The sequence below is a fragment of the Pygocentrus nattereri genome, chromosome 6 (genome assembly GCF_015220715.1).
Source record: "Pygocentrus nattereri isolate fPygNat1 chromosome 6, fPygNat1.pri, whole genome shotgun sequence".
Classification (NCBI taxonomy): Eukaryota; Metazoa; Chordata; class Actinopteri; order Characiformes; family Serrasalmidae; genus Pygocentrus; species Pygocentrus nattereri.
In genome coordinates, this window is record NC_051216.1 from 12243116 (window position 1) to 12373200 (window position 130085).

Genomic DNA, 130085 nt, shown 5'->3' on the forward strand with positions numbered 1-130085 from the left:
GCTCTTAGGAAGCGTTGCTCTCATGGTAGGAGAGACATTTATTGTACATACATGTATTGTGCATAAGTTGTTTTTGGTCAGGTAAACATGCACTGTGTGAGGTGCTGGTGCAGTGTTAGCACCTACCATCAGGAGAAAATGTTTGGCTAGAAGTGACCTGCCTGAAATCTTGGCCATTTCAGCAGTGCTGGGCAGTGGTTCTTCTGTTGTTGCCTGTTCAGTAAAAGAGCATTCACCTTTAAAGAGCAATGTTTCACATCTTCATTACTGCAATTCACTTTTTTTCCACAAAACTCTGCTGCATGACTACTCACTCAGGAAATCAGACAGTCTGCCAGTACCTCTCCTGTGCTCTATAAATTTCATTTGCTTTCCAAATCAAAATACTTACCAACTTCATGGACTTAAAAACCTTGTATCTCCATTTTTGTTGTTCTTCAGTTTTTGACCTACTTGGAAAATGCCTGTTGTCCTTTACATTATGGGTGGAGTTCATGATGAATGAACCAAAAGAAATGGCCCAGAATTACTCAGAAAAAATATGTATGAAAATTCATTAGTATAAGTATAATTTAAATTTTAAATTTAAATTAGTATAATTTATTAGTATAAATTAATAAATCAACATATGACCTGGGCATGACTGACTTATGTTATGAGCACCAAAAACATACATGCCTGTATGCATTGACCATGCACTACACAGTTCAATGACTTGCACGGCTGAAAACTCTTAGAAAATACAGAGTAAACTTGCACACAATGGAAGAGGTGAGCCAGTACCAGTATTTCAGCACACTGGCATTATTGTAGTCTAGTATTGCTAATTGGAGCTGCCTGCTTCCTCTGAGCACAGCTGTATGCCGGTGCCAGTCACTACTTCAAGGCTGGCCAACTGCGAACGATTTAATGAAGCTTCATGCTAATGGAGTCATTAGGAAACCTTGTTCAGACCGGCTAGTGTTACATAACTCGCTCCAGCAGCACAATGGCAGCACAGCCTGGCTGATTATATGAAGGCTACGTGTGGTCTGCAGGTTGACAAATGCTTGCCGTCATTGACCACTAACTGCCAAACGCTGGGATGTTGGTTAAAGCAGGCTTCTCATAAGTGCTGCTTTTCTTTTTAACAGTCTTACACAACACAGGCAACCTTTATTTCGCAAAGCACACTAGTGTTTCAGAGAAGTGGCATCTTTCAGTGGCTGGTGTGACGGTTCTATTGTTGCGGTTTCACTTACTGACCACTTCAGCATCAGGTTACGTTCCTGTGGAATAAACTTTCAACAGGTTTGTGTCTCTTTATCAGGTGAACTCCAAATAGCTCTGAAGTCTGCAATGCCTCTCCTTGGTGACGTGGGTAAGTCAGGCAGACTTTTGAGTTGAGCAAATACAGTGAGAGAGAGAGAGAGAGAGAGAGAGATGGAGAGAGAGGGAGAGAGAGGCCAAATCAGCGCACAGCTGCTGAGTGAACTCAGCGTGAAGGGCTTGTAATGGAATGCTCAGTCAGACGCCAGCGCCTCCTGTACAATATTAACTGGGGCTCAATGTGCGTCATCCAGTAAACAGCTGACCCTGGGAGGGTTGGGGGGAGAGAGAAAGAGCACGTCCCTCTCTCTCTCTCTCTCTCTCTCTGAACCTAAACTAGTCTGCATGCATTCTGTGCAATAAAAGTTTACTCTTATGCTTCTTTATCATCCCCAGCCATTTCAAAAACAACTTTTAAAGGGCCCAATGCATGCACAAAAAAAGACAGTTGATGTATATGTAAACACTACCAAAGACTTTTATATTAAGCTTATGATTCACTCTGTACAGTCTTTATACGGAAATTAAGCTACAAAAACATTCAATTTTGGCCAAAATATTTTGTGATGTCAGAACAATTAACACATTTACATTCGTCTATTCTGCATATTGCAGTTTAGCTCCATTTTTCATTAGGAAGTTAAAAGGAGTGTTTTATCCACAGTTCTTTAATTCAAAAGGGTAAAAAGATGTTGGGAAATGGTCATGAAAAAATAAATTATGGTTAGTACTTGAGCACAATTTGTTTAATGGCAAAAATAAATTTTATATATATATCAGGATACTCACAGCACACACTAGAAAAAATAATGATTTGTTAAGGGTCTCATATGCATATTGCAGCATCCTGCAACACCAGTATTGCAAAGGCTGATACTGCAACAGTTCACAAGTGTGTATGTGTGTGTGTGTGTGTGTGTGTGTGTGTGTGTGTGTGTAAGTCAGTGGAACCAGATTTAATTTTGGGTCGTTTCTTTTGGTCCATTGTTCATGAAATTTGCACACAGTGTAAAGGGAAATGGGCATTTTCAAATTATGTCAAAAACTGAGAAACAACAAAATGAAGATACAAAGTTTTCTTCTGAAATTATAACAACTTGATTTTACCTCTGCTTTATCTGTGGTAGTGCAATTATAAATTACTAGTGAATTCACACATCAATAGATTACATGGCACAGCAAAATAAAGCCTACAGTAAAATGTTATGAATATACTTGTGCGAGACAAGCATAAATGCACTGTTAAGCTTAGAGCACTCCCCTCTCCTTTTCACTGGGGCTGATTGGGTTTCCTGTCACGTTTTACAGCTGCTCTGACAGCGTCACACATGTATGGTGGGCCTGTGAGTTCAGAGGGCAGGCGTTTCCATCCTTGCTCACATCTTCAGCTCCTTTTGTTCTTTGGTCTGTGGCATAGCAAGACAATGCCCTTAGCACACGTACAGTACGACACTACTCAAACTCGCCAGGTGAAACTTATATCACTTCCCCTTTAAGCTGCAGTACGCTTGTCCACTTTTTCCCATACGTAACGCACAGAGAATCACAGGAAATGCTAAAAAGGGCCATTGAGTGATTTTCAATATGAAAATGTTTACAATGAACAGAACACTACAAATACTGGTGGACTCGATGTGAGCTGTGAAGCTGTGTAGACTGGCCTGCATTATTTGACAACAATAATTTACAGATGTAGAACCATTTGAATGCATTGATTCATTTAATTCAGCAAAACACCCGCAGAACATTTCAGTTTAGTCAGGATACTCACAGCACACACTAGAAAAAAATGGTGATTTGTTAGGGGGCTCATATGCGTATTGCAGCGTCCTGCAACACCAGTATTGCAAAGGCTGATACTGCAACAGTTCACAAATAAAAGATTGTGCAGCCCTAAATGGGAATTCCCCTGATTTGTCGAAGTTTATGTGTGATTCAATAGTTACTATATAAACAAAGTCATTGAGAGCGGACTGAGGTTCTAGAGAAACTCCCTGACTCAGAATTGTTTACAGTGGAAGTCATAGGAACAAGATGTCTGAAACATTTAATGCCTCTAAAAGCTCCCTTCTAGAAAAGTATTAGATGAAACATTGGTTTGCGATAGTTTTGTTAAATGTTTTTGGCTGAAAATATATTTCTCAAATACATGGAGGGTGGAGAGATGCTTGCAGGATGTTATAAGGCAAAATAGTCCTTGAATCAGCCTTGATCAGCAGGATCACATGTGCTAGATGAGGGTTGGAACTGAGCTCTACTGGAAGATAAATTTCCATTTAAAGGTTGGTGAGCAGTCCTCTAGGGCAAGAGCATTATCACATGATATCAAATGATATCAAATGATAGTGCTTAAAAGTAATCTGCTTTTTACATTGTTACATTAAAAAAATACATTATTTTTTTCTTCTTTTACTTTATTTTAGACCCTGAATTCCAAAAAGAGAGCAACACGGCCTAACAAACTTTAGTTCCTGTGCTGATAGATTCTTGGTACACTAAGAAGTTTCCCTGCAGTTCTACTGAGAACTAAGTTCTCTGGGGATTTTTTGGAGCTGATACTCATGAATTCTACTCAAGTTAGGCTGTATGACAACGTGTGTTTTGGAACCATCAGTGGTTCCAAGGAGTTTAAGAGGTTAAGTAAACATGAGCTTAAATACAGACATATATTCTTTTATTTCACAGAATTCATTAGGCTGAGGGTTCCCCACTGGACTTAGTAGGCTAATAGTTCTGAATGAATGATGAGTTGGGTAGAGTAACCTGTGTTTTGCACACAGAGAAATTAGACCTCCACGTTTAACCCATCCATGCAGTGAAACACCCACATGCACACTAGTGAACAGATACACACTAGGGGCAGTGAGCACACTTGCCCGGAGTGGTGGGCAGCCCTATCCACAGCGCCCGAGGAGCAATTGGGGGTTAGGTGCCTTGCTCAAGGGCATTTCAATCAGGCACTGTCGGTTGAGGGGATAGAACCAGTGACTTTCCAGTCACAAGGCTGGTTCCCTAACCTCCTTGACTCATCAGCTAATAATCAAACCCTTCCTGAGTTGTATGAAGTGTTATTTGGGCACAGAATGCTCTGAAACTCCAGAACGCTGTGGGTCTCCAGGACAGGATTTGCGAATCTTTGCTGCAGGATGTAGCAGAATGTTGACTGAGAAAGCAAAACCACTCTGGCTTGGAGGACATTAGCTCAGTGCACAGTGGAGAGGAGAGAATGGAGAATAGTACTGCGTCACATAGGCCTCTGCCAGATTCATGCCTGTCTGAGAAAGCTGGCACTTGTCCAAATAGCTTGGCCTGGTGTAATGTTGCACAAAGAGCAGTGCAGAGTTCTTCCACTTTTGAGAGGAATATGGTGCTAACAGGGTGATGATTATTACCTCTGTTTACGCCGCCTCAGACATTGGACAGGGGCAGATATTGGAACGGGATCAGCTCACCCACAGAGGTTATTGCACATCATTATCACTAATGCCACTTCACTTTGCACTTTAAGGGGGCTGTGACATCACAGATGTCCGTATGCATTGAAGGCTAGTGCAAGCAACACAATGCCAATGCAAAATCACCCAAATAGACGACACAGTGCAATGTGTTTGTGCTGGGCCGAGGTCACAATTACAGTGATCTAAATTGTATGTCTCTCTCTCTCTCTCTCTCTCTCTCTCTCCGTATAGCTTTCTCTAACTTTCAATCTCTTTTCCTCTTTTGCTAATGCCCGTGCTAATAAACAGCACAGTGACGCACTGAACGTCTCATGATGATGCAGGAACAATTGTGCTTAGCTGAACCCTAAATGTAAATACATGCTCATAAACGCAAATGTATGCAAGACAACAAGTGTCAGTGTCTTTGCAAGAGAATATTTGTGAATGCATAGAAATAATTCACAAAATCATGCTTTGGCATAAGAAAGTGTGAGTGTATCATATACTAACATACACTGTTCAGTGATGAGTCATTCAATGTTTATTCACTGCATAGGAATCAGTAGAAAATTAGCAGAAGTCAGAGCCCACTTTTCATCTATGTAAAATCCAGTCAAAACAGACAGTAAGTACAAGCACATCTTTCTGTATTAGGAAAAAAAACAGAAAACATATATTTAACAGAACATTAGATTACAAGCATCAATAACTAAATATAATATGCCTTTTTTCAGTATCTACCCTTTGTCTTCATTACAGCTTCCATCATACGTTTTCATGTGACTTGCTTTCAGTTTCTCAAAGAAATCTGCACATGCATTTTTCCACACCTCCAAAGTTCTGTCTTAGAAGTTGGTTGCGTTTTCTGCTCAGTGACGCCTACAGAAAATTTTCTCATGGGTGGCAAAATTTCACAGGGTGACAATTGTGCAATCCCCTGTGAGGGGGCAGTTGTTGACACTGTGTGAGCAGGAGGGGATGTTGAGCGGTTAAGAAAGTGTTGCACGTGGTGGAGAGGGTGCGTGGGGTTTGTAGGGGATGGTGAAGTGTCAGAGAGGTTGGCTAGTTGTTCTGCCATCCATTGATAGCGAAGTTGCTCTCCATTTAAAGGCAAATGTGAAAGTCAAAGTGCGATGGGGTGAGGGGGTGGGGTGTTTACCGTGCTGGCTAGGGGCCTTGATGGCACCATTATTTCTGCTTCTCATAATCCAAGTAATCCCAAACACATTCAGTGTTGTTGAGGTCTGGACTCTGGAGTGGTCACTCCATTGTTTAGCTTCTCTGTTTGATGTGTCCATCTCCTTTTCTCAGTGAGGTTCTTCTTGACAGCTACACATCCTTTCAGACCCACAGCACTGAGTCGTCTTCTCACAGTGGAAAGATGGACAGAAACACCTGTGGATGTTTTCAGATCTGAAGCAGCTTGATTTTCTCCTCTCTCTGAGATTAAAGCTTTAAGTGTTTTTTATCTGACGTGGACAGTTTGGGCTACCAAGTTTTGCAGAGCTGTTAGAAGTCCCATTTTCTCTGTACGTTTTAATCATTTTTATCCTTCTCTTTGGGAAGTTCTACTCATTTGCCTTTGACTTTCCTCTTACTTATGCAAGTAGATTTTCATTGTCTAATGTCCACAGAAGAATTTCCTGGAAATGAAGCTCCACTGTCCATTTTGACTGGAAATTAAATAAATGCTGGATGTCACGTAACTTCCTCCTATTAAACAGTAACAAAACAGAGGTTCTCCTTCTGGGTCCAAAATTAGCAAGAAGTAAATTACCAGATTTAATCTTAAATCTCGCCGACTTTCCAGCCACACCTGGCTCAGCAGCAAAAAATCTTGGCATTATAATAGATTCAGATTTATCATTTGATCAACACATAGGCAGCATCACTAGGACAGCTTTTCTGCATCTTCGCAACATTGCCAAGATAAGAAATGCCCTGTCCCTATAGCCCTTTTATTATTTCTAGGCTAGACTACTGTAACGCGTACATGTTTACACTCCTGTTAAAACTTTGTCTTTTCTGAAATTCTCTAAAGCTGCTTTGTGACAACATCCATTGTATAAAGCGCTATACAAATAAATTTGATTGATCTCAGAGTTTTGCCTTTATGTAGGCTGCATACTGCTGTAACCCAAAGGCACAGGTCACACTTGTATACCCTCTTGGGGGATTTCCCCAACGTTTTGGCTGCTGCTGCTGCAGGATTACTCTGAAGGATTTCTATAAACTGTTTTTACCCTCACATCCGCATCCTCATGAGAGCCAGAACGTACAGACACATGACTGGGGCCAGAAACACAGACTGTTTCACATTCTGGCCCTTGTGTGAGGGACTTTGGAAACATCAAGTCTCCAAGACAGCAGAGAGCAAGCAAACAGAGTCTATTTCACCCTGAATAATGCCAGTGTAACACATTTATCCTGCTCCCGCACTCAAGGCGAAACTCCTGATAATCCTTTTGCGTCAGCAAACTTTGGAGGCTTGTTTTCGAGATGATTCACAGGCATTGCATGATGCTCAAGGAGCAGACTGCCCCCTGCAGTCTGGAATGAACATGACACATTGCTGTTGCATTCTGCTTAGGCTCCTATTCTTCTTATACTCTCTTGACTAATGTCATTATAATGTCATAACTATGGTATGGTTTTGCTGTTGTATAGTAGAACATACACCATGTAAATAGAACAGTGGCACTTAAACAGACTTAACTGTGTGTGGGAAGTCTTGCTATCAGCACATAACTTGCTCTAATCATCAGTTGTGAAGAGTTATTTGTTTTCCATTTGCTGTCATCTAGCCAGCTAGATAGCTAATTAGGAAAAAATAACAGTGACTTTGGCTCCTCCTCACTGGAGAAAATGGGCAAGCAAGGCATACTAGCCTTCTTCTAAACCACAGCCATATCCTGCAAAGTTTTCTTTGTTGGAAGTTTTTCATTTTGATGACTATGGGCTGCTCCATCACAGGCAGGTTATCTTTTGCTTGGATGTTTGTTTTTCCAAATAATAATTTTGTTAAACATTACATGATAATAGATTTAGCTACCTGCGAACTAAATAAGCGGTATATGTTCATACTAGGTATCATGCTACTACTGCATAGTCATTGTTTATGCAGTAAATACATTTTTAGTGAGCTGTTCACTTCATAATAACTTCTGTGCAATACTATTTCACTGTATTGTGACCACATCAAGGAGTTTTTTATGGACTTTTACTAGAATACATGTATTATATTAATAAACAGACAGGGAATCAGGGCTACCCGAGTTTACCTACTAAGCTAAGCTCTTTGGCTTCTAAGATAATGTCACTCTCCAGGTAAAACATCCCCAAATAAACAATGAAAACAGTAAAAATGCCCAAGACTACTTTTCACTGACTATTCAAAACTTACCATGAATTTGTAATATTTATTGACTGAATATTTTATTATGACTGAAGCAGGAAAATGTTCAAAGAATTACCATAATGCTACGGCATTTAACATTTCCCAATTTATTGAGGGTGGTCTTCTTTTTATAATTGCAATTTTATTTTCAGTGCTACCAATAATTTCGATCCAAAATTCATGACGTATTCAGTTCAGTGGGTGGCCCCTCTTTCCATCCAGTGTTCTCTCCTGATTATATGACTGCATGTCGACAGCCTGTGGAGAATGTTACGCTACTATAAGCCTAAATTAGATGCTCTCCAGGGATAATGTCATGTTATAGTCATTTTGTAAATATTAAACAGTAATAATGGTTCATGAGTCATTTTCTTGCAAGTAAATCAGGAAGAGGGTTTATTAATGGACTCTCTCTGATGGTTTCCACCTTAAGAGTGGGATGTGACTCATCAATGAACTAAAACTCATTAAAGCACTTTTCTGCTTGCAGCTAAATTCTGCACTTTCTTGCTTCCACACTCTTTGTGTCTCTGAAGAACCCAGGGTCATTAGCTTGTAATAGCTGCTAGCGGTTAGAGGTGAAAACAAGTTTTAGTCAGTTACAGAATCCGCCAGAATAATGTTTTCCTGAGAGGGCAGAGGTCAATTGCTTTGCGTCTTCAGGGCTCAGCAGTGATGTTCTCTCACAAGTGTTTCAGAGTATCATTGTCATCTGGACAAAACTGTGCACAGAATAAGAGGAAGACACTTGTGTTTGATTAATAACCAAGCCTGAATCTATAGAATGACAATTATGTCTAAGTATTGATATGCAGTAATAATATATCGCTGCTGTCAGAAGAAAACCTTGCATTTACATTTATGTTGTTTTCCTGTTTTTGACATAGTTTGAAAATACATGTTGTCCTTTACATTCATGATGAGTGGACCAAAAGAAATGGCCCAAAATGACTTGGAAAAAACATCTGGTTCCATTGATTTACATTAAAAGTAAAGTATGTTTTTTTCCTTCTCCTGTATTATTGCCGCTTATATATACACACACATAGGCTCAAAAGAGGTTATTATGCAATTACATATTCTCGCCTACTGCACTCATTCTGTGGCAAAATGCATTCGACCAATAAATAATACATTTTCAATTTCATGGTCTTCCAAACCAAACTGTGAGCAGTTAGATCATATTGGTTTGAAGTAAGTGTGTCCCAAAGTCTGAAAATCAGTGTCCAAAATTAAGAATGGTCATTATCTGTTTTCTGCAGTTTAGTAAACTTGATCATTTTGGTAGAGACAAAATGTTCAGTCTTTTATATAAAAATAAATCTAAACCCTTAAATGGCCAAAGTTTTATTACTTCCATAACCCAAGAATAACTTAACCATTTTGCACTGACGTCCCTGTAGTTACTTAATATTATAAACCGGACAGTTCCAGTGCTAAAATCTGATTGGCTGAGCCATGTAAAATCCACCACATACGCACACCTATGACCACCTCACATCAAGCGAATTGTATATTACTGCGCCACAACACAAAAAAAACCTTGTGCTCTCATGCTGCTCACAAGGAGCACTGAGTATTGATGAAGAACCCGTTTTTTATCAATATTTTGCACTGTTGGGCTGCACAATCCAGTATTTAAATTCCTATGTAGGGAACAGAGAGCTGTTTGAGATTCAGCCCTGGTGTGAAAAGAGGGCGCCGCTAGATTGGGGCTAAATAAGACTTGTGGTGGTAATTTGGCGACCAAAAAGTACTTCTAAATTGAAAGGTTTCGCAGTAAACAGTGATGTGTTATCATATTTTCATTGTTATGTGATAAAGTATTTACAAATTCCTGAAATGACCACAATATGCAGAGATGACCAAACATTCTCCTCATTCAGCAGGCCATGGTTGCTTGGCAACTATACCAAACTCTAAAGGAATTACATTTCTTGGCAGAAAATTTGTTTATGTCAAGTATTATTAATAATACTTTTTATCACAGGAAAGAGAGTAAGAACAACCTTCCAGTGATAAAATCACAGTAACACACACAGGCTCTCTGGCTTATTGCTTCAATAAGCTCTAGTAGGTAATCAGCCTGAGATTTTAAGGGGTTAAATTAAGGCATACATTAAAAAAAAGGTTGCATAAAAGTTTAATTGACTTTAAATTGGTTTGATTCTAATGTTTACACTGACTCCACATGAATGAAAAAATACATTGACATAATTACTATGTGTAAGTACTTAATGTAATGCAATTAACCTCATTTGTGGGGAACTGATGTGCACATTGAAATCAGGCAAATTCAACCATTCTTATCAGGGTCACTCAAAGCAAAGGGATATTAGTCTAATGTCCAAGTCAGTAAAACGTCTGAAATGTGATTTAAACTCTGACGTTGAACCAGTTCAGTAGAACGATCTAGATGTGTAAGTGTTTATATCTAGTTTGAGAATGTAAGTGTTAGTTGGTTAATGCATGCTCAGCCCTTCATGCCTCAAGACTCATACACACACACACACACACACACACACACACATACAAGCAAAATGACACACACACATACACACGCTTCGTTCCCGCTGTGCGGAGTGCTGGCAATGACGTTAGTGAAAGGGGGGATATTTACCGCAGTCATTTCTTTCTCGCCCCTCCTCTCCTATTTTCCCTTCATTCTGCCATGCCCTGCAGCTTCCTGCATATTTAGGCCTCCCATGCCATGCAAAATTCTTTTATATTTATTATTCTACCCAATATTTGATTTTTATTATGGCACTGGTGACGAATATGTAAAATAAGAGTTTCATTACACAGTGCAGCTTGCTTATCTGTGTATGTGACAATAAAGATCTGAGTGTGAATGTTTTCAGCCTCTGTATCCACCTCACTCTGCTAACCCAGCCTCCAGCAGTGAGACATTACCTTACTTAATGCATTCATTATACCTCTGTGTATCGCATCTTCTGCTTTCTTTGCTTTTCAGACTCATAAACCATACAAACGTTGTAAGCAGAATTCAGGGGAAAAATAAAAAAAAACAATCTCTCTCTCTCTCTCTCTCTCTCTCTCTCTCTCTCTCTCTCTCCCCCTCTCTCTCAAACCTTGTACAAACCTTTCATTTGTTCATCCCTTGGTTTCTTCTGTCTCTCTTTCTACCTTTCATTGTCTCACTCTTCTCATTCTCTTTTTCTCTACTCTCTTTTCTCTCTTAATTTCTCTCTCTTACTCTATCACTCTCTTTCTCTCTGTTTATCTCTTTTCTTTCTGTCTAGCACTGTTTCCCTCTCACAATGTCTCTCTCCCTCTCCTTCACCCCCCCCCTCCTTTTCTCTGCCTGAGATGCTTTCTTCTCTCTGGCTCTCTGAGTCTCTCCCACTCTCCTTGCTGCTGCTGCTCAGTGTGATAACTCATACATCGTCATCTGGAGCTCCAGCTGAATCTGGGGGAGGAGAAAGGAGGGAACAATTCAATGGAATGACTTTTCCGTGATTTATGGCTTTTGTAGCAGTGACGTAAAACAGTCAACTTAAAACTGAAACCTTTTTTACCCTTACGTCACCATCACTTCCCCTCAAACAGGTGTCCCAGATGTCCCATTGTTCCATCAATGTAACGGTTGCAAACCTTTGCTCTGGAAAAAAACACTAACAATAGATCAAATCCATATAAAAATAATATAATAAGTATATGTCAATGCTCCGTATGTCAGATCTCTCTAATTGTATTTCTAGCTGTTTTTACATTACATTACATTACATTTAGCAGACGCTTTTATCCAAAGCGACTTACAAATAATGAGGTACATAGAACAAACATAGTCAGGCCTTAAAGGAGGCCAAAGGGTAATAGTGGGGTAGAGAAGGGAAGGAGGGCAAGAAGGAGATGAGATTGGTAGTGGTTAGATTGCAAGAGGCGATTAGAGTAAGTGCTCCCTGAAGAGCTCCGTCTTCAGGAGTTTCTTAAACATAGCGAGGGACGCCCCTGCTCTGACAGTGGAAGGTAGCTTGTTCCACCATTGGGGAATCAAGTATGAGAACAGTCTCGATTGCTTTGTGTGAATGTTTGGCAAAGCTAAGCGACGTTCATTGGAGGATCGCAGCGGCCGGGCGGTGCTGTAAGCCTTTAGGAGCGAGTGCAGGTAGGAAGGAGCCTGCTCTGTTAACACCTTGTAGGCAATCGTAAGAGTTTTAAATTTGATACGAGCAGCAACCGGTAACCAGTGGAGCTCAATGAGCAGTGGGGTGACATGCGTCCGTTTTGGTTGGTTAAAGACCAGACGCGCTGCAGCGTTCTGAACCATCTTCAGTGGTTTTACAACACGGGCCAGGAGGCCCGTTAGTATGGCATTGCAGTAGTCGAGGCGTGAGATGACCACTGCTTGTACCAAGAGTTGGGTGGCTTGTTGTGTTAGAAACAGTCGTATCTGTCTGATGTTGTACAGCGCAAAGCACTGTACAAATCAGTTCTTCATTGTTTTAAATTAAAAGTGTGTGTGTATATGTGTGTATATATATACATATATATATATATATATATATATATATATATATACACATACATACATACATACATACACACACACACACACACACACACTTTTTTATTTAACACAATTTTAGACTAAAGAATGCCACTTGTTCTATGTTGAAAAGTGCACTATTTGTTGAGAATGGATGTGGCTGAACCAAAAATGACTATTTCTTAGCTAAATTTTACACTGTTGAGGAATCTCAATTCCTAAGTAGTGCGCTCTGTATGAAGCAGTGCACTGGATTGGCACTATTTAAGGCTTGTGGTAATTTGATGACCAAAAAGTACTTGTAAATGAAGGTTTTTGCATTGAACGGTACTGTGTTATATGTTTGTTATTATACACCAATATGTAAAAAGCTCATGAGATGAAGTCAATACACAGTGACGGGTGAAGGAACATTCGCCTCCTCATTCAGCAGTCCATGGTTGCTTGGCCATGATTCCATACTGTAACTCATATTCTACATTTCATACACGCAGAACACTGGTTTTTATATCAGTTATTATCAATAATAAATAATGTTTACTGAAAAAATTTACACATGCATATGTGCAAGTATGTAGAGCAGCTGTTCATAAAGTGCATGTTGCAATGAACAGATGTAAACAGTAGTGTTCTGTACAGTAACAGATGTAAACAGTAGAGTTCTGTGCAGTAACAGACGTAAACAGTAGTGTTCTGTGCAGTTACAGATGTAAACAATAGAGTTCTGTGCAGTTACAGATGTAAACAGTAGCGTTCTGTGCAGTAATAGATGTAAACAGTAGCGTTCTGTGCAGTAACAGATGTAAACAGTAGAGTTCTGTGCAGTAACAGATGTAAACAGTAGAGTTCTGTGCAGTAACAGATGTAAACAGTAGCGTTCTGTGCAGTAATAGATGTAAACAGTAGTGTTCTGTGCAGTAACAGATGTAAACAGTAGTGGTCTGACAGCAGCAGTACAGTGTATGTAAGGTGCAGTTATTGAGTGCAAGGTTGGCCAAAGTTAAACCTGTTCTGAATGGGAGGGGAGAAGATGTAGTGAGTGAGGTGTTCACCAGCCTGATGACCTATGAATAGAAACATTTCAGCAGTCTTTTAGTCCTGGACTTCACACTCCTGTAGCCTGAAGGTAGGAGGGTGAGAGTCTGTGCTGCGGGTGTGTACTGACATCTAAATAATCTATTCTTTACTTTTTATGTTAGTTTTACACATGAGAGTTCCTGCTATTGAGAACTGTCTCTTTCATGCAGGTGCATTAAGTACATTTGTCAGCTGTCAGCTTTTGTCTGTGTGGTGTGTTTGAGAGTATATATTCACAGGAGACGAGAGCTGAATGCATCCTAATTCCATCGCACTCTCACTCCTGCTTCTCCAATTTTCTTATCTGCTTAAAGGAAACACTGTGTTTTGTTCCCCCTCATGAGGACACGCAGAGGACGTGTGTATTCCTGTTCGAGTAAACGTGGGTGGATTTCAGGGCTGCACAGGGACATGACCTTTACATGTGTGTGTGTGTGTGTGTACGTGTGTGTGTGTGCGTGTGTGAGTTTCTTGCGAAAATGAGAATTGCAAAGGGAGCTGACCTTTGTGACCTTTAGTGTGTCAGTGGTTGAAAGGAAGAGCTTGTGGGTGTACGTCAGTGTGTGTGTGTGGAGTGGTTAAAGTATCGGCTGTGTTATAATAATCAGTCTCTTGTAACTCATATTTTACGGTTACAGGGATTAGAATCACAATCGTGACTCACACACCTATGGTAACCTCAATTCCAAGAAAGTTGTGACAGTATATAAAATACAACTAAAAGAAACAGAAAGGATTCATTTGTAAATCCATTTGATTTGAACAAAAATAGTACAAAGACCAGTAACACTTTCTATGAACGTCACATTTGTAAGCATCTATAAACACATTTATAACATGTTATAATGTGTTCATAAGGCATTATAAACATGGTTATAAATCTTTCTAAAAATTAATTACACTGCATTACACTTTATAGCCATGTTTATTATACATTAGGAAGCGTTAATATAATGCATTATAAGTAGTGTTAATAAGATGTTACACTGTCAGTGTCAAACAGGTCAGTCTCAGCTTGGAGAGTGTAAAGTAAAGACAAATACAAAGTTTAACTACATCCTGAGATTTCAGTGCTGGCGCTGTTAGAGCTGCATCTTCAGGGCTTCAGTCCTGAATATTCAGATGCTCCAAACAGGCTGTCCAGTCTAGAATTACTGCTACACTGTGCTTTTCTTATCCAGCATCTCACTTTAAATGTTACATCACAGCAAACCAAGCACAAAACACTACTGATGGCAGCATTAGATTAAAATCTGACATCTAAAGCCTGTAATGAGCTTTACTGTGTATATTTTAGTGTTTCAGTAAATTCTTCAGTAAATACTTCAAGTCAAAGCCTCACTCTTAACACTGGAGGAGGCTTTAGTACAGTACGCTTCAATTTAATTAGAGCGGACAAACTTATGCGCTCTTATAATGTGTTCTGAACACTACTTATAATGCATTATGTCAACAATTCATAATGCATAATAAGCCTGGCTATAATGTGCAATGCATTTTAATAAATGTTTATAGCCATGTTTACAATGTCTTATGAATGCATTATAACATGTTATGGATGTGTTTATAGATGCTTCCAAATGTGACATTCATAGAAAGTGTTACTCAAAGACTTTTTAAACTTCATTGTTGTTTGTAAACATATGCTTATTCTTAATATGATGCTATTTAGATTACTTTGTAAAGATTTCAAAAATTCAAAAAAATTCAAAAAAAAATTTCAAAAAAGATTTCTAAAGTAGCATTATATTTTCAGTAAACTAACACTATTACTTGTTTTTGACTGTACAGTGGAAAAACACCCTGTATGTTAACCCTCCCAGGTCCCCCAGGACATGTATAGAATGATACTGGCACTGGAAGACTCTGGAGGTGTGGCTAGGTAGATGGCCACACACAAAGGCTTATGGTAGCACATGGAAAAGGGACTTGTGTTGTTTAATGATGATATCTATTAGATATAGTTAGGTGTTCGATGTATTATGTTTTAGAGAACGAGCTAATGTGTGGGGGAGCGGTGGATGACTGGCAGGGTGAAGCTGGTGGCCAGAGGAGACCTCTCCCTCGAGTTCAATGTTCTGTATGTACCTCTTTCTGCCAGTTTTTCAATAAAGATGCAGCACAGTCATGGCTTCCCTGTGTCTTACTCTCTGCCGATGCTATAATAACCAATTAAATTAATATAATGATATATTGAATCTAATGTTAAACAGTAAAAGTGAATTAGACATTGCTTGATGTGGCAATTATAACCAAGAGGCTACTAGGCTTATACAGTCATTTTTAGAGGCAGATTTTAATTTCAAATAATTACTGAAGGATTTACTGTAAACTATCGAAAGTTTTTTTTAAGTTACATGTTTTGAATATCCATCTTTGTGTCAAAACATTGGTGTTCACAAAACATTACAAATCCAGTTAGTAATTATACTATGGCACATAATGGCACATTATACTAGTGGCACATAATGACATGCATGATTGGCTAAATCAATTAAATGACTATAATATCCTTCATCTGCTGTCCCTTTCCTCATATAATTGTGGTATGTTCATAGGACAGTGCTACAGAGGACCCACTTTTCTTGGCTGTGGCCTGACTTTTCAATGCACTTTCTGTGCATTTGTGCCTTTAGCTCTCGGTCTGTGATTAGGGAGCATGGAGGTTTTTTCATTTTAAATATAAGGCCTGAACTCAGTCACAGAGTAATGGTGTATCACTTCAGTACTTTGAGAAGTGCTTGGCTGAATGCCACCTCAGCTTGTAGTTCTGCAGCCATGATGTGTAGGCATTAAATATAGTCCAGATGGATAGAAAAAGCAGCAGTCACTGGAGGGCAGTTGTGAAGTTCTCAGATTCCTAAGAAAGGAAGAAACTGTTCCTGAAGGGTTTTTTTCTGGTAATCAAGAGTATGTGTCCTTTGGCACGAAGAAGAGGTTTCACATATGGGGTGTGCTGGGTGGGAGGGGACAGAGGTGGTTCTTGAGGCCCAGTTTCTTGATGTACAGCTACCCTGTTGACGAGAGATTGAATTTGATTACTTTGGAAGCTGCCCATGTACCCTTGAAGGAAGCTGTGGACACTAATCATGTCTTGGCTGGTCAACTACATCTGTCTTTTTTGAGGATAAATAGTTTCACAAAATTTTCCTTTGAAGGAAAATCAAAAAGGATAAAATAACTCATGCATGCACACAAAGAACCTTGTGGCAGATGTAGAGCATCTCTTCAAAGAGGGGCTCCACATTGACGTAAAAGGGTTGGAAACATAACAAAACTTCACAAAGCACACACTAAGCAGCTCTGTATGACATAATGAAGAGCTTCAGTGGCAGCAGTCTGTTGCATAAAGGCCACCACATGTTCTCAGCAATTCCTCTCCAGTTATGTGAGAACACAGTTACTCCGTCTATATACGCCGTGTTGACAGGCAAAGCCGCAATAAGTGTTTCAAATTAGCAACTCCCTGTTGGCCTCTGAGGGCTGCACTGTGTCAGACCATGAGACCATCTCATAAGAGAGCAAAGATGCTAAACTGACTTTGCACTAGAACAGAAAGCCTCAAGGTCATGTTAAAAACAGATACAATGTTGAGATGGCAATGATGTAAAACTATCATAACATTATACGAGTCTGAGCACATCCGAAAGCAAGAATCTAGAGTAAGACAGGCAGGGTACAGCATGTCACTGTTTTCTATTAGATATATGATATCTAATACTATATACTTTCATAGCATGATTCTATTTTGATGCTACTACTGTACAACATTATAGGCTCAGGAGGCTGAGACGAGCTGGACTCGGGAGGGCAGTCCTCACCTCCTTCTACAGGTGTGTGGTGGAGAGCGTCGTGTGCTCCAGCATCAACGTGTGGCATGGAAGCTGCTCTGCTGCAGATAGGAAAGCACTGCAGAGGGTGGTGAAGGCTGCACAGAGGATTGTTGGAGTCAGCCTCCCCAGCACCAGAGACATTTACACCTCCAGCTGCAGGAAAAGGGCTACCTGCATCAGGAAGGATCCCACCCACCCAGCACACGCACTTTTTGTCCCGCTCCCCTCAGGCAGGAGGCTGCGGAGCATCAAGTGCAAAACAACCAGACTCAGAAACAGCTTCATACCAGAAGCTGTAAGGCTCTTAAATTCCAACTGAACACATTGCACTGACACTTACAAGAACAAGTACTGTTACAAACACTGTCACTTTAAACCGCACTGAGACACTTTATCTAGACACTTTATCCACTGCTCTAATTCAATATCATGCTGCTATAGCAAACTTGCACTCTGGACTTCATATTGCTGCTAACTGCCTACTCTCCTACTCTCCCTCTCTTGTGTACTTTTCTATTTTGTGTTTTTTTGTATCTATTTGCTTATATTTATCTATTTTAATAACAGCTCTTGGGTGTAAACTGGACCATGAGATCTTAATTTCGTTCCACCTCATGTACCATGTGATGCGAATGACAATAAAATCTCCTTGAATCCTTCATCTAATTTGTATGAAGCTGTAAATAGTGAAGATGTTTTAGACGTGTCCAAGATGATGAACAGAGCTGTAGAAGATTCCCCACTAAGCAAGAAAGCTGTATGACACTGATAATGAAATCAGAAAAAAATATTAAAACACACACCCCTTCCCAAAAAAGTTGGGACGATGTGCTCAACAGCTACTCAACAGTCTCCTTTGTTGCATTTTTCATTTAGATACATTAGATACATTTACATAATACACCAAACGTTTTCAGTGGTGACAGGTCTGGACTGCAGGCAGGCCAGTTTAGCACCCAGACTCTAATATGGAGTAATGCTGCTGTAATACATGCAGAATGCAGTTTGGCATTGACTTGCTGAAATAATCAAGGCCTTCCCTGAAAAAGACACTGTCGGGATATTAGCATTTGTTGCTAAACATGCATCATTCAGCATTGATGGTGCCTTCACAGATGTGCATGTCACCCATGCCATATGCACTAAGGCACCCCTTTACCATCATGAATACTGGCTTTAGAACTGTTCACCTGAGGCTGAACAGGCCTTTAGCCTGGAGGACACAGTGTCCATGATTTCCAAACAGAATTTCATATGCTGATTCATTGGACTACAGGACACTTTTCCACTTTACCTCAATCTGTTTTAAATGAGCTCAGACCCAGAGAAGGTGGCAGCATTTCTAGATCCTGTTATATATACATGATATATACATTTTTACATGACCATCCTTTAGACATTTTTCCCTGTTCATAAACAAACATACATTTGCATTTCTGCTTAAATCTAAATGTAATGTTACAGATGTATTTGTATTCGTGTTCAGTACACATTGTACACATTGCATTCATTATTGTTCATTTGCCAGTTTTGCAGTACATTCTTCAGTTCAAAGCCAAGCACTGAATGTTAATGGAGGAACAGTTCAACCTGTTTATCCTGCTATTTTAGCTTGTTTAGCCTGTTGTCTTTTAGCCTTTTAGGCGTACTAACTTTGCCTTTATGGTCTGCTGTCTTTTAGCTTTTTAGGGTACTGTTATTGTTTAGCCTGTTGTCTTTTACCCTTTGAAATTGAAAGATACAACTTTCCCAATACTAACTGGAGGCAATGTAGATGATAAGATGGTAAATCTTTTATAAAAACAGTTTTCAGTTGACTCTTTATTTAGCTAGCATGAGAATGTAGCAAAATGTGCAGGCTAATTTTAGCTAATTTTGTTTTCTATTTTAGCTTGCTAACCTTAGCTAACATTAACTAATGTTAACATTAACTGAGACCCCTTACAGCCTTTCTCTCATTGTCTGGAAGACAACATGCCAGTGTAATGTTCATCCAGCTCATATTCAGGTCATTTTGGAGTTACAAATTTACAGTTAACAATATGAGGCTAAAGCGCTTCCTATTAGCTTTTTGTTATTATAAAGCCTACTGTACCATTTAAGGTGGAGTGAGAAAATTCAAATGAGAAGTTTGTGAATTAGGTGGCACGGTGGGTAGCGCTGTCGCCTCACAGCAAGACCTGGGTTCCATTTCCCGGCCGGGCGACCAGGGTTCTTTCTGTGTGGAGTCTGCATGTTCTCCCCGTGTCTGTGTGGGTTTTCTCCGGATTCTCCGGTTTCCTCCCACAGTCCAAAGACATGCAGTTAGGCCAAGTGGACATGCTGCATTGCCCCTAGGTGTGAGTGTGATTGTGTATGTCTGTCTGTCTGCCCTGCAGGACTGGCGACCTGTCCAGGGTGTTTCCTGCCTTCCCCTCAATGACTGCTGCGTTAGCCTCCAGCATAACCTCCACACACACAACCCTGAGGGAGAAGCGGCTTATAAAATGTGTATATATATGTCAGTTTGCGAGTTAGAAGCCAACTTCAGCTTCTTGTTAACAATATAGTTAAAATGCAAATCTGTGATTAGCTGGCTAATAAACAGAAATCTAAGGTATGCCATCTCAGGCCAGAAATCAGATTACATCAATGCGACCTTACTGGTATGGACCCAAAGAGGGAGATTCTAAACAAGGACCTGAAAATTGTAGCCTTGCAGCGTTACCGTTTACGGTCAGATTTCTGTCCAGCTAATCAAAGGATTTGCATTGCACATAACAAAAAGCGGAAGTCAGCTTCTAACCTGCCAGCTTCTCATTCAGCTTAAATGGTGCAGCAGTTACATTCTGCTTGTGCCCACCCATGCAGGCAGTTACGTTTGATGCTCAAGCTGTCGATCAACCTGTTGGGGTCCACACTCACACAGTAAAAGGTGACAGAGAAAACACAAAACACTTCTTTTAATGCCCTATTGGGTGGATTTTTAAGGTAATTTAAATACATAGAGTTGCTGAAATATATATATTTTTTACAGATTCTAAAAAGCAAATGTGTAAGGTCTTACGTACAAAATCGGGTTCTTACTTCATCTTTCAGTAAGTGAACTAAGTGAACTAGAGCATTTACACAGAATTCAACTGTTGCGAGGTGGCCATATCTAGTCATTTACAGAGGCTTTGAACATGTAACAGCCAAACAAATTTTAGGGCCAGAACTATACATCTAAAATAAGCATTCAATAAATCAAAATATCAATATTTATGTACTGAATAAAACACTGAGCAATACCTTGAGCTGTCTAGTTTCAACTATTTACCCTGTATAGTAATTACTATAATAAAATGGCAACAATTACGAATATGACTTAATAATTCCATTACAGCACAGGCAAACCACTGACGTTGCCATTGTTGTGTTAATGTTAGTACGTGAAATACGACAGGGTGAGGTTATTACAGCGGAGGGTGGTGATTTGCGTAAAGAAGATAACAGCAGATTTTTTCACCCTCTTTGTTAGATAATGATCTTTAATATGAATTCTCATTTAATGAACTTCTACTCATCACCTAATGAATTTCTGCTCAAATGGCACCACATTGGCAGGTAATGACGCACTAAATGGGACACACACACATAGGCTGGCCTTTTACTAAGCCTGCGTGTATGTGCAATGAGGCTGAAAGCAGTGAGAGAGAGGTGAGATAACCATGACGACTGTGAAAGAGCTCAGCTTCATGTGACTCTTCATCAACCTTTCTGGCCTATTAGTGTTCTGGCTGCACAGCACTGACCTGGCTAATGATACACTCCTCGCTGTTGACACGGGCTCGCAGCTAATGGAGTCACTGTAAACCTCTAATAGAACCCAGCTTCAAGGGACGTACTGTGATGTCAAACATACTATCATAACCATATCATCATCATTATTATACACGATGCAGGTTACTGACATGTCAGCCGCTGTTATAAAAATATAAATGATCAAGTCTTATAATGTTAATAAATAATTAACCTTATGATATAAATTACAATATTTAAGTAAATATTGGCAGGGTTTGGTCTTTGTTTACATACTACAAATACATACACTGAGCTTAAAGAGATGTTTTATTTTCATTTTGCAGAAATGTAGTGCTTACAGCTGAATTAAATAAAAGGAAGTATATTGCAGTCAACGCCAGAGGGATGCCAAACAACAATGTAATGATAAGTGATGGTGACTGTGTGGGTCCATACAAACTACCATTACATTCACAGATGTTTTTCTTAGCTACCGTGTTTGTTTTTTTTCAACATCTAATTGTAATTGATAGTTTTATTAGATTTATTAGATTAAATATATATGAATAGAGTACAAAATGATCTTCAGCTAGATGCACCCATATGAAACTGTTGTCTTTCAGCCAGTTTGGCCTGCTGTCTTTCAGCCTGTTTAGCCCGCAGTCTTTCAGCCGGTCTTCGACCGGCTGGCATTGTTTTGGCATTGTTTAGAAAATAAATTGTGAGCTCCTCCATTGAAACAAAACTGGTTCTTCATTTTTCAGTACACTCAGGAGTCCATGTGATTGGAGATTTTTAGCAAACTTTTATTGAACTAGTGCATTAATGCAGGCCCAGATGAAAGTTCCGTTAACATCTTAATTTTGCTCTGATGTTTGATCTGGTATCTTAGTGGATTCAAATGCTTGTCAGCTCTGTAAGTGTATTTAATATCTAATATTAATATTTAATTCAATTCCAGTTGTATCAAGTCAGCCAAAATCAAGGGAAGCAAGTAGGAAAGAAAGATTAATTTAGCTATAAAGTACCAGTCTGGACTGACTAACTGCCACAATAAATATCACCTATAGGACAACATATCATGACATCACATTCCCAAGCTCACCTGTCCATTCAGTCACCATCTCAGGAATACAGATGAACTATAAATCTGAAACTGAAAGCTACAATTACCATTTCACTGGTAGAATCTGACAAACTTGCATAAATATTTGAAGCATTTGGCTCAAATGCTTCCTCTCAGATGTGTGGAGTCAGCCAACACATCTGTTGTAAACACAGAATTGTTGGATAGCTCAACATGCTTAAAGGAGATTACAAACTGTCAATTCTATTACATCAGCGATGAGTGATGGGGAGAAATGCTCTCTTGGGCTTCTTGCCATGGACAGAAAAATAAATGTAAAAAATAAATGGCTAAATCAAATAAAGTTACATAGTAAACAGGTTTACTTCCAGTAGATATAACACACATTTAGGACCTTTCTCTTTTGTACATAAACACACTGTTTAAAAGTGCATTTAAAATACTGATACATCCAGCACTGTTTATTCACAATGTATTGCTGTACTGATGATTTCAACACCGCTGTACAGCCAAGAGGTAGCAGATGAACTTAATAAAATAAAAAAAAATAAAATAAAAACTTGCAAATAAATAAATAAAGGTTTATTCGTAAACCATAATTCAACCAATACCTTCAGGAAATACTATGTTTTCAGATTTCACCACTCCAAAGCTTCACAAGCTGCATCAAAAACAGCACAAGCCAGCTGCACCATAATTCAACCCTAACATGGCCATTGTACTCATAAGAAGGAAATTCATCATTCCTGAATTTCAAAAGGGAGAATTGGAAACGCATAATTTAATGACCCAACAGCCCAGTATACAAGTATTGTAAACATCATTGCTCAAAACTAGTCTGGACTGAAAGAATGAAATCAGAACAATTCCCATAAACCTTTTCTGTACGTCATTGTACTCAGACTTTGCTCAAATTCACTGAGTCAAAATGTTTTATGCACTTGAAAACATACAAAATATCCAAGTCATTCAGGTCAGTGAATTCAGTTCATTTAAAGTGCATCCACTGATGAAAGAATGAATAAATTACACACATACTGATGGTATAATCATAGAAAAGCATTGGCAGTAGAGCAGCTGCATCATTCTCAAGCCCAAGTATGGGTTAGAGGGTATAAAGCTCCCACTCCCCAGCACTGGGCTGTGGAGCAGTGGAGCTGTGTTCTCTAGAATTTGGTGGAGCCCCATCAAGTACCTATGAACTAATCGTCCAGCATCAGTACCGGACCTCACTAATGCTCTTGTGGCTGCAATCAAATCCTCACAGCAATGTTTCAACATCTAGTGCAAAGCCTTTCCAAAGGAGAAGGATTCCTTAATACCCTTGATTTCAGTGTATATGAATAGAAATGTGCTGTAATAGATAATCATCTATTCTTCATAGCATTGTGTGAATGCGCTTTCTGCTAAAGAGGCCTTGTTGACCTGCTGATAAACTGTTCCTGGATGGGAACAAAGCAGGGATTTCCCATAACACCCAGGGGCCCTGAGCCAGGAAGCTGAAAAGAGGAAGAACGGATGACATCCCTAATGGCCAGGGAGGTTGCTATCCAGAATGAAGTTTCCAAAACAACATGTGTGCATTCATGCTGAAGAACATGTTTATATGCACACACACACACACACACACACACACACACAGCCCACACTGTGTGACGGGTGTGCTGGGTTTCCTCTACTTCTCTGCTGCAGTCCCGTTACATCATCTCATTCCTTCCTCCTGACCTGCTTACGGTCATTCCAACCATCTGTCTGCCATGGACATGGCTTTACTGCTCCCGGCCATTGTTTGTGCGTGTGTGCAGTCATCATATAAAATCAAATGTGTGTGTGTGTGTGTGTGTGTGTGTGTGTGTGTGTGTGTGTGTGTGTGTGGCATTCCAGGTCAGCTTGAAATGAGGCTGAAGAGGAGACAGGTCAATAGCAGCTAAAAATTACTCTAACACAGAGTAAGAGGGCCTCTACTGGCCCTATTACTCTGTGTTAGCCAGGTTTCTGCTTCGTTTAAATGTCAAAAGTCAGTCCTGTAATCAGCCAAGACATGTTTAGTGCTTCTTTAGTTATGCACTGGAGTTATCAGGCTAATATTGCTCAGCAATAAAAGCTCATAACTGCACTGTTAGCATTGCGACAGCTGCATTCCAAAAATCATCACACATACCAAAGTTGTTTCTTTTTCAGGAGATGTTTCTGAGGTAATTAGATATAAAATAATAATAAAAACAAGGGTTTGCAAAACTGGAGTTTAAAAAAAGATTAAAATAAACAGAGAAAATGGGACTCCTAACAACCGTGCAAGAGCGGGTAGGCCACCAACACTGTCCCCATAGATAAACAGCACTTAAAGCTTTCATCTCTGAGAGAGAGGAGAAAATCAAGCTGCTTCAGATCTGAAAACATCCACAGGTGTTTCTGTCCACTGTTAGAAGACAACTCAGCACTATGGGTCTGAAAGGAAGTTTAACTGTCAAGAGGCCTCACTGAGAAAAGGAGTCATCAATTAAAGAAGCTGAGCAATGAACTGACCACTGAACAACACTGAATGGGGTTGATTGCTTGGATTGTGAGAAGCAGAAAATACAACCAATGTCTGAGACTGAACTTTGGAGGAAAAATATCCCTGCAGCTTTCTTTGAAAAACTCTCCTAAAAGAATGAAAGCTGCAATAAAGGCAAAATATGGACACACTAAATACTGAAACAGGTGATTTAATATTTAGTTGTTGAGTCGTTTGTGTACTTTGATGTTAAATCTGTGTTTTCTGCTTTTTTCTGTTGCAGAAATAATTAGTCATTAATGGCCTGTTTGACTGGAAAGTTCTGCACAGTACTGTGCCTCATAGCTACAAGTGTTAGTGCTAGCAACATCAAAGCCTGAATTTTTTCTGTGCTTTTGTCCATTTGTATTTTCCATACTAAGAAATTAACATACATGGTCTCAGCTCAGCCACTGTTACTATCGCTGACCTACATCAGCCAGTGTTTTTAGGTCGGTGTCAGTAAATACAGCCAAAGGCAGAAGGGAACATTATCACTCTTCAGTATGTCAATGAAATTTCATATCTGGTGGCCTCTCCAGACTCTGTGCTTGAGAGTGCTCTGGTCATGCTTAGATTTATAGTGAAATAAGCTTAGTTGATTCCCAAAGCCCTCTTTTACAAGATAACCAGGTAAATAATGACGTCCATTCATGTTTGGTGAAGCTAATGCTAGTGGAGGTTGCCCTTTGATTCTTATCTGTAATGTACAGTAAACATGCTGCTCAACAAAAGTTTGGACTGAAGGAATAAAACTGTCACAAGAGCAATTTCCATAAACCTCTTCTGTACGTCATTGTAGTCGGACCACATACGCTCTAATTCACTAGTCTAAAATGTTGCGTGTGTATGGAAATGTTTACAATTATTCAGACACGCCTTATAATTAGTGAACTCAACTACTTTAAGGTGCGCTCATTCCTGACACAGGTGTTCCATTGTACACATACAGCTTTTATAATCTCCTTAGAAAAGCTTAGGCCAGTACAATAGAACACTCTGGAACAGCCGCACATGAGCCTAAGGTCACAATGTCCAATGCCAAGCTAGAGGGGTATAAAGCACTGGGCTGTGGAGCAGTGGAACTGTGTTCTCTGGAGTGATGGAGCTCCATCCAATCCCTTTGGGGCATGTTTTTTTTCCCACTTGTAATAGGTGCAGTTGGCAAGGTGTAACTGATCTTAGTGAAAAAGTCAAGCAGCTGCTCACTCTAAAATGGGATTCGACACTTTAATTTTAAGAGAGCTCATATATGATTTCTTCTAAAGGTGCACCTGATCACAGCACTTCTTACCAATGCAATATAAATACATGTATTAATTACAATAATTTCTTATGTTGAAAAAGGTAGTTGATATCTTGCGAACTAGTTTGAGGAACAAAGTTTGGTTTAAAATTTCTCCTGGACACTCCCAGCCACCAAAAGGATTTGCTTAATTCCACCTCCAGCAGACCTGATTTAAGCACTAATTAGTCAATCATTGTATAATAAATAATAATGAGCTCCTGTAGACAGAGGGTTGGAAAGAGGTAAATGAACACATTAACATATGTTAATACTTGTATTAATATGATTTACATTTATTGTGTTTTTCTGAGCAAATAAAAGCTCAGGTGCCTAAAACCTTTGCCCTGTACTGTATACAGCAGTGCAATAAATGTACAGTGAATAATTGTATGTATGTATTAGATGACAGCAATGTCTGCCTTGTTGTGCAATTATTGGCCTGTGGTCACTTTATTGTTAATCTTTCCCATTTTCTGGCCTCCTGTTTACACCTGCAATGAATACGAATAGCGCTAATCTTGTTGTGGGTATACTGTATGGTGGATATGAGCTGAAAAAGTGCTCGTTTACTGACCTCTTGTGGCAAAATCACATTTATCTGCAAGGAAAAAGATTTGAATGAAAACTAGAGCACATTCATTAAGCATTCAACATATCAAAAACAGAAAATACATAATTTAATAGAGTAAACAAGACTATTCTGCATTCTGCACCTTAACCATTTCCAATCTTACATTCAGATTCAATAAAAAAAGCAAAAAAACAAATAAGAACAGAATAAACATCACAATCAAGGTCGCTGTAGACAGGACTGAGGTGCACAAGCAAGAACTTTATCAATTATTTACACCAACAGCTTTCACTGCCAGAAAATAGTTAATACTATTAGTCTGTCTGACTGAGAGCTGTTTACTTTAGTAAACACACCTGTGCTTCACCTTGACTCTTTCTGACCTTCAGTCTTATTTGTAACAACCGGCCAAGATCAGCAGAGTTGAATCTAAGCATGACTGTAAAAAAGCAGACTATTCTGCAATGACCTTGGTCAAGAGGTGGCAGCATAACACCTAAAATTAGTGCTACTAGAGCACTACAAGCATTAATACATGAAAAAATACACATTGGTGCTTGAAAGTTCCTAAAGTCTTTAGAATGGTCTACATTTGTGGGTTAAATTTACCTAAAACTTCCTCAGAAGACCTAAAAGTAGATAAAGAGAACCAAATTTAACAACTAAGACAAAAGTATTAGACTTGGTCTTTTATTTATTGAGGAAAATGATCCAATATTACATATCTGTGAGTGGCAAAGGTATGCAAGCCTTTGCTTTCCATATCTGGTGTGACCTCCTTGTGCAGCAATATCTGCAACTAAACATTTCCCGTAACCATTGATCGGTCCTGCACATTGGCTTGGGAGCCCATTCCTCCATACAAAACAGCTTTAACTCTGTTATGTTGGTGGGTTTCCCCCCATGAACTGCTGCTTCAGGTCCTTCCACAACATTTTTATAGGAGTAAGGTCAGGACTTTGACTTGGCCATTCCAAAACATTAACTTTATTCTTCTTTAACTATTCTGTAGTAGAATGACTTCTGGGCTTAGGGTCACTGTTCTGCTGCATGACCCCATGTTACAGCTCACAGACAGATGTTCTGACATTTTCCTTTAGAATTGCTGGTATAATTCAGAGTCCATTGTTCCATCAATGATGGCAAGCTGTCCTGGCACAGATGCAGCAAAACAGGCCCAAACCATGATACTACCACCACCATGTTTCACAGATAGGGTAAGATATTTATGCTGGAATGCAGTGTTTTTCTTTCTCTAAACATAATGCTGCTCGTTTAAACCAAATAAATGTATTTTGGTCTCATTCATCCACAAAACATTGTTCCAGTAGCCCTCTGGCTCTTCCATGAGATCTTTCACAAACTCCAAATGGGCAATGTTTTTTTTTTTTTGGAGAGTAGCATCTTTCTCTGGTAGCTCTGTCATGCACACCATTGTTGTTCAGTGCTCTCCTGATGGTGGACTAACATTAGCCACTATGAGACAGGCCTTTAGTTGCTTAGAAGTTACCCTGGGTTCCTTTGTAAGCTTGCAGACTATCATCATCACCACTTTTATTTATATAGCATCTTTCCCATGCTCAAGGACACTTTACAATCAATACATAATCAAGAATACATAGCACAGATCAGACATACTCCACAGTTCCCACAGCTAGCAAAAGAAATTTCAGTGACCACAGCACAGAGTCACTCAGCTAGCTAGCCCAGAAAGAATCTTTAGTGGCGAGGGAAAGTCTCATGCTGCAACTACGGTGCATCACACAGGAGGCCAGCCCGGGAAGCCTCGAAGGCTGAAGATGATGCATTTTCCTGCAGCCGAACACTACTGGTCCAGGCAGCCTCACAGCTGTAGTGCAGGGTCAACCAAGCAATCTCACGTTATTTAGGTCCCCAGTCCAGAGAGCCCCGCAGCCGTGCCGCAGTGTCACCCAAGTGACCAGTCCAGGCGGCATAATAGTCGCGATGCAGCGTCACACAAACAGCCAGTCCAATAAGCCACAGTTTGAAAACTGCTCTCAGACAGTATCACAGTGGATATAATGGCAAACCTCTCAGGCAAACGTCAAAACAAATACACAAACAATACAAAAGTGATGTAAAGCAACAGCCATTTTGCACCAGCGTATTTACAGTGGAACACATGCACACACTTGATCCAATTACATGACTATTACATGCCTTGCTCTTGGTGTGATCTTTGTTGGTTGACCACTCCTGGGGAGCATAACAATGGTCTTGAATCTCCTCCATTTGTATACAGTCTGTCTGACTGTGGATTGGTGGAGTTCAAACTCTTTAGAGATGGTTTTGTAACCTTTTCCAGCCTGATGAGCATCAACAACTTCTTCTGAAGTCCTCAGAAATTTCCTTTGTTCATGCCATGATACACTTCCACATATGTCCTGTGAAGATCAGCCTATGACAGATCCCTGTTCTTTTAATAAAACTGGGTGGTCACTCACACCTGATCACCATTCCATTGATTGAAAATACCCAACTCTAATTTCACCTTCAAGTTATCTGCTAATCCTAAAGGTTCACATACTTTTGCTGCTCAGACATATGTAGAGTTGGAGCATTTTCCTCAATAAGTAAATGACCAGATTTTTATGTCTAATATCTTTGTCTCATTTGCTCAATTTTATTACCTTTTTCTGCTATTAGGACTTGCATGCAAATCTTTGAAAATGAAAATTTTAAAGGGTTCACCAATGTTCAAGCACCACTGTAAACTATAATAGACCCAGGACAAAGCATGCTTTGCATCATTTTAAATATTTATTAATATTAATGACAATGATTAGTATTAATGATTAATTAATGACAAACCTGCACAGCTTTACTTCACTGCAAACAAGACCACCTGAAAATGTAACAACTGAGTGAGTAAATGTAAATAATAGTAATACTGTAGAACACTGATTTGATTTGCATTAACAGTATAATCTTTCAGTTTTGAAATGTAAAAAGATAGAAATAAACAGTTCATGTAACTAAAAATAGCCTTTTATAATCTCTTTGATATGTATCATCTCCTTAGATGTGGTTGTGTTTTGTAAATGTTGGTCACCAAGCAGTTACAGCTCGTCTGGGAGTGAGCATTCAGACAGCGTTCGCTCCCTCCTCTCACGACTGGGCACGTAGTTCAGCAGGTCGATGGCTGTGATGGTGCCAAACACCACGTGCTTCAAAGTGGATGACCCATCGGTCATGTCTACAGAGGAAGAGAGAAATGGTAAATGGTAAATTCAATCCAACCCCTCCCCTTCCAAAGTCAATTTTTGTACCTAAAACAGTGATATTTTTATATGACCATTATCATTTATAAATGAAGAAGCTGTTACATGTTACTGAAACATGGAAATGATCTTGGTTCTAACTGCTCATGTACTGTGTCTCATTTAACAAGTAGTCTGGGCTTCAAACTGAAATCAATAAACTCTTTATTCAGATGTATGGAAGCTTAGGGAGGCTTCCTGTTTTGACCTGTTTGCTTCCTGAAAACCAGGGACAGCATTTAATCATTTTCCCCACATCTTCCTCTCCAGTGACTCAGCTACAGACTGTCCGCAGTAATGAAACTCCACATCACTAACATGAATGGGCGAGACTAAACTCCTGTAAGATGAATCTGCGATCATATGTAAATTTCTCCATGGCTGCAACATCACAACAATCATGAATTCAAACAGGCTAAAGTTTCCTTCTTTTAACAATGTTTACATACATCTGTTATTTAAAAAAAAGCAATGTTATCATGATGATGATGTGGCCCTTCTTTATTCTCGATCATGTTGCGTAGGAGTCTAGCCTACAAAAAGACTTCAAAGTGTCTCCCTCAACAACCTTAAGCAAACTAAAGCGCTTGTCCTACAAAACTTTGTTTTAGAAATGCCACACGGTGCAGGGGCTGGCAGTGATTCAACACAAACACCAGGGAAAGATTTGTGGGCCTGAATATGATGTAACTTGTGTTATAGGTGGAGTAGGTGATTTTGTAGAAACCACAAAGTGTAAGCTACTTTTTGTCAAAAGATCCAACTGAAAAAATCCCACCGCCTACTTCGGAGCCCTCCTTCCAAAGCCCAGAACACATGAACACAGATGGATGAACACATAGTGGTGCACAAATACATAATGTAGCTACACAAGCAGCTAGCAATGTTGGTTACATGATTCAAGAAAACAAACCAGATTAACTACCTGTCCAACAGAAAAACAGCAACCTTGAGATTGCTTTCCAGGCCTTTTAACTCTCTCTGGTTTCGTAACCGTTGCAAAGCCATACCAATGGGCACTCTGTTTTGACCTCTTGCTTTTTCCAACTTTTTTTGTTCAAAGCCTTTTTTTAATTTTGTCTCTTTTCTTTCGTTCTTTCTTTATCAGTGCAAGCTGTTGTAGGCGCCAGTGTGACGTATACTGCCACTCTTGTAAACTTTGGTAGGTAGATGGATGAGTATGCCATCTAATCATTTCATTCGGTCACGGGAGCCTTTAAAGGGCTCATATCATGGAAAACTGAAATTTCTTCTTTTTCTTAATTGCTGTTTCACCATCTAAGCAAAAACTATTCACTACATCAGCAAAGCATGAGAACACTACACTGTAATTAATTAATTGAAATAACATGAGGTTTCATTCAGCACTACTGTTGACATCGTCCTGCTCAGTTTCGGACTCAAAGCTCAATGATGCGCTTTAGGATGGGAAGTTCTCTGGTTATTTACAAGTTTGGACCAAAATTTCAGGCCAGATTAAAGCTCTAAAGTGGGTAAGATTTAATTTTTTGTCATAAAATGTCTTTATTTGGCTAAACCAGTAAACTATATACAAAAGGATACAGTGAGTAGAGGTGTAAGAAATAATAGCCTTGGAGAGCAAATACAATACAGCAAACAAGGAAATCAGAGCAATGAAGCTAAAGGCTCACACACAGTGAACGAGATTACTTACACTGGATTTGATCGTGCACCACCAGGGCAAAATGATCTGTCTCCAGGATCCGAGAGAGTTTGTCCTGTTTATATGTGAGATGAACCTAAATGTGTGGAGAAATGTCCTCTTTTCAGTTGACTGAACAGACATCCCACAGACTTTCACCAAACTGTTCTATGAGAATTTACGAAATTTATATTTACAATTGACATCTAGACTCCCAGTGAAGAAGAAACATTACAAAATTAAAAAAATGAAACAAGTAACAGTATCTGCGGAGTATGAAATTTTATTTGTTAAGATTGTTTGAAATTTGCCTCAGTAAAACAGATGTGCAGGAAAAGCCAAATGACACTGAAATACAATGAAATATTTATTTTTCTGGAAAACCATTTGCACTTCAAACACACCACAGCAGCCAAATCCAATCTGAGTACCTTTGCCTTATGGCTCAGCTCCCTCTTCACCACTAACATCCGGTACAGTGACCGCATTATTGCTGCTGCCTGTCCAAGCCTGCATCCGATCTCACGCTCCCTCTTCCCAGCACCCATGGAACAATACCTTGAAGACACTTGGAGCAGGTCCTTTCCCCTAACCTGGAGTGGGCATGCCGTCCTTTTCTGGCTAGGACCATAGACTCAGTTTTTGAGGTACTGATCTGCATACCAATTGCTTCACACCCAGCTGCAAATCGCTCCAGTGAGCACTGAAGGCATGCAATAATCCGCAAACAGCAGAGATGGCACCTTCTGGCTCCCACACATAATACCCTCCTGAACTCGGCTACGCTTTGACACCCTGTCTATGAATGTCACGAACAGGAGTGGAGACAAGCTACATCCTTGGCAAAGGCCAACATTCACACTAAATAAGCTTGACTTAATGTTGAGTATACAGGCACAACTCTCACTCTGAGTTCAGAGACCAAATATCCCATAGTGGCCTGGGGCACCCCATGCTCCCAGAAGACCTCTCACAGGATGTCTCAGGGAACATGGTCATAAGCCTTCTCCAAACACATCTATGCTGGGTTGGTAAACTCCCATGACTGCTCAACAGTCTGTGTGAGGTTGGAAAGCTGGTCCATTTTTCCATGGCTCAAACAGAATCTGAGTTGTTCCTCCTCAATCTGAGGGTCGACTATCAGTCAGAGTCTCCTTTCCAGCACCTTGGCATAAGCTTTCCCAGGGAGGCTTAGCAGTGTGATGCCCTGATAGTTGGCACACACCCTCCGGTCCCCTTTCTTAAAAATAGGGACCACCACCCTGGTCTGCCAGACCAAGGGTACTTGTAAGTAGGTATCAAACTTATCAATGGAAGAATCAATCTCCAAAACAGACAGAAGGCATCTTATGGCTGTGAAAATGGGTAAAGTACTTTAATTAAAAATAGCTAATTTTAACTCTTTACTTATTCAAATTAAATTATCTGTGGTGTCAGTAATTGTAGATACTTAGGGTTTTAATATTGATATTGGGCAAGAGAAAGTAATATTGCGCCATCTCATCTGTAAAGTTTAGTTGAATGTAAGTTAAAGACACATGACACGTGAACGCATATACACACATATACACATTGCTGCAAACAGTAGAATTGTGTGTGGTGGGTGGGTGTATATGTATAGAGGCATATGTATAGATATGTAAACATGTGTATGTATGTAGCAGCAAATAGTAGAATTATGTCTGGGTGTATATATGTATATGTGAATATGTATATATATATATATCTGTATAATTGTTTTTTTTACCCTCCCTTTTTTTTTTTTTTAATTTATTTACTTACTTATTTATCTATTTATTTTTATTTAGTTGTCTGTTTATTTACTTATTTTATTTGTTTTTTCTCTTTTATTTATTTATTTATTTATTTATTATTTTTTTCTGTTTATTTATTTACTTACTTAATTATCATTATTATGATTTTTTTTTTTTTTTCTCTCTCCTCCCTTCTTCTCTTTCTTTCCTGTCCTCTTTTTTATTGCCTGTCAGGCCTGGCCAAACAAATAAAATAAAATTTTAACAAGAATAGGCTTTAGTAACCTATAGAGCTTTTTCTTGTGAAAACAAATATGTTTGGTACATCAGTACATTCGGATTACCATTCCGATTGCAAAAATGGCCAGACATGACAGGTTAAAAAAAAAAAAAAGAATGTAAGTTAAAGACAAAATGACTTTCTAGAATGAAATGTTTCCCAAACAGTGATCTAGTTCACCAGAATATATTCCTGCTGTTGTGAGGTCATGAACGGCACACGTGGTGTAAATGAGCATGAGCATGTGTGCATAAGCGCGTCTTCACCTGTTTGAACTGCTTGTAGAGCACTTTAATGATGGGATCTTCAGGACTGACCTTACTGGTGAGTTCAGATGAGAGCATGTTGCCCAGTGTGACCATGCCCAGAATCAGCTTGGAGACAAAAGAGAGAACTTGATGTGACTCATAGTTTATGTTGTTTGATTTGATCCACAAATTTATAACACAGTAAATGGATTCCGGTGTTAACAAATGGCAAAAAAAAAAAAAAAAAGTGACAATTTATTTGCCAAAGTTGTGTTCAACTCTTCATGCCTCAGATGTCTTTTTTAAACATGGTGCTGCTCGTCATCAAAAGCTGCAGTTTTAGAGGATGTAAATGTTTTTTAAATCATCAGGCTCCAGGCTCAGGGAGCTCTGCGACAGACCCCATCTGTGCTGCACTTTGAGTAGTGGCTTAAAAAAAACTGTCAAACCACATCCACTACAGAGTCTGGTGAGCAGCTCCTCGGTGGGTCACCGCAGCTGCTGGGGAAGACTGACAGCGCTGTTTGGACACGTTCCTCACCCACTACTCCACATGTTTACTGCAGTGTCAACTGAGGCTTTTGACGCAGAGGGTTAGCGGTAATTTACAGTAGGGTACAGTTCATTTTGGTCACATCAGTTGTGTTCTGTCTTAAAGTGACAGAAGCCCCCCCCCCAATTTCTATGTTAATTTTCCATTTTCTCAGCTCCACTTACTATATGTGTAAGTGGTCAGAACCCCACTGGACCCTTCCAGAGTCTGTACTATTTGGGCTACTACTTGCTGGCAACTAATTTGGTCATTGATTTTAGTCCACTACATTGTTCTCAAGTCTCACACTGAGCGTGTGACACACGCACCTCAGTGAGTTCACATGCTCACATGCCACACATGCTATTTCTCACTCTTGATTTTTTTTTTCTAAAAAAAAAAAAAAATCCAATCAAAAATTAATTCGCCCGGTCTACAAACGAGTCACAGCCACTGGTCACAGCGCTTCTGTGCTCAGAGAAGTTACCCAATTACCACACCCTATTCAGCCAATCCATCGGTTGCATATTATAAAGTACTCTCGTTGAGCCAATCAGAATATAGATCGCTCTGTCGTTTGGCAGATCTAGTCAAAGAGGGTGGAGTTTCAGGCACGAAGAATTTATTCCGATTCGATTCTGAATAAAACACATCGGTGAACAACTGAAGGAGAAATTTGATCAAATCAAACTTGTTCTCTTTTAAGTTGAACACACTTGGAGGGTCAATGGGCCGTTGGCTCGATGGGTGACCCATCCCCCCCAAAAAAAATCTCACTCCCACCAAACTTAAACTTGAGAGCCCTGGTCCACTACATTGATTATTCTTTGCGCCCCTAGATGGTCATAAGCTTCTACCACTTTTTTAGCTAAATGTGCTTCTAGTGTATTAGCCTCACAGCTCCAGCTCAAGACCAAAGGAGCAAACTTCAGACACCAAGCATGTCTTGACTGATGGACTACATTTGGGGTGTAAAACTGTACTTGTGTATTTGATTGTTCACAAAACTAAACCTGTATCCACTACTACTCAAACTACAAAGCAGATAGGACCTATCTAGTAAAGTATTACAGTATACTAGGGATGATTAAGCTACCAAGCCTCATCAACTACTGGGGTGTTTTTTTTATGTTGACCAAGGACAGAACGGTCAGAGGAGCAGACAGACTCAACTCCTGAACAGTCAGATTCCACCACCTAGAGAGACATGAGAGAGTGAGAGAGAGAGTGAGAGAGTGAGAGTGAGAGAGAGAGGGAGAGACAGAGACCGAGACAGATGGTTAGATGGCATGTCCCACACGTTATGGTTGATGCACTGTACGTAGCATTCCTTTTAATCCCAGGCTTACGACCATGTGCTATATCATTGCACCTATGTTTAGCGCACCTAACCAGTACTGATCAGGGCACTGTTTGTGCTAGAAGTCAGTCATCAATCCTGGTCTCGGACAACACATGCACTAATCATATTCAGTAAATCATCTATCAGAGAAGTAACTGGAGTGCATATTGAACAAGCTTCTCAGAGTAACTCATTTCAGTTTCCCTAACTAAGTGATTGGCTGATGATGGCACTAACACCTTCAATCTAAAACTTGGACTACTTAATATAAGATCATTAAACTCTAAATCAGTCGTCGTAAATGAAATTATAAGCGATCATAAATTTGACTTTTTTTGTCTTACTGAAACGTGGGTTAGACCAGATGAATATTTAGCTTTAAATGAAGCCACGCCTGCAGGCTATAATTATGCACATAGGCCAAGACTAACAGGCAAGGGAGGTGGAGTCTGTGTAATATACCAAAATACTCTCGATATTAGTCAGAAACAATGCGACACTTTTACTTCCTTTGAGGTCCTCTCTATTCACGTCACAAATCCGGTCACAAAAAAGAAGGCGTTCTCATTATTTAACATTTACAGACCACCAGGGTCATACTCTGAATTTATAAAAGAATTTAGTGACTTCGCTGCAAACCTGGCTGTGTGTAATGATAAAGTAATAATTGTAGGAGATTTTAATATTTTCTTTGAGAAGGTAGACGACCCATTAAAAAGGGCATTTACCTCAATCCTAGACTCTGTTGGTTTCACCCAAAATGTAACAGGGCCGACACACTACTGTATTCATACGTTAGATTTAGTTTTGACACTAGGTCTTAAAATAGACAAGCTTAATATCTTACCGCAAACCACAGCGATTTCCGACCATTACTTAATTTCATATGAGCTACGATTTAGCCATAACATATATACGTCCCCTCGTTATTCAACAAAGCGCACAATAAAACCATCTACCACCCTACAATTTATAGAAAATCTCCCAGAGTTATCAACCCCAGTCTCCACTCCATCAGATCCAATTGAACTAGATTTACTAACCGATTATTTAGAAAATACCTTACGATCCACCTTAGAAAATGTGGCCCCACTTAAAATAAAAAGAATAAGGCAGAAAAAGTTCGCCCCGTGGTACAACGATAAAACCCGGACCTTAAAACAAACAGCTCGGAAATTAGAGCGGAAATGGCGTCATACCAAACTAGAAGTGTTCCACACTGCCTGGAAGGACAGCCTTATAGAGTATAGAAATGCTCTCACTGAAGCTCGCTCAGCATATCTGGCCTCGCTGATCGAGAATAATAAGTATAATCCTAGAGTTCTGTTTAATGTGATTTCCCAAATCACAAAAAATCAGGCAGGTAATGAACCAGAAATCCCAGCAACTCTCACCAGTGAAGTTTTTATGGACTTCTTTAATAATAAAATTGATAATATTAGACAACAAATTCAACCCACAGTATCAAATTCAAATCCAGCTTTGCTGCCATCTGACATGATATAGAACAAAACACAGCTGTAGAAAAGAGTCTGGAAACCTTTCACCCCCTCCCACAGCTGGAGCTAGAGAAGATTATCTCCTCTGCAAATTGCACAACCTGCACACTCGATGCAATTCCATCAAAACTACTCAAAGAAGTACTGCCAATTATTATAAACCCTATCTCAACTATTGTAAACTCATCCCTTAGTCTGGGCCATGTACCCATAGCTTTTAAACTTGCTGTTATCAAACCTCTGATCAAGAAACCAAATCTTGATGTCACCGTTTTGTCCAATTACAGGCCTGTTTCTAACTTACCGTTTATATCTAAGATCTTAGAAAAGGCTGTGGCCCAACAACTTAGTTCATATCTACACAAGAACCATATATATGAAAAATTTCAGTCTGGATTCAGGCCACACCATAGCACTGAGACGGCTCTAGTTAAGATAACTAATGATCTTCTTCTTGCCTCTGATCAAGGTTACATATCTCTCTTAGTGCTACTTGACCTTAGCGCGGCTTTTGATACAATAGACCACAATATTCTCCTAGAAAGGTTAGAAAACATGGTTGGAGTCACAGGGACGGCCCTATCATGGTTCAGATCTTACCTATCAGAACGTTATCAGTTCGTTAGGGTAAACAATTTATCTTCCACTTATTCAAAAGTGAGATTTGGAATTCCGCAGGGGTCTATATTAGGACCATTAATATTTACACTATACATGTTACTGTTAGGCACAGTTATAAGTAATCATGGCGTAAACTTTCATTGTTATGCAGACGATACTCAACTGTACATATCAGCCAAGCCTGATGACCAACACAGGTTAAAGAAAATGGAGGACTGTGTGAAAGGCTGGATGTCACGCAACTTCCTCCTATTAAACAGTAACAAAACAGAGGTTCTCCTTCTGGGTCCAAAATTAGCAAGAAGTAAATCACCAGATTTAATCTTAAATCTCGCCGACTTTCAAGCCGCACCTGGACTAGCAGCAAAAAATCTCGGCGTTATAATAGATTCAGATTTATCATTCGATCAACACATAGGCAGCATCACTAGGACAGCTTTTCTACATCTTCGCAACATTGCCAAGATCAGAAATGCCCTGTCCCTGCGTGATGCAGAAACACTAGTACATGCCTTTATTACTTCTAGGCTAGACTACTGTAATGCGCTACTGTCAGGATGTACAAGCAGGAATTTAAACAAACTCCAACTAGTCCAAAACGCCGCAGCTAGGGTCCTCACTAAAACTAGAAAATTTGAGCATATTAGTCCAGTGCTATCATCACTTCATTGGCTACCTATTAAATTCCGTATTGATTATAAAATCCTTTTACTGACTTATAAAGCCCTACATGGTCATGCCCCTGAATACCTGCAAGACCTTATTTCTCATTATGAGCCATCACGACCACTCAGATCCCAGAGCGCTGGCTTATTAATAGTTCCTAGAATTCAGAAGGTTTCATCTGGGTGAAGAGCTTTTTCTTATAAAGCCCCCAAACTCTGGAATGATCTTCCAGAAACTGTTCGGGACTCAGACACAGTCTCAATCTTTAAGACTAGGCTGAAAACTCACTTGTTCAGTTTAGCTTTTGGTAGGTAATGTTCCCCCCTAGATAAAGGCAGCAGATCCAGGGGTCCATGGACACAGGGAATTATAGTAAACTGTCACTCAGGTTTGTGGACGGTGGAGTGGAGGGATGCCGAACTGTTTCAGAGTGCTGCCGTGTCTGTGTGTCCTTCTGGTTCCCTCCTTTTAGTTAAGCTGTCATAGTCAGATCTGCCGGGGTCATTAGCCACACTCTGTAAATGTTTACATTCCCTGTTTATGTACAAACGGATAGAACAAAACTAATCCCATTTACCTGCTTTTTTCGGAGTATACAACCGCCCACATGTCCGGCTGGACACTGAAGGACGACTGACTGCCGAGCCCCCCTGCTACCCACTTCAGACCAGCTGCCCACGCCCCAGCTACCATCAACCACCTTGGATGAGCTGGCCACCCTACCCTGATGTTCTCATAGACTCCTAGATATTCCTAATATCAATATTACTGCTGATAATATTAGTAGTATAATCACTTGTAGGTAGTTTGACCAGAGGAGGATGGGTCCCCCCTGGTGAGCCTGGTTCCTCCCAAGGTTTCTTCCTCAGTTCTGAGGGAGTTTTTCCTTGCCACTGTTGCCCCTGGCTTGCCCACTGGGGGGTTTCTGTACACATTCTTTCAGTCCTGTGGAAACTTTGTCTTTTCTGAAATCCTGTAAAGCTGCTTTGTGACAACATCCGTTGTAAAAAGCGCTATACAAATAAATTTGATTTGATTTGATTCATTTAATCTTTATTATATGAAACATTTTCAGTATTATATTAAACAGATCCTAGACTGACAATGTTTTTCTGGTAATTACGATAAATAGTCCTGTGAAAACAAGCTGTCTACTACATACATGTATTTGGTGTGTTTGTATGCGTGTCTCACCATGGTTTATTCACCATCAGGTCCTCCTCTTTGAAAAAGCCTCTCTCACACATTCACTTGTCGCTAAGAAATTTTGACTTGTGGAAGGATTTACACTCTCAGTCAGTGATCATGACTTTCCTTTTAAGCAATGGTTCAATGAAAAATCTAACTTGTACATTTTTTCCACATAAGGCAGATGTAGTTGATCTGCCAAGCCTAATGTTGACAACCCTAGAAGTCAATAGTTACCTAAATCTTTTCACCCCCCAAAATTCTTAACCTGCTCAAACCACATCCAGGTCATCATCATGTTTCAGGACAAAGCATGAGGTATTGTGAGCTATAAAAATGTATCAGGTAGTCATTTGGGGTACAGGCACTGCACCAAATTCCTCTTGGCATGCATGCACGTCACGCAGGCATATGGATGTCACAGATCATGTTTGTGACTTGTGTTAACAATTTTTAATTTTTAAACTGAGGATATGTTTTTAAACATTAAAGACAATATAAATTGTGAACAGTTTCTAGCATTCATATGTCTGAATGATATACATTGGATTCTGTCGGGTAGTCAGAATTCAGTAAAACACCTGTCTAAAATGTCTAACCACTGCATTCAACTATAATTTTTATAGTTAATATTAAGGTATACTGTGTCCTAAATCATCGAGTCTGTGCAACCTTAATAAAAGCCGGATGCGGTTTGAGAGTTCTGGGGGATGTAATTACAGAAATGATTTGGGTGACTATTGATTTCTACATGATCTGCTACATAAGAATCGTAGCTACAGTTCTAAACTATATAAGCAAAATCTGGATGCCAAACATGTCTTGACTGATCAGCTACATCTGGGGACAGTGGACAACAGTATTATTAGCTTTTCCCCTAACTGCTCCTTTCATGCACTAACCAATTCAAAACCATTCTACTAATCATCACATCATTAAAAGAATTTTTTACAGAAATGGGCTGCTATATTGTAAACTTTACTACTGCAAAAGGCCTGTGTATTTATAATTAGCTTTCAATGTCAGTGCTGAGTGTCAGTTTCTCTGAAAGCTGACACCGTCTGTAAATGGCTGTGCGGTCCCCTGAGGACAGGCACTGTATCATATTACACAGCTGAAGCATGAGAAGTCAGCAGCTGCTTACCTGTAGTTGTGGACAGAGTCTGGCAGAATGACCACGCAGCGCTGGCCCTCTTTCAGCTCCTTAGCCACCTTCACTACTGCTGCCATGGCTGAGCCCGAACTACCACCTTCACACACACCAGCCATAGGGACCATAAGTTTACATGAACAAATGCAAATCACACATACATTAATAACTCAATAGTAAGGCTAAAGTTTAAAGGGTTAATACTCATAAAAACTAAAACACAATGACTCTGAGGGTGCTGTCTGTGATAGATCATTTCCAAACATACATAGTTAATACGTATAGCAAAGCAAGGTCTGAGTACATACCACACAGTAAGCCTTCATCACGGATCAGCATACGCGCCATGGCAAAGGACTCGTCATCGTTGGTCTTGTACCAGCTGTCCACAACCTGACAGTTAGCAAGCATCGCAGCTTATGTTGGGGTTAATAGTGGAGCTGCAACAATTAGTTGATAATAATATCTTCCCTCAGAGTAGCTGGTGAGCACACATGTCCGTGTTGCTGATAGTAAAGTGGATCATCATGTGGAATTAGAGCTTTTTATGTGCTTCTGTGTTTCCTATCACTTGATAAAAAAGCTCTATGCTGCCTTTATTCTTGGATGGTCCATCAAAGGGCTCCTTCACATTTCTGACAGATTTCATCTAGTGCTTAATTTTTCTCCTTACTTGACTGCAGTCTTAAATTGTTTTTTAATGTGATGTGATGGGGTCATCCGTTTAGCACTGAGGTCCAGAAGGCCCACACTCATGAGCAAGTGGGACATAAACATTGAATCAATTCAGGAAAGTACAGTTTACTGCAGCCAAAGGAATGTTTCATTTGTTTGGTCAAAATATTTGTATGCTTTGTGTGCAGTATGGGGTGGCACGTTGGTGTAGTGGATAGCGCTGTCGCCTACAGCAAAAAGGGCCTGGGTTTAGTTCCCCGCCCAACCCCCGTGCAACCAGGAACCTTTCTGTGTGGAGTTTGCATGTTCTTCCCGTCTTTAGGTGGGCTTCTTCCAGGTACTCCAGTTTCCTCCCATAGTCCAAATGGCCAACTGGAGATGATAAACTACCCCTAGGTGTGACTGTATGTGTCTGTGTGTCTGCCCTGCAATGGACTGGCTACCTGTCCAGGGTGTTTCCTGCCTGCTGCTCACGGACCACTAGGATAGAAAAACAGCTCTCTGCCCAGACAGACATTGACATGAGAATTTGTTCTGTTGTAACCATGTCTAGCATTTTGTATGTCCAGAAAAAAGTACCAGTATTTAAAATATTTCATATTTATCATTGCATCGTCCAGTATCTTTGAGTCCCTTTCACCCCTCATCACTCACTAGCAGCTCAACACAATCACTATTCTCAAACAGAGCCAACATGTCCTAGTTAATATTTTATATGATCTCATTAGTTCAAAAGTCTATTCAGAACATTCATTTCCATCCCACAGGCAAGCCACTAGGAGGCCTTCAGAAAAAGGTTATTTGATGTAAATAAGTCACATGATTTTGCAGTTGTTTGCATTGTACAACGATGACTGGGCTATAAATACCTGTGGGTGTGCTTTGGGATTTCATGGACAGAGAAAAGGTTGTACAGTGCAGTGAATGTCTTGTTTGATGTGTGGAAATTGGGTCACAAAGTGGATGTTACTGATTAGCCAAGAGGAGGGATTACATTTGGGGTGTGTCAAAGGCCATAGTGTGAAGGACGTAGCTGCAGCAAAGTTTGAATGAGAAGCTAAATTCAGCTTTGTGGAAAATGTAGGGCTAGATGTTCAAGTCAGTAAAAGAATTTGAAACTGAATGAGAATGATGCTTCTTAGACTACAAGCAACTTTTTTTTTGGGTAAAATACAGAGCAAAGGACTACCTTTACATGGATGACCTCCCTTTAATAATGTGCATTTAATGTGAAAAACATAAGCAACAAACATGTTTCTAAAATTTAGAAACGTATTTAAAAACATTAAACTATTAATTTAACCATGTGAGCCAATGTTAGAGATGCCTCACTGTACCATTCTCCAAATAAACTGGGTTAGCTTATCTTCAAGAGCAGGAAAAGCAGATACTAGGCCCTGCATATGATCCCTTCTTCATTGCTTCCTTTTCCATTATAGTGGATTGAAACGTTCATGGATAAGCTAAGATGGTGTCCTTTAAATCACCCCGTGGAAAATGGGCGACACAAACCCACTGATGCTGTAATAAAACTTTAGATTCATCTCCAAAAGAAGACAGTATATGATCCTGTACTTACATAATAGACATTAAATATTGGGAAATTTGAGTACCAGATTGTTTCCTAAACTGGAATAAACATGGTTTAAAATTCAAATAGCAAATCTAATACAAATATTTCATAAACCAGTGCCACCTTCCAGAGATGTGACTGGTAAAAGGCAGTTTTTTGGCTGTGGTTTTTCCCTCCTAACCTGAAAGTTTTTTTTTTTTTGTTTGTTGAGATGTTTATTTCAATAGCATAAACTCCAAACAAACAAGAATTCTCTCTGATACAAAAAAACAAAAAATAAATATATACAAAGCAATTAATAAGTAACTCTGAACAAATCTGCTCAGTGTAACGTGGAGCAAGGAGGCGGACGCACGTGCTGAGATAAGCGAGATTTATTAAGGGCAAATCCAAAATCAGGATCATGATGATCCAAAGTCTGACCTACACGGACAGATCGGGGGGCAGACATGACAAACCAGAACAAGCAGAACAAAACAAACAGAACATCGAACACAGCAGATAACAGTTCAGACAAACAAAGACCAGCACTAGACTAATGAAAACACAGGGTTTAAATACAAGAGGGCTAACAAGGGTTCACAAGACACAGGTGGAAACACAGGTGAGAATAATCAGGGGAGGAGTAACCAAAACAAGGGGCCGGACTAGGAAACCAAAAACAAATGCACATCGAAGATCAAAACACAACACGAACACATGGACAAGACTGGAAGGGGCCAATCGTGACAGTCAGCATACCATGTGTACTCAAGAACAGGCAAGAACAGAATCACACTGTGATGCTCAACGGCTTTGAAGACATGCTTTACTTTATTTACTTGAATAAACCTGAATAAACATAAATGTCTTCAATTCGAATAAACAGCAGTTTCACTCACCTGAATAAAAGTGTCTGGAGAAATGAAGTGAGGTCCAGCTTTGGCAACGATCATACTTCATGCTCATCATGAACATAAGACCGCTTTGCCAGCTGCTCACATGTGTTAAAGAGCCAAACGGGCAGCCAACCAGAAGCAGACAGACATCGATTCATACAGTATTCCAAGAACATTTCTCTGATTATGGTTGTACCAGAGCATTCATGTCCTGAAACAGTGTGCAGTTCTAGGTTCCACAGAAGCCTGTAGAAAGTAATTCAAATTCAGTGCTTCTCACTTTTCAGGTGCTCTTATCTTGTTTCAAATCTTTATTTTTTCATGGAAGCAAAACCCCTCCAAAGAGCTAGTGGACAGATTTAATTCTGGTCTTAACCATTCATGGAACACACATTTTAAAAATGACAATTCACGTTTGACAATATTTCGCCTAATTTGAATAAGGAAAAATGAATAAAATGAATCGATCAGATGGAAACCAATCATCAGTTTGACACAAATGTATGCAGTTCAAGTCATTTTATATACACTTGTGCCAAAAGTAGCCTCAAAGATCCAGCACTGATAGGCAGCATGCTCACTAGCCTGTAGCTTGCCACTCCAGCCATAGAGGCTAATATGCGAGTCGTTTCCATTGGCAACAAGCTCTTTAGCTCTGAAAGGCAGCATCTCCATCAGCAGCTCTGATGTGTTTGAGTGTAAACTCTCTTCTGCTGGGGTATCTAGCCACAATCAAGCCAATGCCAACTTTGAGGGTTTATCTACCAAGTTCTGTGCATGGCTGTGGCAGGAGGCTTGCCCTCTTATTCTCCTCCAAGAAGAGGGAGCAATAGGTATAGTGAAATTTGAGCTTGAAAAAAGGTTCAAGCCTTAATTTGTTGGGGTCAAGAACTGACAAGGGCAGAAAATCTGTGTCTGGCACAGTCATGTTAAAGATATCAAAATCCAACTTGGCACCACAGTGAAGTTGCCCCTTGTGACCCTGCCGAGGAGGTTTCAACTCTTTTTCCTCTTTGGCTGCTCATTGCTAAAACTAACCTCTTTAGCTGGTCAAGTTCCAAAACAGCTGATTCCACAGGTTTGGAAAAAAGCTCCATAGGCTAGATTTGCTCCGTTTCCCAAATTCATGGACATGCATTGCCAAGGCAAATGACACTGGGCTGGCACCTTTTTTAGATTTTCATGGTCATAAAACTCTAGTTTGGATAAATACCACAGTACAATGTCAAAGAGAACAATGACACAGCAAATAATAACTGACGTTAGCTTTTTTAGTTGGGTTGTGGGTTAGCAAAACAGTCACTACGATTCCTGCAAAGCTAACCAGCTGGGATTAGTCATCACAAACATTTACAAACAGGACAAAACAATACCGGTCTACTGGTTCTATGAAACAGCAAAACTCAGTTTACCCACCTGTCTTTCTCTTTTTGAAGCTGAAGTCAGTTTCTTTTTCACCTGGGACACCAGAATGTAAGTGCTGCACCAATTAAGGTGGAACAAAAAAAAAAAAATCTAAAGCTGCTGGTTGACTAGGAAGCCAACATCTGCCTCAACCACTCTAAATCTTTGTTCTTCAGATCTTCTCCTCCTTGGCCGTTTCTGGTACAGAACCTTTACATTATTTGGAGGTTCTTAAACTTCCTAGTTTTTACCTTCACACTTGGATCTTTTAATGTATCAAGAGTCTTGTGCATGAGTACTTGGTGCTCACTGTAAATCACTGAAGGCTAATCTGGCATGTACACTGGGGCAGGGAGAGGCAAAAAGAGCATATTAATTTTGACCTCAAAAATCACGATAGAGATTAATATGGATGTCTGTTTAGCTACCCTGAAGACATACCCCTGAATTTGTGGGCATAATTGAAGACAGCAATTTATCCAACATTACATCAATATATAGCAGAGTCAATATACACAACACAAACCACATGCAAACCTCCAGACAGAAACAAGGAGTTTCAAAGCAAATAGATGAGAATAATATACAAACTGTAAATGCAAAACCCTTCTGTAGAAGCTAAACTCTAGGAATGCAGACCCATGAAAGATCAGAGATGACCTGTATTCTCCATGTGGTCTGAGGCAGGGTTGGTATGTGATGGAATAAAAGAGTTGAGAATACACATAAATTTAGTACCCGATTCAGTCCACGTTACATTTTGTAAAGGCAGTTTTCAGAATAGTTACTTTTGATATATTAGAAGAAAAGCTTTAGAATACTTACCCACTAAAAACACAGCAATCAAAAGAAACACCATCAGTGCTTTTTTATTAACCGTTTTAAAACAGCGCATATGTAGCAAACATGCTTATTAGATGAACTCTAAAAAGCCCTCTTTACAAACACTAAAAGTTCTTGCTAAAGCCTGAGGAGACTAATAAATCAACATGATCAGTTTTTAATCTACATGTTACTGAGCTCAGCTAAAGCCTGAGTGGACTGAGAAAACAAATGTGATCAACCACTTATCTCAGCATTACGGAGCTCTTTTCAATGACGATCAAAGTTTGCCTTATTAAAAGATGTATCCTAAATGTATTCTGAACACATTACTTTGTGTTGTAATGGAATACATTACTGAATACATTTAGGACAGCGTATTCAGTCATCACTACTTTTTCAAAGTATTTTGCCCAACACTTGTCTGAAGTCACCCTGTTTCATATGGCCTGCAGCAAGGCTCCCTGAAGGCTGTGACAGGGGAACAGGCTGCCTGTTAAACCAGCGGTTATTCAGGTTCAACAAAAAGTACTTAAAAACTTAGACTTAAAAACACTGCTATAAAAAAGACATTTACAAACTGTTTTGGGGCATTTCACCCCAATTAAATTTGTTCTACTCCTTCAACACCATAAGACTAAATATAAACATTAGACTAAACATTGACTCGGCCATGAAATGAATAAGTGGAATTTAGGCTTTTGAATAAGTTTTCCCTCGTTCCTTTATGTATGCAGATTCAAGATGTGGAACTCTAATCGAGGTTTTACTCAATTTACATACACACACACACACACACACACACACACACACACACACACACACACTTCCTGTAAACCACAATACAAGTTCATCAGTTACAGTATTTTTTCACTCTTATTTTTAGCTTCATTTTTAGTCGTTGTGAGGGCTTCTCATTTTCACTGATGAATACAGCAGATGCCATTTTAATGCACAGACACAACCAGTTCAATCCATGTTTGTTATGAAACAAACACTCTGCTCAAGTGACCACTGGATCCACTGTGTAGTAATGATGACAAAATTATAGTTTCAGTTAATGTGATTCCGAAGACACAGATGCTGGGTATTAGTCCATCCTGGTAAACACGTTTAACATCAATTCTCACAGGAGCTCTACAGAGCTGATGGAGTCTCTACAGCAGAGCTGTGTGCATGTATTGAAGCATGAGGCCGATTCAGCTTGGAGCTCTGAGCACAAACTATAAAGCCATCAAGATTCAGACTGTTAAGATGCCTTGTGGGTTGGTATCCCTCTGATTTACTGAATGTGACTGTAAAACACCTGTGGTAGATTATAAAAGGTTGATTGTTGATTTTTGAGCAGTACTTGTGATATTAATAAATTTATAAGAAAAGACACAAAAAACACATAGCCCCCCCACCATATGCTATAAATTGCCAATTAAAGTAATCTGACAGTCACCAGAGTACATTTTGTCCATTTTAACAACTAACAATATTTTATATTTAATGAAACAGGGGTACACTTCGCATCTTTCCACCTTCTTGGTACGGCTATAGTATGACAGGATGTAATAAACAATGGTAGAGGCAGTATGTTCTGTACAGTTGAAAGAAAGCAACTCCCAGCTGGATTCAAACATGCGACCGTGGCCTTGCAAGTACAGCACCCAGTCACTACACCACTGGAGGGCACAGAATTACACCTCTCTGAATGGTGGGAGAAAAAAAGGTGAGAAAAAAAACCCCCACCAAAATAGCATCTCACACTGAAAAAATATATTCAAGACACCGACTGAATGGCTAAACCAAAACACCTCTCATAAGAGAGAAAGGAAGAAGACTACATTTCAGCCTTCCCTTTTAATGTTTCTTTCTCCTTTTGTTTCCCCCTTTTTCTCTCTTTCTCTCTGTCAGAGCTGTGCTGTTTTCTTTCTTTTTCCATTCCCTGCCTCACTTTTTTTGGTAGATACAAACCACTGAGTACCATACTGGTCACCCCTCTACAAAGATGTGACAAGGGCCTGCTGTTTGCCACAGTCTTAAATGCTGGTACCAACAGCTGTGCCTGATTGGTACTGATTACCCCTTGGTACGCTGGTATTGTGAGTCTCCAGGAGTAACAGCAACTTGCTTCTGTCGCCCTCTGCTGGCAGCCAGCAGCACAGGCTGACTCAAACTAGGAATCAACAAATTAACTGAAATAACTGTTAGATTTACTTCTCTGAGTCCTTGTTTCCTTTTTTGCTCCACTTACCTTCACATACTTTTCCCACCAAATAATCTTCCAGATTAGCACACACATTCATCTCCTCCACGTCTCCATACTTCTCCATCTCTGTGAAGACCTCCTAACAGAGAGCGAAAGCAAAGAAAGCACTGCAATCATCAACAACTGTCTTTCAGTGCAATATTTATTCTGGTGTATGTAATAACTCTGAAAGGATAAGTATTGACACCTGTACAGACAACAGTGAACATGTTACAGTTTAATAGGTCTTAAAGCAACAGCTTTTCTGTAGCTCAACTTCTTTTTACTGATTTTGAGAATGTGCTGCACACAGTTCACACTTTGAGAGTCAGGAAAATAAAAGAAAACAATGTTAGACGTTAACCTTTTGCAGTGACTGCAGCTACAAGGACAAACATTTTAACACCAAAACATCCAGAAAACAGAAAGATGCTCTGATCTGACATACGACATCAGCTGCATGAATTGTGCATGAACTTCACAAATTAACCCAACAAATGAAAGCATTTGATATAGAGGATTTACAAAGATACATGTTTTTACAAGTCCATCCATCCATCCATCCATCCATCCATCCATCCATCATCTTCCGCTTCTCTGGGGTTCGGGTCGCGGGGGCAGTATCCTAAGCAATGAAGCCCAGACCTCCCTTTCCCCAGCCACTTCCACTAGCTCCTCGGGGGGGATTCCGAGGCGCTCCCAGGCCAGCTGGGCGATATAGTCACGCCAGCGTGTCCTGGGTCTCCTCCCAGGTGGACTTGCCTGTGACACCTCCCGAGGGAGGCGTCCAGGAGGCATCCTAACCAGATGCCCGAACCACCTCAGCTGGCTCCTCTCGACGTGGAGAAGCAGCGGCTCTACTCCCTCCCGGATGACTGAACTTCTCACCCTATCTCTAAGGGAGAGTCCAGCCACCCTGAGGAGGAAACTCATTTCGACCACTTGTATTCGTGATCTTATTCTTTCGGTCATTACCCAAAGCTCATGACCATAGGTGAGGGTGGGAACATAGATCGACCAGTAAATAGAGAGCCTTGCCTTATGGCTCAGCTCTGTCTTTACCACAACAGATCGGTAAAGAGCCCGCATCACTGCTGACCCAGCACCAATCCGCCTGTCAATCTCCCGCCAAAAATGGAGATACAAGGTTTTGTTCTGACAGCAACGATATGTCACCTCTTTTATCAGTAAAAAAACACCTGTGACCATCATGTGAGCAGCGTGAGTTATTTTCTTAAAGAAACAGCCTTAAAATGCATGGGTCATTTCTTCAAATGTTTTGCACCTGTTCATCCAGCATTTCTTCTCTGATTACAGGCATTAGGGAGTTTACCCCTCTTTGCTCCAGTAAAAGCCCTGATGCTTAGCCTATATAATGTTTTGTGTTAGCTAGCTTGTTTGAATTATGGACTTGCGATTGATTTTTCCCTTGAATGACCAGCTTTCTGTTCCACCCATGTCATCAGCCTACATATACAATTATATGCAAAAGTTTGACCACCTCAGTCAATTTTTTTCAATATGTCCAATGTGTGTTCTCTGTAGAGTATATATTAACATACTTTCACTGAAGAAAGTCAACAAATTGTAATTTGACCAGGGGTGCCTAAACTTTTGCATACAGCCGTAGAACAATGCATTGCTCGTCTACATTTATACTTTTAATTTAACATTAGATTAGCTTAGCATTTACTACGTAACCATTTTATATGTGTGCCAGTGATAAGATCAGACTATTCCATAAGTTATTAATTACAGCTACATGCACTACTGTGCAGAAGTATGTAGTACTTCACTACTGCAGTACTTTTGCAAAAGTAGTTCATATCTTGTGAGCTGCTGTGGGCAGAGGATTGGAAAGAGTTAAATGATATGTTCATACAAATATTAACATGATTTGCATCATTGTGTTTTTCTGAGTAAATAAATGCTCAGGTGCCTAAAACGTTTGCATCGTACTGTATACAGCAGTACAGCAAATATACAGTGAGTCATAGTATGTATAAGATGACAGCAACGTCTGCCTTGTTTTGCAATTATTTTTTTACCCCCATTTTCTGGCCACCTGTTTGCACCTGCAATGAATACGAATAGCACTAATCCTATTGTGAGTATACTGTACGGTGGATATGAGGTGAAAAACTGTTAATTTAATGCCCTCTTTTGGCAAAAAAAAATTCTCAGGGGGAAAATATTTTATTGAAAACTAGAGCACATTTATTAAGCGTTCAAGATATAAAAAAAAAAAAAAAAAAAAAAAAAAAAAAAAAAAAAAATCAAATGATTAAAAAAAGTCAAAAGCAAAGACCTTTTTCTGGACTGAGACGGCATTCTGTGGCTCCAACGTTCTGCACCATAACCACCTTCAGTCTTACATTCAGATTAAATTTCCAAAAATAAAACAAACAGAAGAACAGAATGAACATCAAAACAATCAGGGTCCCTGTAGACAGGATCAAGGCGCACCAACACGAACCTCTAATCGTTTACACTAATTCAGCAGCACACCAGCCTTCACTGCCAGACAATAGTTAACACTATTAGTCTGTCTGACCAAGAACCGTTTACTTTACTAAACACAGTTGTGCTTCACCTCTACTCTTACTGACCTTCAGCAATATTTTAAACAACCTGCCAAGATCAGCAGGCTTGAAAAATCTAAGCATGATTGTAGAAAACTAACTAAGACTATTCTGCAGTGACCTCTTATAGTCACAAGGTGGAAGTATGACCCTTAAATGATTGCCAAAATCAGTCCTACTAGAGGACGGTCATTTTTAAAAGCGGAAGATGGAAAACAGCAGCATTTAAACAGAAAATATAAGTTACAATAATCCCAAGACAAGGCATGCCTTGCATCATTTCATCATTTCAATTATAAACATCTCATAAAATCCGGTAAAGACAAACCTGCACAGCTGTATTTCACTATGAATAAAACCCTAAAACACAACAACTGAATTAAATCGAACTCAGTTTAAAAGTCAAAGACAGAATAATAATGCCTGCATAAAGAACACTGATTAATAATAACAGTATAAATCAGCAAGTTTTGAAATGAAAAGAAAAATGAAAAAAAGAAATAAAGTAACAATTTAAGTAACTAACAAAGCCTCTCAAACTTTATGAAATGTCTAATCTTCTTAGACTTGACTGTGCTGGTCACAAAGCAGTTACAGCTCGTCTGGGAGTGAGCATTCGGACAGCGTTCGCTCTCTCCTCTCACGACTGGTCACGTAGTTCAGCAGGTCGATGGCTGTGACGATGCCAAACACCATTTGTTTCAAAGTGGACGACCCATCAGTCTTGTCTACAGAGGGAGAGAGAAAGACAGAGAGAGAAATTTGAAGTTAAAGTGTCCATACTTTGTTTTTCTTGTATTCAATCAACCACCCCCCCCCTTTTCACCATTATTCCTTATATATAAAGAAGATTTTTCATCACAACACAAACACCAGGGACAGATTTGGGGGTCTGAGTATGATGTAACATGTATTAAGCTAATAAGATGGTGCAAAGTTCATGAGTTTGGTTCCAGTGTGTTGCACAGTGCCTTTGGGCAGTGTACCAATAATCCATGGTGTAAACTGTAAACATGTAGGTATTAAAGAGCCAGTAACACAGTCAAGGTCAGGGCCGTGGAAGAGTACACATCAGGGGAGGTGAAAAAACCACCACTACAGTCAAAAAACTAAACATTTCACTTAAATAGAAAAGCTGTTAGCCCATAAATGACTCACACTATACAAGCCTTTAACTTTTGCTTGTTTTTTAATAAATAGAAGTGCTCAATGTTGCATGTAAGCAAAATGTACTATTCACTCCCCAGTTCAACGTGCAAACACAGCCTGTTTTGTGATATTCCAACCATGGACACATTTCCATATGAGCACATGTTATTAGACTGGAAATTGAGGATAAAGCAAACATGCTTTTCTTTGCTAAAACAGATGCATCATCGCAGATTCCAAACGATCCAGACATTTGGAAGAAGTGGCTGATGTTCTGTGTTTGATTTTTTTTTTTTTTTTTTTTGAAGACCCTGATATTTTTCAGAAAAAGGTTTCACCTAAGAGTCAAATGTATGTATGATGTATTTGTTTAGGAACCTGCTTTGTTTTGAACCAGTATTGTTTGCAATATCTTGTGCTCCACTTGAATATCATATTTTATTGTATTGCACTGTGTTTTTTAGTTTACTTTATTGTTGAATGCACTGTGTATTGTAGTTTATTGTATTGTATTGTATTGCATGGCGCTGCATGGCACAGAGTTCTGTGCTCAACTCTGCTCTTTTTCTCTCTGTATCTACAGTGACTTTTGTTTCTAGCAGCATCCGAGCTCAGGACTGTCTTTCTCTCTAATCTATTGATAACTAGCAAAAATACTTTCTCTAGATAGACAAAACACTTCTTGTAAGTCGCTCTGGATAAGAGCATCTGCTAAATGCTGTAAATGTTTACTTGGTACCTGCAGAGAGACTAGAACATACAGAGAGCAGCTGAAATGGCAGGAGTAGCAACAAAAGAAGGCTGCCAGCAGCAGGAGATGCCAAGCAGATACATTTTCTCCAAGGTTCATGTGCTTTTTTTAGTAAACCTGAAGAGTCATGGTTTGAAAGTATTTAGTGTTTTCACCATCTCTGCAAATAAACCATCATTCCTGTCAATGCAGAACAATGTGCAAGTGGCACTACGGTGCTCTGACCACCTGCACTATGGCCAGCTCTGTTTGTGCAGGGACAGAAAAGGGGTAAACAGCTACAGTTGAATACCTCGGGTCATACGACATTCTTCTGTTGATTTTCTAAATGAAATTTAACACATTCTCTACAAGAAACACACTTTATACACACACACACATATACACATTATATATATATATATATATATATATATATATATATATATATATATATATATATATATATATATATATATATATTTTTTTTTTTTTTTTTTTTTTTTCCTTTCTTTTTTTTTTTAAGGCAAGAACTGTGACATGGGAAAATGACAATTTTCCCTGTTATCCCAAAATCAAGCCAATCACTGCTTTTGTCACACTTGGCCCCTCCCAGTCTTCCATGTGCTTTTAGTTTTGGTCTAGTCCATGTGCTTTCATTATTTTGATTCCTTCCCAGTCTGGCCCCCTTGTTTTCTGACTCCGCCCTTGATTGTTCCCACCTGTGTTTTCCACCTGTGTCCTGTTATCCCTTGTTAGCCCTCTTGTATTTAAGCCCTATGTTTTTCCTTGTTGTTTGTTGGTCTTTGTATTGTGTGTGCTGTTTGTACTGTTAGAAGTGTATTGTTTGAATTCTGTGTTTGTTTTGTTATGTCCATCCCTCCTGCTCTCTGTGTTGGCTCTCTGACCATGGACCGCTTTGACCCTGATTATGGATTTGCCCCGAATAAATCTCAGTACGTGTGTCCACCTCATCGCTCCCCACCGTTACAGCTTTTACCTGCTATATAAATCAATCAAATCAATCAACCTTTATTTTGACTCGGAAGTACAGTGAGGGCAATTCTCATTTTCAATGTAGCCGAGCATTTACAAAAACAGGGATTGACATGACAAAGAAAATAATAACTACATTTAATCATTTTAAATTAAAAGAAATTTTAAAATAACAGTGAATAAAAGATAAAAGTACATAAAAATAGAACTTGAGATTTAAATCATAAGAAATTAAGATCAAAAGTTATTAGTAAGGTAATTAGTAAGCTAATAATACAATATCACAAATTTTAAAAAGTAATGATAAATTATTAAAAATAAAACGAGAGGAAATAAATAAATAAGCAAAAAGAGATAAAGAACTAAGGAGAACTAACAAAAATAAAAGTTGTGAATAAATATGATTAAGTAAAACAGGTACAGGCTGTCTGAAGGTGGTTTGATATTAAAAGTTTAAAATGACTGAGTGACACCAGTGAGCTGAGTTTTAGTGTGTCCTGTAGTGAATTCCAGCTCACTGGTGCACTGTGATATATATATATATGTGTGTGTGTGTGTGTGTATATAAATGTAAGGGATCTGGGGATCTTGCCCTTCCATATAATCATTACAGGAGTTATTGTAAAATGTTCCACTGTGTGGGTTTAAGATGTTCTTTTGTGCCTAGAGCTTATCTATTCAAGGCTGTTTGGCTCAAGGGGAAGATATCAAGACACACCACAGACATACACTCACACACATACACATTCACACACACATATAAGACACACAAAACCTACACACAAATAGATTAGGGGGTGACCATTACTTCAATTGACGACACTTCAACGCTTATTGTCGATGAGGGCTTGTCTGGTGGGGGTTATAAAATTAGAGAGAGAGAGAGGGAGGGTGTGTGGCTTTGGAGAAGACACAGGACGCAGTTCTTTTTGGGAGGAAAAGGCCACAGAAAGGAAGGACAGATTGATAGCTCTCTCGATTCTGGGGATATTTGTGCCCTAAAGGCTCTCAAGTCTTTTTATTTTTCATTTTATTTTACTTTTGTTAAACTTTTCATATTTAGCATGATTTTTCTGTCTTGATTTCTGTTTCTCATGGTTTTGTCCAGCGGTTTCATCCAATAGTGTCTAGTCATCCAGTTTGCAAAACTCCTTTTGTTTTTTTTTTACACCACAACGGACAGCTCTGAGGGGCTACTTCATCGCAGTTTGCCAGCTTTTGATGTAAGTGGCCATTTTGGTTGATTAAGATGTAAAGGATCTGGTTATGGCTATTTTCAATCGGCAAAATCACTTTTACCAATTTAGAAAGAACCTAGAACCAATTTGTGAAATTTTGGAAAAAAGCTAAATTAAGTAAATTCTTCTAAATTCCAATGGAAATTTTAAAAATGACTAAATTCATTCACTCTGTTCAATTATAATCTTGGTTATTATGTGAAGTATGGGTACTAGATTGTTGTGGGTTGTGAGTCTGTCTATTTTAGCAGTTTTGGTTTGCTTTGGGCGTATGCAGTCGTGCCATAATTCATGCAAGTTTTCTAGTGATCTTTGGGTGATATTTCATTAAGACACAATGGGTAAAAATCAGAAGTCTCCACTGGCTTTGTGCAGTTATGTCACCAAGCAGGTCACAAAACATGGTGTATCTGTCGATCCATATGAAGATTTAAGTGATAGCGATGATTGCACAACTCGGCTTGAAGAACTTTTGTCTGATCAAAAATACAAAGGTCACGTTCATAAGCTTGCATCCCACCTGTATGCAGTACATAAACTATACTGTATGACAGAATCACGTTGATCAGGTTGATCTGCTTAAAGATAAAATTGACGATCTCCAGCATCAACTTACTCTGTGGGATGCAACGCTTACGGATCTGACCTATGTATATAGGTATGTATATTCACTATGGCCTACTGTCCTGTTTCATCAAGAGTGGATAGTGCATCTATGTACACTCTTGATCGAACAAGTGACATTTCGGACGAGGAAGGCGATGCAGAAATGGTCCAACTTTCCTGTAAAGAGGCAGATTCATTTGTGAATAGTCTGGGTAGTTACAACCCAGAGAAAGATGACCCGCGTATTTTTCACAAAAGTTCTGAGAGTAAAATTGCGGCTCAGCAGTTCAATAATGCGGAGGCATGCTTCCTGTTGAGATATGCTCTGAATGATGAGGATGCAATGGCATTAAATCGTCATAAGTATGTGGAAGCAAATTGAGCGAATGAAAAACAGCGCCGTATAGCTTTTTATGCTGTGATGGGGGTTGGACCTGAGATCTGATCTCGTGGCAATTAAACAAGGCCCATATGAGTCTCTGGAGTCTCCACAACTGATTCTGGCTCAGTGTCTCCCTTTTATTAGAGAATCGCTTAAACTGCACTTGGATTTACCACAGCCCCCTCTCCCTCTTAGAGGCAGGCTGACGAGGGAGATGTGAGTGAGCACACAGAGGGGGCCATGGTAACAGACACTGTTCAGTTCAGGAAATTCTCTTATTGCTGTGGCCGTACTAATAATGTGAGCCGCCAGTGTAATAAAAATTATTTTTCAGGCGCTACCATTGCTCACAAACACGAAACATTGGCCAGTACATTGAAGACAATACAAGAGTTTGTTGAAATTAAATGTCTAGTGCGCCTCCCACTGAACGGGAGCGAATTGCTCCTGATCAGAGAGGGGTGACTGCAGCTATCCCCAGTACTTCTACTAAAGGGCAGAAAGAAACCGCAGAAAAAAAAAAAACTAATAAGTCTAAATGACTAGCTCAGAACTTGCACATGGCAGACTTACACCCAGTAGCTAACATCGACAGAGATTCATGTGGAAGACCTGTGGTTATGTAATTGGTTATGCAAATGGTTTCATCTGGAAGGGCGACCCCTGTCGCAAGGTGATGGCTATTTCTGATGCACATTCAGTTTATGCCATCAAACATGTTGAAGAGTACCCTCTGGATACTCCATTGACCCATGAGCACCCAGCTTTGCATGATCTGTTACAGAAACAGAGGTGTTTTTGCTAAGCACAAACATGATTGTGGTAGTGTTTCTCATGATATCATGCTCGTAGAAGTGAAGGGGCCAAATCTGGCACCATTCAAACAGTACCGTTACCCCTCTGAGGCCCATCCATACCTAAAAGACACCATTGAGTTGCTATTAGCCCAAGGAGTTCTCAGAGAATGAAATTCAACCTGCAATAATCCTATTTGGCCAGGGAAAAAGCATACTGAACCAGGGCAGCCCACTGCATGGTGTTTGACCATTGATTTTAGGGCACTGAATGCAAAAACTGAAACAGCTGTCCCTTTAGTTGCTAGATTACCAGATATCCTTTCATCACTTAACTCCAATTGTCACTTCCTGTCTACCCTGAGTTTGACAAATGCCTTTTGGAGTGTTCCCATCCATGACAAGAGTCAACAAGTTTGCTTTCACCTTTGAAGGGATTCAACTCACAGGGGTAAAAACACCACAAGGATGGGTGAATTCTCCCACGGTGTTCCATCGCTGCCTGAGCAAAATTCTGAAACCTTTTTCAAGATGTGATGCATTGCTTATTTTTGTTGATGACATTCTGCTTCAAATCACAGAATGAACAGGAACATCTTTTGCTGTTGGACGAACTGTTCACGCTATTGACAGAGGGGGCATTGAAACTGAACCCCAAGAAACTCCAGCTGATGAAAAGGGAGGTGACCTCCCTGGGAAGTGTCATCTCAGAAGGGGGGCGCATCCCAGACCCTTGCAGGGTGGAGACGGTAAAAAAAACTGCTGTCTGTTACTGCACTGAGGACTTGGCTGGGATTGGCAGGTTTTTGCAGAGACTTTAGTGAAAATTTCAGCAATCTGGCTAAGCCTCTGCACTGCCTGCTGAAAGAAAAAACAGCAGAAAAGGACAGTATTGTACACACAGAGGCCTCCCTAGTTCCATCCATCCATCCATCCATCCATCCATCCATCCATTATCTTCCGCTTCTCCGGGGTTCAGGTCGCGGGGGCAGCATCCTAAGCAATGAAGCCCAGACCTCCCTTTCCCCAGCCACTTCCACCAGCTCTCCAAGGGGGATTCCGAGGCGCTCCCAGGCCAGCTGGGCGATATAGTCACGCCAGCGTGTCCTGGGTCTCCTCCCAGGTGGACTTGCCTGTGACACCTCCCGAGGGAGGCGTCCAGGAGGCATCCTAACCAGATGCCCGAACCACCTCAGCTGGCTCCTCTCGACGTGAAGCTCTACTCTGAGTCCTTCCCGGATGACTGAACTTCTCACCCTATCTCTAAGGGAGAGTCCAGACACCCTGCGGAGGAAACTCATTTCGGCCGCTTGTATTCGCGATCTTATTCTTTCGGTCATTACCCAAAGCTCATGACCATAGGTAAGGGTGGGAACGTAGATCAACTGGTAAATCGAGAGCCTTGCCTTATGGCTCAGCTCTTTCTTTACCACAACAGGCCTGTAAAGAGCCCGCATCACTGCTGACCCAGCACCAATCCGCCTGTCAATCTCCTGCTCCCTTGTACCATCACTCGTGAACAAGACCCCGAGGTACTTGAACTCCTCCACTTGAGGCAAGAGCCTATCCCCGACCCAGAGAGGGCTCTCCACCCTTTTCCACCTGAGAACCATGGTCTCGGATTTAGAGGTACTGATTCTCATCCCAGCCGCTTCACACTCGGCTGCAAACCGATCCAGCGAAAGCTGAAGTTCGCGGCCTGATGTCCCCAATAGGACCACATCATCTGCAAACCGCAGTGATGTGACCCTGAGGTTACCAAACCGGACACCCTCCATCCCTTGACTGCGCCTAGAAATTCTATCCATAAAAATTATGAATAGAATCGGTGACAAAGGGCAGCCCTGACGGAGTCCAACTCTCACTGGGAACGAGTCTGACTTACTGCCGGCTATGCGAACCAAACTCCAGCTTTGTTTGTACAGGGCCTGAATGGCTCGTAGCAAAGAGCCATGTACCCCATACTCCCGAAGCACCTCCCACAGAATACCCCGGGGAACACAGTCGAATGCCTTCTCCAGATCCACAAAGCACATGTGGACTGGTTGGGCAAACTCCCATGAACCCTCCAGAATCCTGGAGAGGGTGAAGAGTTGGTCCAGTGTTCCACGACCAGGGCGGAACCCGCACTGTTCCTCCTGGATCCGAGGTTCGACTATAAGCCGGACTCTCTTCTCCAGTACCCCTGCATAGACCTTGCCAGGGAGGCTGAGGAGTGCGATTCCCCTGTAGTTGGAACACACCCTCCGGTCCCCTTTTTTAAAAAGAGGCACCACCACCCCAGTCTGCCAATCCAGTGGCACCGCCCCCGATGTCCACGCAATGTTGAAAAGGCGTGTCAGCCAAGACAGCCCCACAACATCCAGAGCCTTGAGGAACTCAGGGCGGATCTCATCCACCCCTGGAGCCTTGTGGTTTGCACAGAAGTCCAAAAACTGAACACCACTCGGGTTCAGATCAGAGAGGCCATTCCTCCCAATCACACCCCTCCAGGTCTCACTGTCATTGCCCATGTGAGCGTTGAAGTCCCCCAGTAGGACAATCGAGTCTCCAGGAGGAGCACTTTCAAGCACCCTTCCCAAGGACTCTAAGAAGGCTGGGTACTCTGAACTGCTGTTCGGTGCATAAGCACAGACAACAGTCAGGACCCGTTCCCCAACCCGAAGGCGTAGGGAAGCTACCCTTTCGTCCACCGGAGAAAACCCCAACATACAGGCACCGAGTCGAGGGGCTATGAGAAAGCCCACACCTGCCCGCCGCCTCTCACCATGGGCCTCTCCAGAAAAGAATAAAGTCCAGCCCCTCTCAAGGAGATTGGACCCAGAGCCCAAGCTGTGTGTTGAGGTGAGCCTGACTATATCTAGCCGGTATCTCTCAACCTCGCGCACCAACTCAGGCTCCTTCCCCGCCAGTGAGGTAACGTTCCAAGTTCCAAAAGCCAGTTTCAGCAACCGAGGATCAGAACGCCAAGGCCCACGCCTTCGGACACTGCCCGATCCACAACGCACCGAACCCCTACTACTGCCCCTCCCATTGGTGGTGGGTCGATGGGAGGGCCTCCCTAGCTGATTTTGATAAGCTCAAGGTTGCTCTGTGCAATGCCCCCACTCTAAAAATTCCAGACAAAGGCAAACATTTCATTTTGGAGGCGGCTGCCTCGGATACTGCTCTTTCTGCTGTTTTGTTGCAGGAATGGAAGTGCTGAGACCTGTGGCATATGCTTCAAGACTGATGTCAGCAGTGGAGATTGCCTAGGACTTGTGCACCAGATACCTATTGGCAGTACACTGGGCAGTTCAACACTTCACCCATGTCACCGGATTTTGCAGTCATCATCCACATGCCCCGCATGCCCATCCAATTGTTTCTCAATGGCCATGTCACAGGTGTTCATCAGAAGCCTGGTGTTTCAGAGCTGGCGGATGGAAATCAGACAGCAGATACTGCTACTAAGACTGTTGAAAGGGAAGGACAAAGGGGGGGGTGTCTTTGTGGGCTGACTCTGATTCCAGCACAAAACGAGATGAGGACGCTGATTCGGAGGGGCGACTCGCTGTGAGAGGAGTAGTACTTTGCTCTTTAAACCTTTAGTTTTTTTCTCCCTTCTTATTTGTATCCATTATCTGTATGTGCCTGTTATGAATGATGTCTGAGGATGGTTGAAATTGTTCCATTACCATTGCAGTAATACTGGGTCATATGAGGTCATGATGACCAGTGTTAATAAACGGATCAATGGTATTCAGTCACTCTCTCTCCCCATTGACTTCGCTGCCATAGGTAGTATAAGGCACAATTTTGGACACTGTAGCCAGACGGTTCAGTGCAGGTAATTCAGCTATTAACACTGTCAACATCTTAACATATTATGTTGGCAGCAGAATTCACATGGGGTGCTAGGGTTGACTGATATTGTCACACAAATGTTGGAGGATATTAAAAAGGTTTTAAAAGGGTGCTTTTCATGCAGTTACATGAGAACACTGAGAATAAAGCTATGACTTGTAACCAACTGATTCAGTCTCTAACTGACTAGTTAGTACCTGGCCTATTAACTGCACTATACTTAGGAGCTTGTCTAATGCAGTTCCGTTCTAGTCTCCCTTACATACTCCTAATATGATGGGTTCCACTATATGAGAGGGATGATGTGTTTAAGAAGGTTTTCTCAGTTACGGATATCGGTATGCCAATACACCATAAATTCTTAACTGCCCTCACTTTGCTTGGAAAAGTTTGGATGCAAAACATGACATGTTTCTGGCTGTATTTGGGTTCATACCAAAATTTCAGGCCTGATTAAAAGCTCCAACAGGGGGAGCAAAACACAAAATTGATTATTTTTTTAATGGACTAAAACTGTAAACTAAAAGGATACAGAGGTAACAAATAACAGACATAGAAGCAGAGAACACAGCACAAATGCGATAAAGCAAACAAGAAAACAGCAATGAGGCTGAAAACTGTGAGTGAGATTACTTACACTGGATTTGATCATGCACCACCAGGGCGAAATGATCTGTCTCTAGGATCCGGGAGAGTTTGCCCAGGTTATCTGTGAGATGAACCTACACACATGGAGAGATATGGCCTCTTTTCAGTTCGATTGAACAGATCTTCCACAGATTTTCACCAACAGGATTAGGAGCAGGGTTATTGTTAGGTTTAGATTTTGGGTTGAGGTTAAGGTTAGAGTTTGGTTTTGAGTTGGGGAAAACAGGATATTTAATAGATATTCAGTGGAAATGACACTGAACCAATACCAGGTATCAGTATTGGGCCACTACTGGATTGGATATAGGGAAGAAAAAAAAGAATAAATTCAATCCAATCCTGTAACAAATCTTTCTCACTTACACTGTGTGATGCCATGATGGTTAGAGCTTGGTTATTGTTAAAACATATTCAATACTGATATGGAATAAAATCCCTCGAATTTGATATTGATACCAAAAATGATCATTTTTTACTAATACATTTTTTTTCTAATTGTGAAAAACAGACACATAAAAAAAGTATTACGATTAATTAATCATAAATGATCTTCAACTCTTCTTGGCCCTCCCATCACTTCTTAGGCACACATTTTTCCACTCTTCAGTATCCTGTAGTACTGAGATGTTTTGGTAAATGCCTTTTGTTCTAAGCTATGCATTTCTCCCTGTGGGGTAGTGGAGTGTTTCAAGCATATTGATCTATGGTTAGCTACTCACTGTAGCCTCTTTCTGCAGGTGCCCAGGTGGTCATTCCAACAGCAGAGTGAAAATTGACTTGGATTATTTTTAGTTAACACAAATTAAATATTTATCCCAGTAACTGTGCTATTCCATTAATTGGGACACTCTTGGTTCTATGTGTGAAATGTGGAGCTGCTAATGAGCAATGCAGGGCGAAAGTGGAGGAGTGGGAAACTATGCTGTGAAAACTATTCACTCCCATCCACAAAGATTGCCAGGTCGAGATAAAATGGACAGCCATTTTCTTGATATCCAAAATCGTGTAGAACCGTCATTAAAATAGGTTGACTTGCATGTTGCATATAAAAGATGAAAATCCAGATTGCTTCTGTTTTTAGAAAATGTATGCATGTATTTTGATGAAAATGTATTCTCTCTCTCTCTCTCTCTCTCTCTCTCTCTCTCTCTCTCTCTCATATTTTATATATATAAAAAAAAAAATACACACACAATATATATTTAGCTGAATGTTAAAAACAAGATTACCATCTACAAGGCATCTGAATGGCCACTCAAAATAAAGTGTTCACCAAACAGGGTTCTAGTTGACTAGAATACCTTCCTGCTGTTCTGAGTGTGTGAACGCCACGTGTGATGTGGGTGTGTACTGACGTGGTATGGGTGGGTGTGGAGGTGTGTGAGCATATGGTTTCTCAGCGAAGGTGTGTCTGGCTGTGTGTCTATCTTAGCGAACCACTGCATGTTGACCTTCTGGGAGTTATCTTTGAGCATGTTGTGTAAGAGGAGAATCTGTTTGGGAAATGAGCATGTGTGCGTGAGCGTGTGGGTCTTCACCTGTTTGAACTGCTTGTAGAGCACTTTGATGACAGGATCTGCAGGACTAACCTTCCCGGCAAGCACAGACGAGAGCATGTTGCCCAGTGTGACCATGCCCAGAATCACCCTTGAGACAAAAGAGAGCGAGAACTTGAATGATTGTTTATGCTGTTTAGTTTCCTTATTTTGTTTAACTGGGTTGCTCTCCAAACAAAAAAAAATGTAGACAAGAGGCTTGTATACTACCATTTAAAGGTTTGGAATCATTTGCCACATTAACAATTTTTGTTATTTTCTATACAATATGATGTTCATTTTCTTAATTCTCAGTGGTTTACAGCTTCCTCTTTTATTCCCTTCATCATCTGAGACATCTAGTGGCCTACTAATTTGAAACCTGTGAAGCTGTAGGACTAGCATATTATAATCATTTTATACTCTTGGTCTGCAACCAGAGATGTTCTGAATTACTCTATTTTTAAACATTTCGTCTTGTTTAATGTAACAAGTGATATAGGATCTAATTCTATTGGTCCATTCATCATGAAAAATCCACAGAAAGTAAAGGGATTCTGGTGTTTTCAAAGTGAAAAAATGCCAGTTTTAGGGGATGGAAATATCCTGTTTGATAAGATTTTTTTTTTTTCTTTCAATAAATCATCAGCCTCCAGGCTCAGGGAGCTCTGTGACAGACCCCATCTGTGCTGCAGTTTGAGTAGTGGCTTAAAGAAACTGAGAAACCACATCCACCACAGAGGCTTGTGAGCAGCTCCTCGGTGGCTGGCTGTGGCTGCCGTGAGAGACTGACAGTGCTGCTGTTTGGACACGTTCGTCATTAACCACTCCACGTGTTTACTGCGGTGTGAACCGAGGCTTTTGACGCAGTGTCAGGCGTCATTCATAGTTCATTTTGGTCACATCAGTGGTGTTATAAGGCAGAAAAATCTAATCTAATTTAATTCATTTCTCCTGTACTCCTAATTAGCTCAAAGACACATATTTGGTGTCTTAGGTTTGCTTCTTAATAGAAGCTTATGCCCCACCATTGTACTTGCATCACATGTCTAAATGCCTCTAACAATGTTGAGTTGTTAAGTAATTTTAAACATACTGTAAGGTATAAAATGGGACAAAAGTCTATTGTCTATTTTTATGAATTACATTATGTCAGAATGTCAAAGTACATAAGTAAGTCCATTTGAAATGACTTGCCTTTGAGAACAATGTGTTGATTCATGCATGCAGTTTACATGATGCTAAATGATGGACACAAGTGTCTACTACTTTTTAGCTACATTAGCCTCCAATGTATTAGCCTCAGTTCCAGTTCAAGACTAAAGAAGCAAACTTCCGACACCCAAGCATGTCTTGACTGATGGACTACATTTGGGGTGAGGAGGAAAACTGTGTATATTTGTATGTTCACAAAACTAAATCTGCACCCATTGTTCAGTACTGCTCAAACTACAAAGCAGACATGATCTATCAAGTACACTATACTGTACACTTGAGGATGAATAACCTACCCAGCCTCATCAACTACTGGGGCCTGGTCAAAAGCCTTCTCCTTCAGGATCTTAATGGTATTTTTAATGTTGACTGAGGGCAAAACAGTCAGAGGAGCAGACAGACGCAACTCCTGAAGAGTCAGATTCCACCACCTACAGAGACATGAGGGGGAGAGTGCGGGAGAGAGAGAGAGAGACAGAAAGAGAGGGGGAGAGCTGGTTAGACAGCACGTCCCACACGTTATGGTTGATGTACTGTAAGTACGAGGACATTTCTTTCATTCTTTCATAACAGGCTTATGTCCACAGCCTATATTATTGCATCTATGTTTAGAGCTGAGTCTTTGGCCAGCACTGATCAGGGCTCTGAAAAAGCCTTGAAATGTTCAGGTTTAAACAAATGCTAGAAGTCAGCTGTCAGTCCTGGTCTCAGAGAACACAAGCACTAATGACGTTCAGTTAATAATCTCATTATCAAGACCTTCATGAATAGTCAAGTTATTAGATGAAACATTATTATCATTATTATATAAAAAAGATCCTAGATTAACAAAATTATTCTGGTAAGTCGGACAAATAACAAAATAGTCCAGTGAAAACAATCTGTCTGCTAAATACACATATTTATGGTGTGTCTCACCATGGTTTATTCACCATCAGGTCCTCCTCTCTGAGAAAGCCTTTGTCACACATCCACTTGTCGCTAAGAAATTTGGACCTGTGGAAGAAATTACACAATCTTGGTCAGTGATCATGACTTTTGCCTGGTGAAAAAATGTAAAAATTTGATCTGCCAAAATATGTTTTGTCTTTTTTCTTTAGTATTAAACTGGATGCTGATAACATTAGCTGTTAACATTAGCCAAAGCTTTTCATTCTTGAAAACTGCCAACCAGCTTCAACAATATCCAAGTCTTCATCATGTTAGGACAAAGTATGACTTATTTTTATAAGTTATAAAAATAAACAAAATGTTCACTGGGCACCCATTTTAGACCAATTCCACTTTGCAAGCACACATTTGTGACCTGCGATAATTAATTATCTTGACCTCAAACTGAGGATGTGTGTTTACAAATAAAAACAGAAATGGTGAACATTTTTCACCATCCATAAGCCAAGCTGGATTCTGTCAGGGAGTAATAGTTCAGTAGAACACCTCTCTAAAGTGCCTGACCACTACAATTAAATATATATAAGGTTTTATTCATTTTTATAGTTCATAGTAGGGCATACTGTGGCCTAAAGTAATTGACAAGCAACCTTAATGAAGACATATATGCGGCTTGAGAGAGGTTTTGGGTATGTATTACATAAGATTTGGGTGACAATTGACTTCCAGTGTTTATTTGTTACACTGGTATTTTAGCCCCAGTTCTAAACTAAAGAAACAAATACAACCATGTACTGGCTCATCAGCTAAATCTGGTGAGAGTGAAAAGCTGTTTCTTTAATGCACTAGCCAATTCAAAACCATTCATTCAAATGATCATATCATTAAAAGCAAGTTTACAGAAATGACCTGGTACCTTGTAAAATGTACTACTGTAAAAGGCCTGTGTATTTATAATTAGCTTTCAATGTCAGTGCTGAGTGTCAGTTTCTTTGAAAGCTGACGCCGTCTGTAAATGGCTGTGCGGTCCCCTGAAGACAGGCACTGTATCGTATTACACAGCTGAAGCATGAGAAGTCAGCAGCTGCTTACATGTAGTTGCGGATGGAGTCTGGCAGAATGACCACACAGCGCTGGCCCTCTTTCAGCTCCTTAGCCACCTTCACTGCTGCTGCCATGGCTGAGCCCGAACTACCACCTTCACACACACCAGCAGAAGGGACCATAAGTTTACATGAACAAATGCAAATCACACATACATTAATAACTCAATAGTAAGGCTAAAGTTTAAAGGGTTAATATTCATATAAAACAGTGACTCTGATAGTGCAGTCTGTGATGGACAAAAATATTGGGACATCACACCTCTTAATTATTACATTTGAATTTCATTCAGTTCCTTTGGTATATAAAAAGGTATATAGAATCAAGTACCTAAGCATGCAGTCTGCCTTGAAAGAACAAGTCATTCTAAAGAGCTCACCAAATTTGAAAGCACACCGCCACTCGACTCTGGAGCAGGGTTTGAGTCTGGGCTTGGCCAATGCCAGGAGAATGTTACCTGCCTGACTGCAATGTGCTATCTATAAAGTTTGGTAGAGGAGGGATAATGATATGGGGTTGTATTTCAGGAGTTGGGCTCGGCCCCTTAGTTCCAGTGAAGGGAAATTTTAATACTTCAGCAGACCAAGCCATTTTGGAAAACTGTATGCTTCCAACTTAGTGGGAACAGTTTGGGGAAGAACCTTTTCTGTTCCAGCATGACTGAGCCCCAGTGCACATAGCAAGGTCCATAAAGGCATGACTGGGTGAGTTTGGTGTGGAAGAACTTGACTGGCTCTGATCTCAAGTCCATCCAACACCTTTGGAATGAACTGAAACTAGATTGTGAGCCAGATCCTCTTGTCCAACATCTGTCTGACCTTACAAATGCTCTTCTGGATGAATTGGCCAACTCCATATTAATGCTTATGGATTTAGAATGATGTCCTAAAAGCTCCTGTGGGTGCCCAAATACTTGGTCCATATAGTGTATACTCATTTCCAAAAAATAACATATGCTAAAGAGAAGGTGCAGGTGAGTACATACCACATAGTAAGCCTTCATCACGGATCAGCATGCGCGACATGGCAAAGGACTCATCATCGTTGGACTTGTACCAGCTGTCCACAACCTGATGACGAGTAAGCATATCAGCATATTTACATTTACATTTATGGCATTTGGCTGACGCTCTTATCCAGAGCGACTTACAATTTGATCATTTTACATAGGCAGGCCAAGGCGGTGTTAGGAGTCTTGCCCAAGGACTCTTATTGGTATAGTGTAGGGTGCTTGCCCAGGTGATTGGTATAGTGTAGGGTGCTTGCCCAGGTGGGGATTGAACCCCAGTCTACAGTGTAGAAGGCAGAGGTGTTACCCACTACACTAACCAACCACACCCATTCAGATCTAATGTTTCACCAGTGGTACATTTAGAATCGTTAGCTCTTTTAACTCACTGCCCCACAGTAGTCGAGTAAGCATGTCCATGCTATTCATAATAAAATGAATCAGCATGTGGAATCAGAATTGTCTGTGTTCTACTATGTTATCACTGCATAAAAAGAAGCCCCATGCTGCCTTTACTGGACTGTGAATGGATCTGAGTGACCATGTGCACAGTAGAGCTTGAAATGTCTGCCCCAACCCAACAGGACCCAACTACTCATGTGAGGTTTGGTCAGGTTCGGAGATCAGTTTTCCAAACTTGTGACAGGCTTGGGTTGAGTTTAAATTTAATTTCTAGGTTCTCACTGTATGGGTGGGCAATAGGATATGTTATTGTGACATAAATCATAAATTACTTCACATTGCCATTTTCTGAGTGTATCATGGATGACATCAGCACTCAGCATGAATCTGTGTAATTGGCAAACATTGAGTACAGTGATACTTATTTCAAGGAAATACTTACTTTTCCTTGAATTGGTTTTTAATCTGGCACACTGGAGACATTTTAACAGAATTTTGTTTGACTTAAGTTTGGGCCTCGGGTCAGGGTCCAACTCAAAACACGACGCTGTGTGTCAGCTTGGGCTCGGACAGAAAGTTCTTGGGCTGTATTTAATTTCAGGTCTGATTAAATTCTAGGGTACATGTCCAGAATGCAATTCACGCTGCTATGGAAACTCTTAGTACTGACTTGGTTAATAAGAGTCACAATAGAAAATGAATAAAGTGTGAAGTATAGTGACACAGTAGTTTTTGACTCAGACTTAAAGGGTAAAATGGTGAAACAAATATGCATAGTACTACATACCGTGGCACGCAACCAGTTATCACTGAAGAGACAAATCAACATCTTTCCTGATGGCCTTATAAAGAAAAGCTAAACAAACATGCTGTTCCAGTTTTTTCCATGCCATTCAGATAAGTGTTTTCAATACATGAAGATAACATGTATAATACCTCTCAGACCATAATCCTGATCTAGGATGAGCTGATCCTGTTCCTATAGATAAACCGCATTCATTTGAACCCAGAATGCAAAAGCAGATAAACATTCAGAGATGACAACAACAGTTTTTACTTACAGATCTGTCCAGTACAGTGGGGATGAAGTCATATCCAATGCCCTCCACCTCATACTGGGTCTTATTAGTCTTATTGAGTTCCTCTGGCTCGGCCAGGATTGAACCCTCAGGATCCACACCGACAATCTAACACACAGGCACACACTATTACAGTCTGAACTGGATCCATACAAAATGAAACACAAGGTGAACAGCAATACAGACCATTACTAGCTACTATTATAATGAATGATTACTTTACATTAACACCAGCCTTTAAATGGCTTTATAAACGCTTTTAAATTAGTTAATTAAATGGCTAACACACACACACACACACACACACACACACACACACACACACACACACACACACACACACACACACACACATTAAAATCATTAATAAAAATAAAACTTACATAGAAAAGTAAATAAAATGGCCAACAGTGACCTGCTTCTTGCCAAATAGTGTGCCCACTATCATCTGTACAATTAAAGCTCTTGCTGGTTACTGATGTTTGTTTTGTCCAGCAGCCAGCATTAAAGCGGTCAGCCTCTTTGGATTTTTATATTTATCAGATACAACAGGACATTGTTGCTCTCTTTGTTCAGGTGTTACAAATGCTTATTAATATTTTTAACATGAATTAAATAACAAGCTAATTTTAAACTATTCATTAGGTTTTATAAGGGTAGTCCTATTGTGCAGAGGTACCTATATGGGAATCATTTACTGTAAATTTAAAAGGAAGTGTAGCGGTTTAACCTGAATTAATCTGAATGATTCATGAACAGACTGATGCCACTAATCCTGATAAGGGAATTTGAGGTCAAGAAGAAACATACAAGTGTCAAGTTCAAAACAAGTCACTGCAACGCATTTGCTCTTATTTATGATATTTTAAATACAGTCCTCTCCCCTTTGTCGCGATAATGGCATTGTAATATATGCGTTTATCCGGAGGGAGTGGACTAACAATCATTGTTTTAGCAAACATAGCTGATGAATCACATCATAAAGACTATAATGCAGTTGTATTTTTAGACAGTGCTGGTTTGATGGACAGGTTTGGGTCAAACCTTGATGTTGGGACATTTTTCCTTCAGCTTACGGGCGATACCAGTGATGGTGCCACCTGTGCCAGCTCCTGCCACCAGCATGTCTATTTTACCTGCAGGAGCAAAGAGATCACGTGATTAAAAAATTATAAGGACAATCCAATGTTGCAGTGCAATCACACACTTTACTGAAACACACTTTACTGAGTACAAATAAACACAGTAAGAATTGAGGGTGAAAGTAAGATTGCTTTGGTGTTGAACTCTGCTGGTGGAGATTGAGCTTCATCTGGAATACAATCCAGCGTTTGATGCAGGATCAGTGACGGGTATGGGTCTAAATGTACCTTAGGTAACTACAAACTCTACTGTTCAGAAGTGAAATCAACGTAAAACAAATTTTAAAAACAAACCTGACTTAATTTTCTATGTATATAAAAATTGCAGTGTATTATTTATTATTTAATAACATCTTGTTGAAATATGGAGTAAAACATCTATGAATACCTTTGGGTGGCAAGATTTCAGTATCTGAATCAGTACACACACACACACACACACACACACACATTACCATCACACTGTTCCAGGATCTCCTCGGCAGTGGTGTCATAATGAGCGAGGGGGTTGCTGGGATTGCGGTACTGATCCAAAATGTGAGCGTTAGGAATTTCATTCTTCAAGCGCCAGGCCACGCCCACATGAGACTCAGGAGAGTCAAAGCGAGCCGAGGTCGGAGTTCGAACAATCTCAGCACCAAGAGCACGCAGGACGTCCACCTGACACACAATCACATTACAAAACATAAAACTAATTATTTTCAGTGTTTTAAAGAAGTGTATTCATGTAACTGATCTATCTATAACCAAGGTACTTTCCATGTGTTCAGCTGCATCCTGTAATGTTAAATTATGCTGTGCTTACATGTTGACATTTAAAAAAAAAAAAAAGTCATTCCAGGCCTTACAGCAGTGCATGACTGACAGCGGCCATGCATGATTATCAGAACAGAGCTTTAGCTGCACTGATTGGTTATCCAAGGTATGCTGTCGTTGCTGCTGGTGGAAATTTCTGCGCTGCTTCACTGAAAACAATCAAATGCCTAGCTTGCCATTGGTTGTCCACTGTCAGAACGTAGACACAACAGAGCGTTTACAGTTGAAAGCAAAAGTTTAAACACCCTGGTCAAATTACATATTTTCCTTGATTTTCTAAGTAAAAATATGTTAACATGTCCTCTACAGGGAACAAACTTACATATGGCACTTTTCTGCAAATCTTGCACAAAAGCTGTTTATTTGCTGAATTTACAATGCTAGAAAAATTTAAGCAAAAAATGACTATAGATAGATCAAATAAGTAACAATAAATAATAAAATGCTTTATTTCTTTCCTAATAAGTTCATTTCTGCAAATAAACCATAATCATTCATGAAAAAGTGTGGTTTCTATAGAGCATGTGTAATTCATCACAATCAACCAACATATCATTCAACCAGAACCACTTCGTCAAAGAAAATATTTTGTTCCCCTAAGTTATATTTGGAGGTATGGATCTGTTCTGGGACCTCTCTGCCACTCAGTGGAAGCCTAAGACAGAGAGAGCAGCAGAAAGACCCTCCTAGGGTACAGAACAGAGCAAGCATCAAGCATGAAGGAGTTGGGAAGAGGCAGGTTATAAAATGGGCAGCTTAAATAAACGCTCTGACACATTTAGCCAATCATAAGTGTAGCAGGCAATCGGCTGACCCATTAGCTAATTGAGATCAGCTGATAACAGCTGGTGATTTGAGACTGGGGCCTGAACTTGACTTTGTGGCCTGCCAGAACTAACGCTATGCTCAGTTTTGATCAGGGTCGCTAAACATTTTGTACATATTATTTATCCAGAGTTTGTTTAAAGTCCACCTGTTAGTTCTTGTTCATGTACTTGGTCATATTCAGCATGACTCATCATATCATTTAAAACACAACAAAAGAACTTTGGTCTTTCTAAAACATATGATTTTGATTACCTTACTGTGGACCGTTTGGCCGAGACATATAGCATGAACCAATATCATCATTCTGTTTTACATCACCCTGTGAAAACACTCAGCTAGCTCAGAAGCCCTGCCTGAAATTGTGTTTCTCTCAGAAATGTCACGGTACAGAAGAAAAATGCATTAGGATTTCCCACTGATTTTGACTTCACTAGAATTCTGACACCCACCTTCTCCATACTCATTTTCTCAGGCATGACAATGATGCAGCGGTAGCCTTTTACTGCTGCAGCCAGAGCCAGACCAATCCCTGAAAAAACACAGTAAAAACCACACACCAAACATCATAATTTGCAGGGTGAATCAAAAGTCAGGATGCATCCAAATACTTTTAAGAGGCTTAATGTAGCTCGATATAATCATTTCCGTTATGCGGTAATGGGTAACATGGGTAACATTGTTACCAATGGGTAACAAATATCAGGACACCAACCGGTCAAACACATGATATCAATCTAAAATGAAGTGTCTTACACATATTTGGGTGGTTCGTGACTTTTAAAATGATGCTGCACATAAAGTATCATACATACACGTCATAGAAAATGTTTATGCCCCTTATATCTAGAATGTGTTTACAGTTCTGTCAAAAAGTATTTGGAACATATTAAAGTTTTCCAGTTTTTCTGCATATTTGTTACATTAACAGGTTTTAGATCCTCACACTAAACGTAATATGACAAGGAGAACAGGAGAAAACACAAAACACAGACAAAAACTTTTGCTATATGTAACTGCCCCTAAACTACATGGGTCTGCCACCTTTAGCAGCAACACCTGCAAATGCTTCCGACAACTGGAGATCAGTCTTTTACACTGCTGTGGAGATATTTTGGCCCTCTTGTCTTTTTTTAATTATTGTAAATGTAGTCACATTGCAGGACTTTGAAGCATTAACTTTAAGGCCATTCCAGAACATCTCAATGATGATTCCAAAACCTTAATTTTAAAAGTTATTTACTTAACTTTGTAGTTAAGTTTGAGTTTCAGATTCTGATAACAAGCACTCTCCTGCAGGATGTCCTTGTAGACAGCAGAATTCATGGTGCTGTCAATTATGACAAGTCGTTCATGCCCTGAATCAGCAAAGCATCCCCACACCATTCCGCTACCACCACCATGTTTTACTGTTGGTATGATGTTTTTATCGTGGAACGCCATGTTTGCTTCACGTCAGATGTCCTGTCTTCCAAAAAGTTCCACTTTCGACTCATCAGTCCACAGAACACTTTTCCAAAAGGCTTGGCAGTCATCAAGGTATCTTTTGGCAAACAAGAGACAAGTCTCTCTGAGGTGAGTGACGTCTGCAGTTCCTGAGATGTTCATCTGGGTTCTTTTATAACTTCCGGGATTATTTCTTGTTGTGCCCTTGGAGGAATATTGGTAGGTCAGCCACTTCTGGGAGGATTGTTATCCTCCAATGGTTTGGTCCTTTTGGAGATAATGGCTCTCACTGTGGGTCAATGGAGTCCCAGAGCCTTAGCAATGTCTTTATAATAATTTCCAGATCAAAATATTTTAATAACTTTCTTTCTCATCTTTTTTGATCACAGAATAACGTGCTGCTCACCAAGACCTCTTAGCCTACATCACATAACTGGGTTATATTTAGATGATGTTCAGATTCAACAAGGCTGGCGACAACCAAGCATGGGTGTGTCAAGTTTAATTGATACTAAAAACTAAACCAAATTTAATTAACTGGTTCATCGAGTAACTAAGGGGGCCATTCCTTTTTTTGGTGTTAAATATTTATTTCCTTCAGGAAATACAATGATCATGGAGAATGAACTGTATTTGAACTTGTATTTTCTCAGGTTGTCTTTGTCTTATTTTACACTTTGTTTGAAGATATGAAACAATTAGCTCTGACAAATATGCAAAAAAATGGAAGAAATTATGAGGGCTTTTTCACAGCACTGTATATAAAACCTAAAGAACTAAAACAGAAGAAAAAGCATCTGTTTTCCCTGAGACAGGCAGAGCAGTAGACTCTCTTGCAATCCTTTATCTGGTTCAACAGGCTCTCCCACACACAAATGCTCTTTGCAGCTTTTGTCAAAATACACAGCCTAGATCTAAAAAGTAGATCCTCATATATATATATATATATATATATATATATATATATATATATATATATATATATATATATAAATATATATATATATATATATAATGTATATATATATACACACACACACACACATACATACTCAACCACACCTGTGTTTCCAGAGGTGGGCTCGATGATGGTGTCTCCAGGTTTGAGGATTCCAGCTTTCTCTGCATCTTCCACCATACGTAGACTGATGCGGTCCTTCACACTGCCTCCAGCGTTAAAGAACTCACACTTAGCCACTGCAAACAGACACAAACCAAAAACTCATCGACCAATCAAGACGTTAAATTAAACCATTATGCATAAAGCTCACAGAAATCTAGATGAAATGAAGAATGATCCTGTCACTACTTGAAACAAATGAAACTTTATACACACCACAAATTTTTCCACACATGAAATAAATGTTTCATGAAAGCATCTTAGTGCTAAGAATGAAAGCATCAAGCAATCAAAACATTTGATGACTACCAGAACTTTACTTAAACTTAATCACTAACACTTTCAGCTCAGTCCAAATTGCTAATGTTGCGATTATCATGCTTATCATGCATAGTGCTAAATGGTGCTATACATGTTCATTCACAGCGGTTCCATTGCCACCAGAGGGTCACCAAGCAACTTCTGGGTTATTAATGTACCATTATGCTGTCTAAGATGTTCCTGTGAGGGGAACAGCAACTGGCTAAGAATATACACCCCTAGAGCCAAAAAAACAGAAAATAAAATAAAATAATGAGAAATCTTAAAGATAAACATTATTTTTTGTGCATGTTAATTTTTTATTTGGTTTTTAAATGGAAAACAAGAAGAAGCCAATCAGAGGTTTGCCTAACAAAGCAAGTTCAACTTAGACAGGTTTTTTGACTATAGTTCATCATCATCATCATCATCATCATCATCATCATCATCATCATCATCATTAACCGCTAGCCCAGATAGGGTTGCAGTAGCAATTGAGAGAGCAGAGAATCACAGATGACCCTGTCCCCTGCAACTTCCTCCAGCTCATTCCCAGGGACCCCAACCCGCTCCGAGGCCAACTTGGAGATATAATCTTTCCAGCAGGTCCTAGGACGACCCCGGGGTCTTGTAGGCCATGCCTGGTACACCCACACCGGGAGGCATCCAGGGGACATCCGGATCAGATGCCTGAACCACCTCAGCTGGCTCCTCTCAATGTGGAGGAGTAGCGGCTCTACTCTGAGCTCCTCCTGGATGACTGAGCTCCTCACTCTATCAGTTAGAGTGTAGCCTGCCACCCTACGAAGAAAGCTAATTTGCGCCGTTTGTATTCGCGATCTCGTTCTTTCGGTCATTGCCCACAGCTCATGACCATAGGTGAGGGTTGGGATGTAGACCGACCGGTAAACAGAGAGCTTTGCCTTTTGGCTCAGCTCCCTCTTTACCACTACAGTCCAGTACAGTGACTGCATTACTGCTGCCGCCTGTCCCAGCCTGTGGCCGATCTCACAACCCCTCTTCCCATCACTCATGAACAAGACCCCAAGATACTTAAACTCCTCCACCTAGGGCAGGTCCTTTCCCCTTACCTGGAGTGGGCATGCCAACCTTTTCTGAGCCAAGACCATGGACTCAGACTTGGAGGTACTGACCCACATACCAACTGCTTCACATTCAACTGCAGACCTCTCCAGCAATCGCTGGAGACATCCATGTGATTCAATCAAAAGAACATCATCTGCAAATAGCACAGATGCCACCCTCCTGACCCCGGCTACGCCCTGACACGCTGTCCATGAATATCACGAACAGGAGTGGAGACAGGGCGCAACCCTGGCAGAGTCCAATGCTAACACTGAAATATTCTGACTTAATGCCACGTATACGAACACAGCTCTCACTCCAGGAGTACAGAGATTGGATGGCCCGGGGGACCTCACACAAGATCTCAAGGAAAACGCTCATAAGCCTTGTCCAAGTCCACAAAACACATGTAGACTGGGTTGGCAAACTCCCATGCCCCCTCAACAATCTGACAGGGTGAAAAGCTTGCGAATTGTTCCACGGCAGGGATGGAATCCACATTGTTCCTCTTCAATCTGAGGTTCAACTATCGGTCGGAGTCTCCTTTCCAGCACCTTGGCATAGACTTTCCCAGGGAGGCTGAGTAGTGTGATACCCCGATAGTTGGCACACACCCTCCGGTTCCCTTTTTTAAAAATAGGGACCATCAATCCAAGGGGACTGTTCCTGAGGTCCATGCAATATTGCAGAGGCACGTTAGCCATGACAGCCCCGCAATATCCAGAGCCTTAAGCATCTCTGGATGAATCTTATCCACCCTTGGTGCCTTGCCACTGATGAGCTTACCAACTACCTCAGTGACCTCCACCAGGGAAATGGAACTTGAAACACTAGAAGCCTCTGGCCCTGACTCCTGTGAGGGAGGCATGTCTCCCGAATTAAGGAGTTCGAATTAAAGTGCTCCTTCCACCGACCGACAATATCCTCATTTGGAGTCAGAGTTTCTCCACCCTTGCCAAATACAGCTTAAGTGCATCCACCCCGACTGCTCCTGAGTCGCCGGACAGTTGTCCAGAACCTCTTTGAGGCCGAATGAAAGTCTTTTTCCATGGCCTCACCAAACTCCTCCCATGCCCTGGTTTTTGCTTCTGCCACTATTGTGGCTGCCACCTTTTTTGCCTGTTGTTACCTACCTGCTGAATTGGGAGTCCTTCGGGCCAACCAGTCCCAAAAGGCCCCTTTCTTTAGCTTGACAGCCTCCTTCACCACCGGTGTCCACCAGGAGGTTCTTGGGTTACCGCCCTGGCCGGCACCCACAAGCTTTTGGCCACAGCTACATCTGGCAACTTCCACAATGGATGTTTTGAACAGGGTCCATTCAGACTCCATGTCCCCAATCTCCTCTGAGACATGAGAAAAGCTCTCCCGGAGGTGGGAGTTGAAATCATTCAGAACAGGGGCCTCCAACAGTTGTTCCCAGCACACCCACACTATTCGTTTGGGCCTACCGGGTCTTACCATCAGTCTTCCCTGCCATCTGAACCAACTCCCCACCAGATGGTGATCAGTTGACAGCTCAGCACCTCTCTTCACCCGAATGTCCAGAACATATGGTCCCAAGTCAGACGAAACGACCATAAAGTCAATCATTGACTTTTGACCCAAGGAGCTCTGGTACCATGTACACTTATGAACATCCTTGTTCTCGAACCTGGTGTTTGTTATGGACAATCCATGTCTGGCACAGAAGTCCAATAACAATTCACCATTCGGGTTTAGATCAGGCAGGCCGTTCTTCCCAATCATGCCACTCCAGTTCTCCCAGTCATTGCCAAGAAGGCCGAATATTCTGACCTGTTGTTTCGTGCATAAACACAGACAACAGTTAGAGTTTTCCTCTCTGCAATTTTAATTCACATTGAGGCGACCTTCTTGTCCACTGGGACAAACTCCAACTGCATGGTCGCCAGCCGGGGGCTCATGAGTATCCCCACACTCACCCAGTGAAACCCCTGAGTAGGAGAGGGACCAACCCCTGTCCAGGAGTTTGGTTCCAGAGCCGACACTGTGGGTGGAGGTGAGCCCAACTACAGTGGGTTGCAAAAGTATTCAGCCCCCTTGAACTTTTCAACCTTTTGCCACATTTCAGGCTTCAAACATAAAGATATGAAATTGACATTTTTTGTGAAGAGTCAACAACAAGTGGGACACAATCGTGAAGTGGAACGAAATTTGTTGGATATTTTAAACTTTTTTTAGAAATAAAAAACTGAAAAGTGGGGCGTGCAATATTATTCAGCCCCCTTGCTTTAATACTTTGTAGCGCCACCTTTTGCTGTGATTACAGCTGCAAGTGGCTTGGGGTACGTCTCTGTCAGTCTTGCACATCGAGAGACTGAAATTTTTGCCCATTCTTCCTTGCAAAACAGCTCGAGCTCAGTGAAGTTGGATGGAGAGCGTTTGTGAACAGCAGTTTTCAGCTCTTTCCACAGATTCTCGATTGGATTCAGGTCTGGACTTTGACTTGGCCATTCTAACACCTGGATACGTTTATTTGTGAACCATTCCATTGTAGATGTTGCTTTATGTTTTGGATCATTGTCTTGTTGGAAGATAAATCTCCGTCCCAGTCTCAGGTCTTTTGCAGACTCCAACAGGTTTTCTTCCAGAATGGTCCTGTATTTGGCTCCATCCATCTTCCCATCAATATTAACCATCTTCCCTGTCCCTGCTGAAGAAAAGCAGGCCCAAACCATGATGCTGCCACCACCATGTTTGACAGTGGGGATGGTGTGTTCAGGGTGATGAGCTGTATTGCTTTTACGCCAAACATAAGTTCGATTTTGGTTTCATCTGACCAGAGCACCTTCTTCCACATGTTTGGTGTGTCTCCCAGGTGGCTTGTGGCAAACATTAAATGAGACTTTTTATGGATATCTTTGAGAAATGGCTTTTTCTTGCCACTCTTCCATAAAGCCCAGATTTGTGCAGTGTACCACTGATCGTTGTCCTATGGACAAAGTCTCCCACCTCAGCTGTAGATCTCTGCAGTTCATCCAGAGTGATCATGGGCCTCTTGGCTGCATCTATGATCAGTCTTCTCCTTGTTTGAGCTGAAAGTTTAGAGGGACGGCCGGGTCTTGGTAGATTTGCAGTGGTCTGATGCTCCTTCCATTTCAATATGATCGCTTGCACAGTGCTCCTTGAGATGTTTAAAGCTTGGGAAATCTTTTTCTATCCAAATCCGGCTTTAAACCTCTCCACAACAGTATCTCGGACCTGCCTGGTGTGTTCCTTGGTCTTCATGATGCTCTCTGCGCTTTAAACAGAACTCTGAGACTATCACAGAGCAGGTGCATTTATACGGAGACTTGATTACACACAGGTGGATTCTATTTATCATCATCAGTCATTTAGGTCAACATTGGATCATTCAGAGATCCTCACTGAACTTCTGGAGTGAGTTTGCTGCACTGAAAGTAAAGGGGCCGAATAATATTGCACGCCCCACTTTTCAGTTTTTTATTTCTAAAAAAAGTTTAAAATATCCAATAAATTTCGTTCCACTTCACAATTGTGTCCCACTTGTTGTTGATTCTTCACAAAAAATTACAATTTCATATCTTTATGTTTGAAGCCTGAAATGTGGCAAAAGGTTGAAAAGTTCAAGGGGGCTGAATACTTTTGCAACCCACTGTATACATTACATTCCATGTACCAAGAGCCAGTTTCTGCTGCAGGGGCCTAGGCAACCAAGGGCCTATCTGCAATCTCCCTCTGCCTATACGTCTATAGTCCAAGCTTCACAAAACCCAGGGGCTGTTAACTCAACAACTTTCTCTGTTAATCCAGGTCTTGATACCAAGGCTGAGATGAATCCTTGTGTGCGCAAACATGAAAGTGTGACAAACAGCCAGTCACAAAAGATAAGTAGTTGTCAAGCAGCTTATTTTCCAAAGAAGAAAAAATAAATTTTACTGCATTAATATGTGCAAAGAATTTGTGATGGTAAAACACTGATATTGCTTAACAGCCAGAATGTCAGCATTTAATGTCCCAGAGCAGATCAACCATGGAGCACAAGTTAACAAGTATCCTGAAAAAAAATTGATCCATCATTGTAAGACAGAAAATCCAGGATTAGATCCAGCTAAGGTTAAAGTTAGCTGGCTATACAAAAATCCTGTTTTTTGAAAAGTTTTTGTTCTGTGTTATATTGTTACTGAAGTTTTTGACACTAAAAAAATTAGTTTTCAAACATTAATTTCTCCTATTTTTAATTTTAAAACGTTTACAATATGTCTGGGAGAGTACTTAGGCAGACTGGGGGGGTTACTTCGTCTGCTTAGGGCCCTCAAAAGGCTGAAGCTGGTTAATTGTGTCATTGTGTGTATTTGCGCATTAGTTAAGCTACTCATGTAAATGAACAGCACAGGTTGTTAGTGAACCATGTTCTTGAAGAGGCTGGTCATTTCTGGATTGTCCACAGGAGCTGGATGTTCAAACACTATCCGATTAGATTATAACCTGTAAATCTATGGGCCAGAGATCATAACATTCAACTAAACACACACACACACACACACACACACACACACACACACACACACACACACACACACACGCACACACACACACGCACACACACACACGCACACACACGCATGGTTATCTGGCAATCGTTCCAAAGTCTTTCTGTTCAGACAAAGAAGGGGTAATCCGTTTCACATGAGCTTTCTAGAAATATCCAACGCTTGGTTTTGAGCTTCATTAAGCAGTTCAGAATCATCTGGCTTTGACTTCCACACATTTAAGCAAACTTGCTTGTTAAATGAAAGAGGGGCTTAAGCAGAAGCCTGTGACCCATCTGACCTGTTCAACTGAACCCGCTCACCCTCAGTACAGCACAGGCACTTTTACAGGGCAGGAAAAGCATATATGAAGACTGAGCAACACTGAAGCATTTCATATGGATGCCAAACAATGGAGTTTTTTTAAACAAAAGACAGACACATTACATACTGTACTGTATGAAAGTCTCTGATGTGTGAAAACTGACCTAGGTTGAAGAGATTGGATGTCATTTATGACTTAGAATATGAATAAATAATATGAATAGAATAGAATAGAATAGCTTTAGTGTCAGTACAATGAAATATGGCTTGCAATTCCTCCAATTTGCTGGCTTGTAGGGTTGCACAGTATACATTTCTTAATGTTCTTTGTAATACTGATACTGCACAAGACTGGGTTGCAACATGCAAATGATTAATCATTCCATCATCATCATCATCATCATCATCATCACAGCTCCAGATGAGCATTTTGTAGATGTTTTGATGAGTCATGGTATTCATGTAATTCAACATTTGGAAATGATCTTGGTCAAGACTAAAGACAGTTTCATTATAGTTTCACTAACTAATTTTTCATATTACGCCATAATATTATGATACATAGCGTTGTTAATTACAAAGCAATATTATATATATATATATAAAAATGAGAGAGAGAGAGCCAGAAGGGATAGATCCTATTTATTCATTTGTAAAGTATATTATATGTATGTTAGCTTAAATATTTTCAAATCTCTCCTTGAAGATGTCCTATATTTATAGATATCATACATTATCTGCAAACATACCTAGTTTATCAAATGAATACTTCATTACTGTAAATCATACTATACCATGTTACTTTGATATAATACTATGTTTCATAGTGTGTTACTGGCAAAAGCACAGTGCCTAGATCAATATTTTGAAGCAATTTTGGCTGCCTAAAACTTTTGCACAGTAGTGTATGTATGCATATGCGTGCACACACACACACACACACACACACACACACACACACACACACACACACACACACACACACACACAGGTACGTAAAAATAACTGTGTGCTATGTTACAGAATAAATGATCAGGCCTGCTTTAAATACTGTAAGGGACTGAAGCAATGATATCTCTGAGAATTGCTACTTCCAAGCCCCTCATGACAAATCAAATCCGGCTTGGTGCCGACTCGCTCCTTAGCAGTCATCCTGAGGATTATAGTCACTGCCAACTTTTGGTTCCTCAGCTTTCTTAAACTGGCCAAACGAGTCTCATATTTCAGATAAAGATCCAGACGTTGACTCAACTTCACAAGACTTTGAGCCTCATTAAAAACAGAGGAGGCTGAAGTGAAAGAACTTGTGTGTGAATGCATAAAAAACAGCACAGGAGTGGAGTTAATTTATGCCAAAGTTTCCAATATGTTTTTTAAATCCCAAATAAAATATTGAGTATGAAAATGTCAAAAATGTGTTGCAAATACAAATGAGAGTTAAATCAAACTTTTTTTTTAAAGATTATTACTCATTTTCTCTCATTATTATATATATATATATATCTGTTTAATTTTGCCAGCTTTTGCTTTAACTTTTCCTTTTTGATGATACATTTTTTGTTTCTTGTGCAGTTTTAACAGGAGGCGGGTATTAGAAGAGGCCATTCAAATGCACTCTCCAATGGTCAACTGATTTGGAGTGACAGGTCTTTTGGATAAGTAGCCACTCAGCATGAACTGCCCCCAACATGGCAGAAAACACTGTAGTGATTGCTGAATTGAGTCCAGTGCTGCACTGGCATATCCGACATTATGAACGTGTCTATGGGTTCTGTGTCAGCCTGTATAAAAGGATATAACAATTATTTAGGGCACTGGATAACAAAAACTTAGTTGTTTATGAATGAAGGAAGCTGTACCACCTTTTGAGTTTGTAGATGCCAGAGCTAGCTAGCCTAGCAGTGTTCTCTGGGGGTAAACAGACGAGCCATTCCCGTCTATCAGCCATCTCGCGGCAGCAGTAACTCACAGGTGGCAGTAAATGGTGGATAAATGAATATTTATTTATTTAAAGTGGATTTGTTCTCGTGTTTTAGCAGGACTGCATTTTTGTCTGAGGAATCTGTTTAATGAGTGGGTTTGGGAAACTCACAAATGAGAGAATGTTCCATGCTTGAGAACCTTATTTAAAACACTCATTAATCCTGAGATCTGATGTCATTTTCTTTCATGTATTCCACCTGCCCCACTGACCTGTCCCTACTCAGTGTTCTGTAACCATATAACTTATCATTTAAGTGTCCACTACTTCCAGGCCCAGCACACCTGAGCAGGATTGACAAGGCTGACTCAATACTCACGGATCTCACACTTGAGTCCAAGCGTTTTTGGGATCTTGTTGATGCGGACCATTGGGGTGTCCCCAATCATTCCCAGGATGTTGGGCAGAATGCTGGGGACTTTCTTCCTGTAGGAAGATGAAGCACATTACTGTTACACGTCCAGATAAAACACATAATAGATGAAGTGAAACACATAAGGGAAACAACTGGGGGCATTTCAGAAATCCAGGTTTCTTAGTTGGCCAAGTATGTTAAGCCAAAATTCAAGCCTGTCCAATAGGATAAGAGGTCAGAGATGTTTATATTGGACAAACCTCTCTTTCGGCTAAAGTTATCCAGGTTTACAAAAAAACCCTGCTTTGTTGAAGACCCACCAGTGCACAAAGCAAGTCATCCATAAAGACATGGATGAGCGAGTTTGGTGTGGAAGAAGTTGACTGGCCTGCACAGAGTCCTGACTTCAATCCAATAGAACACCTTTGGGATGAATTAGAGTGGAGACACGTGCCAGGCCTTCTTGTCCAACACCAGTCTGACCTCACAAATGTGCTTGTAGAAGAACGGTCAAAATTTCCTATAAACACATTCCTTGCCCTTGTGGAAAACCTTCCCAGAAGTGTTAAAGCTGTTATAGCTGCAAAGGGTGAGCAGACATCATATTAAACCCTGTGGTTTAAGAATGAAATGTCACCCAAGTTCATATGCATGTGAAGACAGATGACCGAATACTTTTGAAACTATAGTGTATAAATATATTACATTTCATTGTATGATATGAACCTGTCCAGGGTGTATCCTGCCTTCTGCCCAATGACTGCTGGGATAGGCTCCAGCAGCCCCCGCGACCCTGACGGAGAAGCGGCTTGGAAAATGGATGGATGGATGCATGATATGATCAAAGTGGAGAGTTTTAGGAGAATCTGAACTGTGTATCTCAGCCACCTCAACATGGCTTTTGGAACAATTAAACTTATTGAGCATAAATATTACAGCTTCATTACAGCTATCACAGTATCACAGTAGGATCATAGTAATGAGAGGAAGGTCATATCCTGAAACCACCTGTTTGATTAATGAGTCTGCATGTTCTTCAGTCACTATGACTGAGCAATCTACTCTGTGAGTCATAGTGTCATGTGTTAACAGCACTTTTCCTTTTTCTAGCACAACAACAAGACAAAACAAACAAGATCTTTGGAAAGAGCACAGCTATTTAACTTCCAACAGCTTCAGGCGAATCAAACCTCCCAAATGTAGGCTGTTGTTATGATCTTCAACATGCCCAGACAGGACACTGGTGTTTATGAGAACTTAAACTCCTCCATCCTCCTGTATCAGCGTGCCCCCATTCAGCTGAGCAATGTCAGGCTTTTCTACATTTTTTGACAAGAAAATTAATCAGATCTATCTACTTCTCAGCCATTCTCCTTTACAGATTTTCCATCTTTGAACACAAACTTAACTTGTTTCAAACCTGTTGATTCCTTTTCTGTCTCTGAACTCATCATTAAGTCTAATGGTCCCTTGTCAGCTTGACCCTGCCCCCACCCCTCTACTCAAGGCCTGTTCATCTGTAGTCAACACCCCAATTGCTATAGTGATAAATTCATGTCTCTCTTCTGGTTCTGTTCCTTCTGCCCTTAAAACTGCTGCAGTTACTCCGTTACTTAAGAAACCTGAATTGGACCCGACTTCTCTTTCTAATTACACACCTTCCATTCTTAACTAAAGTAATGGAAAGAGTGGTTGCTTCCCAACTCCATACATTTCTGAGTGATAATGCCTTCTATGAGCCTTTTCAGTCTGGTTTCCATACTCACCACAGCACTGAGACAGCTCTTCTGCAAGTCGTTAATGATCTTCTCCAGTCTGCTGATAGTGGTTCTCTCAATATTCTCCTTCTCCTCGACTTAAGTGCAGCATTTGATACTGGTAATCATGATGTTCTCATTTCTCATCTTTTCTCTAATCACTGACACAGCATTACAGTGGTTCAGGTCATATCTTACAGACAGACATCAGTTTATTACACTAGGCCCACAGAAGTCCTCCTTCTCTCCTGTTAGATGTGATGTCCCGCAGGGCTCAGTTCTTGGACCCTTACTTTTCTTAATTTACATTTCACCCCTTGGGCAGATCATTCGTAGCCATGGCCTAAACCTCCATTGCTATGCTGATGATATTCAGTTATATCTCAGTACACACACACCCTCAGATTCCCCTCCCAGTACACTAATTGACTGTATTTCTGATTTAAAGCTTTGGATGCATAATAACTTTCTCATGCTAAACAATGATAAAACTGAAGTCTTACCAAAACTCTGGTTCATGCCTTCATTGTGTCCCGTATTGACTATTGTAACTCTCTCTCTGTTGGTCTCCCTGTAAAGTCTATCCAAAAGCTACAGTACATTCAGAGTTCTCACCCATACTAAGCGTTCAGCTCACGTCAACCCCGTTCTCTCTCAGCTACACTGGCTACCAGTCCCGTCCCGTCTAAAGTTTAAAATTTTACTACTCACTTTCAAAGCTTTGTATAACCTTGCTCCCCCGTACCTCAGAGAACTGCTGACCTCTTACACTCCCTCGCGCTCTCTCAGGTCTTCTTGCAATAACTTACTTGCTGTTCCACACACCAGACTTTCCACTTTGGGAGGGAGGTCCTTCAGTGCCATTGAATTCCCAAGGTCTGGAATTCTCTTCCTCAATCCCTCAGGGAGGCTCTTCTCTTTCCTCTTTTAAATCTGACTTAAAGACTTTTCTCTTTAACACAGATTTTTCTTCCTCCTCCTCTGCATAGTTTTTTTTTCTTTTTTTTTTTGCTATGTGAAGTGACCTTGGGTTTGTGAAAGGCACTATATAAATGTAATTTATTATTATTATTATTATTATTGACAACTCAAGAGCTTAATGTGTGGGGATGTTTACAGAACAGCATTTCACATGGATGTGCAAGTTTTCAGGGCTAGACTTAGTAAAGCATTCAGTAAAGTACATCATTTCCACTGGGGGGAAAAAAATTAAAGCTGCCACTGTATGCAAATGTTTGAATGCCCTGGTCAAATTACGTGTTTTGTTCATTTTCTAAGTAAAAAGAAATTTCGATATCCTCTACAGTGAACCAACTAATTTTTTCCCAAATTTTTCTGCAAACTTTATTGCACAGTTTCTATTTATTTGCTGAGCTTAACATACTGGAAAAAATAAAATATAAAATGTATCATTACTCTTCCACACATTTGGTGTTTTCTCTTTTTTTATTTGTTAAATTCTGCAAAGGAATAGTAATTGTGCATTGACGTTTGCAGAAGTGTGTTCTCTGTAGAGGATCTTAAGTTATTTTCACTTAGAAAATCAACAAAACATGCCATTTGACCAGGAGTACTGTAATGTGTTGAGGTGCTAAACAAGCTCATTCTTTTCATTATTGAAAATAAATAAATGAATAAATAAAAAAAATTAAAAAAACAGGCAAAAAATATAAATGTAAACACAAAATGACTAATGCTGCTAAGAGAACATTGCTAATGTGATCACATTATCTGGAATCAATTAGTTCATGTACGGCTTCCTCACCTCTGAGAATGGATATGTGGGGAATCCTTGTTTGGCTCACCGAGCCTCCAAGTGCATCTACTGGCCAGATCAGGACGAATCCACTTCCTTTCCATGATGCCCTCCTCTCCATTATCAACCTCCTGTTGCAAGTTGTCCAGTTTCTTGTTCACATTAGTCGAACCATTTTCTTCCTTCGTATGAGTAGAGACCTTGAGGCCTTCCCCATTCAGTAGCGCCATCTTCTTGGCGGCATGGGGGCAGACAGGAGCCAGAGTGGCAGTGTCTGAATCTGAAGGTCCTGAAGGCATGGCTCAGCTGAAGGTACAAGAGAGGGGAAAAAATACATAAACAAATCAGCATGATGGCCTAATAAACTTCAGGTTCTCATAATAAACACTGTTTGTATTTGTGTTCCGTTTAGGGTTGCTCTAATAGTCAAGATATGCTGTGGAATGAGCATCCATCAGCGCTATATTCAATAAATGTACATTAAAACAATTTAATAGAAGATAAACGTTCAAGTAGTAAACAGTAGGAAACAACGGTTCTATAACCCTTCCTAACAAGCACCACTGACAAATTTTCAAAAAGCTTGCTGGGAGTTTTGTCTGGGAGCAGGGGGAGAGCAGTCACTGTGTGCAAGAGGAGCGTGAATAGCTGATGTACCCATATCGGTTTGCTACTTTAGCAGATCTGACTTCACCTGCACCAAATTTAAAAAGAGCCAAAAGTGCAACATCATTTATTTCAGAGGGAAAAAAAAACATCACAAGAACTACAGATAATAGAAGGAAATCAGGAAAATGAGTTGACAGGGGCTTTAACCTCTTTAGCTCCTTGGGACCACCAGAGGTTCCAAAATGCACTTCGACATATTCTTTACTTCATCACTTTCACATTTTATCAGATACATTCAAAAGGTGGGTGTCATACGAGGCTGTAACTGTCTTCTTTCCAGTCAAATAGATGGTGATGTAATTTTAAAACTTTATAATAAAAGAAGCTGAACTCACTTTTTTTCTACTGAAAGTCGACCCATTTTTCCACAAATCTGGGCTATAAACTATAAACAGATGGCGTCTCTTCAGTGATCTGCTCTGTAAAAATTACTTCTTATAAAATAACACAGAGTGTCTACGATTTCGGCTTTTAGCAGTAAATTGTAGATATATAGTAATGTGTGTGATCATAAAATCCATGTTCTGTTCATTTGAGGGAACCATGACAAAAAGGTTGTTTCATGCAGTTACTGAACAGCTTGCCTTATGATCTGGACATGTAAATTCAGATGGAAAAACCAAAATATACCTAAGAGGTTAAAGGTGATTCTCCAAACTTTTGCAGGAGAAATATCAGCTGAGATTTTTTGCCAAATGTAAGAAGGCTCTTAATCTGGAATGGAAAGGGTCAAGTTCAATGTCTCTTAAGTATGTAAGTACGTCGATGTCATTTACACAGCACATTTAAAAGTGCTTTACACAAAATTCTCTTTTGCCTCCTTATTGTCTAGAAGAAACTACTGAGATATAATTCTTCTTTGTTTTCTTTCCTATAGGTGGTCTTGAGACTCAAGAAACTGGATGAGGCTACAATATAGTGAGAGTTTTTGTGGTTTCCATTTAAAAAGGAACACAATTACAACATAATTTAATAAGTTTGTGGCTGTTCTTTGAGCTGTAAACATAAAAACACTGACTGTAATCCCAGAGTGAGCTGCTGTCTGAGATAACCCCACCCGGTGATCACTTTTGACTAGCTTATGATTTGTTAGTCTATGATTGGCTGTTGCCACCACTACATCTTTCATCTGCTTGCAGCTCAGACTGCTGTACGTTTTCTGAGCCAGAGCAAATCAGCTAAGCTATCTAGCTAATATACTGAGCCACAAAAAAGACAGTGATGGAGGAGCTAAATGACCTGTAGCAGCAGCAATAATCTCCTACAATACGGATTTAAAAAATAAGTCTCACTTGGATAAGTTGTTGCCAGCTAGCACCGACCCCCAAGTCAAATTGTTAAAAGAGATTAAAATGCAGGTAATCCTGCTATAAACAATGTTTAAAATCAAATATCATTTCCACCATTCTACCATTCCCTTCTCTTTTGCCAGGAACATTACTAAAGGCTCATTTCAACATCTATACAATCCTTTTTGATTCTTTATTTACACTTCTGGGTAATGGCAATGCTGGGTCTCCAGAACCACCTCTGCTGATAAGATCTGGTAACCTTAGTTCTGTTCTGGATACACCCCCACTCCCGCTCGCTCACACACACTACTTGTTTGGATATAGTACTGTATTATCTAGGCCCTTACATAACTAGGACAAATCAGCACAGGCCAGAGCAGAGAAAGCCAAGACACAGCAGCTGAGCCAAGAACTGACACACCCACCAATGTGCAGCAGGTCGAAGACGCCTTCTCAACTCCAAAACATCAAAACATCATACAAAAACAGCCTCGATGGCTTTTGGTCACCAAAGAACCATCCACTGAAACTTTTCCTCTTTTTTTAGGAAAACAAAAGTGGTTCTTCTATAGCAGAGGTCAGTAATAGACAGACCGTGGTCCAAGTCTGGACCCAGACACTGTCCTATGCGGACCTGGGCCTATAACCGGTAAACTATGGAGAACTATTTTATTTTGACAGGGTTTTACTATTTTAATAGCCATAGCTTTTCTAGCCTTTGCGGTGCTGCTTCAACGGCTCAGGCAACTCACAGTGATGCTACTCGGCCAATCAGATCTGTGCATTACGATGAGCACTGAAACTCGAGTGAGTGACGCCTGCACAACGGAGGGACGAGGTGTGGGAGAAGAAAGTGAGTCAGATTAAAGTTTTCACCTGGCGTGACCTAAAGAGAAAACTGACAATAAATGTTGAAATATGATTGAACTGTACTTTGACAGTTATTGACTGTATAAGATGTTGATATACCTACTAGGCTACTTCAGTAAACAGTATATGGCACTGAATCAGGATGCAAGTTAGACATTATGATGTACCGGACCTTTTCTTGAGGAAATTCCCTCTAACTGGAACTTATTGGATTTTAGTTAAATACCCCTGTTCTACAGCATCAAAAGGGAACCCTTTATTTTTAAGAGTTATAAGTTTACTTTCCATCTCCAGACAGTTTTACAGTTTTAATAAAACAATAAGATTAAACAATAAAGTTATGAGCTGGAGGCCTACATGGTGGAGGAACATTTGACGTTAGTATTGGACACATCCTGTACCTTCCTACCTAAAAACGCACTGTGATTATTAAAATAATTTTATTTTAGCAGTATTTCATTATATGTTGATTCCCTCGTTTACCAAACATATGTTTCATCACATGACTATCATCAGGAGCCGTATATGAGTTAGAAAGGATCAACATGGCACCAACACTTCAGTCAATTTTGCAACAAATGAGGTGGACTCATTTTAGAAAACCAAGAGTGCACCTGGAAGGCTGGAAGGCAGCACTAGGCATAATACAGGTAAGAGTGAACTGTAAAGTGTACTTGTGAATTAGCAGATAAGAGCACATAACTGCAGACCTCCTGCAAAATTACTCCTGTTCAGATAAGATGCTCAGATAAGGTCTTTTTTAGAAAAACTCATCAATATCAAAACCAGTGCTGCATACACTGTACAAAATCTAAGCTACGAAAAAAAAACTCAATAAAAATCGCTTTGAGGGCACAACAGAGCTCATAGCATGAGACTGGAGTGAAGGTGCACCAGTCAATCATAGCACAAGCTCTGCATTCAGATTCAGAATCAGAAGAAGTTTTATTGGCATTGTCAATGAACAGGATTCACAGACTAGGAATTTGCTTCGGCATGAAGATGCAACATAAAAATAAGTAGTAATAGGCATGCAAAATTAAGTCCACATAAATTCAACTGGCCTGTAGGAAAGGGTTGCTAGAAAGACGTCGTTACTGAAGAAAAACACACCAAAGCACGTCTGGAGTTGGCCAGAAAGCATAAGGTTTTCTGGTCAGACGAGATAAAAATGGAGCTTTTGGCTAAAATTCAAAATGCTATGTGTGGCACAAACCTAACACAGTCCATTCCTCTGCAACACCACCCCAACAGTGAGGAATAGGGGAAGCAACATCATGTTGTGGTAGAATCTTATGAGATTTTGTTTGGTGTCAAAAAACTTCCAAAAGTATTTTAGTATTTAATTTGTCATAGCATTTGCAACCAGTAACCCCCCCCCCCCCCCCCTCCCCCGTCCCCATCCCCACAAACATTTCTTCTGTAATTTACACTTTGGAGAGCAGAGCTGAAGCTGTTGCTCTGAAAGAGCAGTAGCTACATCTACCTATAAATAACCCATGGCCTGAATACATTTAGATGCCTGCTTTATTAGAGCCAAATTAATATCATGCTTAATATCTGGCTTTGTTAGACATTCAGCCCTGCGATGGTGGGACTGGTGACCTGTCCAGGGTGTATCCTGCCTTCCACCCAATGACTGCTGGGATAGGCTCCAACTCCTCCTGTGACTCAGAAGGATAACCAGCTTAGAAGATGTGCATTAAGCATTCTTCCCATAAATCTTTCCTTCAGCCGCACCAAACACCTCAACCAAACATCTAGCTGTGCTTCCCCTGAGAAGCACACAGCTGTCTTGTGCTCTGAGCTCACAAAGTTTCCAAGAAGGGTCTTTTATGTAATGTGTTATTAGCTCACAGACATAATACCTATTCCAATCATATACACCAGGGTGGCGTCACCTGCTGTGGAAGGTGAACGCGACATTAGGAATCTAGCCCAAGCTCTCTTACTGGTACAGCATGTATGTGTGTAGATGCTCTTATTGCTATGAGCAGGGAACCATCTGAAATGGCCAAAGGACATTTTTGATATGTATATTTTTTTTAAAATCACTGAAAGGTAGAAATTGTGTAACAGTCACTTTGTGAGCATACAAGCACAGCATCAATATATACAATGTAACTGCAGAATATTTTGCTGGATAATAGCTGTAGAGCCCAGTTTTAAAGAAAGATTTAAACCTGTAAAAACTGTATTTCTGTCTTTTACTGTCAATTAATCAATTTGATCATTGATCTGGTATCAAAAACATTTTGAAATCAAACAGCATGAGATGCTGTGACCACTTTTTCACTATAGCAGTGACATTCCTGCCTGAGGGGGTATTAAAACTACAAATTTGTTTGTGGGGAGGTGGTGTTATCCTCTGATCCCTTTCTGTCAACTAAACTTTAGTTAATGCAAATGACTAGTAACATGAGCTTCAGTGTGTACATGAGCATATGTATGTATGTATTTATTTATAGTACTTTATTATATTAGACCAATAATACTAACCATTTGTATAGTTTCCTGTTTATTTATAAGTAAGAGATATATATACCAAGCATGCACAGTTATTCAGCCAAACAGTTCTAATAGTTCAACTGGCCACCCATGAATGTGTGTTTGGAATAAATAACGAAGCTCAGGGCAGTACAGGCGCTTTAGGGTCGGAGGTACGGGTTGATACATATACATACATGCTGACTGCAGCTTGTTCCCTGTCTATGTGCAAATCAGGCTTATTTGAAATGACTAGCCATGAGGAAAGAACACACAGGCCAACGTTTGGGTAACTTCCCTTTTCTCTTGCATCATGTCCATACAAGTCTGCCTGCAGCAGTTGTAATACTCACATCCGTCACAATCAGGAGTGTCGAAAGGATCCAACTGCATGAATAATCATAGAATTGTTTTTCAGAGCAATGACACCAGCTAGTGATTTGATGAATGACTCAGCAGGTCTTTTAAAAACTGTTTCTCAGTATAAAATCACGGAGCTGCGTGATGAATAAACATGACTTTTACATTTGCCAAGCACGAACCGAATGAAAACAATGTGTGCTGCATAGACCCTGACTAACCCCAAAAAACTCAAGCTAGACACGCAGGCGTGTTACTATCAGCATATTTTGTCCTTAGTTGGACAGAAACACAAAACATGCTGAAACATTTCTGTGGTTAATTACTGACAAAAGCAGGTAATACAGGTAGGAGTATTGCAATTTAGAGCGCAGTAATCAGTGCAGTACTTGCTGTTGGTGTGGAGAGACAATATTACAGGCCGTGATATGGAAGGAAATGCATTATTTCTATCATCAGCTCCTTTTATTTACCTCTATATGTTAAGATTTGCAGTCAAATAGAAGCATTTCTCCCTTTATAGCGTTGTTTTAATGCTGTCTGTGAGGGTTGTGAGTATTATAATGGCGAAGGAAAGCAAAGGTGGTGCTGCAAGGGTTCTTAAGTAAAGAAAATGGCTCTATATAGAATCAGAAGCACTCACCTTGCATCAGTAAAGGGTTCTTTGGATTGATGGAAAATGTCCATAAATGCGCTATAGATGGTTCCATATAGAACCTTTTTGAAAAGGGTTCTTCCAATGTTACAAGCTTGACACCGTATCAACAGGAGAAATATTTCTGGGTGCTATATAGAACCATTTCTAGAACAAAGGTTCTACAGAGAACATCTACAGCACATTCTCCATCGATCTGAACGACAATTTCACGATGCAAAGAAACGAATCCTGCAGTTTCTTCACTAAAGCACCATCTTTTTTAAAGAGTGTACTTCTTCGACCGGCAGCATTTCCTGCGTCTCCTCACAGTTTCTAAAGTAAAATACAGAGCAAAGGCCTAGACTGGGTACAGACGCCCATGAGATCGCTCTCTGATGATCAGATTAGATTAGATACAATAGATTAGATCAGATCATACTTTGTAGTCTGTTTTCAGAAATGTCTCTGCTCAAATCATTACAAATTCCAGAATAAACCAACACATGAATTCACAAACAGCGCCACCAAATCCATCCCTGTTCATTCATCACCCTGACAAAAAGCCACAGTTACACACAACATGCAGCGAGAGAAAGGAAAAAGCGATAAATGGGATTTGAAAAGTTTTAATGGTATTGTTTCAGTTTATTCTGCACTATTTTAAAACGCTGAACTGTTCCTTTAAGCATCTGAGTCGATGTTACATGTTAGAGCTGGACCATTAGTGAGCCTTCAGGAGCAAACGCACATACACAGGGCCCTTCATCATCGCTGCATTGCCATTATAGTGGATTTAAACGTGTGGATCGGCTAAAAAGGGCGTTCTTTGGTCAGTCTGTGGAAATGGGGCAACACAGACCCACTAACGCGGTATAAAACTTCTGCTCGCAGATTCACGATCAGCTCTGAACGGAGAGACAGGAACGCAGATAAATACGAACTGCGCTTCTGCCCACGTGACAGGCCCTCGTACTGCGGGAAGGGCGCAAGACACAGGACACAGGACACAGGAGTGATCCGGGTGTAGCTCTAAATGACCGACTTACTGCTTAGCTTATATTTCTTTTGAACACACTCAGCGCCTCCTCCAGAGGAGAGAGTAGTAAATGGCTGGTTGGGAAGTCTTTTTAAAACCCTCATAGCCTCAGTGTTTTTTCCCCTCCAAAAGCGTAAAGAATGAGCAAATTCAAAATAAGATTATAAAATAAGATTCACTCACATATTAATCGCCTTTTATTGGCTGGTTTATAACTTTGCTACTCCTATTTTTTTGTAGATCTTTTTCTAGTATTTTTATTAATATTATATATAACATTACAACAAGCATACTACAACTACTACCACCATAATAATAATAATAATAATAATAATAATAATAATAATAATAATAATAAAAATAATAATAATAATAGTGAAAACCCCTTTCCAGGCCTCACATCTGAGTTAAATGGCCTTTTCTGCACTGGATGATGCAATCGTCACTAAGCCATTTCACCCTGCCTGTACTAGAGATGCTGGGACTGTTTCACCAGACCAGCACGGAGCTCTGGGCGACAACGCTGCTCAAACAGGCTCGGTAATGTTAGTGAGTTAATCAGAGGAAGAATCTAAACCGTGAATAAATAAATCACCCCGCTCTGAACAAAGCCGCTCAGCACACCGCGTGAACAGGCGTGAGGAGTCACACTGTGATGCTCAAAGGGGATGAAAACGTACCGACATACTCGAATAAAGGTAAAAGTCTGGCTGATCTGCGGTCATAAACAGACGTTTCGCTCACCTGGATGTTAGTTAGTGTCGGGAGCGGAGACGAAGCGAGGTCCGCTTTAGGCGAGGACTTTCCTATCAGCTCAACACGGAGAACACGGCTTTGCCAGCTGCTCACATGCGTTAAAGAGACAAACAGGCAACCAATCAGAATCGAGACATGGATTGTTCACGGTGTGCTCTGATTGGCTGCGGTGGGGGTATCGGCTGATTCCGACCAATCAGGGATCGGGATTTTTGTCGAGCCTTCTCGTCGTAGTTACAAAACAAAACGCCTCCTTCTCGTCCGGACTGCGGTACGGCAACGAGGACGGGGAACCGAGTTAAAACAGGAAAACGGACATGTTTAGGCTCGTTTCGAGACTTACCGCTTACTTAAAACACTTCAACGAGATGTTTCATCTGCGCTAATGTTTAAAGAGAAGTACGGAGGGTGGAAATCGCCGAAGGCCAGCTTCAGCTTCCACAGTGTACAGGACAGTAAAGGTTCCTCTACAGATGCGGCGAAGTTGGAAGTCAGCTTCTAGCTCGAATTTCCCCGTTCCACCTTAAATGGACTCGCGTGCTACATGTAACTGCTGGACCATTTAAGGTGGAACGGGAAGGTTCGAACAGGAGAGAAACTTCGTAAATAAAGCAGTGTACTACTATTTACAGCGCCTGACGAGACCTACATGCAATCTTATAGCTCGTTACAACATCGATTAATAATTCAACAAAATAATCCAGATATGTTTCAACTTTTCTGATTAGTTGTACAAGATCTTTTTAACCCTGAAACTGTGGGGTTTTAGACTCCATAGAAGCCTATGGGGTGTAAGCTATTTACCAACTCCTACCAAAATCAATAATAATAACTGGAACATACACTTCCACTTTTTCCAAACTTACCAGCAAAAGAATAAATTAATATGCTTTTGAAATAGTGCACTAGCACTGTATATTTAAGACCTTTCTAGGCCCACAGGATCACTGAATTTATCCTAAAGCTTCTGAACATAGCAAAAGTATTCTACCATTTCAATCAGACATTTAAGTAAGTTTTGAGAAAGCAAAGTAGGATCTAGGATCAGATTTCTCTTATTTACTTACTGTAACTGTACTGACTGACCCTAGATCAGCACTCTGAACTTTGGGCATACTGGCCCTGTCCTGAAAAGGCCTTTTTAGTGCAAAGTCCCCATAAGTGTGCAACTTAAACAACCATGAATGTGTTTCTCCACAGCACAACTACATTCAACACAGCAGGTAAAAGTGGCCCAAATCCAATCTTTTTCCTCATGTGTGACAGAGGCGTCATGCATAGCAGTGTGAACGGTTAAATAAGCATTGAATCTGACACTTTCAATTCAGACACCTGTGGTACTGAAATCCGATCCGTGGCACTTTTACCTGCCGTGTAACCGTAGCCCAAATTTTCAGGTGCCTTTTTAACTTTCCACCCCCCACCCCATATAAGCACAACCCCACCAGATATACTGATTTGAAATTTAATTCTGGCCATAACCATTTCTGGAACAAATTTTAAAATAACAGTAATTCATGTTTGACAATACTTTGTCTAATTTGGATAGCAAAAATGAAAAAAAAAAAAAAGTCAGTCAGTCAATCAGCTGGAAGCAAATCATCAGTAAGACACAAATACATGCTATTCCACAGTCATTCCACATACATTTGTGCCAAAAGCACCCTAACAGATCCCCTTTCCCTTAATCATAAGCAGTTATTTTAGCTTTTTAAGCTCACAAAATAAAGACAAAGTCAAGGTCGATATGTTGCATCAGTAACCTGTGCGTCATGGAAGTAGATACTACAGGGCCAGAGTACAATTACTAAGGTTTTTTTTTTTTTTTTTTTTATTGAGAAACCAAAACTACGTGTGTAAAAATGAGATACAGGACAAAGGGAAGGGGTGTGGGGGCTACAGAAAAGAAAAAGGGAAAAAAAAAAGAACAAAGTCAAGTAATGTAAAAACACAACAGTTACATTTTTTGTCATTAGGGCTGAAGATGACCACTTGAGGGCAAGTTGTGAGCAGGAAGGAGAGTGGATGGTTTTAAAATCTTCCCGAGCGTTCTCTATCGCGGGACCTCCGCCGTTCACGGTCCCGTCCACCTCCACCTCCTCGGTTGCGGTCACGGGAACGAGAGCGCCGTTCACGAGAGCGAGAGCGGGAGCGATGCCTGAAGAAGAAAAGAGAATTTTAAAACACACAGATCAGGGGACGTAAAACATCTCACTGCTTGATTTCAGAGGGGAGGTTAAGAGTTAAGCTTATGGTACCGATCCTAGAAATAACTGCCAGCTTGCTGATCTTACACAAAATCTACAAGCCTACAAGTTCCTACAGCAAACATCCTGATCACTAGAACACCATGCCAAGCATCAGTCTTGACAATTTAAGAGAAGATTGAGGAATTGTCAGTGCTCGTCACAAGAATTAAGTTTTAAGAACGTTGTAAACAGTACGATTTTGCTTGTGCTTGCAATTAAAGAAACACTACTGCTTTACTGCTATAAAGTAAAATAGCCTCAACAGGAGCGTGTGGCCCACGGCACATTTGTTAAAAGTTGTAAGAAGGCAGAGCTAGAGCAGCTACAATACACCCTTATACAGAAGCATACACACCTCTTCCGTCGGCGGCCATACAGCTCTCTCCTGAGTTCCCGTGAGATCGGCTTTAGATGCATGAAATTGCAGAAGCCACCTCGAGTGCACTCTCTGGAGGAAGACAGAGGAACTGTGGTTAGACAATGTACAGTGAGCACAACAGAGAATTTTCTTTTTTGGACCAGAATAATTCAAATTTGAAATGTATCAGGTTACAAAGTGTTCAGCTCTTCAGTACATGTTGAGTGACAGCTTTAAAAACAAATGTGCCAAAAAGTGTTTTGTTTAACGGAGGATTCTTTGGAGAAGAACCTTTACATAATGTAAAGATTTAAGAAGAACTATTGAACTGGTAAAGAACCTTTACAATATGTGGAGATGCTTAAACATTTAAAAGGCTTTTTAATGCTCATACAAATCTGTCCCAAACACATTCTTCTACAACACTGCTCAAAGAACCCTTTGGGGCGCTTTTTCCTTTTTAAACCGAGTGTACAAAGAACAGCATTTCCTGTCAGGCTTATGAGAATGTCATTCTTGTTTGTACTGCGTTGCACTTGGATCTTTCAATCTAACAAGAGTCTTGTACTTAAATGCTCACTCTAATCACTTAAGGCTAATCTGGCAACTAAACCCCAAACCGTTCCCCCAAACTAAACCCCAAACCGTAGGCCTCACTACAGGCACTAAACTCAAGGAACGCAGGTCCATAAAAGACGTGAACTTCACAATCAGAGGAATTTAACCAAGATTATCTGTATTCTCCATGTGGTCTGTAGGTCTGTGTGTAACATCACTCACCCCATTTCATACTGCCTGCAGCAAGCCTCCCTGAAGTCTGTGACAGGGGAAAGCTCAGCATGGATGGGCTGGCCATTAAACCAACGGTTATTCAGGTTCAGCACAGCCTTCTCCGCATCCTCCTCACGACGGAACTGTGGACAATCACCAAAAACTTTAAGACGTAAAAATACACAAACTTGCAAATGACACTTAGAAAGGTGTTTGAGTATTTTGGTAAAATGAAATCTTTCCTAGTCATAAGGCTAAATACAAACAATGCTGGGACCACTTCTCATTTATTGATAACTGTTGATAATGGTCATCATTGCATACATCTCTCCTTTATGCATGCATGAGATTTATGTCGTGTAACTCCAGTCTGAATTAACTTATTTATACAGCAGCAAGCATCACATGATTCGCAACATAAGCAACCAGTGAAAACCAGTCCAATGTGCTTTTGTTACTGAACAAACATTCAGAACGAGTAAGAACTGGATCCATCGTGTAGTAATGGTGACATTCACAATTTTTAGACAGCGTGACTCAGGACGCAAACCCCAGGGTGTTAGTCCATCTAGTGAATAAGTTCAACGTCGATTCTCACAGGAGCTCTACAGAGTTGTTCAGGGCTCTACAGCAGAGCTGTGTGCATGTAGTGCACGAGGCTCTGAATCAGCTTGGAGCTCCAAGTACAAACTACAGGAGCCACCAAGCGGTCGGAGGTGAAACAGCATTTACATTAATCTGTACAGTGTCAAAACATGATCTAGCTTTTGTTTCTTATGTCAAAATTCTATGAATTGGCGCAGTTGCTGCCCCTTTGGTGGAAATGGAAACTGTCCTAGATGTACTCAATGTGAGTAATACACCTATGAGCTTTAATAATATCACATTTTTCATAGGGGTTATTATGGATCACACTTTGACCTGTTACCTAGGACCAGTTTGCCATGGGAGACCCTACCAGGAGCCTTTGCTCCAGACAACATAGCTCCTAGGATCATTCAAGCACGCAAACCCCTCCACCACGATAAGGCGGTGATCTAACCCCTATGGGATAATAACCCCTATGAAAAGACAAACAGGACTTGTGTACGCTGCCTGGAACAGGGTTACCGGGGCCGAACCCTGGAGCCAGGCCTGGGGGAGGGTCTCGCCAGCGAGCATCTGGTGGCCGGGCATTTACTCATGGTGCCCGGCCGGGCCCAGCCCGAAGGAATTACATGAGTCCCCCCTCCCATCGACCCACCACCAATGGGAGGGGCAGTAGTAGGGGTTTGGTGCGTTGTGGATCGGGCAGTGTCCGAAGGCGTGGGCCTTGGCGTTCTGATCCTCGGTTGCTGAAACTGGCTTTTGGAACTTGGAACGTTACCTCACTGGCGGGGAAGGAGCCTGAGTTGGTGCGCGAGGTTGAGAGATACCGGCTAGATATAGTCGGGCTCACCTCAACACACAGCTTGGGCCCTGGGTCTAATCTCCTTGAGAGGGGCTGGGGAAAGGGAGGTCTGGGCCTTATTGCTTAGGATGCTGCCCCCGCGACCCGAACCCCGGAGAAGCGGAAGATAATGGATGGATGGATTTTTTTTTTTTTATAATCAATAATTGTGGCATGATTTCTTTTTTTTTTAGGACAATATACCTTATACCAGCCATAATGAACATGACTGCTGCATACATGTTTTACACAGATACAAACACAGCCTGCCCATGTATACCGACAGCCATATGAGTATATTTTGTTCAATTTGAACAATTAAAATATTTGACTACAAAATACTAAACAGGGTGCATTTTGCAATACATGCGACACACCAGCTGCTTGCGTTTCAATATTTCAGAATCCTATATTTAAATATTCAACTAAATAAAAAGCTATACAGATATGACTTTGTAAATTACCACCCCCAAACCCCATCCCTAATGTTCCAATGCTCCAGACTATTGCCACCCATTAAGCAACTTAAAAACAACAGAGAAAAAACAAAAATGAGCCGTGACAGCACACGGGGAGAGGAAAAGATTAGAAAAGATAAAAAACTAAATTGGCCCAAAAGCCAAAAGGTCAATTAGGAAATACACATACAAATGCTGAGAATTGTATGTTACTGTCCGAGAGGATAAGAGAGAGAGAGGACATGACATTTTTCTGCATTCAACTGGAAAACGCTACCTGCCGAATTGACTACATGCTGATGTCAGCAGCACACTCCTCTATAAACCAAACTATTTCATGTATAGGGAGACACAGCCTACATAGGTGAGTCATGCAGAGTTCTTTAATGTGCTCACTAAATTGCAATGTGAAACCCTCAAGGAATACTTTTGAGTCAATGTTGTTTTGTTAGGCTACTTACACACACACACACACACAGTTCTCATGAGAGTTAAACAGAACATCTCTCTGGCTCACTTATCTCCTCCAGATTTAAACTGTGCCCTTGTTTCCTTTCTTGCTCCACTCACCTTCACATAGACATTTCCCACCAAATGGTCACCCAGATTATCACACACGTTCATCTCCTCCACCTCTCCATACTTCTCCTCCATCTCTGTGAAGACCTCCTAACAGAGAAATCATAGAAAGCAATCAACTGTCTTTCAGTTTTAATACCAAAACATCCAGAAGTGTAAAGATGTTCTGATCTAAACTAAATATCTACATAATGATTTTAGTACTGAAGCCAGAGTTAAGTGGAAAAACAAGGAATATACATATATACAATGTATACAATAATTAACAGCTGAGAAAGATTAATATACAATCATTGACCGAATCTGAATCGAATTAACTTGTGAATAAATACAGCAGCGAAAATTTTACATTCTCAAATTACTCTAAAGCTCTGCTGAACAAAACTAAAAGATTGAAAAATTAACATTACTAGAACTTTTATCCTGATAAACCACAGCCTCGTTTAAACAGCACTTTCAATTGCAATTAATGGAAGGGAACAAGATATCTTACTGACAGTTATAAGTTTTTAGATCATGCATTCTGGTGTTGTGCAAACCTGAAGTCACAAAACAGTCAATAGCTCACCTCAAAGAACTCATCATAGTGCTCCTGCATCTCTACATCACTGACTGCATCTGGGGGAAAAAAATAAACAATCAGACGAACCTGACAATTCTGGTATTTTGACTTAATGGCTGCGTAAATGGTCAGACAACTCAGACTACATGCATATTCTTTACAGCCAAATTGACTGATGGCTGATTTTATGTGCAGATTTTTATTAGCCTTTTTTTAACCCAAAGCTCACACTGGGCACACTTCCAGTACCTTCCACTAGCCAAAACGAAAATAAGAAGAGTGATTTTTTTTTTTAGCACACAAAATCATGCATAATTATACTGCAAACTTTTGATGCAGCAGCATTTGAATACAGTGCTAGCGACTGACCTGACTCACATTATATATTAAATCTGTAACAAAGATCAGCCAAAAATCCTAATGAATTAGCCAACTGCTGTTAGAGTGCATCCCCATTTTTGAGGCATTTTGAGCTTTTTTAAGTGACATGCTGTTCAACAGGGTTCAGGCTGGGTCACTGACTTTAGTCTCAGAAAACAGAGTTGTCCGTCACATTATCAGTAAAGGCAAGTGATCTACTGGAAGTCATGCAGCTCCATGTCACCATATTTTACAGACATAAGCTTGAATAGCCACATATTAATCTAACAGATTTACAAGTCAAACATATCTACAATACTTTCGCCCAGAACTTTACATTGCTCGACTGGCTAGCGTTAAGTGTCCATAGCAGGCTATTCAAAGGCACCAGGTCACCAAAGAACAAGATTTCTAAGATCAGAGTGTATGCCTGTCTTTAGAGGACACTAAAATACAGCTGGGGAAAAAAATCCAAAGAGACATAACTCAACAAATGAGCTCTTCAGAATAGTCTTGGGTGCAATTACTGCTGTTACTGTGCTACAATGTTTTTGAGAAAGAGAGTTGAGGGGCATGGGATCAAAAATATGAAACAACCTTTTCTGATGCAGTTTCCACTGCTCACACCTCTTCATGGCAGCCCACCACGCAATAATCTGATAGTGGTGGACGATAGGGCAAAAATATATTGCAATACTTTAAGAAATTCGTAACACGATATGTTACAATATGTATTTTTTCAGACATCTTAGCAGTTAGAACAGAGAAAGTAGAAAAAGCAGTGCTACATTTTAAAAACTCAAACTTTAAACAGTGATTTTTATCCAATATTTGACATACTGTGTTGCACTTCATGATAAATGGGACCAATTTTGCTCTTTTTACAAATGACATGCAGCTGGTCAAGTATTGACAGTATGTACTATATATATTCAGAAAAGCACACTGTAACAATTGTAACAATTCATCACAATATCAATATTTGTCATTGCCCAGCCCTACTTGGTGACATGCACGGAAAGCTCAATTCCCGTCCACACTAAAAGACTTCAGCTTCTTCAATTAGACAGAAAAAGTTAAATACTACTCATTAACATTCGCTGTTTTCCCACTGATAAACAGTGTTAGCCATCTTTGTGGGTAACCTAATTAAGCAAGTGAACAGAAGCGGTATAAGAAAACTGACACACTTGAGTATCGCTATATTATTAAAATATTGCATCAATTCCCAAAAACAGTGTTCCGTTTTGTAGTTTACAAGATTCGCAGCACAGTGGTTCACTCTGTGTTTAAATCCTGACTGCTAGAGGGCAATGTTGTACACCATCTTCAGCCAACAGACACTTTCACTCCAAAGTAACAAGGAGCATAAGGCTGCACTGCTAACATTAGCATTAGCAAACCTAACTGACTACAAACACTACCACCAATGGCTGACGAAGAAACAGGTGGCAAAGACTTGGACCAGTGTCCTAACAACTGGGCATACCCAGATCATTACTACAGCATAGTAACCTGCATTTCTAACACAATTTAGCCATACTTCACGTCTATTGTCCATTGTATGGTCCAGCGTTAATATTAATCTATACCACCTGAGAAGGTGATTTAGGCTTTCAAAACATGCTGCTTAAAATGAACTACATTATATTAATTTCATATAATTATCCAGTGCTCTACCAGAAGCCCCAAAGAGCAAAATCCTCAAATCCTGCCAGCTTTGCCATCACTAAACAATCACAATAATAAAAATATTTACAACAATTGGCTGAAGTCTGCATTTTTTCCTCTTATATTTGTCACCCCTCTCCTTGGATCACCACCTTATCGTGGTGGAGGGGTTTGCGTGCTTGAATGATCTTAGGAGCTATGTTGTCTGGAGCAAAAGCTCCTGGTAGGGTCTCCCATGGCAAACTGGTCCTAGGTGACAGGTCAGACAAAGTGTGATCCATAATAACCCCTATGAAGACACAAAAACAGGACTTGTGTACCCTGCCCGGAACAGGGTTACCGGGGCCCCACCCTGGAGCCAGGCCTGGGGGAGGGGCTCGCCAGCGAGCGTCTGGTGGCCGGGCATTTACTCATGGTGCCCGGCCGGGCCCAGCCCGAAGGAGCTACATGAGTCCCCCCCTCCCATCGACCCACCACCAATGGGAGGGGCAGTAGTAGGGGTTCGGTGCGTTGTGGATCGGGCAGTGTCCGAAGGCGTGGGCCTTGGCGTTCTGATCCTCGGTTGCTGAAACTGGCTTTTGGAACTTGGAACGTTACCTCACTGGCGGGGAAGGAGCCTGAGTTGGTGCGCGAGGTTGAGAGATACCGGCTAGATATAGTCGGGCTCACCTCAACACACAGCTTGGGCTCTGGGTCCAATCTCCTTGAGAGGGGCTGGACTTTATTCTTTTCTGGAGTTGCCCATGGTGAGAGGCGGCGGGCAGGTGTGGGCTTTCTCATAGCCCCTCGACTCGGTGCCTGTATGTTGGGGTTTTCTCCGGTGGACGAGAGGGTAGCTTCCCTACGCCTTCGGGTTGGGGAACGGGTCCTGACTGTTGTCTGTGCTTATGCACCGAACAGCAGTTCAGAGTACCCAGTCTTCTTAGAGTCCTTGGGAAGGGTGCTTGAAAGTGATCCTCCTGGAGACTCTATTGTCCTACTGGGGGACTTCAACGCTCACGTGGGCAATGACAGTGAGACCTGGAGGGGTGTGATTGGGAGGAATGGCCTCTCTGATCTGAACCCGAGTGGTGTTCAGTTTTTGGACTTCTGCGCAAACCACAGTTTGTCCATCACGAACACCATGTTTGAACACAAGGATGTCCATAAGTGCACATGGCACCAGGACACCCTAGGCCGCAGTTCAATGATTGACTTTGTAGTCGTGTCATCGGACTTGCGGCCATGTGTTTTGGACACTCGGGTAAAGAGAGGAGCTGAGCTGTCAACTGATCACCACCTGGTGGTGAGTTGGATCAGGTGGTGGGGGAAGATGCCAGTCAGACCAGGCAAGCCCAAACGCATAGTGAGGGTTTGCTGGGAACGTCTAGCAGAAGAACCTGTCAGATTGATCTTCAACTCACACCTCCGTCAGAACTTTGACCAGATATCGGGGGAGGTGGGGGACATTGACTCAGAATGGGCCATGTTCCGTTCCTCCATTGCTGAAGCGGCTGACTGTAGCTGTGGCCGTAAGGTAGTTGGTGCCTGTCGGGGCGGTAATCCTCGAACCCGGTGGTGGACACCCCAGGTGAGAGATGCCGTCAAGCTGAAGAAGGAGTCCTACCGGGCATGGTTGGCCTGTGGGACACCAGAGGCAGCTGGCAGGTATCGACAGGCCAAGCGATCTGCGGCTTCAGTTGTTGCCAAGGCAAAAACCCGTGTATGGGAGCTGTTGTTTTATTTTATTCATCATTATTACCACTGCACAAATGTAACATTCTACTGCCATGTAAATAACACATCGCAACAGTTATTCTATACAGTGTACATCTCAGACATGTTCATGTATATATCTACACATCTATAATCTATTTTTTTGCATATCTATAAGTAATTTATTCTATATACTGTAATGTTGCACTATGCCTATTTATTGCACACTTGCACACTCTCTTTTTGCACTATTTGCACTTCTGGTGGATGCTAACTGCATTTCGTTGCCATGTACTTATACTGAGTAATGACAATAAAGTTGAATCTATCTATCTATCTATCTATCTATCTATCTATCTATCTATCTATCTATCTATCTATCTATCTATCTATCTATCTATCTATCTATCTATCTATCTATCTATCTATCTATCTATCTATCTATCTATCTATCTATCTATCTATTTGGTGAGGCCTTGGAAACCGACTTTAAGTCGGCTCCGAAAAGATTCTGGCAAACCGTCAGGCGACTCAGAAGGGGAAAGCAGTGTGCCACTAGCACTGTATATAGTGGAGATGGTGTGCTGCTGACTTCGACTGAAGACGTCATTGGGCGGTGGAAGGAATACTTTGAGGACCTTCTCAATCCCACCGACACGTTCTCCAGTGAGGAGGCTGAGTCTGGGGACATGGGAATAGGCTTGTCCAGTACTGACGCCGAAGTCGCTAAGGTAGTTAAGAAGCTCCTTGGTGGCAAGGCTCCAGGGGTGGATGAGATCCGCCCTGAGTTCCTCAAGGCTCTGGATGTTGTGGGGCTGTCTTGGCTGACACGCCTTTTCAACATTGCGTGGACATCGGGGGCGGTGCCACTGGATTGGCAGACTGGGGTGGTGGTGCCTCTTTTTAAAAAAGGGGACCGGAGGGCGTGTTCCAACTACAGGGGAATCGCACTCCTCAGCCTCCCTGGCAAGGTCTATGCAGGGGTACTGGAGAAGAGAGTCCGGCTTATAGTCGAACCTCGGATCCAGGAGGAACAGTGCGGGTTCCGCCCTGGTCGTGGAACACTGGACCAACTCTTCACCCTCTCCAGGATTCTGGAGGGTTCATGGGAGTTTGCCCAACCAGTCCACATGTGCTTTGTGGATCTGGAGAAGGCATTCGACTGTGTTCCCCAGGGTATTCTGTGGGAGGTGCTTCGGGAGTACGGGGTACATGGCTCTTTGCTACGAGCCATTCAGGCCCTGTACAAACAAAGCTGGAGTTTGGTTCGCATAGCCGGCAGTAAGTCAGACTCGTTCCCAGTGAGAGTTGGACTCCGTCAGGGCTGCCCTTTGTCACCGATTCTATTCATAATTTTTATGGATAGAATTTCTAGGCGGAGTCAAGGGATGGAGGGTGTCCGGTTTGGTGACCTCAGGGTCACATCACTGCTGTTTGCAGATGATGTGGTCCTATTGGGGACATCAGGCCGCGAACTTCAGCTTTCGCTGGATCGGTTTGCAGCCGAGTGTGAAGCGGCTGGGATGAGAATCAGTACCTCTAAATCCGAGACCATGGTTCTCAGGCGGAAAAGGGTGGAGAGCCCTCTCTGGGTCGGGGATAGGCTCTTGCCTCAAGTGGAGGAGTTCAAGTATCTCGGGGTCTTGTTCACGAGTGATGGTACAAGGGAGCGGGAGATTGACAGGCAGATTGGTGCTGGGTCAGCAGTGATGCGGGCTCTTTACCGGTCTGTTGTGGTAAAGAAAGAGCTGAGCCATAAGGCAAGGCTCTCGATTTACCGGTCGATCTACGTTCCCACCCTCACCTATGGTCATGAGCTTTGGGTAATGACCGAAAGAATAAGATCGCGAATACAAGCGGCCGAAATGAGTTTCCTCCGCAGGGTGTCTGGACTCTCCCTTAGAGATAGGGTGAGAAGTTCAGTCATCCGGGAAGGACTCGGAGTAGAGCCGCTGCTTCTTCACGTCGAGAGGAGCCAGCTGAGGTGGTTCGGGCATCTGGTTAGGATGCCTCCTGGACGCCTCCCTCGGGAGGTGTCACAGGCGAGTCCACCTGGGAGGAGACCCCGGGGAAGACCCAGGACATGCTGGCGCGACTATATCGCCCAGCTGGCCAGGGAGCGCCTCGGAATCCCCCTTGGAGAGCTGGTGGAAGTGGCTGGGGAAAGGGAGGTCTGGGCTTCATTGCTTAGGATGCTGCCCCCGCGACCCGAACAAGCGGAAGATAATGGATGGATGGATGGATGGATATATTTGTCACCCATCTGTACACACACACACAGGACTGTGAATGAATGGACACTTACTTATTCCATCAGCAGACTGGGCCGAGTTTTGAGGGTTCCGGTATATGTTCAAGAGGGCAATAGTCTGTAACAAAAACACATCAAACTCTCAACCCAGGGCTGCTTGTCTGCACTGGAGAACAGTCATACACACCTATACTTTGAAGTATATCAAGTTTTTATAATACAGTATAGTTTTTTTTTTTTTTTTGCTTTTATGTCTCTGTGGGGCCTGTGTTATAAAAATAAAGACTTATTCATACCCATCTCCAAACTAACCTACCAGACATGAAGGTAACAGGAGCTGGAACTGGGCTCTTCCATCATCGTATAACTGAATGACTGAACCACACCAATGACACTGTTCAGTTTTGTTTCTAATCCCACACAAGTCTGCATTACAGTAATTTTGATTTGTCAAGATAACCTGCATAATAGTATAACTGCTTTGACCAAGTCTGCTTTAGACGGGTAAGACATCTGTGGGTGCTCTCACATGCGCACACACACTGAGTTGGTCTGCTGATTTAACTTTGTCTTAGTTAAGTCTTTGCTTGTGAAGTTGTGCGTTTGCGTGAACGTGATAAATAGTTAAGTTCATTTGTCTTTCTTTTAATTCATTTTTTTTCTTTTTCATGTAATCCTGGGAGGCAAAAAAATTCTTATTGAATTTTACAATCTGTTCTGAAAATTCTTCTGAAATTCATTGTGTGGTCCTCTCTTTTAGGTTTTAGGATATACTGCACCACAGAAACTATGAATGGGTGCTTTTCATACATTTCTAAAATGTTTATCATAGCCATGCTCTGGTAAATTACCCAATAACTCCCTGCTTCACTGTGTATACTTTGCCTATGTTTATCTACATATGTTACTCCGTTTCTCTTTTCTGTAAGTATTGTCTCAGGGTTTATATCATTCTCATGTTGCTTTCTCTAAAAAATAAAGCCTAAATCTGTTTATTTTTCTTTCCTTTTTTTACCTGGCTGAAGGTGGGCCTGTTGTGGAGTCTGGAACACCGGTCCCCATGACGGCATGCTCCAATTTTGAAGTAGAAAGAACAATTAACTCTGTGGACCAAGAAACAGGACAACATGAACACCAGTGGAGGTGAGAAAACAACTGGAAATCGTTTCTGATATGCTGACACAGCTCCCACAATTGGACTTAGAGGGAAACAAACAGCTTTTCAAAAATACTACACAATTAATTCGTGGAGACGTAAACAAAGCAATTCAAACAAGTTTGGTTCGAAAGACTCTGTTCTAAACAACTTGTACAGTCATCTGTTCACAATGGTGGTGAACCATATGTGTGAGGAGTTCAATGCCTCATGCCTAAGATGTTTATAAAAGTTTTGTGATGAAGTTTTGGCTTAAAGTGTATTAAATGGCTACATGTGTGTTGTAGACATCGTGTGCAATAGTTTATATCACTACCAGTGCAAAGAAACCAAAGTCTATGTTCCTCTACCTTGAGCCATTTAACACCAAACCACTCTGAGTGACTCTGTTTACATCTCAAAGACTGAATTATACAGCAAGTTCGGAAAAACTGGTGGAATTACTCTTTAAGGTGGTGGTGTTTTCTGCAATAAATGCAGGAAAAAGGACCTCAGCCTCAGCAGAGAGAGCGGTTTGGGTTCTTTACTAAGGTTTGATTCCTGATTTCATGCAGAAAGAAAAGCAGGATATACAGCAGTTTACACACCTGAATGTTGGTAGTAATGCATCATTTAAGTTCTCGTTTTAATAATATCAGAACATTAATGAGAATATTTCCATAAAACATGCGCGGTTTACTTCACTGATCCAAACTCGTCAAGGCTAACGTAGCTTAGCTTAGCTTACATCACGTTTCACTCGCAATGTCAAAATAACTCAATAAAATGTCAAAATTTTAGCTGAAGCCTGCACACACGCGTATAAAAGTGCTTTACGTGGTCTCGAAATGCAACAGCAGCGTAACTTTGACTTACAACGACGAAAACGTTAGAAAACGAGGTTAGCTAAACAGCTAGCGTTAAAGGCTAGTCGGTGTGTTAGGCTAAAGCTTTAGCTTAGGCCGATTTCTGACCGCGGTTTTCATAGTTTTAGTTTATAAGCTCACTTATTATAAATAGGCACTTTGCGCAAATTATATTTCCAAAACAACACCAATCTCTTCATTCCTCATCCGTATAAAGTTAATTCGTGCCGTTATTTAACGTCGCTGAGAGCCGTGGGTTGGCGCTAACCTGCAGCGCCTGCTGGCTTCCTATCCGCCAGTTTCTTGTTCGAATTGTTCCGTTCCACCTTAAATGGTGCAAGCGGTTACATTCCGGCGCCTCAGACAGAATACAGCAATGCAAGTCCATTTAAGGTGGAACGGAAGAATTTGATCAAGATGCTGGCGAAGCTTCGAAAGCTTAGTTGGCGAGTTAAGGCATTAAACTACAGCCCGTTTACAGCGGAGCCAGACTACGTTACTGCTTTAAGGACGCGCTGCTGAGAAAACAGCACGCACACGCGTTTAAACGATAGACTTACTTGTCTTTCTCTGTCCCGAAAATAGAGGCCAAATACTCAGCCATCTTCAACAAAACCACTCACAGCGTGCGCTCCTTCTGCGCTGAATGAACGAGCCGCCACACTGCGCTGCACTGCCGCCCCCAGGCCGCAAGTAAAACTGTTTATCCAGCTCGGTTAAGCGCAGCATTGCGGTCGTTCATTTGAAGGAGAATCACGTCGTTTTCTCTCCGTTTCCGTCTAATAATCAGCGGCGGACGAAGAACACAAATCATGTGCTTGACTTAAAGTAGAGACACCCGAGGTAACATACTACTGCAGTAAAAGGAGAAGTTCCTCCCTTTAGACCTCCACTTGAGTAAAAGTACTAAAGTATTTGCCTTCAAATGTAGTTAAGTATCAAAAGTAAGAGTACTAAAAGAGTAATTCTGGCTCTGATGTCCTGTTATCATTTTTATAACAAGACTCGCTTCATGAACTCCTGAATAATCTTAGGTGAAAGTCCTCCAGCGTCTCTCTTGGTAAACCAGTCTTTTAATAGAACGTCATTAATTAGTGACGCTGACGTCTATTAAAATGATCATAAGCACAAAACACTGAAGGTAAACAGTTTCCATCAGGGAGAACCGAGTGGCTCTGAAATCACTTTTACACACAAGTAAAGTTTCAGTTTCAGATTTATTTACAACTTAGTTCCAAGTTTAAGTTTAATAAAAACTGGCTTTAAACTCAGGATCACAGATGAGCTCCTTTACTATGTTGATTTGTAGGCCTCTGTTCATAAACATAAACCAGCCCAAACTAATTTACTATAAAATGAACTGGTGTTTGTATAAATTCAGAAAAAAGCCGCGTCAGTCTCGACTGCATATGTGGACATATTTCTATATTGTGCTCTATTTACACAAAGTTAGGTTAGTTCATCATTTATGTTGAACAGACTCTCCCAAAGTTTTACGCTGCTGCGCTGACATTGAACTGCGTGCTGCTCTGGGTCGGTATGACCAACAGGTCAAAACCAGCTCTAAACAAAGTGACCGCTGGGCCCTGATTGGCGCTCTGGCTTTGCGCTTCTTTTGTTTTGACATGTTACGTTTTTATACACACAGAAACCAAAGGGAACGACAGATTTCTCAGAATGTAGCGGAGGAAAAAGTCAGATATTGGACTTTGAAATGTAGTGGCGTGAAAGTAAAAAGTCGCCCAAAATGGAAAAACTTCAGTACAGATACATGAAAAAAATACTTAAGTACAGTAACAAATTACATTTGCTTAGTTACTGTCCATCACTGACAATTATAATGATAATAATAATAAGAAGAATTTCCAGTGTTTTGGTGTGAAAAACTGCATTTGAGAAACACTTACAGAGTCAGAATTGTCTACAGTGATGGTGATAGGAACCAGATGTCTGAAGAGTTGAATACCTCCAAAGCTCCCTCACAGAGAGCTATTGCATGAATACTAGACATTTTTTAAAAGGATGGATATGACCTTTTTGACCTAAAGATGTATTTTTATTCATTTACGGTAGAGGGCGGTGTAAGACAGCATATTACACACCCACGCACATATACATATATATATATACACACTGCTCAAAAAAATAAAGGGAACACTTAAACAACACAGTATAACTCCAAGTAAATCAAACTTCTGTGAAATCAAACTGTCCACTTAGGAAGCAACACTGCTTCCAGCACAGCGCCTCCATGTGCTCGCCAGAGGTAGCCTGACTGCCATTAGGTACCGAGATGAGATCCTCAGACCCCTTGTGACACCATATGCTGGTGCGGTTGGCCCTGGGTTCCTCCTAATGCAGGACAATGCTGGACCTCATGTGGCTGGAGTGTGTCAGCAGTTCCTGCAAGATGAAGGCATTGAAGCTATGGACTGGCCCGCCCGTTCCCCAGACCTGAATCCGATTGAGCACATCTGGGACATCATGTCTCTCTCCATCCACCAACGTCACGTTGCACCACAGACTGTCCAGGAGTTGGCAGATGCTTTAGTCCAGGTCTGGGAGGAGATCCCTCAGGAGACCATCCGCCACCTCATCAGGAGCATGCCCAGGCGTTGTAGGGAGGTCATACAGGCACGTGGAGGCCACACACAATACTGAGCCTCATTGACTTGTTTTAAGGACATCACATCAAAGTTGGATCAGCCTGTCGTGTGTTTTTCCACTTTAATTTTGTGTGTGACTCCAAATCCAGGCCTCCATTGGTTAATACATTTGATTTCCATTGATTTTTGTGTGATTTTGTTGTCAGCACATTCAACTTTGTACAGAACAAAGCATTCAGATCTAGGATGTGTTATTTGAGTGTTCCCTTTATTTTTTTTGAGCAGTGTATACTTTTATTATCTCTTAAGGGGGACACCAGTCAGGGACGGTAGGGGGCGACAAACATTCCCCCCAAGTGTAGGGTCACTGGTGGTTTGGATTTGTAGATAAAACGGCTACATTTGTGCCGTAGACATTTGGGCTCCTGAATCTTATCAACACCACTGTTAAATCTGTAGGGTCTGTAAGTCTCTTAACACAAAATATTTCAAAACATCTCAGCCATTTAATTGTGCAGCTGTTATCTGTTATGTTGTATACAGGCAGTTTCCAATGTGTATATCTATGGTCATAAACCCTAAACATAAGCTGTGCTAAAAAACATATCCACACATATTGCTGCATGAGAGCCTTACACCTCCTCATGCTTTCTAATGACATTATTATACATTACCATTATCAATGTATATTTTACATATTATACCTATAGGCAAGTTTATTTAAATAGCACCTTTCATATGCTACTTTACAACATAAGTGCTTTACAAATATGAAAATATAGAGTTGTTAAATAAGAACAGAAATTTAAAATGTGATTAAATCTATAGATTTAAAAGAGAAAAGCATTACATTACAATCAAATTACCATTATATGACACAAGAATCAAACTGCAAGCACAGGATTCACAATGAGTGAACAATGAGATTCGGTACCACAGATTCACAAGAACGCAATAGTTGCAGCTCATTATGTCAAGATCGCCTGAGAAATGAAACCAACAACAAATGTGCCAGTCAGGACAGCTTCTTCTTTTTGGTTTCAATTAATTTTTCCCAGACAGTCTTTCCTCACTGTGGTTGTGTTTGGGCTGCTCCTAGCGCCTGAACTCTAAACAGTACCTATTATAAAACCAAAATTCTTAAACAATCACAACTGAATTGATCCATAAATCGAGCACAAGTAAGGATGGGAGTGGTCAGAGGACAGAGAATAAAACAGTGTCAGAATGTTTTATTCGGCATGAAAATGAATAAAGCACTTGAAAAAGGCAGCATGATCAAACACCACAGTAGCCCTTGTGTTTTACCCTGCATGTTTTATAGAAGGCAGGTTTAAAGCGGATATGTTCTACATTTTTATGATATTTTCATTCATGATGCTTGTGCAGTTTCATGTCAAAAAAATCAGTCATGGTCCATTTTTAAGTGACCATTTTCAAATATTTCTTTGGCTTAAACAGGTTGTTTTTGTCACTGTGTGACAAATGACTATTGCATGTAAATGAGCTCTGTTCTGATTGGCTTCCCTGTATTGCACCTCATTCAAAAAGCAGTCAGGGATGAAACACTCCCTATAACTTCAACATTCAATGTTCAATGTGTTGCAGGCATCAAATTCAAAATGAGTGAATATTTGTGAAGAACAATCAAGTTTATCCGTTTGATAAACCCCAATTCCAATGAAGTTGGGATGTTGTGTAAAACATAAATAAAAACAGAATATGATGATTTGCAAATCATCATCAGCCGGCTTCTCTGGGCCCGAGCTCATCTGAGATGGACTGACGCAAAGTGGAAAAGTGTCCTGTGGTCTGACGAGTCCACACTTCAAATTGTTTTTGGAAATCATGGATGTCGTGTCCTCCGGGCCAAAGAGGAAAAGGACTGTCCGGATTGTTATCAGCAAAAAGTTCAAAAGCCAGCATCTCTGATGGTCTGGGGGTGTGTTAGTGCCCATGGCATGGGTAACTTGCACATCTGTGAAGGCACCATTAATGCTGAAAGGTACATGCAGGTTTTGGAGCAACACATGCTGCCATCCAAGCAACGTCTTATTCAGGGACGTCCTGCTTATTTCAGCAAGACAATGCCAGGCCACATTCTGCACGTGTTACAACAGCGTGGCTTCGTAGTAAAAGAGTGTGGGTACTAGACTGGCCTGCCTGCAGTCCAGACCTGTCTCCCATTGAAAATGTGTGGCGCATTATGAAGCACAAAATACGACAACGGAGACCCCGGACTGTTGAGCAACTGAACTTGTACATCAAGCAAGAATGGGAAAGAATTCCACCTACAAAGATTCAACAATTAGTGTCCTCAGTTCTCAAACGCTTATTGAGTGTTGTTAAAAGGAAAGGTGATGTAACGCAGTGGTAAACATGCCCCTGTCCCAACTTCTTTGAAACATGTTGCAGGCATCAAATTCAAAATGAGTGAATATTTGCAAAAAAACAATTAAGATTATCTGTTTGAACATTAAATATCTTGTCTTTGTAGTGTATTCAATTGAATATAGGTTGAGAAGGATTTGCAAATCATCGTATTCTGTTTTTATTTATGTTTTACACAACGTCCCAACTTCATTGGAATTGGGGTTGTACGTTGGCCGGGCATGTAAAGATCTGAGGCTCAGAGCAGTTCACTGTAGAGCTGTATACTCTGGCAGATCATCACACAGAATCTTTTAATTAACCTGTAAAATGTGTAGTTACTTTTTAAATTTGATATAAATATTCAACACAATTTACAGTGATTCAGCATTGGTGACTGGATATAATGAACTAACCCATAAAAACAAACAGTGTAACAGGAAGCAAAAAAATAAAAATAAAAACACTGATTATGCTTCACTAAAGCTGCTCTTAAAGTCCTCTGTGCGTTTCATTACATGACTGTTCACTGTTCCACTCAGTGAACCTGAAATATTAAAGCAGTCAGTTTTTACAAGTTACTATGATTATTGTGTTAAAGTGGAGCAGATTTGTCACTTTTACAGAGATTTCAGGCTCTCACACGTACTCTCTCTCTCTCTCTCTCTCTCTCTCTCTCTCTCTCTCTCTCTCTCTCAATCTCACTGAAATCACTTTTTTTGTTTGGTGTGAGGCCAGCATTAGATGGTGTTACAGCGTAATTTTATGCAAGAAATTCATGACCTTGAAATACCAGTGAAAATTTTGGACACACATACTCATACACTCTTCTCCACATTTGAGTATATCAGTGAAGACTTTAACTCTATGAAATAAAAATTCTGGAATTATGCAGGGAGTGAAAAACTATTAAAACAAAATTTCTTTTGTGGTTGTCATGGTAGTACATTTGGTTAGAGGTGAAGGGGTGTTTGATTTCATGTCCCTTTCATGGCAGCTTTCTAAGTGGTCTATGTTGGAGCTTTAAAGTAAAGCTCTGGAAGGGCACATGGTTATTGTAGTCTTTTAAAGTCAGTTCTTCTCTGTGCTTCTGGTTTATTGGCATCTTTAGATTCTTCACACATGAAGAAAAGATTTAGTGTTTACACTTGTTGGAAAGAGTATCAGATCATCTCACTTAACCTTCTGCATCTTGCTGTGGGGTAAGAGTCTGTGTGAAATGTCCTGAATAAATAGCATTCTCATGCAAGACAGCAGGGCGATGCTTTCTCACAGTGAGCCATGGATGATTCTGCTTTATGCCTGAGGTCATTTCCTGAGGCGTCTTGACTTCTGCTGGCAAGCTCGTAACATGACAAAGGGACTCTCCACAGCCCCCATACATCACCCACAGAAGGCAAACAGGATTAGCACAAGAGACAAGTAAAAAGTGAGATTCATTACCACAGATTCACAAGAACGCATTTGTCACATCTCATTATGTCACGATTGCCTGAGAAATAAAACCAACAACAAATGTGCCAGTCAGCACAGCGTCTCCTTTTTGGCTTCAATTAATTTTTCCCAGAAGGTCCTTCCTCACTGCGGTTGTGTTTGGGCTGCTCCTAGGGCCCGAACTCTATAAACAGTACCTATTATAAAACTAAACTTCTTTCATATGCAAATATCAGATATACACTTAACACACTCATAACAATGAATTCTATGTGTAAAGTATAATATAGCAATGTAGATTTACAATAACAGGAAATGTCTTGTTGTTAGCTGATCATAGAAAGGTTGAGTCAATGTTCTATATTCAGGTGAATGGGTCAATAGAAATGCTCTAAAATTACAGTACTGTATAAAGTACTGTATAAAGCCATATCAGCTAAATATCACCACATATTTTTAGGTCTTTAGTATGTTCCCCTTCCGTCTTTATTACAACTCCCTTTCAGTTCCTCAAATTTTGATCAAAATTATTACTTTAAAATGACGAAACTAAAGTTATAGTCATATAGCTGAGAAAAACAGATCTCTTCATCTAGACGAAAGATGAAGGTGCCTGCAACACACTCTTAAGGCAGTGATGCACCATTGCCTAGATCCAGCAGCTCGCTGTCTTATACCTGTTAGTATAAGACTGTAGCATCTTTAATGAAGAAAATAGTCTTTTAAGAAGACTAGCATACTGAACTTTTTAGAACCAAAATAAAAAGTATTCTATTTACACACAAACAAGGCTCTCTCCTCAACTGTGTCCATGCTGGTGTTTTCTTCTAATCGCGTCAGTGCTCACAAAGTGGATAATGGGATATCTATGGGATATGTAAGATGGCCAAGGTCTCCTTTGAGAAACTGCCGAACTGAGGAACCTCATGACTCTTGATGTCTGGGGAAACCATCACTCCCCAACTTTGGCTTATAGGAGCTGCTTGGTTTATTTGTGTGACCTTGGGTTTCAAACAGGAAAGAAGGGGTGCACTTGTACATTTGTGCTACATAGGAGTCTGTCTTGCTCCCTTGATCAAAGGTTGGGCACTGTCCCATGTATTTTTGGGTATTGGGTAGGGAAGTGTAGTGTAGTTAGGCGAGCATGGTTGCTTGTTTGGATGCCATCCAAAGTTTGATTCTCCCAGAGAGAAATTATTAAGATTTAGTCTAGTTCTGGACTACGTTTTCTTTTCAATGGAGAATCTTCACATCCTGTTTAATTATTGGGGTGGTCGTGGGCTGGAAGTTAGGGAACCAGCCCTGTGACCGGAAGGTAGCTGGTATGATCTTCTCGGCTGACAGTCCATGACTGAAATGCCCTTGAGCAAGGCACCTAATAGGGCTGCCCACCGCTCCGGGCAAGTGTGCTCACTGCCCCCTAGTGTGTGTTCACTAGGGTGCATGCATGTGGGTGTTTCACTGCACTGCACAGATGGGTTAAATTCTGAGGTCTAATTGGCAACAGTTAGCAAATGGTTCTAAATAAAAAAAAACAAAAAAAAACAGGCTTAATCACAGTCACGGAAAACCATAATGGTTTGTGTAATGAGTGGTGTACATGTTTTCTGGGCAAAACAAAACTCCAGAGATACATTCTCTCAGATATCAAACAAATTAATCTCAGATTACACTGGAATGAACAAAGTGGTTCACCTATCTATGTAGCTGCAATTGGCCAAGCTTTTTAAGACTGAATAGTGACTACCGGATGGAAATGATTACCTTAAATACACAGCCAAACCCAGATTCGTCCATCAGATTGCTAGATGGAGACGTGTACTTTGTCACTCCAGAGAACACGTCTCCACTGCTCTACAGTCCATTGGCAGTGCTTAACACCACTGCATTTGACACTTTGCTTTGCACTTGGTGTTGTAAGGCTTGGATGCAGCTACTCAGCCATGGAAACTCATTCCATGAAGCTCTCTACGTTGTTCTTGAGCTAATCTGAAGGCTACATGAAGTTTGGAGGTCTGTAGTGATTGACACTGCAGAAAGTTAACACCTTTGCATGCTATGCCCCTCAGCATCCGCTGACCCCGCTCTGTCATTTTACGTGGCTGACCACGTCATGGCTGAGTTGCTGTCGTTCCCAATCGCTTCTACTTTATTATAATACCACTGACAGTTGACTGTGGAATACTTAGTAGCGAGGAAATTTCATGACTGTGCAGGTGGCATCCTATCATGGTACCACTCTGGAATTCACTGAGCTCCTGAGAGCGACCCATTCTTTCACAAATGTTTGTAGAAGCAGTCTGCAGGCCTAGGTGCTTGGTTTTCTACACCTGTGGCCATGGAAGTGATTGGAACACCTGAATTCAATGAATTGGATGGGTGAGTGAATACTTTTAACAATATACACTCACCGGCCATTTTATTAGGTAATATTATAGCAATATTATTATTGCTAGTAAAAGGTTGGACCCCTTTTTGCCTTCAGAACTGCCTTAATTCTCCGTGGCACACTTTCAACAAGGTGTTGGAAATGTTCCTCAGACATTTTGATTGGTTATTTGAGTTACTGTTGCCTTTCTATCATCTGGAACCAGTCTGCCCTCCTCTGACCTCTCACATCAACACAACTGCCGCTCACTGGATATTTTCTCTTTTTCGGACCGTTCTCTGTAAACCCTAGAGATGGTTGTGTGTGAAAATCCCAGCAGATCAGCAGTTTCTGAAATACTCAGACCGTCTGGCACCAACAACCACGTCACGTTCAAAGTCCCTTATATCCCCTTTCTTCCCCCTTTCTGATGCTCGGTCTGCACTTCAGCAAGTTGTCTTGACCACCTCTACATGCCTAAATGCACTGAGTTGTGGCCATGTGATTGGCTGATTATCTATTTGTGTTAACAAAAAACTGTACCTAATAAAGTGGCCAGTGAGTGTAGTGTATATCACAGTGCCCGATTATATTTAAGTTTGAGTCTAAAAGATAATGAGTTGTATGCAAATGTCTGAACACCTTTTGGTCAAATGACATGTTTTGTTGATTTTGAAAGGTAAGACATGTTAGGGCATCCTCTACAGAGAGCAAATGTAAACAGGGTATTTTTCAGCTGATCTTAGCTCAGTTTCTATCTGCTGAGTTTACCATTTTGTGTGGACATAAAATCTAAAATATATCACAACTCATTGCACAGGCTGCATTTTGTTATTTTTTTCCACTATGTTCAATTATGTCTAGCAAACATTAATTCTGCCTAAAATGTGCAGACGTGTTCTGTGTAGAGGATGTGTTAATGTGTTTTCTCAACAAAACATGATTTGACCAGGGGTGCCCACATTTTACACACATCTGTAGCTTGTTTTGACTGAACTGTTTAGCTCTGTTTCTTTTAAGCTACTCCAAAGGGAAACTTGACCAGCAAAGTTTGACCACACAGAAGGTATTTTAATCTCTTCTAAAGCATATATATCTTTCACAAGCAGTATTTCCCATCTGATTAGAGTGCTATGGAGACTTTTAGTTGAACCAAAGCAGAGCAGAACACAACAAAGGTTATAGTTAAATATCAGAATCAGAAACAGAATCCTTTACTGATCCCAGAGGGAAATTGCAGTTGTTACAGTTGCAACCATTTATGTAAAAAAATAAACACATTACTAATTTAAAACAAAAATAAAGAGCAAGTTCAGCTCCACACCCACAACATCACCAGCCTTGCGGATCAGGTCCACCACCAGTTCCTTTGTCTTTGTCATATTGAGACTTCTGAAGCTGCAGCCTCCAATGCATTTTAATTAGCCATGAATCTTATAATGTTAACACATCGAGCATTTCATCTCAGCTCATTTACGCAAGAGTTTTATGATCAGTGGTCTATTCAGGGGTGTATTCACCCACTGCTCTGACTCAGAGAGCAGGAAAGAAAAAGAGACTGTGCACATGAGAGACAGCGCGAGTGAGAGTGCATGGAGAGAGAAAGTATCCAGGGACAAAATGTCTAAGTGCCTGAAATCTCTGCAAAAAAACAAATCAACTCCACTGTGATCATTTTAACTTACTGTAAATAATGTAATGGAACTAAACAAACTGTTTAACTTCACTGAACATGTTATAAGTTAATAGAATATTTGGCCTCATTCACCAATATTTAACCACAGAATTAGACACACCTTTGTGCTCTTGATTGTGTGTAGATTCTGTTCTTACCAAAGAATAAATCTCATATAAGAAGATTGATGAATATAAGAATCTTTGTGAAAACGGGTTTTAGGAAGAAATGTCTTCTTAAGAAAGGTTGGCGAATGAGGTCCACTATGTCCTTCATTCTTTTAACTCATTATTTGAAGTACAATAAAATGAACCATGTATAGCAGCCAAGTTACTTACCTTTCTAAGTTAAAACTGCAAATTAGCTTTTATAAAAAATTCACACACTTGGAAAGCAGCTTGACCTGAGCTCGATGTTATACATTAAAAAGTGTTTATCTGTGGATCTGTTGGGCTGCAGACCTCTAACAATATTTATAAGGACTCAACATTACACAGAGGCAATGCGTTGTTTTAGAGATTACAGTAGTTTCTTGTTTGGTTTTAGGCAAGAAGTGTTTTACTGAACTGACTATTCAGCTCCGCTGTAGATAAAAGTCACAGGGGAGACACGTAGAAGAGATAATTGATGTTAAGAGCACATCTCCACATTGTCTCACACTCTGTTATGGTGGTCTTTTAATTTGTTTGCTTTGTTTTAATGATTTTGTTTATAAGACAAAAAAATTGTCTCTGTCCTGTTGATATGTAATTTCTCATGTATTAAAAATGTAGCAACTGCACATTTTCATATAATCATATATTTCATATAATATTCAAAATCAGTTCTACAGTGAGCTTTGCTGAGCTCAGGGTATTTACATGCCAACAAGCCAACGCCCCAGTACACAAATACAGATACAGAGGAAAATTCATAGATTATTGAAGGAAATAACACTGGGCCTCATTCAACAATAGGTTTTTTTCAAAACCTTGTGCGGTGTTGATGTTTTTCTCACTCAGTGGTAAATCGATACAGCCATAACAATTTATATAACAATACCAGATGTTTAAATTCTCACAAATGGCCAGTGTAGGGTTCTCTTTTAGCAGCTATAGCCAGTCAGCAGCCTGTCCATGTTGTTCACCCTTACACACACACACACACATCTACACACACACACACACACACACACACACACACACACACACACACACACACACACACACACACACACATCAGTCCATGTAGGAGGAAAGCAGAGTGAAGGACACAGCAACTCCACACTTCTATTCCCCACGAGTTCAGCCCAACATCACATGATTATAATTTAGATTATGGGGTAATCAGAGTGAAGGCACTGAAACTGTGTTATTTCATATGTTCTTCACAGAAAATGGAGGGACTTCCTGATAGACCAAATCAAACATCCCCACAGGTCAGCTTTGGCCTGTGTGCCACATTTTGATCAGCTCTGCTTCAATCTTTAGATTTTTATCTACAGGTAGAAAAGAAATACCCTCGGTTTAATCCAGCTCGCATCTTTTTTTATCTCATGACTGAGTGTTCAGTTCCTGTTTATTTGCTGAATAGTACAAATTGGGAAATAATTACAAGAGTTTTACATTTTTTTCCTCCAATATATGAAACTCAGCAAATAATAGATAATAAATAGTTATTGTGTCTTTTCAATTAGAAAGTTAATAAAAAAATGCAATTTGCATCTGACTGTACCTATAATGGAAAAAAGAAAACAAAAATAAAACCATGCCAACACATAAATTACACACATACATTGTGGTTATTATTATTATTATTATTATTATTATTATTAGTAGTAGTAGTAGTAGTAGTAGTAAGTAGTATTATAGTGTACAATTATACATTGTCAGGGCATATCTGTGGGATATGTAATCACTGTTTATAATAATATAAAACCAGCGTTATCGTTATCATTCTATTATGGTGGTACTACTTTAGGCATCAGCTATGATAATTAATTATGATAAAAATTAATATTCAGAATGCCTCATATTTGAAATGTGTTGAATAAATCTTGAAATGGGTCCCTTATAGAGGAAGTGCTGTATATAGAAAATTACAGTATTTATATTTTATCATTAAATCAGTTTTGCTGTCCTCAAGAAATAAAACACCATAAAATACCTTGTAGTAGATTATAGTATTTCAGTCTACATAGCATATGCTATTACTGAATAAAATAACACTGATTATTATAACATATTATTAAAAATACAATGATGCTCTTTCATTTGTATTTTTTGTGCTAGTCTACAGTCTCTACTGTGCCAGCTAGTGTACATGCTCCTCTGTGCTGTGATTGGCTACTGTACATGCTCCTCTGTGCTGTGATTGGCTAGTGTACATGCTCCTCTGTGCTGTGATTGGCTAGTGTACACGCTCCTCTGTGCTGTGATTGGCTAGTGTACACGCTCCTCTGTGCTGTGATTGGCTAGTGTACATGCTGTCTCACCTGTTTGTGCTCCTGACATGCAGTTCTAGTCAGATTGAGGTTCACAGGTTGTTTAGCAACAAATGTGTAAATGATCAAGATTTGTGATCATGTGAACAATAGATGAAACTAGACTCTCTATTTAGAGCACTATTATAAGCTGTGTATGTTTGTTGCATAAGTACTATGATAGTTGAGTCAAAGGTGTTTTTGCCTTTGCCTGTGAAATTGATGCACAGTTATGATCCTAGAATCTTGCCTGCACTCTTACAATCACAAAAATGGCCCAAAACAGCTCACATGACATTCACCTTCAAAATTAGTGACACAATCCATAAAGCAGTATTATTTAAAAGAGAAATCCTCCTATTTTTAAAAATTACATTAATTTAATACACACTATTAAAATGAAGATGCCTGTCTAGACTGTGTAATGTGCAGGTTCATAGGTGCTTTTGAATAGTAAATAAAATAATGCTATAGACATTGTGACCAGTGTGAAAATCTGGGTCTGAATCTGGTGGAATTTGGTGGAATTTTCCTATAGTGCAGGAAATGTGTTCCGATTTGAATGCATAAAATGCACAAAATGCATGAAAATAGTGATAATACAAAAGAGTGAGTTACTAATTATCATGCAATTTGACACACAATTATTTTTGAGAGTGTAAAGGGCAGAGAGAGGTTTACTCATTCCTTACCGAATGACTGAATGATTGCACAATGAGTTTTTCGAGATATATTTAACCTCATTGACATTTTGCTGCAACAGTGCTAGTTTAGCTTGCCAACACATCAAAACAACATTCATAATGCATAAATGTGCTGTGGGTGAACAGCAGATGACACTAAATATTTATTACGGTGACCATAAATGGATGTGAGAATGTGAGGTCCAGGCAAAATGTGATACTCTTTAACTTTAATTATTTATAATTTAACTTGCAGACTTAACTCATGCAGACCCAAAACCTCAAATGACAGCCACAATCAAAAAAGTCACTTGGTTCCAACCACAAGTAAAGGGTACAAAGCTATTCTGAGCCCAAGCTTCCAGGACTAACAACAGAGTGCTTGTATACGCTGGTACATTCTGCACTGAGTGTTGATTGTTTTTGATATAGAGCTAAGTGACCGAATAATTGCTGAATTATTGCTAAGTGACTGAATAAACATGAAATTTACACTTATTGTCCACTTTATTAGAAACCCCTACGATTTAGCTCTATCTTGCTGCTATACAGTTGGAGACTATCCAAACGATCCGAATAATCCCAAACACATTCAGTGATGTTGAGGTCTGGACTCTGGGGTGGTCAGGCCATCGTTCTGAGAACGACAGCAGCTTCTTTGATTGATTTGCACTGATGTGATGTCCTACTTCTTTGTCTACGTCCTTTTCTCAGAGAGGCGTCTTGACAGCTACACTTCCTTTCAGACCTATAATGCTGAGTTGTCTTCTCACAGTGGAAAAATGGACAGAAACACCTGTGGATGTTTTCAGAACTGAAGCAGCTTGATTTTCTCCTCTCTGTCAGATATAAAGCTTTAAGTGTTGTTTGTCTGATGGGGCAGTTTTCGTGTCTACCAGGTCTTGCAGGCTGTTAGGAGTCCCATTATCTCTGAATTGCAATACCTTTGCATAGTACTGTGTAATTAACTGTTGTTAGATTAACTTACATTAAATGTTTGTTTTTGTTCCCTTTTACACTAAAGTTATGATTTTAGTTATAGAAAAGTGGCCTATTTGTTGAGAAGCCAAGTGTCTACTGAAAGGGATGTTCAGTCTGAGAATCATCAGGCCAAGAAAAGAAAGCATATTTGTGACCTGAGTCAGGCATTTGCAGCTGTCAGCAATCTTCTTAACTTATTTTGTCAGTGAAATTTGCGTAAGATACACTTTTCTACTCACTGGTGCCCATTTATTTTTCCTCTTTACCTTTACAATTGTTCTTGTTTTTTCTCAGTGCCTTCTCTTTTGTACTGCCCTTTTTTCATGTGTCTCTTTTGCTTTGAATGTTAAGAATTTTAACAGTAAAAACACCTTTAGGTTATTCAAAAGATTATTATTACTACTAAACTGTAAAGTTCTTGACTGATCAATATTTATAACCAATGCAGAGTTTCTTGTTACAAAGTATACTGCAAATGAACAACTGCATCTTCCTTAAAATATCACCGTATGAAAGCTGGGGGATGTTTTCAGAGAGCAGGGTCACCACCTTTTATTCATTTCCCTCCACGTCACTTGTACTGTTGCGTTTAAATCTGATCCAGAGGTAGAACAGGTTTTCCATGTTTTGGGCTCAGTTTTGGGGTCATTGTTTAGCCATTTAGCTTTATTCACTCAGTTGGTCCTTCTGAGCCTAGCAACTGTAACTATGCCTGGTATACCTCTGGTAAACATTTGGTCAAAAGAATGAACTGTTCCTCTTTTCTCATAGTAAGATCACAGTAAGATCTGTGAATGTGTAGAAGAGCACATTACCAAACTAGAAAAGAGCATTTACAGAAGACTAATTGTTAAACCAAACATTTTGTTGTCACTGAAGCTAGCATTAACGCAATAGAGAGAGTGAGTTAGAAGCCATCCAATGCTGGAATAACCAGCCCACATGGGACCCACTTAATACAGTAATGCATGCCTAATAGAACATTAGGACTATGTCCAGACAGTTCTCAGATATGTCTGATCAGTGATATTTAAGCCCTATTCTCTTATATTTCTGTCTTCAAATGTTGCTAAACGTTTTAAAATACCAATGTTGTAATATTTTACACTGTGACTGAAATTGTTAAAACCTGACACTCCAACTAAAACTAAGCTGTTTTCAATGCCACATTTATGTAGTGTGACCGCCTGTTTGGCTTGTTGATTGTGTTAAATGACTGTTTCCCAACTTATTGTGAAAAATCACTCAGGCTACTTCGAAACCTTCCTGTTATTAAGATGAAGTTTCCTTTTGTGTATATAATTCTGTGTAGTCCTTTCCGCATTTCAGAGAGACACCAAAGCAGCTCTGGGCTGTAAGAAATATGAGGTGTGGTCAGCAGCATCCTGATAATTTGGCGGCATCTCGTCTGAGTAGGCTGATTAGTAATCCTTTGCGCTGATAACCATAATGAATAAAAAGCTAATGGGATCCTATCAGCACAATCTTGCAACATCAGCACAAACAGTTGTGTAATGCACTCCTCAGCCAGGCTCAGACTTCTCCAATGTTGTGCCACTACCTTCACTATTCCCCTCCAGTTATTATTTGATGCCCAAAACATGTTCCAAAAAAGTTGGGACAGGGGCAACAAAAGGCTGGTAAAAACTGTACTGGTGTACTGCTTAAAAACACCTGGTGGTTGATTGGCAACAGATTAGTAACATGATTGGGTGTAAAAGCATCTCAGAGAGGCTGAGTCTTTCAGAAGTAAAGATGAGGAGGGGTTCACCACTCTGTGAAAGACTGCACCATCAAATAGTCTAACAATTCAAGAAGAACATTTATCAACATAAAATAGCAAAGAACTTCTGCTTTCATCGTCTACGGTACATAATATCGTTAAAAGATTCAGAGAATCTGGACAAATCTCTGTATGTAAGGGATGAGGCCAAAAACCCGTATTGCTGGCCATGATCTTTGGGCCCTCAGGTAGCACTCCGTTAAAAACAGACATGATTCTGTAACGAAATTCACTGCATGGGCTCAGAAACACTTCTGAAAACCACTGTCTGTGAAAACAGTTCATCACTGCATCCACAAATGCAAGTTAAAACTCTAAAATGCAAAGAAGAAACCAGATATAAACAGGATCCAGAAATGCTGCCACCTTCTCTGGGCCTGGGCTCATTTAAAATGGACTGAGGGGAGGTGGAAAAAAGTCCCGTGGTCTGACGAATCAACATTTGAACTTCTTTTTGGAAATCATGGACACTGTGTCTTCCAGGCTAAAGACCACCCAGCTTGTTATCAGTGCACAGTTCAAAAGCCAGTATTCATGATGGTTTAGGGGGCATTAGTGGACATGGCATGTTTGATGTACACATCTGTGAAGGCACCATTAATGCTGAACTATATATACATGTTTTGGCAACATATGCTGCCATCCAGATGATGTCTTTTTCAGGGAAGGGCTTGATTATTTCAGCAAGACAATGTCAAACCGCATTCTGCATGTTTTACAGCAGCATTGCTCCATATTAAAAGAGTATGGGTGCTAAACTGACCTGCCTACAGTCCAGACCTGTCACCACTGATAACATTTGGTGCATTATGAAATGAAAAATAATAAATGAGCCCCTGAACCGACGAGCAGCTGAAATCCTGTTTTCTGTTCTTGTTTCACTTTCAGAACTACAGCAGCGTCTCCTCAGTTCCCAAACGCTTACAGAGTGCTGTTTAAAGAAGAGGTGATGAAAGACAGCAGTGAACAGGCCCCTGTCCCAACTTTTTTGGAACATGTTGTTGGCATCAAATTCAACAAATTCAAAAAACAATTACATTTCTCAGTTTCAACATTTGATTTGTTGTCTTTGTACTATTTTCCTTTAATAATATGATTTACACGATTTGCACATCATTGCATCCTATTTTTATTTACATTCTGCACAGCGTCCCAACTTTTTTGGAAATGGGGTTGTAGCTATAGCTGTTATTTGTTACTGTAGTACTTATTTTCAGTAATTTAATCACGCAGTGTGGGGTGACACACTTAGAATCTCAGCATTAATTTAAAAATTGGGTCCAGTGGACCCTATTCCAGTCTTGTCCACAGAACTCCACAATCACTACATCCACCTGGTCAAATGACATGTTTTGTTGATTTTAAAGAGAACACAATACATAAAATGTGGCCTGTGCAAAAGTAATGCTAGAGTTTACATTTTATGTTAATTTTCCAATATATTAAACTCATAATAATAGAAATAATAAATAGAAATCTACCATGCTTAATGTAGTTTTCTGTAGAGGATGTGTTATTTTTACTTAGAAAATCTACAAAACATGTCCTTAGACATAGGACTTAGGATGCATATGAATTTTGCACATGACTGTATGTATTGATTTTAAAATATCAACTACCAGGCCTGCTTTTATGGTCTTTACAAGACTTTTTCTGTGTATGATCGAAAAGTTTACTTCAAAAGGATGCTCCAGTCTTCTTCAACCTGATCTCCCTCTACTGCATCGGTGGTGTACTGTTCAATTCCACAATCATTTTGACACATTTCCCTGTGCTTAGACAAACTTTACTAGAAATTGAACTTATAATAGTAACCAATAGACAGGTGTTAGAATACCTTCCCACTGGCTTATATTATAAGTGTGTCTTAGGTTCTGTTCCGAGAAATGACCATCTCTGGTAGTGGATACAGAGGAAGAAATTTGGTTGAAACATACTGGAGTATTTTTTAGAACAACATTTGTGCTTATACTATAATTCTACTCTCCAGTGCCACTCAGCTGATTTTGTGCCATAAACAGGAGGAGATTGGACGTAATAGCAGTTTAATAGGTCCATAGGCAAAATGAGTTTGCAAAGTGAGGCTGGGACTGGGGAGGTGTTGACAGATGTGGGGCTGGGGGAGGAGCCAGTGATTTATAAGCTAGCATCACTGAGCACTTTGGAGCAGTTGTGGGATGGAGATGTGACTATTTGTATATGTAGCCCTTTAAAAGGAATGAAATAATAAGTTCTGGTACATAAGTTTGATAAATAAATAATTATACAATAGTTGGGTTTATAGTTTTATAAAAGTTGACATTTCCGGTTTTCTTAGTTAGATTGGAAGGTACTAGTTTGCCATGTGCGCAGTGCAACCAAGTCTACCTTGCCTGTCAGTAACCCTCTGTGCCTCACGCGATTTGACAGATCAATATGTAACCTGTACGAGCCTTTAGTGATTGGTTCGGTGGGAGGGGGCGGGGGAGAGAAAGAAAAAAAAAGACGGGAACGAACGAGAGAGAGAGAGACCGGGAGAGCGTGTGTATGGAGCAGCGACGGCACTACAAACGACATTTTCCAAGGTTTTTGGAGAAAAATAAGTTCATTACCTGCCCTAGGTTGTCGGTGTGATAGCCCTGTGTGAGTGGGTGACTTTATCTGCCAAACGCGGTCGGCTAGACGGCATTGAAGCAGCACGGAACTGCCGTATGTTTTGCCCGTGAGTAGCTCAGCTTCCAGTTGTAGGCTAGTGAGTTCCAGTACAGTTACTGTGTAGTCTGACTAGCATCGAAGTTGACTAAAACAGTCAGACGTTCGTCCGTATCCAGTATCCTATGCCATTAATGAGGGACTGTTATCACTGCAACGGGAGAGCAGTCACACACTGAGAGGAGGGGGTCGGAGCCGTTCGTTAGTCCTGGCCGGTAGAACCTTCGACAGCCAACATTCTCCAGCGGGGTCGGAGCCCCGGGTCGTGAGTAACGAACCTTCCTCCCGAACTACTGAACCAAGATAACTTAAAACGCGAAACATCACATTTTTATTTCATTTTGTTGGCTCTACGGAGTGAAGCGGCCAGTGTGTTTACTGTTTTAAGGCCACCACGCACCCGAGCCACGAAACAGGCCTGCAACCGGTTCATTGGGTACATTGGGTTTTAGCCGGCATAGGCATATGCATTGCATGCTAGATATATGAAAACAAATGATTTGTTTCATTTAGTTATTACTGCACAAAGGTAAAGGTGTGTATTTTGTTCATCTTGGGAGTATGGTTAAGTGTTTATGGTGAATTGTACATTGTTTACATAATTGCTCCACTTGTCCTACGCAGAACCAAAAAGGGGACAAGAAGTATTTAAACTGATAACCTTGCAAAGAATTAATCCAGAGAGAGAAAATAAGCAGCAATAAACTGAATTACAGTTTGAATCAAGCTAAAACTGGTGATATTGCTTTGTTTACAGTCTATTTAATTCACTAAGTACCATTGGTTACCTAGCAACATAATCCAGTCAATACTAAAGAGTTTTACAAATTTGACATTTACTACTGGAACCCAAGCCCCCGTACTTATCTCGTAAACACATACATAAGTATTCACCGTAGAGGGAAAGGGGCGCTACACAAAATGGAGGCACCGCTGGGATAATTTGGATTATTATAAAGAGTAGCTAGGAAAACGTAACCCTTTGATAGATACTTAGGCCAGATAAATTCATTAGAAAGAGACTGCAGTTAATTGTAAAATGGAACAGCAGCTGTATTGTAGATTCCAAAAAGACCTTCAGAACTGGTGCAAGGGGGAAGAGCTGGGGGTCCACCATGCTATGTTAGTAGTAGGGGTGGGTGAAGATGACGATGTTAGCAGAATTGAAGAAGTACTCCAGACAGTCCGTTGTTGGGGGCGTGTCAGGGTGAGGGGAAGAACCTTTGATGTTGAGACTAGTAGTCTGGTGGCATTGTGTGAATGCAAGGAAGCATTAAACTCACCCAATGTTCCATCTGAAGTAAGGCCACCTGATGGTTCCTTACCCTGGAAAATTGTCACAGCCAATCCAGCCCTGGCTACTTCAGATGAGTTTGCTGAAAAGCTGAAAAATTTCATGTTAACTGAGGGAAAAACAGTTAAGGACTTACAGTTTTTCTGCCAGCCCCCTAGCCCTAAAGATGGTACAGTGGAGTCTTTAATCCGTGCTATGGGAGAATTTATGAACCAGTCACAAAAAGCCCCACCTGAGAATCATAGTTATCGTCATCTTAGGACCTTTTCTGGAGTTATTCGTACTCCACTGGGAGAGGACCCATTTGAGCATTGGATGGAACAAGCCACGTTACTGATCGAGGAGAGCGACTGCTCTGGAAAATAAAAGAAGTGAAGGATCATTGAGAGTCTAAAGGGTCCTGCTCTTGAAATTGTGAGGGCTTTGAGATTCACAGACCCTGAAGCAAAACCAGGAGAGTATCTGGATGCCCTTAATTGTGCTTTTGGATCTGCAGAGTCTGGAGAAGATTTGTATTTTTCCTTTCGGTTAATACAGCAAAAGTCAGGGGAAAAACTGTCAGACTTTGCTAGGAGATTGGAACCATTTTTAGCCCGTGTAGTCCAGAAAGGTGGCATTATGGCCAAGGACATGGACAGGGTGAGAGTAGAACAAGTGCTCAGAGGTGCTGTTGGTGCAGACCTAATGTTGTTACAGTTGCGTCTCAAGGAGAGGAGAGAAAGACCCCCAAAATTTTTGCATTTGCTTAGTGAGATCAGAGCAGAAGAGGAATATGAGAGGTCTCGCCATAAGGTAAACCCTCGTGTGCGTCAAGTGAATGCCCTAGAGAATGTAGAGTCAGACAATGTTGCCATACAAGGCCTGAAAGCCGAACTGAAGTTTTTGTTTTTTTTTTTATCAAGATGGCCTCTTCTAGGCAGTAACATACTACTATATAGTACAATATTGACTCTGTCTATAGTTTTTTTTTTTTTTTTTTTTTTTTTTTTAACCTGTCATGTC

At 40.5% G+C, this 130085-nt stretch overlaps 3 protein-coding genes across 4 annotated transcripts; all 3 read right to left on the reverse strand.

The window, feature by feature from the left end:
• Positions 1 to 29889: 29889 nt before the first annotated feature.
• LOC108436770 (cystathionine beta-synthase-like) lies at positions 29890 to 41444 on the reverse strand. Its single transcript, XM_017713459.1, has 6 exons — positions 41342 to 41444; positions 41028 to 41133; positions 35704 to 35764; positions 34054 to 34161; positions 31766 to 31850; positions 29890 to 30026 (listed from the first exon to the last, which is right to left on the reverse strand). Exons 1-6 carry the CDS (start codon positions 41442 to 41444, stop codon positions 29890 to 29892), a joined length of 600 nt encoding a protein of 199 aa, XP_017568948.1.
• Positions 41445 to 50798: 9354 nt separating this feature from the next.
• cbsb (cystathionine beta-synthase b) lies at positions 50799 to 94459 on the reverse strand. Its single transcript, XM_017713478.2, has 15 exons — positions 94342 to 94459; positions 86256 to 86552; positions 82698 to 82804; positions 74119 to 74253; positions 72063 to 72142; positions 70425 to 70629; positions 69872 to 69963; positions 68810 to 68935; positions 67323 to 67407; positions 66326 to 66431; positions 65261 to 65338; positions 64639 to 64773; positions 63131 to 63239; positions 61582 to 61666; positions 50799 to 51931 (listed from the first exon to the last, which is right to left on the reverse strand). The coding sequence occupies exons 2-15, from the start codon at positions 86543 to 86545 to the stop codon at positions 51795 to 51797; spliced, it is 1770 nt and encodes a 589-aa protein (XP_017568967.1). The 5' UTR covers positions 86546 to 86552; positions 94342 to 94459; the 3' UTR covers positions 50799 to 51794.
• Positions 94460 to 95804: 1345 nt separating this feature from the next.
• u2af1 (U2 small nuclear RNA auxiliary factor 1) lies at positions 95805 to 109439 on the reverse strand. 2 transcript variants are annotated; one of them, XM_017713477.2, is made up of 8 exons: positions 109298 to 109439; positions 107752 to 107839; positions 106791 to 106854; positions 100766 to 100815; positions 100189 to 100287; positions 97741 to 97874; positions 96958 to 97050; positions 95805 to 96511 (listed from the first exon to the last, which is right to left on the reverse strand). In XM_017713477.2, exons 1-8 carry the CDS (start codon positions 109339 to 109341, stop codon positions 96385 to 96387), a joined length of 699 nt encoding a protein of 232 aa, XP_017568966.1. In that variant the 5' UTR covers positions 109342 to 109439; the 3' UTR covers positions 95805 to 96384. The 2 variants fall into 2 exon arrangements, with proteins under 2 accessions (XP_017568966.1, XP_037395131.1); XM_037539234.1 differs by having other exon boundaries at positions 109361 to 109382.
• Between the last annotated feature and the right edge of the window lie 20646 nt (positions 109440 to 130085).

Coding starts and splice junctions, on each gene's coding strand:
- LOC108436770 (XM_017713459.1), bottom strand. CDS start 41,444: ATGCTTGCTAACTGTCAGGTTGTGGACAGCTGGTACAAGACCAACGAT. Junction 35,765..41,027: donor GACTCTGTCCACAACTACAG/GTAAGCAGCTGC, acceptor ATGTCTCTCTAG/GTGGTGGAATCTGACTGTTC. Junction 30,027..31,765: donor GGTGCACGATCAAATCCAGT/GTAAGTAATCTC, acceptor CTTCCTCTGTAG/ACATGACCGATGGGTCATCC.
- cbsb (XM_017713478.2), bottom strand. CDS start 86,545: ATGCCTTCAGGACCTTCAGATTCAGACACTGCCACTCTGGCTCCTGTC. Junction 72,143..74,118: donor GCCCACCTCTGGAAACACAG/GTGTGGTTGAGT, acceptor GTGTTTTTTCAG/GGATTGGTCTGGCTCTGGCT. Junction 51,932..61,581: donor GGTGCATGATCAAATCCAGT/GTAAGTAATCTC, acceptor CTCCCTCTGTAG/ACAAGACTGATGGGTCGTCC.
- u2af1 (XM_017713477.2), bottom strand. CDS start 109,341: ATGGCTGAGTATTTGGCCTCTATTTTCGGGACAGAGAAAGACAA. Junction 100,288..100,765: donor ACTATGATGAGTTCTTTGAG/GTGAGCTATTGA, acceptor TTTCTCTGTTAG/GAGGTCTTCACAGAGATGGA. Junction 97,875..100,188: donor TGGGAAATGTCTATGTGAAG/GTGAGTGGAGCA, acceptor GATTGTCCACAG/TTCCGTCGTGAGGAGGATGC.